The sequence below is a fragment of the Arvicanthis niloticus genome, chromosome 7, assembly GCF_011762505.2.
Source record: "Arvicanthis niloticus isolate mArvNil1 chromosome 7, mArvNil1.pat.X, whole genome shotgun sequence".
Taxonomy (NCBI): domain Eukaryota; kingdom Metazoa; phylum Chordata; class Mammalia; order Rodentia; family Muridae; genus Arvicanthis; species Arvicanthis niloticus.
Window position 1 is genome coordinate 86,481,543 of NC_047664.1, and position 144,179 is coordinate 86,625,721.

A 144,179-nucleotide genomic window follows, 5' to 3' on the forward strand; every position below is an offset into this window, starting at 1 on the left:
TGGGGAGACTTGGAAAAAATAAGCAATAGCCAATGTAGAATATATTCAGACTCTCTCTTAAATTTTACTTTATTTTCCATGTGTGGGTGTTTGGCCAGTATGAATGTCTGTGCAGAACGTTTGTGTGGGGTTCCTGGGGAGGCCAGTAGAGGTCAGAGGAGGCCCTGATATCAGCATCAGAGAAGAGTTTGTGCCACTATATGGGAAAACGTATGTCCTGTCAGAACAGTCCAAGTTTTTGACTGCTGTGCCATCCTTCTAAGCCCCTCAATTTATCTTTTAATTAATAAAAATATACAATGAAAAAACATTGACTAAAGGTCAGTAAGATTTCTCAGCTTTGAAGATGTTTGCCATCAACTTCACAAACTGAGTTCTGTTCTCCATTAACATGTGATGCAAGGAGAGAACCAATTCTCCTGAGTTGTCCCATGTCCTTTGTACACATGCTGTGGTATGTGTCAGCAGAAGTGAAATCCACTGCATGGGTATCTTGCAACATAAATACTTCTGTGAAACTTTGCTGTTCCTCTCTGGTTCACCCTAATGACAAAGCAATCAAGAAGTTAGAGTCCAACCTTTATGTGTTCTCAATCAATACTCAGAGCTTCTGATCGCGTGGACACCTGGATGCCATAAAACTCTGATGACCCGGAGGCTGTCAAGGTTCATTTTTTTTTATCTCCTTTCTGTTTTAAAGTCATAACCACTTTGCTTACATTCTTTTTCTCTTAGAAATATAGAGATGAAATATGAAGCTGAATCAAAATTCAGTTTAAAGGAGCTTTAAAAACCTCTGGTAATAAAAAATGTACATAGCATACAACTCATAAATTCAAAAGTTACATTGATGCATAGATGTGTAAAATTTCATTATATTTGTTCAAACCAATGTTTATCTTTATTTTTTTTTAATGTTTGTATAACAAAATACTTGTGACATGTTAGAGTGTATTGAAAATTCTGATGGCTAGAAAGTCCAAGCAGCTTGAGGTTATTACCTAGTGACAGCTATTTGACTACGTGTTAAAATGGCAGAGCAGTCACACATGAAATGTGTATGTGTAGAGGAGGCCAGTGTGTGGATTACTTCATATCAATTTGCTACCCCAGTAAGTACTGTAGTTCTAATGAGCTAAGTTCCTCCTAGAAGACACTTATTATTATTTTCTTCTTTATATTTTTAATTTCATTTTTCAGTTACTTTACTTTATTTACATTCCAGTTATTCCCTTGTTTGGTGCCACTCCTACAGTTCCTCATTCCATTTCTTCTTCCCTTTGCCTCCCAGAGAGTGATCCCCTCCACCAGACCTTCTTGAGGCCCTGTCTCAAGTCTCTCTAGGATTAAGTTCATTTTCTCCCATTGAGGCCAGACCAGTTAGGCTTCTGCTATATATGTAGCAGGGCCTCAGATCAGCCCTTGTAAGCTCCTTGTTGGTCCTAAGTCTCTGGGAGCTCCCTGGAGTCTGGGTTAGTTGAGTCTGCTGATCTTCCTATGGTATCACTCTCTTTTTCAGCTTCTTAAATCTTCTTCCTAATTCAACAACAGGGGGCCCAGGATGTCAGTTCAATGGTTGGGTATCAGCATCTGCTTCTCTCTCAGTCAGTTGCTGGTAGGGCCTCTCTGAGGACAGCCATACCTTGTTCCCATATATCAGTACATCATAGCATCAGTCATAGTGTTAGGCCTTGGTGCCCCATGATCAGAAGAATCCCACGTTGGGCCGGTCATTGGACTACTTTTCCTTCAGACTCTTTTCCATTTTGTCTCTGCAGTTCATTCATGTCGTTTTGGGCTGGGTCTGAGTTACCTTTCATTCAGGATGTTATTTTCTAGTTCCATCCATTTGCCTGCAAAATTATTTATGCTCTTGTTTTTTTTTTTTTTTTACCACTTATTTTTTTATTGGATATTTTATATATTTACATTTCAGATGTCATCCCCTTTCTTCATTCCTAATCCCCACAGAAAACCCTTATCCCATGCCTCTTGCTCCTTTTTGCTTCTATACCATTTTATTAGAAGCAAGTAGTAAGGTCATTTCATGGTTGAGGAACTAGCAATACAATAGACGCAAATAGGCAAGGAACATCTAAACACAAATAGTGAAATAAAAAGCAAGACAATAAAAAAAAGTTCCTTGACCACTCCCATGATCACTGTTTCTAAGGGTTTATCAGGATAACCAAAGTATCTGAGCCTAATTCTTTGTCCTAGCCCAAAGCCATTTTCATCTCTGAAGCATATTTCCTTGTTTTATCCTGATTTAGATCTTGTCTGAAATTACTCTTTTCTTCCAGCCTAATATTTAGATTGTTTTCCAGCTTTTTATTCTGAGGTAGTGTCTGTCTTTGTCACTGAGGTGCATTTCCTGTATGCAGCAAAATGTTGGGTCCTGTTTAAGTATCTAGTCTGTTTGTCTATGTCTTTTTATTGGGGAATTTAGTCTATTGATGTTAAGAGATATTAAGGAGAAGTAATTGTTGCTTCCTGTTATTTTTGTTATTAAAGGTGGAATTATGTTTATGTGAGTTGGCATTTGTGTTCTCATATGGTTTTTATGACATCTGTCCAGAATCTTCTGGCTTTTATAGTCTCTGGTGAGAAATCTGATGTATTTCTTATAGGTCTGCCTTTATATGTTACTTGACCTTTTTCCCTTACTGTTTTTAATATTCTTTCTTTGTTTTGTGCATTTGGTGTTCTTATTATTATGTGACAGGGTGAATTTCTTTTCTGATCTAGTCTATTTGGAGTTCTGTAGGCTTATTGTATGTTCATGGACATCTCAGAAAAGTTTTCTTGTATAATTTTTTTGAAGATATTTACTGGCCCTTTAAGTTGGGAATCTTTGCTTTCTTTTATACCTATTATCCTTAGGTTTGATCTTCTCTTTGTGTCCTGGATTTCCTGGATGTTTTGAGTTAGGAGGTTTTTTTTTTTTTTTTTTTTTTTTTTTTTTTTTTTTTTTTCTCATTTTGTATTTTCTTTTCTTTTTTCTTTTTTTTATTAGATATTTTATTTACACTTCAGATGCCATCCCCTTTCCTCATTTCCCCCCTTAGAAGACCCCTATCACTTGCCCCCTTTTTCTTTTTGCACATATATATTTTTTAAAAAAATGTTAATCATAAGCTTTATAAGTATGGTATTGCTCAATCAGAGGTGTAACCCACTATCCAACCTAGATATATCAACTATCTTTGACTGGTGGAGATACATGAACATCTGCCTCCCTGTCTCCCCCTCTTTCTCTCTTTCATCACCTTGCTTCTCCTTTCCTTCTTCTCCTCCTCTTCTTACTCCTTCTCTCCCTCTCAGTACTCCTCCCACCTTAGCTCCTCCTACGTACCACCCTTCCTGTTAAAATGAAACTTTTCTCTCAAAACACTTAGTTCTGAACCTGGCTTTTTCCTTGGTTTTAGGATGAATGTCAGCTGACGACCATCCACTCAAATCTTTTCTCTCAAGGTAAATAGCCAGGATTGGCTATGAGGCTATCAGTTTTCAACCCCGTCAGAAATCCAGAATGACTGAGTTAACTTTAATTGTGGGAAGCACAAAGCATTGCTTCTAAAACTTAGCCAATTTATAGAGACCTCTGAACACCTGGACACTCCCTCTACTACATAACGTTGGAGCATCTGTTCTTCCGCCTTCTGGCCCAGGATCATCTGACAGACCTCAGTGCTACAGAATTATTAAGGGCTCTGTCTAGGCAGATATAATCAGCTGACTGTTCTGCAAGTGTGTCCTTTTCTGGACAGTAATTTGTCTGCAGATGGAAAGAGGCAATTCTTGCCTAGTGGCTGTCTCACCACAACTGGAGTAACTCCAAAGATGCTCAATTTCTTCTTAGAATTCAGTATATGAAGCTGTCAGGAGCAGACAGGTCTCTAATCAAAATGAACATTAATACTGAAATGTTTGTCATGTCAATTCTGTGGATTTCTGATGTTTTGAAAACCAATTACCCATGTAAGGTAATCTGGATTGTTGCCTGTTAACTCCACTCAGCTATTTCTAAATAAAACATAGAAAACACCCTAACAATAAACTCCCACTCATGAATTTGCTGTAGTCCCTTAACTCACAGGCTGACTATTTCCAATCAGTTAAAAAAAAGTTAAAGAAGGACTGGTCTAAGCCTTGTATTCCTACGTGTGTTATACTGGTACAATGCCTATGAGGGTAACAATATTCATCTCACTCTTATATCAATAAGAGGCTCGTACCAATGAAAACCTTAAAATTTGTAATCAGAGTAAATTGGTGCTGTTTAAGAATTTATATCTTCATCTTCATACTGATTATACAGATTTCTAATAATTGGTTATGGCTATGCAATAAACCCTAGCTAATCCTCTCTATTCTCACAAAACCATTACTTTCCCTAGAAAGACAGCCCAACATTTACCACCTTAGTCCCCAAACCCAGGGAATAGGGGCGCTGACTCTTCATTAGCATCATAAAGCTGACTATGGGCGTTGAGATATTAGAAGAGGAGTTGGGGGAAGAGCAAATTGATAAGCCTCTGATGCTGTGTCTTCACTGCCTCCAGATGGAATTCCCGGACCTCCGAGGTTTGAGCAGGTCTGCCCAGCTTGCTTGTTGAGTAGATACACCAAGGCTGATCATTCTGCAATATACAATTCTCAAAACAAATTTTAGTATCAAGATAGTTTTTTTTTTTTAAAAAAAGGGCTGACATTTTATTAAGGATGTTGGTTCTAACCACTTTTCTTCCCCCCCCTCTGTTATTGGATATTATATTTACATTTCACATTTTATCCCCTTAACCACATTCCCCCCACCTCCCTGGAACCCCTTATCCCATCCCCCTCCTCCTGCTTCTATGAGGGTGTTTACCCACCTACCCCCCAATCCTCCTCCCCACCCTCAGATTACTCCCCCTCCACTCAGGGCTCAGCCTTCAAGGTACCATTGATCTCATCTTCCACCTATGCCCAACAAGGCCATCCTCCCCTATATGTACAGTGGAGTCATGTGGCTCTCCATATGTGCTCCTAGGCTGCTGGTTTAGACCCTGGGGAGCTCTGGCTGGTTGGTATTGTTGCTCTCTTCGTGAGGCCACCAACCCATTAGGCTCCTTCAGTTTACTCTCTAACTTCTCCATTGGGAACCTTTGATCAGATTAATGGTTAGCTGTGAGTATCTGCCTCTGGATATGTCAGACTCTGGGGGACCCCTAATGAGATAGCCTTATCAGGCTGCTGTCAGCTTTCCCTTCCTGACATCCATATCAGTGTCTATTTTTGGTGACTGCACATTGAATGAATACCCAGGTGGAATGGTCTCCATATAACCTCTCCTTCAGATTCTGTCCCACACTTTGTCTGTCTCCATATTTGCTCCCTTGAGTATTTAGTTACTCCTTCTAAGAAAGACCTAGGCATCCTCACTTGTTCTTTCTTCTTCATGAGCTTCATGTCGTCTGGTAGTTGAATCTTTGTTGTTTCAAAATTTGGGCTAATCTCTGCTTATCAGTGAGTAAATACCATGTGTGTTCTTTTGTGATTGGGTTACCTCACTCAGGATGATATTTTCTAGTTCCATCCATTTACCTAAGAATTTCTCAAATTCATTATTTTTTTTATTTAATATTTTATTTACATTTAAGATGCCTTCCCCTTTCCCCATTTCCACTCCCTAGAAAACCCCTGTCCTATGCCCCCCTTTCCTTTTTGCTTTTATATAATTTTTTAAAATGTTAATCAAAGGATTTATAAGTTTGGTAATGCTCAATCAGAAGCGTAACCCAATACTCAACCTAGATATAAAAACTATCTTTGACTGGTGGAGACCTGTGAACATGTGCCTCCATGCCCCCTCTCTTTTTCTCTCTCTCACCACCTAGCTTCTCCTCTCTTTCATCTTCTCTCCTTACTCCATCTCTTCCTCTCAATACTCCTTCCCACTTAGCTCCTCCTACATATCACTCTTCCTGTTAAAGTAAAACTTTTCTCTCAAAATACAGTTAGAGCATACTTATTCCTAATTGTACCAGTGAGGTACAAGATAGTCCTAATACATAGTCCATCATTTTGTTGACTAACCAGAACCTCTGTCATCTCTTCTAACTAAAACACTTACTTTTTGATCCTAGTTTTTTTGTTTGTTTGTTTGTTTGTTTTGTTTTTTGGCTTTAGAGTGAATGTCAGCTGAAAACTATATACTCAGATCTTTTCTCTCAAAGTCAATAGCCAGGATTGGCTATGAGACTATGGGTCTTCAACCCCGTCAGAAATCCAGAATGACTGAGTTAACTGAAGTTATGGGAAGCACTAAACGTAGCTTCTAAAACTTAGCCAATTTATAGAGTCCGCTGAACACCTGAAAAGCCCCTATACTACCCAACGTTTGAGCATCAAATCTTCAGCCTTCTGGCCCAGAATCATCTGACAGACCTTAGTGATGCAGAATTATTAAAGGCTGATTACTCTGTCTAGGCAGATATAATCAGTCGACTATTCTGCATGTGTGTCCTTTTCTGGACAGTAATTTGTCTGTAGATGGAGAGAGGCAATTCTTGCCTAGTGGCTGTCACCACACAACTGGAGTAACTCCAAGGATGCTCAATTTCTTCTTAGAATCCATGACAGGAATCTGGCAGGAGCAGACAGGTCTCTAATCAAAATGAACATTAATATATAAATATTTGTAGCGTCAGTTCTATGGACTTCTGATGGTTTGAAAACCAACTATCCATGTAAGGTACCCTGGACTGTTGTCTGTTCACTCCTCTCAGCTATTTCTAAATGAAATATGGAAAACACCCTAACAATAAACTCAAAACCATGAATTTGCTATAGTCCCTTAACTCATAGGTTAACCGTCCCAAATCAGTTAAAAAAGTTAAAAAAGGGCTGGGTCTAGGCCTTGTATTCCTAAATGTGTTATACAGGCACAATGCCCATGAGAGTATCAATATTCATCTCATTTTTATATTAAGAGGCTTGTACCAATGAAAACCTTAAATTTGAAATCAAAGTAAATTTTGTACCATTTAAGAAATTATAACTTCATCTTGATAACAATTATACAGATTTCTACCAATAAGTTATGGCTATGCAATAAGTCCTAGCTAATCCCCCCTGTTCCAACAAAACCACTACTTTTCCCTAGAAAGACAGACCATTATTAACCACATTAGTCCCCAAGCTCAGGGAATAGGGGCGCTGACTCTTCTTTAACTTCTTCAAGCTGATTAAGGGCATTGAGATTTTAGAAGAGGGGTGGGGGGAAGAGTAAGTTGATAAGCCTCTGACTCTGTGTCTTCACTGAATCCAGATGGAATTCCAGGACATCGGAGGTTTGGGCAGGTCTGCTCAGTATGCTTGATGAGCAGATACACCAAGGCTGTGTATTCTGCAATATACAATTCTCAGAACAAGTTTTAGTATCAAGAAAAGAAAAAAATCCCCCCCCAGGGGGCTGACATTTTTTTTTAAAGATGTTGGTTCTGACAACTTTTTTATTTTTGCTTGTTATAATTGGTTGTAGTATTTACGTTTCAGATTTTATCCCCTTACCCTACTTCCTCCCACCACCCAGAAACCTCCTATCTCATTCCCTCCTCATGCTTCTATGAAGCAGTGACCGCACCTACCCCCCCTCACTATCCCCTCCCCGCCCTCACATCCACCCCTACTCTGTGTTCATTTTTTTTATGGGACCAAGAAACTCCTCTTCCACCTATGCCCGACAAGGTCATCCTCCCCTACATATACTGCTGGAGTCTTGGGTCCCTCCCTATGTGTTCCCTGGTTGGTGGTTTAGACCCTGGGGGGCTCTGGTTGTTTGGTATTGTTGCTTTCCTCCTGGGGTCGCAAACCCTTTCTCTTTTTTTCTTTTCTTTTTTTTTTTTAATTAGATCTTTCATTTACACTTCAGATACCATCCCGTTTCCCCATTCCCCCCCTTAGAAAACCCCTATCCCATGCCCCCTTTTCCTTTTTGCATTTATACATTTTTTTAAGAAATGTTAATCATAGGCTTTATAAGTTTGGTATTGTTCAATCAGAGGTGTAACCCACTACCCAACCTAGATATATCAACTATCTTTGACTGGTGGAGCTACATGAACATCTGCTTCCCTGTCTCCCCCCTCTATCTCTCTTTCATCACCTAGGTTCTCCTCTCCTTCTTCTTCTCCTCTTCTTACTCCTTTTCTTCCTCTCAGTACTCCTCCCACCTTAGCTCCTCCTACACATCACCCTTCCTGTTAAAAGGAAACTTTTCTCTCAAAATACAATTAGAGCATAATTATGCCTATTTGTACCAGTGAGGTACAAGATAGTCCTAATACCCAGTCCATCCTTTTGTTGACTAACCAGCACCTCTGTCATCTATCCTAACTAAAACACTTAGTTCTGAACCTGGCTTTTTCCTTGGCTTTAGGATGAATGTCAGCTGATGACCATACACTCAGATCTTTTCTCTCAAAGTAAATAGCTATAAGTTTTCAACCCCATCAGAAATCCAGAATGACTGAGTTGACTATAATTGTGGGAAGCACAAAGCATAGCTTCTAAAACTTAGCCAATTTATAGAGACCTCTGAACACCTGGACACTCGCTCTACTTCAAAACGTTGGAGCATCTGTTCTTCTGCCTTCTGGCCCAGGATCATCTGACAGACCTTAGTGCTGCAGAATTATTAAGGGCTGATTACTCTGTCTAGGTAGATATAATCAGTCGACTATTGGGCAAGTGTGTCCTTTTCTGGACAGTAATTTGTCTGTAGAAGGAAAGTGGCAATTCTTGTCTAGTGGCTGTCTCACCACAACTGGAGTAACTCCAAGGATGCTCAATTTCTTCTTAGAATTTAACATATGAAGCTGTCAGGAGCAGACAGGTCTCTAATGAAAATGAACATTAATACTGAAATGTTTGTCATGTCAATTCTAAGGATTTCTGATGTTTTGAAAACCAGCTATCCATGTAAGGTAATCTGGACTGTTGCCTGTTAACTCCACTCAGCTATTTCTAAATAAAACATAGAGAACACCCTTATAATAAACTCCAAGTCATGAATTTGCTATAGTCCCTTAACTCACAGGCTGACCATCTCAAATCAGTTAAAAAAGTTAAAGAAGGACTGGGTCTAAGCTTTGTATTCCTAAGTGTGTTATACTGGTACAATGCCTATGAGAGTAACAATATTCATCTCACTCTTATATCACTAAGAAGCTCATGCCAATGAAAACCTTAAAATTTGTAAACAAAGTAAATTGGTGCCATTTAAGAATTTATATCTTCATCTTGATATTAATTATACAGATTTCTACTAATAGGTTATGGCTATGCAATAAACCCTAGCTAATCCTCTCTATTCCGACAAAACCACTACTTTTCCCTTGGGAGACAGCCCAACATTTACCACCTTAGTCCCCATGCCCAGGGAATAGGGGCGCTGACTCATCATTAGCTTCTTCAAGCTGATTATGGGCGTTGAGATATTAGAAGAGGAGTGGGGGGGGAGAGCAAGTTGACAATCCTCTGATGCTGTGTCTTTGCTGCCTCCAGATGGAATTCACGGACCTCAGAGGTTTGAGCAGGTCTGCCCAGCTTGCTTGTTGAGTAAATACACCAAGGCTGATCATTCTGCAATATACAATTCTCAAAACAAATTTTAGTATCAAGATAGTTTTTTTTTTTTAAAGAGGGCTGACATTTTATTAAGAATGTTGGTTCTAACCGCTTTTCTATTTTTCCCCTCTTTTATTGGATATAATATTTACATTTCAAATTTTATCCCCTTACCATATTTCCCCCACCACCCAGGAACCCCTTATCCCATACCCCCTCCTCCTGCCTCTATGAAGGTGTTTACCCACCTACCCCCAGCCTCCCTCCCCACCCGCAGATTCCCCCCCCCCCTCAGTGCTCAGCCTTCAGGGTACCAATGATCTTGTCTCCCACCTATGCCCAACAGGGCCATCCTCCCCTACATATACAGCTGGAGTCATGTGTCTCTCCCTATGTGCTCCTGGGCTGGTGGTTTAGACCCTGGGGAGCTCTGGCTGGTTGGTATTCTTGCTCTCCCCACAGGGCCACCAGCCCTTATGGTTCACGGTTCCTTCAATTTACTCTCTAACTCCTCCATTGGGATCTTTGATCAGATTAATGGATAGCTGTGGGTATCTGTCTCTGGGTATGTCTGACTCTGAGAGACCTCTAAGGAGACAGCCTTATCAGGCTGCTGTCAGCTTTCCCATCCTGACATCCCTATCAGCGTCTATTTTTGGTGACTGCCCATGGAATGAATACCCAGACACAATGGTCTCCCTACAACCCCCCCTTCAGATTCTGACCCACACTTTGTCTCCATATTTGCTCCCTTGGTTATTTAGTTACTCCTTCTAAGAAAGACCTAGGCATCCTCACTTGTTCTTTCTTCTTCATGAGCTTCGTGTCGTCTGGTAGTTGAATCTTTGTTGTTTCAAACTTTTGGGCTAATCTCCGCTTATCAGTGAGTAAATACCATGTGTGTTCTTTTGTGATTGGGTTACCTCACTCAGGATGATATTTTCTAGATCCATCCATTTACCTAAGAATTTCTCGAATTCATTATTTTTAATAGCTGAGTAATATTCCATTGTGTAAATGTACCACATTTTTTGTATCCATTCCTCTGTTGAAGGGCATCTGGGTTCTTTCCAGCTTCTGGCTATTATAAATAGGGCTGCTATGAACATAGTGGAGCATATGTCTTTGTTATTTGTTGAGGCATTTTCTGGGTATATACCCAGAAGTGGTATAGCTGGGTCCTCAGGTAGTGCTATGTCCAATTTTCTGAGGAACCGCCAGACTGACTTCCAAAGTGGTTGTACCAGCTTGCAATCCCACCAACAATGCAGGAGTGTTCCTCTTTCTTCACATCCTCGCCAGCATCTACTATCACCTGAGTTTTTGATCTTAGCCATTCTGACTGGTGTGAGGTGGTATCTCAGTGTTGTTTTGATTTGCATTTCCCTGATGACTAAGGATGTTGAGCATTTCTTAAGGTGCTTCTCGGCCATTCGAGTTTCCTCAGTTGAGAATTCTTTGTTTAGCTCTGTACCCCATTTTTTAATGGGGTTATTTTGTTGTTTGGCGTCTAATTTCTTGAGTTCTTTGTAAATATTCGATATTAGCCCCCTATCAGATATAGGATTGGTAATGATCTTTTCCCAATCTGTTGGTTGCCGTTTTGTCTTGTTGACAGTGTCCTTTGCCTTACAGAAGCTTTGCAATTTGATGAGGTCCCATTTGTCGATTCTTGATCTTAGAGCATAAGCCATTGGTGTTCTGTTCAGGAACTTTTCCCCTGTGCCTAGGTATTCGAGGGTCTTCCCCAACTTCTCTTCTAATATTTTCAGTGTACCTGGCTCTATGTGAAGGTCCTTTATCCACTTGGAGTTGAGCTTTGTGCAAGGAGATAAGAATGGATTAATTTGCATTCTTCTACATGTTGACCTCCACTTGAGCCAGCACCACTTGTTGAAAATGCTGTCCTTTTTCCACTGGATGAATTTAGCTGCCTTGTCAAATATCAAGTGACCATAGGTATGCGGGTTCATTTCTGGGTCTTCAATCCTGTTCCATTGATCGTCCTTTCTGTCTCTGTACCAATACCAAGCAGTTTTTATCACTACTGCTCTGTAGTACAGTTTGAGGTCCGGAATGGTGATTCCCCCAGAGGTTCTTTTATTGTTGAGAATAGTTCTCGATATCCTAGGTTTTTTGTTATTCCAAATGAATTTGTAAATTGCTCTTTTTATCTCTATGAAGAATTGATTTGGAATTTTGATGGGTATTGCATTGAATCTGTAGATTGCTTTTGGCAGGATAGCCATTTTTACTAGATTAATCCTGCCAATCCAGGAGCATGGGAGATCTTTCCATCTTCTGAGATGTTCTTCAATTTCTTTCTTGAGAGACTTGAAGTTCTTGTCATACAGATCTTTCACTTGCTTTGTTAGATTCACTCCAAGATAATTTATTTTATTCGTGGCTATTGTGAAGGGTGTCATTTCCCTGATTTCTTTCTCTGCCTGTTTATCCTTTGAGTAGAGGAAGGCTACTGATTTGTTTGAGTTGATTTTATATCCAGCCACATTGCTAAAGTTGTTTATCAGGTTTAGGAGTTCTCTGGTGGAAGTTTTAGGTTCACTTAAGTATACTATCATATCATCTGCAAATAGTGAAATTTTGACTTCTTCCTTTCCTATCTGTATCCCTTTGACTTCCTTTTGTTGTCTAATTGCTCTAGCTAAGACTTCCAGTACTATATTGAATAGGTAAGGTGAGAGTGGGCAGCCTTGCCTAGTCCCTGATCTTAGTGGGATTGCTTCAAGTTTCTCTCCATTTAGTTTGATGTTGGCTACTGGCTTGCTGTATATTGCTTTTTACTATGTTTAGATATGGGCCTTGTATTCCTGATCTTTCCAAGACTTTTAACATGAAGGGATGTTGAATTTTGTCAAATGCTTTCTCAGCATCTAGTGATATGACCATGTGGTTTTTCTCTTTGAGTTTATTTATGTAGTGGATTACATTGATGGATTTCCGAATATTGAACCATCCCTGCATTCCTGGGATAAAGCCTACTTGATCTTGATGGATAATTGTTTTGATGTGTTGTTGGATTCGGTTTGCGAGAATTTTATTGAGTATTTTTGCATCAATATTCATAAGAGAGATTGGTCTGTAGTTCTCTTTCTTTGTTGGGTCTTTCTGTGGTTTAGGTATGAGTGTAATGGTAGCTTCATAGAATGAATTGGGTAGTGTTCCTTCTGTTTCTATTCAATGGAATAACTTGAAGAGGATTGGTATTAGGTCTTCCTTGAAGGTCTGAAAGAATTCTGCACTGAAACCATCTGGCCCCGGACATTTTTTGGTGGGAAGATTTTTAATGACTGTGTCTATTTCTTTAGGCGTTATGGGACTGTTTAGGTGGTTTATCTGCTCCTCGTTTAACTTTGGTACCTGGTATCTATCTAGAAAATTGTCCATTTTCTCCAGATTTTCCAATTTTGTTGAGTATAGGCCTTTGTAGTAGGATCTGATAATTTTTTTAATTTCCTCTGTTTCTGTTTTATGTCTCCCTTTTCAGTTCTGATTTTATTAATTTGAATGCTGTCTCTGTGCCCTTTGGTTAGTCTGGCTAAGGGTTTGTCTATCTTGTTGATTTTCTCAAAGAACCAGCTCCTGGTTTTGTTGATATTTTGTATAGTTCTTTTTGTTTCGACTTGGTTGATTTCAGCCCTGAGTTTGACTATTTCCTGCCGTCTACTCCTCTTGGGTATACTAGCTTCTTTTTGTTCTAATGCTTTCAGGTTTGCTGTCAAGTTGTTGATGTATGCTCTTTCCACTTTCTTTTTGTGAGCACTTAGAGCTATGATTTTTCCTCTTAGCACTGCTTTCAATGAGTCCCACATGTTTTGCTATAATGTGTCCTCATTTTCATTTAAATCTAAAAAGTCTTTAATTTCTTTCTTAATTTCTTCCTTGACCAAGTTATCATTGAGTAGAGCATTGTTCAGTTGCCAAGTGTATGTCGGTTTTCTGATGTTTTTGTCCATGTCAAAGACAAGTCTTAATCCATGGTGGTCTGATAAGGTGCTGGGGATTATTTCAATCTTTTTGTATCTGTTGAGGCCTGTTTTGTGACCAATTATATGGTCTATTTTCGAGAAGGTACCATGAGGTGCTGAGAAGAAGGTGTATTCTTTTGTTTTAGGATGAAATGTTCTATAGATGTCAGTTAAGTCCAATTGGTTCATAACTTCTGTTAGTTTCATTGTGTCTCGATTTAGTTTCTGTTTCCATGATCTGTCCATAGCTGAGAGTGGGGTGTTGAAATCTCCCACTATTATTGTGTAGGGTGCAATGTATGCTTTAAGTTTTAGTAAAGTGTCTTTTATGTATGTGGGTGCACTTACATTTGGGGCATAGATGTTGAGAATTGCAAGTTCCTCTTGGTACATTTTTCCTTTCATGAATATGAAGTGTCCTTCTTTATCTTTTTTGATTACTTCTGGTTGAAAACTGATTTTATTTGATATTAGAATCGCTACTCCAGCTTGTTTCTTGGGACCATTTGCTTGGTAGATTGTTTTCCAACCTTTTACTCTGAGGTAGTGTCTGTCCTTTCCACAGAGGTGCGTTTCCTGAATGCAGCAAAATGTTGGGTCCTGTTTACGTATCCAGTCTGATAGTCTATGTCTTTTTACTGGAGAATTGAGTCCATTGATATTAAGAGATATTAAGGAAAAATGAGTGTTGTTTCCTGTTATTTTTGTTATTGGCAGTGGAGATATGTTTGTGTAGCTACCTTCTTTTACGGTTTTTGGAAGATTACTTTCCTGCTTTTTCCAGGTTGTAGTTTCCCTCCTTGTGATGGAGTTTTCCACCAATTATCCTTTGAAGTGCTGGGTTTGTGTTGAGATACTGTGTAAATTTGGATTTGTCATGGAATATTTTGGTTTCTCCATCAATAATGATTGACAGTTTTGCTGGGTATAGTAGTCTGGGCTGACATTTATGTTCTTTTAGGGTCTGTATGATATCAGGTCCAGGATCTTCTGGCTTTTATGGTCTCTGGTGAGAAGTCTGATGTAATTCTTATAGGTCTGCCTTTATATGTTACTTTGCCTTTTTCCCTTACTGCTTTTAGTATTCTTTCTTTGTTTTGTACATTTGATGTTTTGACTATTATGTGGCGGGAAGTATTTCTTTTCTGGTCTAAACTATTTGGAGTTCTGTAGGCTTCTTGTATATTTATAGGACATCTCATTCTTTAGGTTAGAGAAGTTTTCCTCTATAATTTTGTTGAGGAATATTTACTGGTCCTTTAAGTTGGGAGTCTTCCCCCTCATCTATTCCTATTATCCTTAGGTTTGGCCTTCTCATTGTGTCTTGAATTTCTTGTATATTTTTGTTTAGTAGCTTTTTGTATTTTGCATTTTCTTTGACAGTTGTGTCAATGTTTTCCATGGTATCTTCTGCACATGAGATTCTCTCTTCCATCTCTTGTATTCTGTTGGTAATACTTGTATCTATGACTCCTGATCGTTTTTTAAGTTTTCTATCTCCAGGGTGTTCTCTCTTTGTGATTTCTTTATTGTTTCTACTTCCGTTTTTAGATCCTGCATGGTTTTGTTTAATTCCTTCTCCCGTTTGGTTGCATTTTCTTGTAATTCCTTAAGGGATTTTTGTGTTTCCTCTCTAAGGGTTTCTATCTGTTCTTTGAGAGTGTTATTTATGTCTTTCTTAAAGTCCTCTATCATCATCATGAGAAGTGATTTTAATTCTGAATCCTGCTTTTCTGGTGTGATGGGGTGTTCAGGGCTTGCTATGATGGGGGAACTGGGTTCTGATGATGCCATGTAACTTTGGTTTCTGTTGCTTAAGTTCTTGCGCCTGCCTTTTGCCATCTGGTTAATTCTAGTGCTACCTGTACTTCTGTCTCTGATTGAAGCCTGTCTTTCCAGTTGTCTCGCTTTTGTTTGGTCTTCTAGGAGTCCAGATGTCTTTGTGATTTTTTCCAGCTGCCCTGATTACAGTGGTATCTCTAGGATGCCTCAGGATATGGTGCCTCCAAGGTAGCAGTCCAGCTAGATGTCTGTTGTTCTGGGTGCAGTGTCTCCTCTTGGATATCTCAGGGTATGTTGTCTGACACTCTGAGTTCAGTTGTTCCTCTGTGGCTCTGGGTTGAGTGGACCTTCCAGTATGTCTCAGGTGGAATCCGGGGTCCACACAACTGCAGACTTGGTAGAGGTCTGGTCTGGGACTCAGACCCTGCAGGCCTCAGACTAGAGGGGGGGCGAGCAGCAGAAGGAGCGTGCTAGCGCTGGCTATGGGTTCTATGGATCCCCCAGAATGTGTCTGGGGGGCTCCTGGGTGCACTTACCCGCAGGCCTCAGACTGCAGGAGGGGCGAGCGGCGGAAGGGGCTTGCTAGCGCTGGCTATGGGTTCTATGGATCCCCCAGAATGTGTCTGGGTAGCTCCTAGGTGCACTCACTCGCAGGCCTCAGACTGGAGGAGGGGCGAGCGGCGGAAGGGGCATGCTAGCGCTGGCTATGGGTTCTATGGATCCCCCAGAATGTGTCTGGGGGGCTCCTGGGTGCACTTACCCGCAGGCCTCAGACTGCAGGAGGGGCGAGTGGCAGAAGGGGCTTGCTAGCGCTGGCTATGGGTTCTATGGATCCCCCAGAATGTGTCTGGGGGGCTCCTCTCTCTAAGTTCTTAATTGGGAAACCCCTTATCATAACAGTGGTTAACTGTGAGCATAGTCCTCTGAGTGTGTTAGTCTTTGGCAGACCTCTAAGGAGACAGCTATATCATGTTCCTCAGATTATGCACTTCCAGCCATCCACAACAGTGTTTAGATTAGGCAGCTGTACATGGGATGAATACCGAGGTGGAATGGTCTCCTGATGGCCCCTCCTTCTGTTTCTGTCCAATGTTTTGTTTCCATATTTGCTCCCTTGAGCATTTTTGTTACTTGTTCTAAGTAGAACTGAGGCATCCCCTCTTGGTCTTCCTTCTTCATGAGATTCATGTGGTCTGCTGGTTGAGTCTTCGCTAATCCTAGCTTTGGGGCTAACATCCGCTTAACAGTGAATAAATACCCTGTGTGTTCTTTTGGGATTGGGTTAACTCACTCAAGATGATAATTTCTAGATCCATCCATTTACCTAAAAATTTCTCGAATTCATTATTTTTAATAGCTGAGTAATATTCCATTGTGTAGATGTACCACATTTTTTGTATCCATTCCTCTGTTGAGGGACATCTTGGTTCTTTCCAGCTTCTGGCTATTATAAATAAGGCTGCTATGAACATAGTGGAGCATATGTCGTTATTATATGTTGGAGATCTTCTGGGTATATGCCCAGGAGTGCTATACCTGGATCCTCAGGTAATGCTATGTCCAGTTTTCTGAGGAACTGCCAGACTGATTTCCAGAGTGGTTGTACCAGCTTGCAATCCCACCAACAATGGAGGAGTGTTCCTCTTTCTCTGCATCCTCCACAGCATCTACTATCACCTGAGTTTTTGATCTTATCCATTCTGATTGGTGTGAGGTGGTATCTCAGGGTTGTTTTGATTTGCATTTCCCTGATGACTAAGGATGTTGAGCATTTCTTAAGGTGCTTCTCAGCCATATGAGTTTCCTCTGTTGAGAATTCTTTGTTTAGCTCTGTATCCCATTTTTTTTAAAAAAAGGGTTATTTGGTTGTCTGGAGTATAATTTCTTGAGTTCTTTGTATATCTTGGATATTAGCCCTCTATCGGATGTAGGATTGGTAAAGATCTTTTCCAATCTGTTGGTTGATGTTTTATCTTATTGACAATGTTCTTTGCTTTATGGAAGCTTTGCAATTTTATGAGGTCCCATTTGTCAATTCTTTATCTTAGAGCATAAGCCATTGGTGTTCTGTTCAGGAACTTTTCCCCTGTGCCTTGGTATTCGAGGGTCTTCCCCATCTTTTCTTCTGTTAGTTTTAGTGTATCTGGTTTTAAGTGAAGGTCTTTTATCCACTTGGATTTGAGCTTTGTACAAGGATATATGAATGGATTGATTTGCATCCTTCTACATGTTGACCTCCAGTTGAACCAGCACAATTTTCTGAAAATGCTGTCTGTTTTCCACTGGGTGGTTTTAGCTCTTTTGTCAAAAATCAAATTATCATAGGTATGTGGGCTCATTTCTGGATCTTCAGTTCTATTCCATTGATCTTCCTGCCTGTCTCTGTACCAATGCCATGCAGTTTTTATTACTATTGTCCTGTAGTATAGTTTGGGGTCAGGGATGGTGATTTCCCCAGAAGTTCTTTTATTGTTGAGAATAGTTCTCACTATCCTGGGTTTTTTGTTGTTCTAAATAAATTTGCAAATTGATTTCTATCTCTATGAAGAATTGATTTGGAATTTTGATGGGGATTGCATTGAGTCTATAGATTGCTTTTGGCAGGATGGCCATTTTTACTAAATTAATCCTGCCAATCCAGGAGCATGGGAGATCTTTCCATCTTCTGAGATCTTCTTCAATTTCTTTCTTCAGAGACTTGAAGTTCTCATCATACAGATCTTTTACTTGCTTGGTTAGATTCACTCCAAGATATTTTATTTTATTTGTGGCTATTGTGAAGGGTGTCTTTTCCCTAATTTCTTTCTCAGCCTGTTTATCTTTTCAATAGAGGAAGGCCACTGATTTGTTTGAGTTGATTTTATATCCAGCCATGTTGCTAAAGTTGTTAGTCAGGTTTAGGAGTTGTCTGGTGGAAGTTTTAGGGTCACTTAAGTATACTATCATATCATCTGCAAATAGTGAAATTTTGACTTCTTCCTTTCCTATCTGTATCCCTTTGACTTCCTTTTGTTGTCTAATTGCTCTAGCTAGGACTTCCAGTACTATATTGAATAGGTAGGGTGAGAGTGAACAGCCTTGTCTAGTCTCTGATCTTAGTGGGATTGCTTCAAGTTTCTCTCCATTTAGTTTGATGTTGGCTACTGGCTTGCTGTATATTGCTTTTACTATGTTTAGGTATGTGCCTTGAATTCCTGATCCTTCCAAGACTTTTTTTTTTTTTTCCAAGACTTTTAACATGAAGGGATGTTGAATTTTGTCAAATGCTTTCTCAGCATCTAGTGAGATGATCATGTGATTTTTTTTCTTTGAGTTTATTTATGTAGTGGATTACATTGATGGATTTCTGAATATTGAACCATCCCTGCATTCCTGGGGTAAAGCCTACTTGATCATGATGGATGATTGCTTTGATGTGTTGTTGGATTTGGTTTGGGAGAATTTTATTGAGTATTTTTGCATCAATATTCATAAGAGAGATTGGTCTGTAGTTCTCTTTATGTTGTCTTTTGCTCTTAGTTCAGTTGTTCCTCTGCCACTCTGGGTTCAGTGGTACCTCTGCTGCTCTGGATTCAGAGGACCCTCTATCACTCTGGGTTCAATGGATCCTCTAAGTTGTCTCTGGAGGAGTCCAGCATCAACCCAGGAGCAGACCGGGTGCGGGTCTGCACTAGGCCTTGGATCCCGGAGAGAGGCAGAAGGGGAGAGCCACTCTGCAGTGGTGGGGGGTTGGGTTTCTGCTGGAATCTGAGCGCTCCCTGCACTCAGCTTTGTGGGTAGGGTGCTGTGTGTGTCTTCTTACCTACCTTTCTAGGTTCAATGAACCCTCTGGGTTGTCTCAGGAGGAGTCCAGTGTCCACCTAGGAGTGGACCGGGCTGGGCCTCCCAGCTTGTTTCTTAGGACCATTTGCTTGAAAAATTGTTTTCCATTATTTTATTCTAACGTAGTGTCTGTCTTTGTTACTGAGGTAGGTTTCCTGTATGCAGCAAAGTGCTGGGTCCTGTTTGCATATCCAGTCCATTACCCTATGTATTTTAATTGGGGAATAGAGTCCATTGATGTTAAGAGATATTAAGGAAGAGAGATTGTTGCTTCCTGTTATTTTTGTTATTAGAGGTAGAATTATCTTTGTGTGGCTATCTTCTTTTGGATTTGTTCGAAGAGAATTACTTTCTTGCTCTTTTAGGGTATAATTTTTCTCCTTGTATTGGAGCTTTCCCGCGATTATCCTTTGTAATGCTGGGTTTGTGGAAAGATATTGTGTAAATTTGGTTTTGTTGTGAAATATCTTGGTTTCTCCATCTATGGTAATTGAGAGTTTTGCTGGGTATAATAGTCTGGGCTGGCATTTGTGTTCTCTTAGGGTCTGTATGTCATCTTTCCAGCATCTTCAAACTTTTATATTACCTGGTGAGAAGTCTGGTGTAATTGTGATAGGTCTGCCTTTATATGTTACTTGGTCTTTTTCCCATACTGCATTCAATATTCTTTCTTTGTTTTGTGCATCTGGTATTTTGATTATTTTGTGACGGGAGGTGTTTCTTTTCTGGTTTAGTCTATTTGGCATTCTGTAGGCTTCTTGTATGTTTATTAGCATCTGGTTCTTTAGGGAAGTTTTCTTTTATAATTTTGTTGAAGATATTTATTGGCCCTTTAAGTTGGGAATCTCCACTCTCATCTATACCTATTATCCTTAGGTTTGGTCTCCTCATTGTGTTCTGGATTTCCTGGATATTTTGTGTTAAGAACTTTTTGCATTTTGCGTTTGACATTTGTGTAAATATTTTCTGTGGTATCTTCTGCACCTGAGATTCTCTCTTCTATCCCTTGTATTCTGTTGGTGATGCTTGTGTCTATGACTCCTGATTTCTTTTCTAAGTTTTCTATCTCCCTGTTAGTCTCCCTTTGTGATTTATTGAATGTTTCTACTTCCATTTTTATGTTCTGGATGGTTTTGTTCAATTCCTTAACCTGTTTGGTTGTGTTCTCTTGTAATTCTTTAAGGGATTTTTGTGATTCCTTTTTAAGGGCTTTTACCTGTTTACCTGTGTTCTCCTCAATTACTTTGAGGGTGTTATTTATGTCCTTCTTAAAGATCTCTATCATTGTTATTAGAAGTAATTTTAGATCTGACTCTTGCTTTCCGGGTGATATGGGGAATTCAGGACTTTCTAATGTGGGAGAACTAGGCTCTGATGATGCTGAGTACCCTGGGTTGCTGATGCTTGTGTTCTTGAGCTTGCCTTTTCCCATCTTGATCTCCTTGGTGCTACTGAAAGGTCCGGGACTCCCCAGAAAGGGGGTCCACTTAAGTCAAAGGATAGCTCGCACCCAAAGGACACACGAAAGACCGTCTTGCTGTAAAGCACATGAGGTGGTTTATTAAATCAGAGCTCTGGGCCAGCCCATATCCCCATATCTCACATAGGGGATAGAGGGACTGACCTCGTGGCTCAGGGGCATAGCGCTTATATATGGGCGGGGTAGGGAAAAAGCGAACTTTCGCGCGGGTGCACAGGATTGGTTGTTTTACCTTTTTTGAACACTAGTAGGCCGTACCATGGGGCAGGGTGTAGTTCTTCCCTTGGCCAGCCAGTTTCTGGGATGTTCTTAACAGGCCTTTGTACTGTAACTCCCCCTCCTCTGTAACTAATTAGATGGACCCAAACCTGCTGGCAGGTGCTTTTCTGCCCAAGGTCTAATGTGAAAAATTTACACATATTTCATAAGATGGCCTTTATAATTTTTCACTCTACATCCCCACTTCTTCCGATTTGGTTATGTTTTTAATCATAAAAACTCAATTATTAATAAGTCTATTTTCACCCCACTTTTTCCGATTTGGATCTTTAGAAAAGTCTAAGCTCCAGTGTCATCATAATTATCATTTTTTTTTTTTTTGACCCAAAGTACTATATTGGTGGTGCAACACAAAAAGTTGAACAGCATTTATCTTTTCTCTAACAAAAGTTATTAATCCATTTAAAATGTAGGGGCTTATGGTTAAAAGCAGAAGTAAAATCACAAGGGGTCCAGCAAGGGAGGATTGAACCAACTCTCGAATCAACGTTGCTGTGTCTCTCTATATCTTGTCTCTGGTCTAACCTTCCTCTGAATTTATTCTCTGGTCATTCTTGAATGGTCTACACATAGTAACATTTTTTTTTAGAGCAGCACACAGACTTTTTTTTTTTTTAAGAAACAGCAAGTCCAGTAATAACTTAACTTTGTTACCGACTGTTTTAGGGCTCTCAAATTTATATTAGTGGCAGCTCTCAGCTGATGAAAATAATGAGGTGTCTGTATCAATGTAGCCACACCTGTCTCTATATCTATGGCCACTCCTAGTCACAATGTAACAGCTAGAGTCTAGGAAAATAGGCTCTCTGCAGAATCATCTAGGGAGTATCTCAAACTCAGTTCAAGAGTACCTGCGGGATCTAGCTGGACAAGTACACAATAATCTTTGACTGTAAGCTCATCATTTATCAATTTTAGGAACTAAGAAGTATCTGTTAGCAGGGCTTCTCGGGCTCTATTTTATTTGCTAGGTGTCTCGAAACATTTCTATTGCTTTGGAACACACTCTCAAAGTTGTCCTCTGACTTTTACACATTTTGTGGCACAAAGCTGTCTACATACACATAAAATCACATATATAATAAAGAGAAATTGTAAAAGGAACAAATCTATATAACTCTAGATTCACATTTTAACTTCAATCTTGTAATCACAAGCTGTCATTTAACCTTGGGTGTATATACCCTAAGCCCTACCCTCTAAGGCAGCATTACCCCTGTGCCTCTAGGGTGGGATGTCTCACGAGTCAAGGCCTGCAGTTCTTTAGCCTTGTAGGATAGCAGGCAACCTTGAGCTAAACAGCAGGAGGTTGATCTGGCATCTGGATGTTCAGGCACACTCGCGTTGGTAGATTCCAAGGAGGTCAGATGGTCAGCAGCACCAGGAAGTCTCTTAGTAGCCTGAAGAATCATTTCTCACACAAAAGGGACATTCTGGGCATGGAACAAGGACAAGGGACACTCTAGCCAGCACCAGTTCCCAAGGGTAGTTTAATTTTAGGGTCCTGTATATTTTCTCTACCTGTCCTGAGCTTTAAAGACAATATAAACAGTGGATCTTCAATTCCTGACTTACCTTAAAACTGCTCTCTGATCTAATTACCTAGGACACTTGAAACCTCGGGAAGGTCCCTATTCTAGGCTGTTTTCTCCTAGGTATTTTTTATTTACTCTAAGTCTTATTATTTCTCTGGCTCAAAACCTAAGGTCCCTTATATACTTTAAGTCTCTTGGCTGCTTGGTTGTACTCATATTTTAAGAGTCCATCGGTGTATTTAGCCTGGTAAATCTTTTGCTTTCTGGGAGTATAGTTCTTCCTTCTTGTTTGCACTATTATCTCTTTTTCTCTAGATAGTATCTGGCAGGATGGCTAGCAATCTGAGTTCTTTCTCTTATTCTGTGCTTTAAGTGAGGCCATCTCTTAGGCCCACAACTGGAACAGGCTCCCATATCAAGACACTTGATTTGTCCAGTAATTGCCTCAGGCCACTGAGTCTTTTCCCTTTTTGGTGTCCTGGGCAACGAGTACTCACAGTTCCTGGCTTTATCAGGGTTTCTTTTCTTGGTATATAGTCCTGCAGACATGGGCTGTGGCAAAAGCATACCTGTTTTCCATGCAGATGTTGGCTTTCTTGTCAGCCCCAAGTTCCAAGGTTGTTCTCTGCACCGATGATCTCAGGGGTGGGGAGTCAGTCCAGATGGCATGTGTCCACCACAGTAGCGCTGGCTTGTCTCTGACCAGAATGGAGAAAACTACTCCCGTCTGTAAAGCAGGTTACCTCGGCTCCTGGCTGGAGTCAGCCCTCTACCCGATGAATTTTTGTCAGCTAGTTGTAGCCCGGGTAGGAAGTGTTGTATCTGGATGTCCATCTTAAGGAGTAAGTCTCTCAGGGGATAGGAGCATTCTGGGATGACCATAAATGGATGGGATATCCAGCCCATCTCTTAGTCTACCATTTTCGGGTAGTCCATGAATACGTTTTGACCCATTGGCCTGGAGGAAGCCCCTGTGTCTATCAAAAGTTGGGTGGCTCCAAGCCACTCCATCTATTTCAATAGCTGTCTTCACACAGAGCTAATATCTTCGACTCTTGGGGTGTTTTTCATGGCCTGGGATTTCCTGGCCCTGGCTTCTATTTGTTAGGGCCCTCTTGGACCCCAAAGCTGGCTCCTTTACTTGCAATGTGCACACTGGTCTTTATTTTTAAAAGTTTATCTCTCTTTGATTGGAGCCCCTCTTCTCTGCTTTCTGTAAATTCTTTTCCTGTCACCTTTTTCTCTTCACCTCTCTCTAGACTTTCACAGCAACTTACAGTAAACCTTTTATCTTACACTAAATTTTTTTTGTCAGTTTTTTCTTCTCCAGACTTATTAAACCTTTTCTACTCTTCTTCTCTATTTCTTTCTTTAGGCTAAACCTTCTCTCACTTACTATTACCATCAATAATTTTAATCCTGTCTATGATCCCATTTATCTTATCTTTCTTTTCTTTTCTCCCTGATATAGTATACTTCTTAAATCTTTTAATGACTTATCTTGTAGTCTCTGTAGCCTCTGAAACCTTGTTACACTGACAGAATGTCTCTATGAGCTAGTCTAGAAATGCTGAGGGTAACTTATCTGATTCCTGCTTAACCTCATGTGTCTAGGTGAAAATAGAGGAGGCCTCATGTAACCCTCTCTCTCAAGATCTATCAGCGGGATCTGGCGTGGGCCTTTGGGTGTCCCTTACCTTCTGTCACATGAAGGTCTCAGTCACATCTGGTCCAAATTGAACTGCTGCTGACCATGGCCTGATCAATTGACTGTGTCCCCAATGTCTCCATGTTTGAGGGAACATTCTTTCTCCGGTGTCCCCGCCTGCTCTTTACTTCTGAAGACCAGAACCTGCAAGGGTCTTGTGAAAGCAAGGCTTTTAAAATGAAACTTTTTTTCTCAAAATATAATTAGAGCATAATTATGTCAATTTGTACCATTGAAGTATAAGATAGTCTTATTACCCAGTCTATCTTTTTGTTGACTAACCAGCACCTCTGTTGTTTAGTCAAGATATCTTGACTAAAACATTTAGTTCTGAACCTGGCTTTAGGATGAATGTCAGCTGCCGACCATCTATTTAAATCTTTTTTCTCAAGGTAAATAGCTATAAGTTTTTAACCCCGTCAGAAATCCAGAATGACTGAGTTAACTATAATTGTGGGAAGCACAAAGCATAGCTTTTAAAATTTAGTCAATTTATAGAGACCCCTGAACACCTGGAAGAAAGGCTTTTATCTTATTTATTGCTTTGAACTCTGTGTAGACTGATGCACTTGTGAGGCTGCATGACTGCTGTTCACATCACACTAGAGACCATAACCTAATTCAGTCTGCAAACAGTACCTTGTCCACAGGTGTAATGTGAGCTCACCTCTGAAGCTCTAAGAAAGAAACCAAATCAGAATGGATAGCCTTATCTATAGCATTTCACAGTAAGGACTATTAAGATGTTGAAGGTTCACACAGTATTAACAATTTTTAAAAGGCAACTTGAGTTACATTTGACACATATTTGAATTTAACTTTTAACAAAATAGAAACTTTGGTCATAGTTCTATAAAAACCTTTTAAAGAGTTATTTCTGATTAGAATATTATTTTAGAAGTGATATACAACAAGAACAATAAAGTAAACATTTTTATGTCTAACATAAGAGCACAAGTCTTCACCACTTCTTTAATTTTATCTTGTCTGAACTCTCATCCTTGAACCAAATCTTAATGAAAGTCTCATATAAATAATGAAATTTTCTCAAACAGCAATGGCTAGAAAGTCTATCAAAACAGAAGCCTATGTATATATAACAGGCAGGCAACCAGTCTGACCTGTCTGCAGGCAGGTTTGGCCCAGCGTTTCTAAGCTGGAGTCACATCATGTGACTTGTCTCAGCGATACTTATTCACTTTCCCCTTCTTAAAAATCTCAATGTTATTCACTCACCACTTTTAAAAAATATATAATTATGACTCTCAGGTGAATAATCTTGCTGTGGCTGTTTGTCTAGCTGCCCTGGCTCCACAGCCAAGTTTTTTTTTTTTTTTTTTTTTCTCTGCCGCGGCAACGGGGGAGGGGCCGGCAGCCATCTTGGCTGTAGTTCCCTAAGCCTCAGGGCCTGCTGGGTAACGTAGTTTTTAGGTTGGACACTATCTTGGAAGTGTCTCTAGCATAGACAGTCACTCGAGACCCGTGACTTGAACGGCCTGAATGGCCTGCGCAACCCACCTGTTTTCCCCGCCTATCCGTGTTCACACAGCCTGCCCTGCCGGCGAGTCTCTCCATGTCGCACATGCGGCGTCACGTGGCGCGGTGATTGTGTTAAGTTCGGCTCTTTCTCCCCAGCATGTAGCCGCAGGGAGAGGCTGCCACATCTCATTAAAAAAGGAAACTCAAAACAACATATAGACAACATATAGACAAAGGACATTAACATTAAAACATAGTCATCCGCGTCTAGACTTAAACAACCAGCTAAACTTGAGTCACAACGGGGAAAAGCGTCCACAACCATTTCCTGTGCAGGGAGCACTCCAGCTCCTTCCTACTGGGACATCTCCCAGATATTTGCAGCTTCAGGCCATTGGACCTCACGGTCACACAACGGCAACTGCCAGAAATGGAACCAGAACAGAAAACCGAAGGGGCGGCGGTTGCACCCAAATGTATCTCACTCACACAGACACACAGACAGTACACAGACTTAAACCCACCTCCAAGGGGTCTTCGGAAGTCCTGGGGTAGCTTCGTAAGCCTGGACGAAAGTTTCCCGGTCAGGGAACCAAGATGAAAGGTCCGGGACTCCCCAGAAAGGGGGTCCACTTAAGTCACAGGATAGCACGCACCCAAAGGACACACGAAAGACCGTCTTGCTGTAAAGCACATGAGGTGGTTTATTAAATCAGAGCTCTGGGCCAGCCCATAACCCCATATCTCACATAGGGGATAGAGGGACTGACCTCGTGGCTCAGGGGCATAGCGCTTATATATGGGCGGGGTAGGGAAAAAGCGAACTTTCGCGCGGGTGCACAGGATTGGTTGTTTTACCTTTTTTGAACACTAGTAGGCCGTACCATGGGGCAGGGTGTAGTTCTTCCCTTGGCCAGCCAGTTTCTGGGATGTTCTTAACAGGCCTTTGTACTGTAACTCCCCCTCCTCTGTAACTAATTAGATGGACCCAAACCTGCTGGCAGGTGCTTTTCTGCCCAAGGTCTAATGTGAAAAATTTACACATATTTCATAAGATGGCCTTTATAATTTTTCACTCTACACTACCTGTGCTGTCTCTGACTGGAGCCTGCCTTTCCTATTATCTTGGTTGTATCAGAACTATTTGGGATGGGTGTTGCTGCTGAGGTTAGAGCTGAGGCCCAAGATCTGCTCATTGCTCCGGAGGAGACAGGAAGAAACCAGTGCTCTGGGCCAGGAGTAAATTCCTGGGTCCTGTCAGTCCAGGTAACTCCCTGTTTGGGTTGAGTATTGCTGTCTTTTTACCTGAGATACTGCCTGGTTTAGAGCTCCTTGGAGCCCTGCCTCCTCTGTGTTTTGTGAGGTTGGGTACAGAGCTATCTCCTAGCATCTGCTGAGTGCTTGGGCCCAGACTGGAAGGTACCAGTACTGAGATCCAGGAGTGAATCCCTAGGTCCCTGTGTGCCCTGGTTACTTTCTGTTTTGGGCGAGTGTTGCTGTTTCCTTACCTGAGATACAGCCTGGGTTAGAACTCCTGGGAGGCCTGCTTCCTCTAAGTTTTGTGAGGCTGGGTGCACAGGTGCCATTGTGATCAGATCAGTGCTCAGGCCCAGACCGGAAGTCCTCTCCAATACTTTTATTAGGTTAAATGTTTTAATTTATATAGTAATATTATTATATTAATAGATACTATGGCTAGAATTATTTTAAAGTGTTCATTTGTTATAAATTCTTCTGGGTGTAGGCCAGATACTTTCATATTAAGCTGCGCTGTGATTATTCTAAGTACACTTTACAGTATGCTTACCTTGTTATGACTTATCTCTTTTCATAAATTGATTATTAAAGTATTATTCATGGCTTAATAAATTTAATTATAGGAGGGTGATGGGTGGTATTTTTGTCTTCAATGCTCAATTAAATTATTCTATTCTTAACTTACTACTAAATCCTCATGTATCCTTTAGTTTCATAAAGGGTGTCGTTGATGCTCTTGTAAAAAAAATGTAGCCCATTTGTTCCCATCTCATTGGCTACACATTGACCTAACATTTTTATGGTTGTTCTTGTGCTTACTTTAGCATCTTTTTAGGGTTTGCTGAGGATGGGCGGTGGTATATAGGCTGAATTAGTAAGAGATGGTGAGGCAGTGTGGGGTTTATTGATTACAGAACAGCCTCCTCTAGATGGATATAAAGTACTGCCAAGTCCTTTGAGTTGTAAGCTGTATGTAGCTAGTAGTTCTCTGGCAAATATTTTTGTTATTTAATTATTTAAGTTTAGGGCTAAGTATGGTGGGATATCTAATCCCATTTTTTTTATCTTAGCTATCATATAATATAAAATAATTAGAATTACTTTCATTGGTGAGTTTAGGTCATAACAATGAATTTTCACATATAAGTAGGATTTCAATTCTATTTGTTTAATTTATAATCATTATGTTTTATGCTGAGAATAATTAGTTTGGGTTAATAGTACAATTGTGGTGGTTGGCACGAAATGTACCAACCCTGAGTGGTATAGCTTAGACAAACTTTTGTTTATTGCTTAATATTTATTACTGTTGAGTCCCATGTGGGTAAGGTTAGGAAAGGCATCTTTAGCTATTTTAATGTGCTTGATACCCTCTCCTAATGGATTTTACAGTCATTTATTGTGCCCTTCCCCCAGCCTGCCAGCCTGGCAGCATGAGCAGGCCTGAAGGCTGTTTACCACAAGAGACCAAACAATAGGACATGGGACGCATTGCATTGCAGGCCTTGGCACACTGTAGTCTGTCACAGGAGCTAAGAAGAATGGACCACCTGCTGAGCTTGCCTTGACACCTTGACACCTGCTATCTCTAACCAGTCCCTGGGCTTAACCAGAAGAAACTCTGGGGGGTGGGGCCTACCCTTTGTATGTGAAAGCAAAATATTAAACTGGGGACCTTGATCAGAATATGTTGTTTTGGCCCCTTCGTTCTCTTGCCCTCCATTCCCCTTTCATTCCTAGCCTTCCTCTCAGGTGAACCTGGTTCCCATAGCTGCTGGCAGCTACAGTTTATGAATATTTGCATGTGTAATCTTACCTCGAATTAATTATAAGGCCAGGACCAAACCTTTGTCTTTATGGCTTTAACTATCCATCTAAGCATTTTCAGTGCTTTGCTTTATTGTTAAGCTATATTTACTTGATAATATGAATTTATTATGAAGAATATGATAAAGTAAATTTTAGGTGAAGTTTGGATTTATAAAATTTTAAATAATTCTAAAATATAAGTCATGTTTTGTGAACTACTAGAATAGGATATAATCATATGAAATTTAAGATTTAATGTTTTTCAAGCTTTTGGGGTTTGGTATCAAAGTTTGGGGAAGGAGGAAAGGGTTTTGGTAAGTGAAATTTGAGTACAGTAAGACTGTAAGTCCTACAACCATGAAAATATAGTCTTGGTGATTTAGTTATGTTTATTAATGATACTTGACTGGAAGTCCAGCTACATGACAAGTTGCTCTTCATGCCTTGATGGCTAAGCTCAGTCACAGCATCAAAAAAAAAAACAAAAAAAAAAAACAAAAAAAAAAAAACAAAAACAAACAAAAAAAAAAAACCACAGTTATGCTGGGCATTGGCTGATTAGCTCATTACTATTGACATGTCTTATTTTAGGGAACTGTATGGTAAAATAATGCAATTGACAGCCCTGAAGAACCAGATGTCTGATAAAGTTTCAGATTAGCTTCCTCAAGTTTATTGGGCCTGGAATGAGAAGAGGGGCATAGGTGGGCGAGTTGTTGGTTTCACAGAGGATGGTAAACATCTAGACCAAATGTGGAAGGGGATAGTCATATGGAAGAGAAGAGATTATGACACAATAATGTATGTCTAATAACACAGATATACCCTTAAACATTAATTAAAATGCTAATCTTAATAGACATGTTTCAAAAGATTTTAGGGTTGATATTGAATCAACATCCTATTTCATTAATTTAGTTTACTTGCTTATATGCTAGGGGAAAATAATTTAATGTATGATATACATAAAGATTCTGTAGTACAATATAATTTTATGTACTGTTTCAGAAAAGAGTTTAACTAGAATATCAGCTTAGGATGTTGATGTTAGGAATTTGTTCCTTCTTCTTGAAGCCTTGAGAGGATAAGTTCCTTAGTTTTGGTTTACAAGACCAAAGTAACTTTATACTATCAGGGCAAAACTTTTTTTTTAGTATTTTGTCTTCAATTATTCCTGAGACTCATATTAGGATTAGGATAATGGAGGAGTAGCTGATGGAGCCTAGTTGTCCGATGATAGTAAATAGGTATTTTACAGGTTGACTTCCAATTAACTTTATGATAAGTGGATTTGCTACTAGGATTCAATATAAGGCTTGTGTGATTGGATGGAAGATGAAGCTGCTTGTTTTGAGGTATGAAGGAAAGATGACTAAGGCATGGTATCTGTCCAGGAGAAAATTAATATAGTGTGGTGTAAGCTGTCAGTGAAGGAGCAAATGAGTGTTCCAACCTCTCACAATGCTATGACATCACAGTATTGGCCGTTTTATTCCTGTTGTTTAGAAATCTCGGATTTTTACCACCCTCAATAGAAATGAAATATGTTGGCTATATTAGAGCAGTCATTGATACAACTGGCATATAAAGATGGAGTTGGATGAGGTCTGTGTTATGAAAACCAACCAGAAACAATGACTTTCCTCATACAGATGCAAAAGTGAGTCTATTTTAAAAGTGTGGCACATGAACAATATTATTTATGAGTAGTGAAAGAAAAAAACAGGAAAGAAAGAAAAAGAAACTACTAAATGAAGTTAGAGCAGGTCTGGCATTTGTAAAGGTAATTGGCATTTAGAAGTATTTTGCAAAGGCTTTATACTCATGCAGATTTTGTGAACCATAGTGTCCTCAGTGATTGTTGTTGGGCATAGATCCTCAGTTACAACAAAACATTCTAAACTGAACACTGAATTTTGCTTTTAGAACCGCAAGTATATATCTGGCATGAAATCTTGCATGTCTCCAACACAGAGTGAATCCATGAGAGCCATATTCAATGAAATCCTGACACTGTGTTGTTTCAGAGGGAAGGCACCTTGACTGACAACAGGTTCTCAGTGGAAGCAGGTGGCAGAGGCTCATCTCTCAGGAATCTACTTCAGCCTTCATGAAACTACTCTTTTTTCTTCTTTCCCATGTTAGCAGTCTTGAGGCAACATTTTGTGATGATGAATACCACAGCTACCACACAGACCAAGAGGAATCCAATCACATCCAGAGAGTGGTACTGGAACCAGCTAAGGTCATGCAGAGCTGGGCGAAGGTGCTTGGCTCCTTTGTTGCGCATGACATACTCGATCCAGAAGATAGCTCGGTCCAGGGGCTTCATTGGCTGGTCATGGTGGATTCTGGATAATCTCATGGCATTCTGTTTATAGCTGCAGGGACAGTGTATACAACTAAAATTAAACAGAAGCTAATTTGCCGATTTACCTAACATTTGTTTAGTTGGGATTAAGTCCCACAAGCAACTCAAAATAAATCACATAGACTTGCCACACAAGTGATGTGTTTTATAAAGTGTCAGAGAGGAGAGTTGAGTGACAGGGAGGTCAGTAAAACACATTTGTTTATCACAGGTTTTCTCTGAACTTGGTGTGTAGCTGACACTGAAAGTACTTAGTGATCTCCTGCATGCACCTTCAGCTTCTCAGTTACACATGCTGACTTGTTTTGTCTTGATTCCTCATAGAATATTTATTTTTTAATTTGAAATTTGTAGATGAGCAACATTTATTGGTAAGAGAAAGTTAGTAAGGAGGTGCACTAACCTTTTGTGTGTATTTGTGTATATGCAACATGTAACACATGATTTAAGACCAAGAAGGGAATAGACACAGAATTCTCTTAAGCTCTACAGGGTCATTTGTCATTTTGGACATCACCTCTCTAGTTTCAGATTCTCCTATTCTCTTCTGCCTGTTTCCAAATTCTTTTTTATAGCTAGTCTCCTGTTTTGAAAACACTTGTTGAGTATGATTCTTCCTTGCACAAAGTTCCACCAGTATTCTCACCAGAATAAAAGCAATGCAATTTTGTTCCTGGACTAAGAGACTGTATGTAAGAACTAGCAGCACTTTTTCCTGTTATTTTGCCTCTGGATCTTCTGATTAAGTACATTTTTATATTGGCAAACTTTGAAGCTACCCATAGTGTTCTCTGGGTATGGTAAGAATTTAATATTGTCTCTCATCTTTAGTACTATTTATGGAATATCACATATCATTATAGAAGTAAAATAAAGTTTTACCAAAAGTTTTATAACTTCAGCAAATGTGGGTAAATATTTACCCTTTCATTAAGATTAAGGTTCATGATTACTTTATTGTATATTATTGTTTTATATTTAGAAATAGTTTCCTTGTTACCTATAAATATATATTTGTGATATTATTTATGTATGTAAAATAGGTTCACACTAACCATGTCTCATTCACTAAAATATAAATTTAGCATAACTTTATCATTAAATATAAGCACAAATTTCAGATATGTGAAATAATAAAGTTTTTCAAACTCATTCTTTTTCAAATAGGATAAAAATCAATCTGATGATTATGTGAATCTATCAATGTCTTTCAAGAAATATTTATTCACACCAATATGAATGCATACATTTTCAACCCTAACACTCAGGCTGAAACAGACAGAGTCATATGAGTTCATGGCTGGTCCTGTGATTTTTTAGTAAGACTATGTCCCAAAAAAAAAGAAAAAAGATGTCTACCTTAAAAAAAATAATCTTGAAACAAATAAGCAAGCAAGCAAACCAACAGACTCATGAAGGGTCATTAATGACAGTCTTCAAGGCAGTGAGAAGGTCTGCAGCTGACAGTGTGTTGAAGTCCACTCTAACAGCTGCTCCCTTGGCTACCATGTGGTTAATATTATCAAGTTGATCCCCAAACAAGGGAATACCAACAATAGGAATGCCGTGATAGATTGCCTCATAGATGCCATTGGTCCCACCATGAGCTATAAAAGCTTTGGTTTTTGGATGACCTGCAATGAGAAGAAGTTTTATATAATTATTCACCATAATAATAAAGAAAGGAGAAATATGAAGGCTCAGAAGAGGGCTGTTCTCATATAAGTATATTATTATATCCACAAACCTGTAGTGACATTTGCCTTACCAAGAAGGTCATTCTGGGGGATCCACTTGTACAGCTGAGTGTTGGATCCTAAGGTGTCTGGTTTCTTACCATCAAATCTCCACAGAACCTGTTACACACAGACAATACCTTATTTAATTACAGACATTTCAAGGCTTTGGTATATTTTGATTCTGGGGAATTGAGATTACTCAGTTGAACATTATCCAGATCATGGACAATGAAATATAAGAAAGAGGAATTCTAAAATAGTATGAGATATTAAAAGGTTCTAATAAATAATACATTTTTCATACATGGCTTCATAATAACTTGAGCATGACATTAGTTATAGCAATTGTATATGTCTGATAATTAGTGACAAGTTTGTGTATACATAAAATTTTTAGACAGTTAATATAATCATTATTGGCAAAACCATGTTCAATTAATAATAGTTTATGATTATATATATTTCATACATAATGTGATATATAGGATATGTGTATGTATATATATTCTCAATAGTGTATCTTTTTAAATCACAGCAACACTATTTTACCTATATTTTCATGTTCCTTAGGCTATTTATTATAATTGAGTTCATTTTGATTCATAATATGGTATTATTTACTATTCCTAAAAAGAATTCCTTTCTTACCAAGAATCAAATTTCCTTTTTTTCAGATATAATTTATTAAAGACTGCCCATGGAAAAATGTCAGCAGGAATATTGAAAATGTGCTTTATCTTGTTCTGAATACATTTTATGTTTAGTATCAAACTCAATTCTAAATTAAAAAGAATCCTCACAAATTGGAATGTGACTGCAAGTCTTTACTTTCTGCATGCTTTGAGTTTAGTAAATTAAATAAACTCCATAATAGGAGAAATTGGTATTAAGTAATAGACTGAATTTAGCTTACAAACATCCAAACACTGCTACTGTTTGACAGTCATGCATTAATACAATTTATGGAGTGGGAGCTGCTACATTCTTCCTATGTTATCCTTCTTTACACGCGACTCCTTCTTAAATTTCAATCTCTTTCACCATCCAGGAAAACAAGCTCACTTGATGTGCTGGAAACAGAATTCCTCCTGATGAGCTCATAATTTCATAATCCTGGTCCCACTTCAGGGTCAGGACCTTTTATTCATCTGTCCTCTCATATTTTCCTACATTAGTTATTAGGAAGAACATATTTTTCCTCTTTTTTTTTCAGACATTCTTGTTTCATTTTCTGTATGTGGATGTTTTGCCTGCATGTAATTCTCTGCACTGTGAGTGTTCTTCCTGGGGGTATGAAGAGCACATTAGATTCCCTGGCAATTGAGTTGGGGACACTTGTGAGCTACTGTGTAATTTCTGGCAGTCAAGCCCAGTTCCTCTGGAAGAGCAGCCTGTGCTCTTAATGCATCACCGAGGCATCTCTCCAGCCCCACAAATAATATTTCTCATTATTATATTTCCTCCTTCTGTTTCTCCTTACTTCCATTCTTTCTTTCTTTTACTTATCTTTTTTTCTCACTTCCTTTGAGGCACTGGCCCATGAAATAGCCCAGAAATGCTTGGAAATCAACATGAAGTCTAAACTGGTTGGAAATATGAAGAAAAAGACCTACTTCAGAGGTCTAAGCACCAACATGTCAGGTATGCACAACCATGCAGGATCTACGTGTGATCTTTCAGGTCATAATGTGAATCAAAAACAAACTAATATTCTATTCTTTGCAATTCATAATTTTCTTTTTAATATGGTATTTGAGATGCATAAGAAACACCGAGTTACTTTACTTTTCACAGAAATTTCCCCTACTGTAATCCTGTCAGTGTTCCACAGTCTTATAATACATTTTTTTCACCTCGTGGATCCTTTCTCTTACCTTCTGTGGAATCTGGGCAAGAGCAGAAGCAATTACATTGGCCTTTTCCTCTGTCGTGTTTTTAACCATTGATCCCAGAGAAAACACCACCACACCATGTTCTCCAGAGCTCTGAACAAATTCTTCTATTTCCTATGAAGACAGTTGTGGCATCACAAATATATAGCTGCAAGGGTAGCATTGTCTAAAGGGCTGAGACCAACATTACCAGAGGAAGTCTCAAAATCACAGGAATTATTTTAGGAAGACCAGTGAGTATATCCAGTGTCTCAGTCCTTAGTGTTCATGAAGAATGCATTTGTACTATTATTACAATTTACCAAAGTTATAAAGTTAGAGGAAAAAAAAGTATTGTTAATAAGAGGTAATTGAAAATTAGAGGATCATTAGGAGGTATTTTTAAAACAACGTGAGAAGGAGGGAGAAAGATTATAACAGCCAGAAGGGATGGATGACAATCCAGTGTCTACCAAGTAGAATAACACTGGTTTACTTACAAACTCACAGAGACTGTAGCAACATGTCTAAACCATTCACAGGTTTAAGTCAGATGAAATCCAGCATTGAGAATTGAAAATGGTCATGGAGTTTTACTTCTTAGTTAACTAAGAAGCTATTTGCAATTGATATCTGATAACAAAGGGTTAAATCAGCTCTCCCTAATAGAGAGTGACTGGGTAAATCACTCTTATAGGAGAGCAGATCCCAAGCTCAGGCAGGAGTATTTAGCCAACCAAAAATAGATGCCATGCTTTTTATCTTTTGTGTGTGTTTTCTCTCCTTTTGTTTGCTTGCATATTTTTGGGCTCATTGCTTTTAAGTCCATTCCTTTGATTTTCTTTTTTGTGATTTCTTTGAGGGAAATGAGAGAAAGGAGCAGTGAAAGAGGGAGTGGAAAGCAGAAAGGGAGGGAGTGAGTGGGAGAGGTTGATGAGAGATAAGATAGGAAGTCTAAGAGGGGGACCAGGAGGTAGCAGCATTTGAGATATAAATGAGTTAATTTAATTTTTTATTCTCCTTCTGAAAAGAGATAAATTATTTGTAGTCCATTTTAAATAAAAATAATGACGTTTCTACTGCCAAAAAAAAAAAATAAATAAGAAATAAGAAAAGAAAACTCTATGACATTGGGAAAAACAAAATACAAAAAACTAGCAATGTATTGAATAATCCCAGTAGCCCTGGGAATAAATTAGGAATTGAAGAAGAGGAGTACCTTATAGTAAAACCTTATGAAGAACAAATATATCAAAATGAAGAGATCGTCTAAAGAGTTGGCGAATATTTGTAAATTGTCCAGAGAGTGTGTTAATTACCAAAAACCCTCTGTGGCTCTGCCAGAGCCTGACATTTACAGAGGTGGATGCTGGCAGCTAACTACTGAACTGATCACGGGGTCCACAATGGAGGAGTTAGAGAGAAGACTGAAGGAGTTGAACAGGTTTGTGGCCCCATGGGGAGAGTGACATTGTCAACCAACCAGAGCTCCAATTCTAAACAAGGTGGTGTCTATACAGCCACCTGGGAACAGACATGGAGGGACCCATGGCTCCAGCTGTATATGTAGTGGAGGATGGCTTTGTTGGGTATCAGTGGAAGAGAAGGTTCTAGGTCCCAAGAAGGCTGGATGCCCCAGTGTGGGGGAATTCAAGGGCAGGAGGCTGGAATGGGTATATGGTTCGGGCACACCCTCATAAAAGCAGGAGGAGAGGAATGGGATAAGGGGTTTTGGAGGCGGGATTGAGAAAGAGGATAACATTTGAAATGTAGATAAATAAATTATCCAACAACAACAAAAAATAATAGAAAGAAAAGAAAAGAAGAGGGCGGGGCGGGGCGGGGCTCTGAGGGAGAGGAGCAACAGGGGCAGGGCTGTGCCATAGCTGGAGATGCTGTTGGCCAGTGGTGGTGCTCCGCCCCCAGTTCTCAGCGCTGAGGGCGTCCAGGCAGGGTGAATGCTGAGGACAGAAGAGTTTGATGACACAGCACTGAAGTTTTTTGTTTGGAGTCTATGTTCTGAACACTTTGTGGAGCCTGTCTGAAGGCTCTGTGTGCAAACGAGCTTAAGATGAAGAGAAGACATTAGCAGGGGATGTGAAAACCAGTCCTCCACAAAGTGCACCCAAAAACCAGCTACCTTCTATTCCCAAAAATGCTCTCCCCAGATCAAAGCCTACATCTCCTCCCCCAGCAGCGCAGTCAACAACTGGCATCCATACCTCTTACGGACCCTTCTACCTGGAATATTCGCTTCTTGCAGAATTTACGTTGGTAGTGAAGCAGAAGCTGCCAGGAGTCTAAGTACAGCCATCTTATCGCTCTGCATTAGTATGGTTTGGAGTAATATTTATACGGCACGGGCTGTATCAGGATGGCGTATTCAAGTTTATGGTGTATATTCCTGATGGCAACTGTCCATGTGTTTGATATTCTTATCTTTCACCCACTAGTTGATCCCACCTCGGGTGAGCTGGATGTGAAAAGAGCATTTGCAAAGTGGAGACGGAACCATAACCATATATGGAAGGTGTTAATGTATGCAAGGAGAGTCTTCTACAAGATCGACACGATGAGCCCCCTAAACCCAGAGGCAGCGGTGCCGTATGAAAAAGACAGTCAGCTTTTTAAAAGTAAAGTGGTCGACAGTGTTAAAGTATGTACTGCTCTTCTGTTTGACCAGCCGAAGACAGAAGACCCCTACGCCATTAGCGTTTCTCCATGGAACTCTTCTGTACATGATGAGGACAGAGAAAAGATGCTGACTCAGAAACAACCTGACGAACAGCACAATAAAAGTGTTCATGTTGCTGGCCTGTCATGGGTAAAACCTGGCTCAGTACAGCCTTTCAGTAAAGAAGAGAAAACAGTAGCAACCTAAGAAATAGTGGATCTGGTGCACCATGCATTTCCTGCTGGACTCTGGCCTAGTTAAAGCTGACTAATGTCAAAGGACTGCCTGAAGAGTAAACCGCGTGAACCGTGACTGGCTATCAGTGTTGTGTATGCATAGGTTCTAACAGCAGGTTATGGAGACCTCTCATTAAGTAAAGCGTTACTTCTGTCGGAAGTGTCAGGGTGGATCTAGTTCAGTACTCCAAATTATTGGGAACCTTGAGGCTTAAGTATTTTTTTGAATATGTTAGAGGTAAGTTGTGTTTACTTAAACTAACAGAACAGAGAAATGAGTACTGTGTAATAGTTTGAAGTTGGTAGTTTCAGCTGTACATATATGTTAGGCCATGAAGAAGGGTGTAGAGAACAGACTCCAGAGGGCAGCACTTTCAAGTAGCAGACTGGCTTCCTGGCTTCAGCCTGCTGACTTGCTGTAAACATCTAGCTCAGAAGCATTAGGAAAGATTAGGAAAGTAGGCAGAACCAGGGCGATTGTTCATATTTTTGTTTGTTTGTTTGTTTGTTTGTTTTGGCAAATTACTGTATTTTTATGGCAGGAAGAAGAAAAAAGTGTTCAAACGGTTTCTGATGAAGTTAGGTATTTAAATGGTGAATGACCGATGTTTTAGTGGAGATGAAATAAACCAATAAATGATTGTTGTCATTTATGCAGGAAAGTAATGCTCCTTTTCAATATAACTAAACAGAGGCTAATTTATAAGTGCTTTATTGAAAAATACACATATTTTCATATAAAATTACAGCAGCAGTACTAAGGGTTTCTAAGTACTCTGCACAGCACTCCTCTGGGGGCAGTGCAAGGCTGTAGATTCTCAGCTGGATGCTTTAGCGGCATGAAGTTACCTAGTAACTTGGTTTATAATGATCCAATTTACAATTGAATTTTCTCCTTAGGATTATTAATCCAATTTAAAAAAACGACTTGACAATAATGATAAATAAAAAAATGATCAAAAAAAAAAAAGGAAAAAAAAAAGAAAAAAAAAGAAAAGAAAAGAAAACCCAGATAATGGGATTGGCTATTGCAGTAGAGCATTCGAGACTGTCAACAATTTAATATTACTCATATTACTGGGATTCCTTATAATCCTCAAGGACAAGCTACTGTGGAAGGGGCCCATGGACCTTTAAAAGAATATCTTCATAAAATAAAAATGGGGAGGCATATCCCTGTACACCACAAGTTTATTTAAATCATGTTCTTTTTATTTTAAATATTTAAAAAAAATTTGGATGCCAAGGAATTTCTGCTGAGTGTCTATGGCACCTTACAACCAGGCATTCTTATGCTGACGTGAAAGAAAAGGATCCATTTACTGGCATCAGGCATGATCCCCATCAGGTGTTAAATATGGGAAAGAGGGTGTGTTTGTGTTTTTCTGCAGGAAGCAGAAGGAGCATGGTGTCTGCCAGAGCAACGGGTGAGACATGCTGATGCTGGGACAAAGAATGATGCTGACCTGTGAGCTTGCTGAGTGCCCTGACAATGGTGACTGGAAAGCTGTATTGGACTTATGTTGCCGACCCACTTTTGCTTACCTATATCCCAGATGGGACAAGCTGTCTTGCCTTAACTTTTTAGACCTTGTGGGACAGAGAGCCAAAAAGAGAAGTTATAATGACTCTTGTATTTTTCTTAAATGTGACCAGTTGTTCAGACTCAAACATGGACTGGTCTAGAAATCAATCCAATATTGGAAATAACAGTCTTCACTTGGAAGGCTGGATCTGGACATTTTCAGAGACATATTTGGAAGCTAGCTGCAGTTCTCTATGATGTTATGTTAGCAAGAGATAAAGTTGGGACAGGATCTAGTTTTCAAACAACTGTTAGTGCATATGTTAAAGCTATTTTAATTGTCAAGTTAAAATTACTTTTGTTTCTTCTAGAGTATTTAATGTAAGTTGCATTGATTGTATACTTTTAATTGTGTTAGTATGTTGAAACCTGACATCTGTTATGGAGGTCTATCAGCCAGCTTTTGTTTTATTGCCTGAGTATTACAGAACGAACCTTGGTATTCTGAAAAAAGCTTGCAAGTACTGGAAGAAGTGAGTCAGGCTTTAAGCAGAATCAAGAGGGTAATGGGCTTGATTATTGCTGGTATAACAGCTTTAATTACATTAACTGCTAGCACCACTGCTGCTGCAATTGTTTTGACACAAGGACTTAAGACAGCTACTTTTGTTAATCATTAGCAAAAAAGGATAGTGTTGAGTATAGAGAAGGATCTAGATAGGCATTTGGAACAATGGATTGATGCTCTTCATCCTATTCAAATTATTGAAAGGTGGTTGAGAGTTTAAGAGTAAGGAGCCACCATGGTCAAGTGTCTTGCCAAATACCACTGGAATTGTGCTACTTCTAAATTAACAAGGATAGTTATTATAATTAGCAAAAAGTTTAGAGACACTTGCAATGTACTTGGCATAATTCTAACAACTTCCTGCATGTTGTAACTTTGCATAGTGAGCTTATGAATTTAAAGAATGCTTCTCTGCTGAGGATTGATGCTGCAGATTTGGCTGATAAAATTACCTGTGTCCGGAAGTCAGTATTCCCATTTTAGGCAAGCTTCAAGAATGGTATATATAGCTTGAGCATGGTAGCCCTTTTTGTCCTTGGAATACTTTTATCCCTGCCCGTCATGTGAAAGCTTGTCTTTAACAACATCATCACATTGGCAGCTAAGGTACATGGCTTAAAACTGAAAATGGACCCCCAGACAAAGTTATTAATTCAACAGGCTAGAAATCAAAGGACAGGTAATATTCTGAACAGAGCCTTACCAACCTAAGGCAGAAGTCCATTGCTTTTGATAATGCAAATTCACGAAGGGTACAAAAACGTATTCTTGTCAGAACTACTTAAGATAGGCTCAGTCTTGTTTATGAAATACAAAAGGGGGAGAGGCGGAGAGCTTTTGGGGCTGCTTGGCAAGAATCTGACATGGGCCAAGAAACGGAAATGGGCTTCAGGTAGGAATCTGACATTAGGCTAGATCAAAGAAGTAAGTAATTTCAGGCATGAAAATGACTTTGGGCTAGGACAGGAAAGTAGGCTCAGATATTTTGGTCATCCTGATAAGCCCTTAGAAACAGTGATCAAGGGAGTCATCACAGAACTTTGTCTAGTTTCTTGCTTATTCTTTGACTATTTGTGTTGATTTTCTTGCTTGTTCCTTGACTATTTGCATCTATGGTATTGCTTGTTCCTCAACCTAGAACTGACCTTAATACTTGCATGTAATTGAAATGGCATAAAACAAAAAGGAGGAGGGGGGATGGCATAGGGGCATTCTTTGGGGTGACTATGGGGGAAGAGGATGAAACCTGAACTGTAAATAAATACAATATCCAATAAAAAAAAGAAAGAAAAGGAAAAATAAGATTTTAGGAAAAAAAACCTCTCTAACATCAAAACAGAAAAGAATTCAATAAGCTTAGGCCAATGGTCCAAAGTAGTTCCCTCAGATGAAGTAGCCTCCAGTTATTTGAAAAATTTTTAATAATTTTAGCTATCAGAAAAATTCAATTCATATATGTCACTTTTCTATCATAATCCAGTTATAAAGAATGCTACAACAATTTAAATAATGTAATAAAGTGCTCCTGCAGATATTATGAAAATGGAATACTTATGCATTTATCCTTGTTGGAAATGTCAAATGATATCAATATAAAAGCATAAATAATTTTCTTCATATAACTAACATTAGTATAATATATACAGTTAACCTATGTTACCCTTTGGTGATAGCTGAGGGAAACAGTTGTAAGAAAAAAAATCCACATAATAGGGTTCACTACATCACTATTTTCAATGCCCCTAATATAGAATTAGCTTAGATATTCTTCAACTGATTAATGTGAAAAGGTGTTGGTAAATAATATACACTATATAATAATGCTTTACCCAGGGATTAAAAATGTTATTATTGTGTAATCTCAGGTAAACACTTATTGTTTAGTGGACATGATGTTAAGCAGTAAGCCAGACACAGAAATATAAGTGTTGTTTCCTTTTTCATATGTGGAAACTACAAAGACGAAATCAAAATACCTGTAAAATGTAAATGTAGAAAGACTATAGGGAAGTGGAAATGTAAAAGGGAGCAGTGTGTGGAACACACACACACATGAAGCTGTCTAACTCCGCCTGCGTGCCATGCTATAACCTGCTTAGTTAGGTCTGGAGTTCTTGGCAGTTGTCTGTTTTCCTCTCTCTTGTTTTCATCGGCTAATTTAACCCTGTACACTGGCCAGGCAGTGAAACAACACAAGGATTTGAGGACATTACCTCTGATCTCTGTTGGATATTTCTTTAACTTATCTATCTCTAATTATATAATACATAACATTTATTATACTGCATACAATGGTTCATCATCATTATAAGATTTTCAGGTAGAATATAATTTCTCTTTAACAAAGAAATTGATTCTTTGTTTGTTTAGCTGTTCAACACATATCTGGCATTTATTATATGTTCTTGAAGAGAATATAAATTATATTTTATGAGTTACCTAAACATCCTTAAATAACTGACTACATTCTAAAGTGATTTGACACTTTGTTACACAGTAATGAGAAACAGAGATGTAAGGAAATATTATATATGCCAAGTGTCAGAGAGTTCTAACCCACTTTTTATACTTCTCAGGAAACCAAACATCTGGAAAGAAACCAAACATCTGATGAATTGTTTCCATGAAAAAGGAAAAACTGTTTATCAAGAGAAACAATATAGAGTTACCTTAGGCAGTGGTTTGGCTGGTTTGCAATGGAGTCCTCCAACAAAGTCAAAATTAGGTAAGAAAGGGTGAGGAAATTGCAAGTCCCAGAAGGTTCGAATGAGCCATATGTCTGCCTTCCCCATCATCTCAGTTAATGTAGTGGGTCTCCCTGTACCCCAAAACACATAAAATATGCAATGGTTGAAGGAGGTTGTCTGGAATGTAGCTGGTGATTTCTGTGAGTTGAGATCATGTAGACAAGCAATTTAAGATGTTTAAATTATGAGTTATGATATAATTATATTAACATAAATATTAATTGTGTGAAAATTCCATTGATTTGTAAAGTTACTCCAATGAATTTGAAACATTTTGGGTCTTGCAAAGAAGCTTGAAAATGATTAGAAAAACAGCTTTCATAGAATATTAGTCTACATTATACATTTTCCTAGTTATTCTCCTGATTTCTGATTCTTGAAATATACCATGAGAATATGTAAGTTTGACTAAATTATCACTGATTAGTTTATCACAGATGTACTGTGTCTATTACAGGAAACTAATAGTACTAATTTACCTGTATTTACCAAAGTTATAGCTGTATATTTCCACAAAAAGTTAAATTTTAAATTCATTTGACTATTAATTTTGGTAGTATTTCATTTAATAAAAAGATATTTAATAATTAATAAAAATGTGCATTTTGTAGAAAGATTTAAGGCTTTAAGACATACGTTTTACAGATCTGAGACATTTAAAATCTAAGAAAAGCAAGTTGCCTTGACTGTTTCAAGTTCTAGTGACACTATCTAATATGAAAAACCGTTCAGGATGTACTTGATTAATGTTTTAATTTCTAAGGGGATGTGTTTTTTTTTTCAGTGCTACACAGATAGTTGAGGTAGTAAATTATGAGTCTGTAGTGTTCTCATTTACAGTTATTAAAGTGTTCAATGAAACATAGAGTTTCTTTTCACTGAGAAAAACATAGAGTACATCAAACAACTATCAAGAGAAATCTTCCTTGTCTCACTTTGCATTGTTACTAATTTCTGGTGTGTTCTGATCAGTTACTCTACAGTATTTGCCTTGTTTTGAGGCTCTCTGCTTGTTTTCTATTTTTACTTTATCAGCTCACAATTAACAGTCTCATTCTATGACTTTATATTCACCTATACACACTCACATTCAAAGTAACATCAATCAGGATTTCCCAGTAACAATGAAAGGCACAGTTTACCTAGAACATCACTGTAAAGCTGACTCCAGGACTTCTCATTAAATGCTGGGAACCAAAAGTCAAAATACAGCACCTGCAACATATTCTTCACCCTTTCTACAAACGTCATGCGGTCACTTAATTCTGACAGAACCACAGATACATAGGAAGGGGGGAGTGGAAGCCCCCCGCTGTACTTTTCACATCTGTATCCAGGACAGAAGCGAAGACTGTACACCAAAGGTGTCTTAAGCAGTTCTGCCAGGAGCTCACCACAGGGACCCACGGCATCTGCGAGAATGACATCAAAATTAGATCCTTGGAGTTTTTTCATAAGACTCTTATTCCAGACTACTGCTTTGCAGAAACTTTCAATAATGTCTGAATATTCACTGAAGGCTTTTTGCATTTCAGAATAATATGTCCAGAGAGAATATTTTGGAACATCGTTTGTCCATTCACTTATCGATTTTCCAAAAGTATATTCAAGCTCCTCTTTACTCAAAGGTGCAGAGTAAATCTCAAAATTGATAGAAGATTCATTGCTGGGCCCAATGAGAATAGAAGCAGAAGATACAAGAACGGTGACTTCATGACCTCTCTGCACAAGTTCATCCAGAATTACCTTGATATTTATCCAATGGCTGTGTTCTGTGGGCCACACTAGCACTTTTCCACAGGCTCCATTTCTAAAGCAGCATATAAGGTGTATCAACAGAAACACTGAAGTCTGTTTCAAAGACATTTTACTGAACGGGAATGCTTTTGATATCTGTCATTCTTTGTATATTTCCTGCTTATATGTCAAGTTCAATCAATCAAGAAGTTAACATATAACTTCTAAACAAATCACTGACTAGAGAAGTCTGATGGTGTAACGTCCTTGTAAATACACCCTTGGAACATGAACTCAAGGTTAACAAAGTTTGTTTATTTGGTTTTTTTTTGTCCCTGATACTATTGAGCTAAAATTGATCAACTTCTTATAAGCAAGTGTCGTGTCTTGAATATAACATATTAGTATATAGAAAGAGTCACAGAAAATAGTCTGTATTTCTTAAGTGTACTTAACATAACTGTAAAGATCAAATAAGGATCTGAGTGAATCAGCATTTCTTAGAACTTGGTGGTTTTTAAAAAAAACTTTGATATGTATAATTCATTATGTTACATTGTTTGGTCCATCAAATTGCCATATTTCCTCCCAGAAGGAGGATGTGATCCAATAATGTCCAGGAAAGAACAGAATCTTACAAAACTTCTCTTCTACCATATAATACACAATTACTTGGGTCCTGTATATTCTTTGGTGGACATGTCATCAAATGTGCCCCTTTTAGGTTCCTTTTGTCCTGAGAAACATCATTATTAGAAGGAATTTGGAGAACATGGGGGTTCTTCTGCTTAGAGTTTTAGTACAGAATGAAGGGAAGTTAGGGCAGGAATTGAAGGGAGGAACTTGGAGGTAGGAACTGAAGTAGAGGCCATAGAGGAACAATACTGGTTTATCCTGACGGCTCTCTCAATTCTCTCTCTTACATCCAGTACCACCATCCTAGGGATGCCAACAATCACAGTGAGATGGGCTTTTCTACAGCATTCATCAAACAAGAAAATGATTGACAATCTGTTTTAAGTATTTTATGTGCTAAGGTTCCTTCCTCTCAGATGGCATTAACTTGTATTGAGTTAACTAAAAACTCACCAATGTGAAATGACAAAGGAAACTTTAGTGACATACTGCTCCTAGGATTTCACCATGATGGAATCTTTTAGGAGATGATTGTGCTTGTAATGCTTCTATGTTCTTGTAAGTAACTTCTCCCACATGCTCTTGTAAACAATTCAATGAATTCCTTGGTCACTATGTTACACCTTAGTAGAGTCACGAGTATGAATTTTTAATTGTTTCTGTTGTGTTTTTCTTTCTTTTTGTTTGTTTCTTCCTTCCTTCCTTTTTTCCTTCCTCCTTTCCTTTCCCTTTCTTTCTTTCTTTCTTTCTTTCTTTCTTTCTTTCTTTCTTTCTTTCTTTCTTTCTTTCTTTCTTTCTTTCTCCCTTACTCCCTCCTTCCATCCCTCTCTTTGTCCCACCTCCTTCTTCTCTGTTTCTTTGTCAATGTATTTTCTGATCTTAATAGACATTAATTCCTATATTTTCAGGCAAATCATTTTATGTAAGTGTATCCCAAAGAGCAAGAGATACAGATAAAATCGAAGGTTATTCTAGGATAGGAACTTTGTGTGACTGTTGTTGTAGATTATATAAATCCAACTGAGACTCAGCTGCTGTGTGTAAAGAACTTCTTTTTACCTGGTTGGTATTACAACACACACACACACACACACACACACACACACACACACACGTACAGGGATATACACATACACATACATACACACACTTATACACACACACACACACACACACACACACACCTACACATACACACAAAGGAAATATGATGCTGTTTTCCTCACTAGTCTCTAATGTGGAAAAGTGGAGAAAAAAAGGAAGACAAGATAGAAATGCTGATTTGCTGTTTCATAGAGATGTTGGGGAACATACAAAATTTATTCCCTTGTATATTAATATGTCCACGGCTACTGCCATTGTTTCAGTCTTTTGTATGTCAGTAATACTAGAAGAGCATGTTTCAGTGTGGATGTTCACTTCCTAGTGTTCTGACTCTTAACAATCATGGTATCATGGTGATCCCACTTTCATCTCATTCCATGAACTGTAGGTATAGTAACTATGATGTAGATATGTCTATTGGGGAAGATTTTCTGATCTTTTGATATATGCATTGTGCCAGGCTGTGCTTTTCTGTGATGGACATCTGTTATGCAGATGCTGATAAAGTATGGTAGCCATGCTGCGATGATTTCAATAGGAAAAGACCCCATAGGCTCATGTATTTGAATTCTTGGTCACCAGGGAATGGCACTATTAAGGGTGTGTGGCCTTTTTGAGTAGCTATAGTCTTGTTGGAGGGAGTCTGTTACTGTGGTCGGTTTCAGTGTTTCACATGCTCAAGGCTCGACCAGAGTCTCTCTCTGTCTTCCTCCTACCTGCGGATCCAGATGTAGAAGTCTCAGATACTCACTCTCTGGCACCCTGTCTGCCTGCAAGCCACCATGCTTCCCATTGTAATGACATTGGACTAAACTTGTCAACTGTAAGCAAGTCTCAATCAAATCCTTTTTTTTTTTTTTTTTTTTTTTAACAAGAGTTTCCATGGTCAGAGTGTTACTTTACATTAGCAGAACTTTGACTAAGCCACGTACATACGGATATGAGGATTACCTTTAGAATGTAGTATGGAAGTGTGCTGCTCTAGGAAAGTTAAAGTAGTCGATTTATTTCTAAGGTCAATGATGTCAGTAGCCAGGATTCAAATGTGCTTCATACTTCTGCATTTATTCTTGTTCTCATCCATGTTTCAGCATGCCACCTTAACAGTTACTCAACTACAGCTTAGTCAAAGTTAGGTCTAGGGATGCCAAGCAAAAAGAATTAAGAAATGTGTGATTATATTATCAGTTCAACATTTAACCCAAGATATAAAAATACACTTTGGTTTTGTTTTTTCAATATATACTTGTGATAGTTTTTATTTTCTAAATTTAGTATAGCTATTTGTTACTGCTATTTGAATTAGTCCACATGTAATGCCTCTTATTTCTTAGATTAGTCACAGGTTTATTGTGACACCATCTAATCCTATGGTCACTTCAATAACAAGACTCCAATATCCTCCATATATCAGAATTAACAGTCTAAGTCTCATAGGTAGACTTGGGGTTGATGAATCCCGATATATTATCAAGGAATTTTAAAGTAGCAAACATTACCTCTCAGGTAAGAGATCATATTTCTAGACTTTAAAGTCTGTCTAATCTGGCTGGTTTACAGGCACACACTTTAGTACACACCTTTAAGAAAAAATTAGATTGTGGAAAGAAGCAGCCATATTTGACAGGAATGTCTAAGAGAAGGGCAGATAAACTGACAAATCAGAATGATTTTACACAATGAGTCAGAGTGAGGATACACAAAACTCTCAGCAGAGAAGCAAAGGAAAGAGCTGTGCTGTTTTAAGAAGGGAGCTTTTTAATTAAAGAGGAGGGGGAAAGCATGATCAAGAGAGGGATTGGGAGAGGAGAAACAATAATCAGAATATATTGCATAAAAAATCTCTATTCAAAGAAGCAAAATAGAAAAGAGAAAAAAATATATAAGTTCAGTGTGAGTCTAACCAAGCAAGTGAAAGATCTTTATGAGAAGAACTTCATATCCCTGAAGAAAGAAATCAAAGATATCAGAAGATCAAAGGTCTCCCATGCTCATTATTGGCAAGATTAAAATAGTAAAAATGGCCATCTTACCAAAGCAACCTATAGATGCAATCTCCATTAAAATTCATACTCAGATCTTCATAGAGTTAGAAAGAGCAAATCTCAAATTCATTTGGAATAACAAAAAATCCAGAATAGTGAAAACTATTCTCAACAGTAAAAGAACTTCTGGGGAATCACTATCCCTGACCTCAAGGAATATTATTGAGCATTAATGATAAAAACTGCATGTTATTGGTACCGAGATTGGCAAGAAGATCAATGGAATAGAATTGAAGAACCAGAAATGAACCCACATACCTATGCTCACCTGAACTAGGACAAAGGAGCTAAAACCCTCCAGTGGAAGAGACAGCATTTTCAACAAATGGTGCTGGTTCAACTGGAGGTCAACATATAAGAATGCTAATCAATCCATCCTTATTTTCTTGTACAAAGCACAAGTCCAAGTGCATCAAGCACATCTACATAAAACCAGATACACTGAAATTAACAGAAGAGAGAATCAGGAAGAGCTTTTAATACATGGGCACAGAAAAAGTTTCCTGACATAACACCAAGGCTTCTTCTTTAAGAACAACAGTAGACAAATGGGACCTCATGAAGTTGCAAAGCTTCTGTAAAGCAAAGGAGACTGTCAACAGGACAAAATGGCAACCAACAGATTGGAAAAAGATCTTTACTAACCCTTAATCCAATAGAACTCTAAATATCAAATATATACAAAGATCTCAAGAAGTTAGACTCAAAAGAATCAAATAAGCCTTTTAAAAATGGGGTACAAGCAAACTGGCGGTGGCGCAGCAGCTAAGGCAGCCGCCTGCAAAGGGCGCTGGCCCTCTATGCTCTCTGTCTGTCTGTCTGTCTGTCTCTCTCTCTCTCTCTCTCTCTCTCTCTCTCTCTCTCTGTCTGCCTGTTCGAATCCCACTCCCTACCCTTTGTCTCTGCCTGAGTCTCATGGGAAAAAAATGGGGTACAGAGCTAAACAGAATTCTCAACTGAGGAAGACTGAATGGCTTAGAAACCCCTAAAAATGTTCAATATCCTTAGTCATAAGAAAAATGCAAATCAAAACAACCCTGAGTTTCTACCTCACACCTGTCAGAATGACTAAGATCAAAAACTCAGGTGACAGCAGATGTTGGCTAGGATTTAAAGAAAGAGGAACACCCCTTCATTTGTTAGTGGGATTCCTCATTGTTAAAAGCACTCTGGAAGTCATTCTGGTGGTTCCTCAGAAAATTGGACATAGTATTACCTGAGGACCCAGCTATACCACTCCTGGGCTTATACCCAGAAGATGCTCCAACATACAACAAGGACACATGTTCCACTATGTTCATAGCTACCTTATTCATAATATCTAGAAAGTGGAAAGAACCCAGATGTCCTTCAACAGAGGAATGGATATAGAAAATGTGTATATTTACACAATGGAGTATTAGTCAGCTCTAAAAAACAAAGACTTCATGAAATTTTAGGGAAATAGATGGAATGAGAAAAATACCTTCCTATGTGAGGTAACTGAATCAAAAAAAAAATACCCATGTCATGCACTCACCGATAAGTGTTATTAGCATAAAGGCTTGGAATACCCAAGATATAATTCACAGACCATATGAAGCTCATGATGAAAGAACAACAATGTGTAGATGTTTTGATTCTTCTTAAAAGGGGGAACAAAATACTAACAGGAGGAAATATGTAGACAAAGTGTAAAGCAGAGACTGACCATCTAGACTACCCAGAGACTGTTCTACCCGAGGATCCATCCCACATATAGTCACCAAATACAGACACTACTGTAAATACCAAGAATTGCATGCTGGCAGGAGCCTGATATAGCTGTCTCCTGAGAGGCTCAGCCAGGACCTGACTATTACAGAGACGGATGCTCACATCCAACCATTGGACTGAGCACAGGGATGGAGAAGTTAGAAAATGGACTGAAAGAGCTGAAGGGGTTTGCAACCCTATAGGAAGAATGATAATATCAACCAACCAGATCTCCCCGAGCTCCTATGGACTAAACCACCAACAAAACAGTACACATGGAGGGACCTATGACTCCAGATGTATATACAGCAGATGATGACCTTGTTGGGCACCAATGGGAGGCGAGATCCTTGGTCCTGTGAGGTTCAAGGCCCCAATGTTGTGGAATGCCAGGGCCGGGAGGCAGGAGTGGTTGGGTGTGTGGGAAAACACCCTCATAGAAGCAAGAGGAGGAAGGATGGGCTGAGGTATTCAGGAGGAAAAAGCATGAAAGGAGATAACATTTGAAACCTAAATAAAAAAAAAAATCCAATGAAACAATAATGGCAAAGCAGGGAGATATTGTTAGTAAATTAGAAATCAGTTTAGTGTGTGCTGTGCCACAGAGCTGAGTGCCTTCAGTTTAGTGTTGGTCAAAAGAGGCAGCTGAACCCAAAGTATAAAAGAAAGACAAACAATTAGAATTGAAAAGGTTAAAAATTTTCAAAAACTCCTCACAGGCTAAGCAGAACCAAGAGTGCAGGTCAGCTTGGTTGTGAGCTCTGTGTTTCAGGAACTTGTTTGACCACATGATAGATGGTTGAATATGAACAGGCTCTTGAGAATATCGCATACAAAATGTTCCCCATGACTGTTCCTTGAACCCTGTCACAAACTGAATAATGGGCTGAGACTTTCCACAGGTACTTTCTAAAAACTCCCTTTCATTCCTCCTGGGTTGTGGTTTCCCCCCTGTGTTTTGTTATTTTCATTTAAATTTCCTGTTCCTCCAAAGCTAGGGGGTCAGACCACACTGCCCCTGTGTGGGTTACAGGTCTTGCCCTCAGCGTGTTGATCAAAATATACCTCTTGCTGATTACATCGAGTTTGATGTCTTTTGAGTTATTGGGTGGCCATGAATTCCTGAGGCTTGGTTGAGGTCCTCCCTTCATGGGGGTCTTACAGAACAAGTTACCAAGTGAGTCTCAGGATAAGCAGAGTAATTCAGTGAGAAGCCTAGAGAGGTCAGATTGAATCAGTCAGCTTGGAGAGAGGTTTGAGCCAGAACAGCTGAGTTGAACCAACCAGCCAGATTTTAGAGAGAACTAGAAAGGGTGAATTTATTTAGCAGTAAGTCTTTAAGATGACAAATACAACTGGTGAATTAAAGATACTTTTTCATTCTTTGTTTTGGATTGTCAAATAAATCATCCTGAATAGGCCCAGTTTCAAGGTATTCGATCACATTACCCAAGATAAACAGGATACTATGATATAAGCCCCATTTTAAAAATTAAATTAAAATTTAAAATTAAATTTTAGTTTGCTTCTTTGAAAGGAGTTTTTTTTAATTGGATACTTTCTTTATTTACATTTACATTTCCATTGTTTTCCTCTTTCCAAATCTCCTCTTCAAAAGCCGCCAGCCTTATCCCCCTCCCCTGCTTCTATGAGGGTGCTCCCAAAATCACTTACTCACTCCTGTCTTCCCACCCTGTTATTCCCCTACACCGGGGCATCAAACACCCTCTTTCCACTGACATCCAACAAGGCCATCCTCTGCCACATATGCCCCGGGAGCCATGGGTCCCTCCATGTGTACTTTTTGGTTGGTGGTCCAGTCCCCAGGAGCTTCTGGGAGGGGGTCTGGCAAGTTGACACTGTTGTTGCCCCCATGGGACTGCAAACCTCTTCAGCTCTTTGAAAGCAGGTTTTTAATGCAGTATGTTCTGATTGTGTTTTTTTTACCCTAACCCTCTCTAGATACTGTTGTTTTTTTTTTCTTCCTTTTTTTTTTTTTTTTTTTTTTTTTTTTTTTTTTTTTTTTTTTTTTTTTTTTTTTTTGGTTTTTCGAGACAGGGTTTCTCTGTGTAGTTCTGACTGTCCTGGAACTCAGTCTGTAGACCAGGCTGTCCTCGAACTCAGAAATCCACCTGCCTCTGCCTCCCATGTGCTGGGATTAAAGGTGTGCGCCACCACCACCCGGCAGTTTATTTATTTATTTTTTTCTTTCCTAATCTGCATCCTTTCTTTGTTGTGATTCAGAAGAGAAGCTCATGTCTGATACCAATATTGGGTCATGAATCTGTGCGAGATCAATATACAATGTAGGCGAGAACCTCTTGCTATTTCCTAATAAGTGAACATTGTTTGAAATGGACTCCTAGTGACTTATACTCTAACATTAAAGTATCTCTCAACTCTCATCAGAGAACATTTTGCAGTGGATAGTTATTGACTTAGAAATCCATAAATGTCCAAGTGCAGAGTATAAGAAAACACTATAAGCCATAAATGGGACATGAATATCACACATTATTCTTTCACGACTGGGGCTATTGCTGTAGAAAGCTTGTAAAAGCAAGAGGTTTTGGATAATTATAAGGAAGCGGTGTCTATCATATGCCACAGGTCTTCTGTTGAGGTTTGGTCTGCTGCTATGTGTTATAATGATCAATATTGGCTACCATGGCCTGATTGTCCCAAGGGATGAGAGAATCAGAACGTAGACATGAGGTATCATGTAACCTTTCACTCCAGGCTATTCCTGATTGGTGAATAAAGATGCAGGGTATAAATCTATAGCAGGGTATAAGAGAGATAGGTGGATTTTTTCAGTTCCCAGGCTTGAAGGAAGAGAGAAGATGGAGAGAAGAACAGATACTATGTGTTAGGTCATTATAAAAACATGGCCAGGATGGCTGGCTAACTGAAGTTAAGAATACTTAGATGGAACATGGTGAGATATAACTCAGGGTTATAGATAGGGAAGTCAATGTTAATAGTTTAGATGGTAGGTATCTACCCAGCTTTAGTGCTAATTAAGGCTTATAAACATGAATGTTGCTTGTATTTTATCTAGGAACTGAATGATCAAAGGCAGGACAAAAACCCCTGATTGAGATTAAATATTTAGTATAGCATCATCTGTACATATAGACTCATAGGTATTGTGACAGCATGTAAAATCCCCATACAAGCTCAAGACAGAGAAAACCTCAGTGTAATTCTTAGATAAATGAATGGAACTAGAAAATATCATCCAGAGTGAGGTAACCCAATCACAAAAGAACACACATGGTATTTACTCACTGATAAGCGGAGATTAGCCCAAAAATTTGAAACAACAAAGATTCAACTACCAGACGACATGAAGCTCATGAAGAAGAAAGAACAAGTGAGGATGCCTAGGTCTTTCTTAGAAGGAGTAACTAAATACCCAAGGGAGCAAATATGGAGACAAAGTGTGAGACAGAATCTGAAGGGGGGGTTGTATGGAGACCATTCCACGTGGGTATTCATTCCATGGGCAGTCACCAAAAATATACGCTGATAGGAATGTCAGGATGGGAAAGCTGACAGCAGCCTGATAAGGCTGTCTCCTTAGAGGTCCCCCAGACATACCCAGAGACAGATACTCACAGCTATCCATTAATCTGATCAAAGGTTCCCAATGGAGGAGTTAGAGAGTAAACTGAAGGAACCTTAAGGGCTGGTGGCCCCATGAGGAGAGCAATAATGCCAACCAGCCAGAGCTCCCCAGGGTCTAAACCACCAGCCTAGGAGCACATATGGAGAGACATATGACTTCAGCTGTATATGTAGGAGAGGATGGCTTTGTTGGGCATAGGTGGGAGACAAGGTCATTGGTACCTTGAAGGCTGAGCACTGAGGGGGGGAGATCTGACGGTGGCGAGAGAGTCTGGGGGTAGGTGGGTAAACACCCTCATAGAGGCAGGAGGAGGGGGGATGGGATAAGGGGTTCCTGGGTGGTGGGGGAAAAGCAGTAAGGGGATAAAATTTAAAATGTAAATATTATATCCAATAAAAGGGGAAAAATAGAAAAGCGGTTAGAACCAACATTCTTAATAAAATGTCAGCCCTCTTTTAAAAAAACTATCTTGATACTAAAATTTGTTTTGAGAATTGTATATTGCAGAATGATCAGCCTTGGTGTATCTACTCAACAAGCAAGCTGGGGAGACCTGCTCAAATCTCTGAGGTCCGGGAATTCCATCTGGAGGCAGCGAAGACACAGCATCAGAGAATTGTCAATTTGCTCTTCACCCAACTCCTCTTCTAATATCTCAACGCCCATAATCAGCTTGAAGAAGCTAATGAAGAGTCAGTGCCCCTATTCCCTGGGCTTGGGGACTAAGGTGGTAAATGTTGGGCTGTCTTTCTAGGGAAAAGTAGTGGTTTTGTGGGAATAGAGAGGGTTAGCTAGGGGTTAATTGCATAGCCATAACCTATTAGTAGAAATCTGTATAATTAATATCAAGATGAAGATATAAATTCTTAAATGGTACCAAATTACTTTGACTACAAATTTTAAGGTTTTCATTGGCATGAGCTTCTCAGTGATATAAGAGTAAGGTGAATATTGTTACTCTCATAGGCATTGTACCAGTATAACACATTTAGGAATACAAAGCTTAGACCCATTCCTTCTTTAATTTTTTTTTTTTAACTGTTTTGAGATGGTCAGCATGTGAGTTAAGGGACTATAGCAAATTCATGGCTTGGAGTTTATTATAAGGGTGTTCTCTATGTTTTATTTAGAAATAACTTAGTGGAGTTAACAGGCAACAGTCCAGATTACCTCACATGGATAGTTGGTTTTCAAAACATCAGAAATCCACAGAATTGACATGACAAACATTTCAGTATTAATGTTCATTTTCATTAGAGAACTGTCTGCTCTGGGCAGCTTCCTATATTGAATTCAAAGAAGAAATTGAGCATCCTTGGAGTTACTCCAGTTGTGGTGAGACAGCCACCAGGCAAGAATTGCCACTTTCCTTCTACAGACAAATTACTGTCCAGAAAAGGACACACTTGCAGAATAGTCGACTGATTATATCTGCCTAGACAGAGTAATCAGCCCTTAATAATTCTGCAGCACTAAGGTCTGTCAGATGATCCTGGGCCAGAAGGCAGAAGAACAGATGCTCCAACGTTTTGAAGTAGTCCAGGAATTCAGAGGTCTCTATAAATTGGCTAAGTTTTAGAAGTTATGCTTTGTGCTTCCCACAATTATTGTTAACTCAGTCATTCTGGATTTCTGACGGGGTTGAAAACTTATAGCTATTTACCTTGAGAGAAAAGATTTGAGTGGATGGTCGTCAGCTGACATTCATCCTAAAGCCAGGTACAGAACTAAATGTTTTAGTTAGGATAGATGACAGAGGTGCTGGTTAGTCAACAAAAGGATGGACTGGGTATGAGGACTATCTTGTACCTCACTGGGACAAATTGGCATAATTATGCTCTAATTGTATTTTGTGAGAAAAGTTTCATTTTTATAGGAAGGGTGATATATAGGAGGAGCTAAGGTAGGAGGAGTACTGAGAGGAAGAAAAGGAGTAAGAAGAGGAGAAGAAGAAGGAGAGGAGAATCTAGGTGATGAAAGAGAGAAAGAGGGGGGAGACAGGGAGGCAGATGTTCATGTATTTCCACTAGTCAAAGATAGTTGATATATCTAGGTTGGGTTACACCTCTGATTGAACAATACCAAACTTATAAAGCCTATGATTCACATTTTTTTTAAAATGTATAAATGCAAAAAGGAAAAGGGGACATGGGATAGGGGTTTTCTAAGGGGGGGTAATGGGGAAAGGGGATAGCATCTGAAGTGTAAATAAAATATCTAATAAATAAATTAAAAAAATAAAGCATTTGATACAGAAAAAAAAATCTCAGCGTGAAGAAGACAGGTGACCATTGGAGTTCCAGTCCTTACTTGGGATCCTTTAGGAACTCATCCTATTTGGGAGAAGGAGAGTCAGGTTTTTTTAAAAAAAATATTACCTGTAACAACTCTATTGTACTCTAAGGCAAGGCCACATGTTTAAAATATATGGGCAGTATACATTGTACAATCTTTTTTTTCCCCCAAGACAGGATTTCTCTGTATAGCTCTGGCTGTCCTGGAACTCACTCTGTAGACTATGCTGGCCTCAAATTCAGAAATCCACCTGCCTCTACCTCCCAAGTGCTGGGATTAAAGGTGTGCACCACCACTGCCCAGCATCTTAATGCAAAAAAAAAAAATTAGTACAATTTTGGGTCACTAGGGAGAAGACATAGGTTTTGGAGGAGTTGGCTGAAGGGTTAAATATAATCCAAACATATTAATATTATACAATATTTTTAACTAAGTCCTAAAGAGATGACTCAGTGGGTAAGATCACTGACTGCTCTTACAAAGGACATGGATTCAATTCGTACACATACATGATCACTCTAGTTGTGGCCTCATAGTCATGAGAGATGCAAGTTTTGCAGAGACATATTATATATAAAAACATTCATATATGTATGTATATGTGTATATGTATATATATATGTATATTTGTGTGTATGTGTGTGTATACATATGTATATATACATAAACCCCTAATTTATGTATGTGTATATACATATATACATATATATATATATATATATATATATATATAAACACATGACATAATTATTTATTTTACTTTATTTTTATATTATTGTTTTTGATAATGGGATTCTCCATATAGTCCTGGCTATGCTGGAACTTGCTGCCTAGGCAATGTTGGTGTGGAACTCAGAGATCCTGTCCCTAGAGTGCTGGGATTAATGGTATGTGTCGCCATGCCTGGCTACTGTTTTATTCATTTATTTATTTCATTACTATTTTTTTTTACCTAAAATAATTTTAAAAAGAAGTTTAAGTTTGCCAGGCAAGATGACACACATCTTTGATACAAGCACTCAGGGGTCAGATGTAATAGATCTCTAAGAGTTCAAGGCTAGCCTTGCCTACATCGAGAGTTTGAGGACAGCCATATCCCTAGTAAGAATCTGTTTCAAATATATAAGTAAACAAACGCAAACATTTATAAATGAAAGAAAAGAAAAATATAAACAAATAAACAAGGTTCATTTAAAACCCCGAGGCTGGAGTGTTGACTCAATACTCAACAGTCAAGAGCACTGGCTATGATTCAAGAGGACCCAGCTAGATTCCCAAGATTCATAGACATCTGCAACTCCAGTTCCAGGAGATCCTGTGCCATATTCTTGGTACTAAGCATGCATGTAGTATAGACACAGTACATGTTGTGAGGACAGAAATAAGATTTAAAAATAGAGACGTAAAATGTAATTCTACATTGGAGTGGGACTAGGATTTTTTATGAAGGCATTTCTTTAGAATAAAAACCATATTATGAAACTTAATGGTGCAGTATGCCTTTAAAATCTCTATGAGTAGCACATGAAATAAAGTGTTAATTAAGGCAGGGAGAGGGTGTTTAAAGTGAACCTTGGAAAGAGGCCATCAGAAGGAACCCATTTGACCTCCTCTAACATGACCTTTTTTTTTAATTATATAATATTTTTTTATTATATTATATTTTATTTACACTTCAGATGCCATCCCTTTTCCCCATCCCCCCTCTTAGAAAACCCCTATCCCATGTCCCCTTTTCCTTTTTGCATTTATACATTTTTAAATCATGTTAATCATAGGCTTTATAAGTTTGCTATTGCTCAATCAGAGGTGTAACCCACTACCCAACCTAGATATATCAACTATCTTTGACTGGTGGAGATACATGAACATCTGCCTCCCTGTCTCCCCCCTCTTTCTCTCTGTTATCACCTGGCTTCTCCTCTCCTTCTTCTTCTCTTCTTCTTACTCCTTCCATTCCTCTCAGTACTCCTCCCACCTTAGCTCCTCCTACATATCACCCTTTCTGTTAAAATGAATCTTTTCTCTCAGAATACAATTAGAGCACAATTATGTCAATTTGTACCAGTGAGGTACAAGATAGTCCTCATACCCAGTCCATCATCTTGTTGACTAACCAGAACCTCTGTCATCTACCCTAACTAAAACATTTAGTTCTGTACCTGGCTTTAGGATGAATGTCAGCTGACGACCATCCCCTCAAATCTTTTCTCGCAAGGTAAATAACCATGATTGGCTATGAGGCTGTAAGTTTTCAACCCCGTCAGAAATCCAGAATGACTGAGTTAACTATAATTGTGGGAAGCACAAAGCATAACTTCTAAAACTTAGCCAATTTATAGAGACCTCTGAACACCTGGACACTCCCTCTACTACATAACGTTGGAGCATCTGTTCTTCTGCCTTCTGGCCCAGGATCATCTGACAGACCTTAGTGCTACAGAATTATTAAGGGCTGATTACTCTGTCTAGGCAGATATAATCAGTTGACTATTCTGCAAGTGTGTCCTTTTCTGGACAGTAATTTGTCTCTAGAAGGAAAGAGTCACTTCTTGTCTATTGGCTGTCTCACCACAATTGGAGTAACTCCAAAGATGCTCAATTTCTTCTTAGAATTCAGTATATGAAGCTGTCAGAAGCAGACAGGTCTCTAATCAAAATCAACATTAATACAGAAATGATTGTCATGTCAATTCTGTGGATTTCTGATGTTTTGAAAACCAACTATCCATGTGAGGTAATCTGGACTGTTGCCTGTTAACTCCACTCAGTTATTTCTAAATAAAACATAGAAAACACTCTAACAATAAACTCCAACCCATGAATTTGCTGTAGCCCCTTAACTGACAGGCTGACCATCTCAAATCAGTTTAAAAAAGTTAAAGAAGGACTGGGTCTAAGCCTTGTATTTCTAAGTGTGTTATACTGGTACAATGCCTATGAGGGTAACAATATTCATCTCACTCTTATATCAATAAGAAGCTCGTACCAATGAAAACATTAAAATTTGTAATCAAAGTAAATTGGTGCCGTTTAAGAATTTATATCTTCATCTTGACACTAATTATACAGATTTCTACTAATAGGTTATGGCTATGCAATAAACCCTAGCTAATCCTCTCTATTCCCACAAAACCACTACTTTTCCTTAGGAAGACAGCCCAACATTTACCACCTTAGTCCCCAAACCCAGGGAATAGGGGCGCTGACTCTTCATTAGCTTCTTCAAGCTGACTATGGGCGTTGAGATATTAGAAGAGGAGTGGGGGGAAGAGTATATTGATAAGCCTCTGATGCTGTGTCTTCACTGCCTCCAGATGAAATTCCCGGACCTCAGAGTTTTGAGCAGGTATGCACAGCTTGCTTGTTGAGTAGATACACCAAGGCTGATCATTCTGCAATATACAATTCTCAAAACAAATTTTAGTATCAAGATAGTTTTTTTTAAAAAGAGGGCTGACATTTTATTAAGGATGTTTGTTCTAACCATTTTTCTTTTTTTCCCCTCTTTTATTGGATATATTTACATTTCAAATTTTATCCCCTTACTGCATTCCCCTCACCTCCCTGGAACCCCTTATCCCATCCCCCCTCCTCCTGCTTCTATGAGGGTGTTTACCCACCTACCCTCCAATCCTCCTTCCCACCCTCAGATTCCCCCCCCCCACTCAGTGCTCAGCCTTCAAGGTACCATTGATCTCATCTTCCACCTATGCCCAACAAGGCCATCCTTCCCTACATGTACAGCTGGAGTCATGTGGCTCTCAGTATGTGCTCCTAGGCTGGTGGTTTAGACCCTGGGGAATTTTGGCTGGTTGGTATTGTTGCTCTCCTCAGGAGGCCACCAACCCTTTAGGCTCCTTCAGTTTACTCTCTAACTTCTCCATTGGGAACCTTTGATCAGATTAATGGTTAGCTGTGAGTATTTGCCTCTGTGTATGTCAGACTCTGGGGGGACCTCTAAGGAGACAGCCTTATCAGGCTGCTGTCAGCTTTCCCTTCCTGACATCCATATCAGCGTCTATTTTTGGTGACTGCACATGGAAAGAATACCCAGGTGGAATGGTCTCCCTATAACCCTCCCTTCAGATTCTGTCCCACACTTTGTCTCCATATTTGCTCCCTTGAGTATTTAGTTACTCCTCCTAAGAAAGACCTAGGCATCTTCACTTGTTCTTTCTTCTTCATGAGCTTCATGTCGTCTGGTAGTTGAATCTTTGTTGTTTCAAACTTTTGGGCTAATCTCCGCTTATCAGTGAGTAAATACCATGTGTATTCTTTTGTGATTGGGATACCTCACTTAGGATGATATCTTCTAGTTCCACCCATTTACCTAAGAATTTCTCAAATTCATTATTTTTAATAGCTGCGTAATATTCCATTGTGTAAATGTACCACATTTTTTTGTATCCATTCCTCTGTTGAAGGGCATCTGGAATCTTTCCAGCTTTTGGATAGTATAAATAAGACTGCTATGAACATCGTGGAGCATATGTCTTTGTTATATGTTGGGGCATTTTCTGGGTATATGCCCAGGAGTGGTATAGCTGGGACTCAGGTAGTGCTATGTCCAATTTTCTGAGGAACCGCCAGACTGACTTCCAGAGTGGTTGTACCAGTTTGCAACCCCACCAACAATGAAGGAGTGTTCCTCTTTCTTCATATGCTCGACAGCATCTACTATCACCTGAATTTTTGATCTTAGCCATTCTGACTGGTGTCAGGTGGTATCTCAGTGTTGTTTTGATTTGCATTTCCCTGATGACTAAGGATGTTGAACATTTCTTAAGGTGCTTCTTGGTCATTCATGTTTCTTCAGTTGAGAATTCTTTGTTTAGCTCTGTACCACATTTTTTAATGGGGTTATTTTGTTGTTTGGCATCCAATTTCTTGAGTTCTTTGTATATATTCGATATTAGCCCTCTAACAGATGTAGGATTGGTAATGATCTTTTCCAAATCTGTTGGTTGCTGTTTTGTCTTGTTGACAGTGTCCTTTGCCATACAGAAGCTTTGCAATTTGATGAGGTCCCATTTGTTGATACTTGATCTTAGAGCATAAGCCATTGGTGTTCTGTTCAGGAACTTTTCCCCTGTGCCTAGGTATTCGAGGGTCTTCCCCAACTTCTCTTCTATTATTTTCAGTGTATCTGGCTTCATGTGAAGGTCCTTTATCCACTTGGAGTTGAGCTTTGTACAAGGGGATAAGAATGGATTAATTTGAATCCTTCTACATGTTGACCTCCAGTTGAGCCAGCACCACTTGTTGAAAATGTTGTCCTTTTTCCACTGGATGGTTTTAGCTCCCTTGTCAAAGATCAAGTGAGCATAGATGTGCGAGTTCATTTCTGGGTCTTCAATTCTATTCCATTGATCTTCATGTCTGTCTGTACCAATACCACACAGTTTTTATCACTACTGCTCTGTAGTACAGTTTGAGGTCAGGGATGGTGATTCCCCCAGAAGTTTTTTTATTGTTGAGAATAGTTCTCCCTATCCTAGGTTTTTCGTTATTCCAAATGAATTTGCAAATTGCTCTTTGTATTTCTATGAAGAATTGATTTCCAATTTTGATGGGGATTGCATTGAATCTGTAGATTGCTTTTGGCAGGTCGCCATTTTTACTAAGTTAATCCTGCCAATCCAGGAGCATGGGAGATCTTTCCATCTTCTGAGATCTTCTTCGATTTCTTTCTTCAGAGACTTGAAGTTCTCGTCATACAGTTCTTTTACTTGTTTGGTTAGATTTACTCCAAGATGTTTTATTTTATTTGTGGCTATTGTGAAGGGTGTCATTTCCCTAATTTCTTTCTCAGCCTGTTTATCTTTTGAATAGAGGAAGGCCACTGATTTGTTTGATTTGATTTTATATCCAGCCATGTTGCTAAAGTTGTTAGTCAGGTTTAGGAGTTCTCTGGTGGAAGTTTTAGGTTCACTTAAGTATACTATCATATCATCTGCAAATAGTGAAGTTTTGACTTCTTCCTTTCCTATCTGTATCCCTTTGACTTCCTTTTGTTGTCTAATTGCTCTAGCTAGAACTTCCAGTACTATATTGAATGGTAAGGTGAGAGTGGTCAGCCTTGCCTAGTCCCTTATCTTAGTGGGATTGCTTCAAGTTTCTCTTCATTTAGCTGGATGTTGGCAACTGGCTTACTGTATATTGCTTTTACTATGTTTAGATATGGGCCTTGAATTCCTGATCTTTCCAAGACTTTTAACATGAAGGGATGTTGAATTTTGTCAAATGCTTTCTCAGCATCTAGTGAGATGACCATATGGTTTTTTTCATTGAGTTTATTTATATAGTGGATTACATTGATGGATTTCTGAATATTGAACCATCCCTGCATTCCTGGGATAAAGCCTACTTGATCTTGATGGATAGTTGTTTTGATGTGTTGTTGGATTTGGTTTGCAAGAATTTTATTGAGTATTTTTGCATCAATATTCATAAGTGAGATTGGTCTGTAGTTCTCTTTCTTTGTTGGGTCTTTCTGTGGTTTAGGTATGAGTGTAATGGTAGCTTCATAGAGTGAATTGGGTAGTGTTCCTTCTGTTTCTATTCGATGAAATACCTTGAAGAGGATTGGTATTAGGTCTTCCTTGAATGTCTGAAAGAATTCTGCAGTGAAACCATCTGACGCTGGACATTTTTTGGTGGGAAGATTTTTAATGACTGTTTCTATTTCTTTAGGATTTATGTGACTATTTAGATGGTTTATCTGCTTCTCATTTAACTTTGGTACCTGGTATCTATCTAGAAAATTGTCCATTTCATCCAGATTTTCCAATTTTGTTGAGTATAGGCCTGTGTAGTAGGATTTGATGATTTTTTTAAAATTTCCTCTGTTTCTGTTGTTATGTCTCCCTTTTCAGTCCTGATTTTATTAATTTGAATACTGTCTCTTCACCCTTTGGTTAGTCTGGCTAAGGGTTTGTCTATCTTGTTGATTTTCTCAAAGAACCAGGTCCTGGTTTTGTTGATATTTTGTATAGTTCTCTTTGTTTCAGCTTGGTTGATTTCAGCCCTGAGTTTGATTATTTCCTGCTGTCTACTCCTCTTGGGTATATTAGCTTCTTTTTCTTCTAACGCTTTCAGGTTTGGTGTCAAGTTGTTAATGTATCCTCTTTCCAATTTCTTTTTGTGAGCACTTAGAGCTATGATTTTTCCTCTTAGCACTGCTTTCAATGAGTCCCACAAGTTTTGATATGATGTGTCCTCATTTTCATTTAAATCTAAAAAGTCATTAATTTCTTTCTTTACTTCTTCCTTGACCACGTTATCATTGAGTAGAGCATTGTTCAGTTTCCAAGTGTATGTGGGCTTTCTTTTGTTTTTGTCCATGTCAAAGAGGAGTCTTAGTCCATGGTGGTCTGATAAGGTACTAGGGATTATTTCAATCTTTTTGTATCTGTTGAGGCCTGTTTTGTGACCAATTATATGGTCTATTTTGGAGAAGATACCATGAGGTGCTGAGAAGAAGGTATATTCTATTGTTTTAGGATGAAATGTTCTATCGATGTCAGTTCAGTCCAATTGGTTCATAACTTCTGTTAGTTTCATTGTGTCTCGGTTTAGTTTCTGTTTCCATGATCTGTCCATAGCTGAGAGTGGGGTGTTGAAATCTCCCACTATTATTGTGTAGGGTGCAATGTATGCTTTAGGCTTTTGTAAAGTTTCTTTATGTATGTGGGTGCCCTTGCATTTGAGGCATAGATGTTGAGAATTGCAAGTTCCTCTTAGTACATTTTTCCTTTGATGATTATAAAGTGTCCTTCTTTATCTTTTTTGATTACTTCTGGTTGAAAAATGATTTTATTTGATATTAGAATCACTACTCCTGCTTGTTTCTTGAGACCATTTGCTTGGAAGATTGTTTTCCAACCTTTTACTCTGAGGTAGTGTCTGTCTTTTCCACAAAGGTGCGTTTCCTGAATGCAGCAAAATGTTGGGTCCTGCTTATGTATTCAGTCTGATAGTGTATGTCTTTTTATTGGAGAATTAAGTCCATTGATATTAAGAGATATTAAGGAGAAATGAATGTTGTTTTGAATTATTTTTGTTATTGGCAGTGGAGATATGTTTGTGTAGCTACCTTCTTTTAAGGTTTTTGGAAGATTACTTTCTTGCTTTTTCTAGGTTGTAGTTTCCCTCCTTGTGTTGGAGTTTTCCATCTATTATCCTTTGAAGTGCTGGATTTGTGTTGAGATATTGTGTAAATTTGGATTTGTCATGGAATATTTTGGTTTCTCCATCAATAATGATTGACAGTTTTGCTGGGTATAGTAGTCTGGGCTGGCATTTGTGTTTTCTTAGGGTCTGTATGATATTGGTCCAGGATCTTCTGGCTTTTATGGTCTCTGGTGAGAAGTCTGGTGTAATTCTTATAGGTCTGCCTTTATATGTTACTTTGCCTTTTTCACTTACTGCTTTGAGTATTTTTTCTTTGTTTTGTACATTTGATGTTTTGACTATTATATGGCTGGAAGTATTTCTTTCCTGGTCTAAACTATTTGGAGTTCTGTAGGCTTCTTGTATATTTATGGACATCTCTTTCTTTAGGTTAGGGAAGTTTTCCTCTATAATTTTGTTGAGGATATTTACTGGTCCTTTAAGTTGGGAGTCTTCCCCCTCATCTATACCTATTATCCTTAGGTTTGGCCTTCTCATTATGTCTTGGATTTCTTGTATATTTTGGGTTAGTAGCTTTTTGTATTTTGCATTTTCTTTGACAGTTGTGTCAATGTTTTCCATGGTATCTTCTGCACATGAGATTCTCTCTTCCATCTCTTGTATTCTGCTGGTGATACTTGCGTCTATGACTCCTGATCGTTTTTTAGGTTTTCTATCTCCAGGGTATTGTCTCTTTGTGATTTCTTTATTGTTTCTACTTCCATTTTTTTTAGATCCTGCATGGTTTTGTTTAATTCCTTCTCCCGTTTGGTTGCATTTTCTTGCAATTCTTTAAGGGATTTTTGTGTTTCCTCTTTAAGGGTTTCTATCTGTCTACCAGTGCTCTCCTTAAGGGTTTTGTGAGGTTGGGTGCAGAGCTATCTTCCAGCATCTGCTGAACCCTCAGGCTCAAACTGGAAGGTACTATTGCTGAGAGCCAGGAGTGAATTCCTAGGTCCCTATGTGCCCTGGTTACTCTCTATTTGGAGCAAGTGTTGCTGTTTCTTTACCTGAGATAGTACCCTGGTTAGAGCTCCTGGGAGCACAGCTTCCTCTGGGTTTGCGAGGTTGGTTGCAGAGGTGCCATTGTGATAGGCTCAGTGTTCAGGCCCAAACTGGATGTCCTGTCCAATACTTTTATTAGGTTAAATGTTTTGATTTGTATAGTAATATTATTGTATTAATAGATACTATAGCTAGAATTAGTTTAAAGTGTTCATTTGTTATGAATTCTTCTGGGTGTAGGCCAGATACTTTGGTATTAAGTTAAGCTGTGATTATTCCAAGCAAACTTTACAGTATGCTTACCTTGTTATGACTTATCTCCTTTCAAAAATTGATTATTAAAGTATTATTCATGACTTAATAAATTTAATTATAGGAGAGTGATGGGTGGTATGTGTGTACCTCAATCCTCAATTAAATTATTCTATTCTTAACTTACTACTAAATCCTCATCTATCTTATAAAGGGTGTCATTGATGTTCTTTTAAAAAAAAAACGTAGCCCATTTGTTCCCATCTCATTGGCTACACATTGACCTAACATTTTTATGTTTGTTCTTGTGCTTACTTTAGCATCTTTTTAGGGTTTGCTGAGGATGGGCGGTGTATATAGGCTGAATTAGTAAGAGATGGTGTGGCAAACAGACATTTATTGATTACAGAACAGCCTCCTCTAGATGGATATAATGTACCGCCAAGTCCTTTAAGTTGTAAACTATATGTAGCGATCATATCTCTGGCAAATATTTTTGTTATTTAATTATTGAAGTTTAGGGCTAAGTATGATGGGATATCTAATCCCAGTTTGCATCTTAGCTATTGTATAATATAAAATAATTAGAATTACTTTCGTTGGTGATTTTAGGTCCTAACAATAAATTTTCACATATAAGTAGGTTTTCAATTCTATTTGTTTAATTTATAATCATCATGTTTTACTCCAAGTATAGTTAGTTTGGGTTAATACTACAATTGCTGTGGTTGGCATGAAATTTAGCAACCCTAGCTTAGTCAAACTTTTGTTTATTGTTTAATATTTATTACTGTTGAGTCACGTGGATGTGAGGTTAGGAAAGGTGTCTTTAGCTATTTTAATGTACTTGATACCCTCTCCTTAAATTTTGAGGAAATGTTTAAAGGATTTTACACTGGTTTATGGATATTTTCATGTGTAATCTTACCTCCAATTAATTGTAAGGCCAGGACCAAACCTTTATCTTTATAGCTTTAACTATCCACCTAAGCATTTTCAGTGCTTTGCTTTATTGTTAAGCTATATTTATGTGATAATATGAATTTATTATGAAGAATATGATAAAGTAAAATTTAGCTAGGTGAAGTTTGGTTTTTGTAAAATTTTAATTAATGCTAAAATGTAAGTCATGTTTTGTGAACTACTAGAATAGAATATAATCATAGGAAATTTAACTTTTAATGTCTTTCATGTTTTTGGGGTTTGTATCAAAGTTTGGAAAAGGAGGAAGGGGTTTTGGGAAGTGAAATTTGATTACAGTAAGAATGTATGTCCTACAACCATGAAAATATAGTCTTGGTGATTTGGTTATGTTTATTAATGATACTTGACTGGAAGTCCAGCTACATGATAAGTTGCTCTTCATGTCTTGATGGTTAAGCTCAGTCACAGCATCCTAAAAATTAAAAAAAAAAAAACCCAAATGCATGGCACCACAGTTATGTTAGGCATTGGCTGATTAGATCATTACCATTGACATGTCTTATTTTAGGGAACTGTATGGCCAACAATTCAATTGACAGCCCTGAAGAAGCAGATGTCTGATAAAATTTCAGTTTAGCTTTCCTCAAGTTTATTGTGTCTGGAGCGAGAAGAGGGGCATAGGTGGGTGAGTTGGTTTCACAGAGGATGGTAAACATGTAGACCAAATGTGGAAGGGGATAGTCATATGGAAGAGAAGAGTTTATGACATAATAATGTATGTCTAATAACACAGATATATCCTTAAAACATTAATTAAAATGCTAATTCTTAATAGACATGTTTTAAAAGATTTTAGGGTTGATATTGAATTAATATCGTATTTCATTATTTATTTTCCTTTTTTATATGCTAGGGGAAAATAATTTAATGTATGATATACATAAACATTCTATAGTACTATAAAATTTTATGTACTGTTTCAGAAAGTATTTTAATTAGAATATCAGCTTAGGGTGTTGATTGTAGGAATTTGTTCCTTCTTCTTGATGTCTTGAGAGGATAAGTTCCTTATTTTTGGTTTACAAGACCAAAACAACATTTATACTATCAGGGCAAAACTTTTTTTTAGTAATTTGTCTTTTGTGATTCCTGAGGATGGTATTAGGATTAGGATAATGGAGGAGTAGCTGATGGAGGCTAGTTGTCCGATGATAGTAAACGGGTATTCTACATGTTGACCTCCAATTGAGGTTAGGATAAGTAGATTTGCTACTAGGATTCAATATAAGGCTTGTGTGATTGGATGGAAGATGAAGCTGCTTGTTTTGAGGTATGAAGGAAAGATGACTAAGGCATGGTATCTGTCCAGGAGAAAATTAATATAGTGGGGTGTAAGCTGTCAGTGAAGGAGTAAATGAGTGTTCTGACCTCTCACAATGTTATGACATCACTGCTATTGGCTGTTTTATTCCTGATGTTTACAAATCCAGGATTTTTACCAACCTCAATGGAAATGAAATATGTTGGCTATATTAGAGCAGTAATTGATACAACTGGCATATAAAGTTGGAGTTGGATGAGGTCTGTGTTCTGAAAATTAACCAGAAACCATGACTTTCCTCATACAGATTACTCAGTTGAACATTATCCAGATGATGGACAATGAAATATAAGAAAGGGGAATTCTAAAATAGTATGAGATATTAAAAGGTTGAAATAAAGAATATATTTTTTGTACATGGCTTCATAATAACTTGAACATGCCATTTAATGATACTAATTATATATGTCTGATAATTAGTGACAAAATTGTGTATATATGAATTTTTTAGACAGTTAATATAATCAGTATTGGCAAAACTATGGTCAATTTATAATAGTTTATGATTATGTATATTTCATACATAATGTGATATATAGGATATGTGTACATATACATTCTCAATATTACATCGTTTTAAGTCATAGGAACACTATTTTACCTTTATTTTCATGTTTCTTAGGCTGTTTATTATAATGGATTTCATTTTGATTTATAATATAGTATAATTTACTATTTCTAGAAATAATTTCTTTCTTACCAAGAATTAAATTTCTTTTTTTTTCTCAGATAAAATTTATTAAGGACTATCCATGGAAAAATGTCAGCAGGAATATTGAAAATATGCTTTCTCTTGTTCTGAATACATTTCATGTTTAGTATCAAACAAGTTCTAATGTAAAACGAATGTTCACAAACCAAAATGTGAACTGCAAGTCTTTATTTTCTGTATGCTTGAGTTTAATAAATTAAATAAACTCCATAATAGGAGAAATTAGTATCAAGAAATAGAGTGAATTTAGCTTACAAACATCCAAACACTGCTACTGTTTGACAGTCATGCATTAATACAATTTATGGAGTGGGAGCTGCTAGATTCTTCCTATGTTATCCTTGTTTACATGCGACTCCATTCCAATCTCTTTCACCATCCAGGAAAACAAGCTTGCTTGATGTGCTGAAAACAGAATTCCTCCTGATGAGCTCATAATTTCTTAATAATAATTTCATATTCATCAGTCCTCTCATATTTTCCTACATCAGTTATTAGGAAGAACATATTTTTCCTCTTTCTTTACAGACATTCTTGTTTCATTTTCTGTATGTGGATGTTTTGCCTGCATGTAATTCTCTGCACTGTGAGTGTTCTTCCTGGGGGTATGAAGAGCAGATTAGATTCCCTGGCAATTGAGTTGGGGACACTTGTGAGCTACTGTGTAATTTCTGGCAGTCAAGCCCAGTTGCTCTGGAAGAGCATCCTGTGCCCTTAGTGCATCACTGAGGCATGTCTCCAGCCCCACAAATAATATTTCTCATCATTATATTTCCTCCTCCTGTTTTTCCTTCCTTTCATTCATTCTTTTACTAATCTTTTTTTCTCACTTCTTTTGAGGCATTGGCACATGAAATAGTCCAGTAATGCTTGGAAATCAACATGAAGTATAAACTGGTTGGAAATATGAAGAAAAAGACCTACTTCAGATGTCTAAGCACCAACATGTCAGGTATGCACAACCATGCAGAATCTATGTGTGATCTTTCAGGTCATAATGTGAATCAGAAACAAACTAATATTCTATTCTTTGCAATTCATAATTTTCTTTTTAATATGGTGTATGAGGTGCATAAGAAACACCCAGTTACTTTACTTTTCACAGAAATTTTCCCTACTGTAATCCTGTCCGTGTTCAACAGTCTTATAATACATTTTTTTCACCTAGTGGACACTTTCTCTTACCTTCTGTGGAATCTGGGCAAGAGCAGAAGCAACTATATTGGCCTTTTCCTCTGTCATGTTTTTAACCATTGATCCCAGAGAAAACACCACCACACCATGTTCTCCAGAGCTCTGAACAAATTCTTCCATTTCCTATGAACATAGTTGTGGCATCACAAATATATAGCTGCATGGGTAGCATTGTCCAAAAACTGAGAGCACCATTACCAGAGGAAATCTCAAAATCACAAGAATTATTTTAGAAAGACCCATGAGTGTATCCAGTGCCTCAGTCCTTAGTGTTCTTGAAGAATGCATTTGTACTATTAGTATAATTGACCAAAGTCAAAAAGTTAGAGAGAATAAAGTATTTTTAATAGAGAGGTCACTGAAATTTAGAGGATCATTAGGAGGTATTTTAAAAACAACTTGAGAAGGAGGGAGAAAGAATATAAGATCCAGAGGGGTTGGATGACATCCCATTGTCTACCAGGTACAATAACATTGATGCACTTACAAACTCACAGAGAAGGTAGCAACATGTCTAAACCATTCACATGTTTAAGTCACATGAATTCCAGCATTGAGAGTAGAAAATAGTCATGGACTTTCACTTCTAACTAAGAAGCTATTTGCAATTGATATCTGATATCAAAGGGTTAAATCAGCTCTCCCTAATAGAGTGACTGGGTAAATCACTTATACACCAGAGCAGGTCCCAAGCTCAGGCAGGGGTGTTTAGCCAACCAACAATAAACGCCCTGCTTTTTATCCTTCGTGTGTTTTTTTCTCTCCTTTTTTTTTTTTGCTTGCATATTTTTGGTTGCATATCATTATTTTGCTTGCATATCATTGCTTTTAAATCCATTCCTTTAATTTTACTTTTTGTGATTTCTTTGAGAGAAATGAGAGGGAGGAGTAGTGAAAGAGGGAGTGAAAAGCAGAATGGGAGGGAGGAAGTGGGAGAGGTTGATGAGTGATAAGATAGGAAGTCTAAGAGGGGGACAAGGAGGTAGCAGCATTTGAGATATAAATGAGTTAATTTAATTTTTTATTCTCACATTGAAAAGAGAGAAATTATCTGTAGTACATTTTAAATAAAAATAATGATGTTTGTACAGCCAAAAAAACAAAAGAAAAAAAGAAAAGAAATCTCTATAATATTGGGAAAACAAAATACAAAAAAAACCTAGCAATGTATTGCATAATCCCAGTAGCCCTGGTAATAAATTAGGAATTGAAGAAGAGGAGTACCTTACAGTAAAAACTTATGAAGAACAAATATATCAAAATGAAGAGATTTTCTAAAGAGTTGGCGAATATTTGTAAATTGTCCAGAGAGTGTGTTAATTACCAAAAACCCTCTGTGGCTCTGCCAGAGCCTGAAATATACACAGGTGGGTGCTGGCAGCTAACTACTGAACTGATCACAGGATCCACAATGGAGGAGGAGTTAGAGGGAAGACTGAAGGAGGTTAAGGGGTTTGTGGCCCCTGGGGAGAGTGACATTATCAACCAACCAGAGCTGTCAGTGTCTAAACAGCCACCTGGGAACAGACATGGAGGGAAACATGGCTCCAGCTGTATATGTAGTGGAGGATGGCCTTGTTGGGCATCAGTGGAAGAGAAGGTTCTAGGTCCCAAAAAAGGCTGCATGCCCCAGAGTGGGGGAATTCGAGGGCAGGAGGCTGGAATGGGTATATGGTTCGGATACACCCTCATAAAAGCAGGAGGAGGGGAATGGGATAAGAAGATTTGGAGGCGGGATTGGGAAAGAGGATAACATTTGAAATGTAGATAAATAAATTATTCAACAAAAAAAGAAAGAAAAGAAAAGAAAAGAAAAGAAAAGAAAAGAAAAGAAAAGAAAAGAAAAGAAAAAACCCAGATAACGGAATTGGCTATTGCAGTAGAGCATTCGAGACTGTCAACAACTTAATATTACCCATGTTACTAGGATTCCTTATAATCCTCAAGGACAAGCTACTGTGGAAGGGGCCCATGGACCTTTAAAAGAATATCTTCATAAAATAAAAATGGGGAGGTATATCCATTTACACCACAAATTTATTTATATCATGTTCCTTATATTTTACATTTTTTAAAAATTTGGATGTCACGGAATTTTGCTGAGTGTCTATGGCACCTTACAACTAAGCATTCTTATGCCGAGGTGAAAGGAAAAGTATCCACTTACTGGCATAAGCATGATCCCCATCAGAAAAGAAAAAAGAAATAAGAAAGAGGGTGTGTTTGTGTTTTTTCTGCAGGAAGCAGAAGGAGCATGGTGGCTGCCAGAGTAACAGGTGTGACAGGCTGATGCTGGAACAAAGAATGATGTTGACCTGTGAGCTTGCTGAGTGCCCTGAAAATGGTGACTGGGAAGGTGTATTGGGCCTATGTTCCCGACCCACTTTTGGTTACCTATATCCCAGATGGGACAAGCTGCTTTGCCTCAAGTTTTTATATTTGTTGGACAGAGAATCCAAAAGAGAATTTATAATGACCCTTGTATTTTTCTTAAATGTGACCAGTTGTTCAGACTTAATTATGAACTGGCAAAGAAATCAGTCCAATATTGGAAATAACAGTCTTCACTTGGAAGGCTGGTTCTGGACATTTTCAGAGACATATTTGGAAGTTAGCTGCAGTTCTCTATGATATTATGTTAGCAAGAGATAAAAGTGGGGACAGGATCTGGATTTCAAACAACTGTTAGTACATTTGTTAAAGCTCTTTTAATAGTCAAGTTATAATGACCACTGACCACATTCAAAAGTGATTTGACACTTTGTTTAATACTAATGAAAAACAGAGATGTAAGAAAATATTATATATGTCAATTGTCAGAGAGTTCTAACCCACTTTTTATACCTGTCAGGAAACCAAACATCTGAAAAGAAACCAAACATCTAATGAACTGTTTCAGTGAAAAAGAAAAAACTGTTTATCAAGGGAAACAATATAGAGTTACCTTAGGCAGTGGTTTGGCTGGTTTGCAATGGAGTCCTCCAACAAAGTCAAAATTAGGTAAGAAAGGGTGAGGAAATTGCAAGTCCCAGAAGGTTCGAATGAGCCATATGTCTGCCTTCCCCATCATCTCAGTTAATGTAGTGGTCTTCCTGCACCCAAAAACACATAAAATATACAATTATTGGAGGAGATTGTCTGGAATATAGCAGGTGATTTCTGTGAGTTGAGATCATGTAGACAAGCAATTTAAGATGTTTAAATTATGAGTTATGATATAATTATATTAACATAAATATTAATTGTGTGAAAATTCCATTGATTTGCAAAGTTATGCCAATGAATTTTAAACATTGTGAGTCTTGCAAAGAAGCTTGAAAATGATTAGTAAAACAGCTTTCATAGAATATTTATTTTAATAGAATATTTAGTCTACTTTATACAATTTCCTATTCTCTTGATTTCTGACTCTTTAAATGCACAGTAATAATTTGTAAGGTATGACTAAGTTACCTTTATCACTGCTGTACTGTGTCTATTACAGGAAACTAGTAGTACTATCTTAGTTGTATTCATCAAAGTTGTAGCTAGATATTTCCATAAATAGTTCTTAATTCTTTCTACTATTAATTTAGGTAGTATTTCATTTAATAAAAAGACATTTAATAATTAATAAAAATGTGCATTTTGTAGAAATATTTAAGGCTGTAAGACACAAGTTTTACAGATCTGAGACATTTCAAATTCTAAGAACATCAAGTTGCTTTGACTGTTTCTAGTTCTAGTGATAGATACTATCTAACTGTGAAAACCCTTTCATGATATACTTGATAAATGTTTTAATTTCTAAGTTGATGTGTTTTTTTTTCAGTGCTACACAGATAGTTGAGGTAGTAATTATGAGTCTGTAGTTTTCTCATTTACAGTCATTAAAGCACTCAATGAAACATAGAGTTTCTTTCACTGAGAAAAACATAGAGTACATCAAACGATTATCAAGAGAAATCTTCCTTGTCTCACTTTGCATGGTTACTAGTTTCTGGTGTGTTCTGATCAGTTACTCTACAGTATTTTGCCTTGTTTTGAGGCTCTCTGCTTGTTTCCTATTTTTACTTTATCACCTCACAATTAACAATCTCATTCTATGATTTTATATTCACCTATACACACTCACATTCAAAGTAACATCAAGTCAGAATTTCCCAGTAGCAATAAAAGGCACAGTTTACCTAGCACATCACTGTAAAGCTGACTCCAGGACTTTTCATTAAATGTTTGGAACCAAAAGTCAAAATACAGCACCTGCAACATATTCTTCACCCTTTCTACAAACGTCATGCGGTCACTTAATTCTGACAGAACCACAGGTACATAGGAACGGGGGAGTGGAAGTCCCCCGCTGTACTTTTCATATCTGTATCCAGGACAGAAGCGGAGACTGTACACCAAAGGTGTCTTAAGCAGTTCTGCCAGCAGCTCACCACAGGGACCCTCGGCATCTGCGAGAATGACATCAAACTTAGATCCTTGGAGTTTTTTCATAAGACTCTTATTCCAGACTACTGCTTTGCAGAAAGTTTCAATTATGTCTGAATATTCACTGAAGACTTTTTGCATTTTTGAATAATATGTCCAGAATGAATATTTTTGAAAATCAAATGTCTATTCATCTATCCATTTTCCAATAGTATATTCAAACTCATGTTTACTCAAAGGTGCAGAGAAAATCTCAAAATTGATGGAAGACTCATTGCTAGGCTCAATGAGAATAGAAGCAGAAGATACAAGAACAGTGACTTCATGACCTCTCTGCACAAGTTCATCCAGAATTATCTTGATATTCATCCAATGGCTGTATTCTGTGGGCCACACTAGCACTTTTCCACAGGCTCCATTTCTAAAGTAGCATATGAGCTGTATCAACAGAAAAACTGAAGTCTGTTTCAGAGACATCTTCTTGAAATGAAATGCTTTTGATATCTCTCATTCTTTGTATATTTCCTGCTTTTATGTCAACTTCAACTATCAAGAAGTTAACATATAACTTCTAAACAAATCACTGACTAGAGAAGTTTGATGGTGTAACATCCTTGCAAATACACCTTTGGAACATGAACTCAAGGTTAACAAAGTTTGTTTATTTGGAATTTTTTTTGTCCCTGATAATATTGAGGTAAAATTGATTCACTTCTTATAAGCAAGTGTCGTGTCTTGAATGCAACATATTAGTATATATAAAGAGTCACAGAAAAAAAACCCTGTGTTTCTTAAGTGTACTTAACATAACTGTAGAGATCAAACAAGGATCTGAGTGAATCAGCATTTCTTAGACCTTGATATTTTTTTAAATTTTGATATGTATAATTCATCATGGTATATTATTTGGTCCATCAAATTACCATATTTCCTCCCAGAAGGAGGATGTGATCCAATAATGTCCAGGAAAGAACAAAATATTACAAAACTTCTCTTCTACTATATAATACACAATTACTTGGGTCCTGTATATTCTTTCGTGGACATGTCATCAAAAGGACCTTTTAGGTTCCTTTTTTCATAAGAAACATCATTATTAGAAGGAATTTGGAGCGCATGGGGGTTCTTCTGCTTAGAGTTGTAGTACAGAATGAAGGGAAGTTAGGGTAGGAATTGAAGGGAGGAACTTGGAGGTAGGAACTGAAGTAGAGGCCATAGAGGAACAATACTGGTTTATCCTGATGGCTCTCTCAATTCTCTCTCTTACATCCAGTATCACCATCCTAGGGATGCCAACAATCACAGTGAGATGGGATTTTCTACAGCATTCAACAAACAAGAAAATGATTGACAATCTGTTTTAAGTATTTTATGTGCTAAGGTTCCTTCCTCTTAGATGGCATTAACTTGTATTGAGTTAACTAAAAACTCACCAATGTGAAATGACAAAGGAAACTTTAGTGACATACCACTCCAAGGATTTCACCATGATGGAATCTTTTAGGAGATGATTGTGTCTTGCAATGCTTCTATGTTCTTGTAAGTAACTTCTCCCCCATGCTCTTGTAAACAATTCAATGAATTCCTTGGTCACTATGTTACACCTTAGTAGAGTCACAAGTATGAATTTTTAATTGTTTCTGTTGTGTTTTTCTTTCTTTTTGTTTGTTTCTTCCTTCCTTCCTTTTTTCCTTCCTTCTTTCTTTCCTTTCCCTTTCTTTCTTTCTTTCTTTCTTTCTTTCTTTCTTTCTTTCTTTCTTTCTTTCTTTCTTTCTTTCTTTCTCCCTTACTCCCTCCTTCCATCCCTCTCTTTGTCCCACCTCCTTCTTCTCTGTTTCTTTGTCAATGTATTTTCTGATCTTAATAGACATTAATTCTTATATTTTCAGGCAAATCATTTTTTGTAAGTGTATCCCAAAGAGCAAGAAATACAGATAAAATCGAAGGTTATTCTAGGATAGGAACTTTGTGTGACTGTTGTTGTAGATTATATAAATCCAACTGAGACTCAGCTGCTGGTGTGTAAAGAACTTCCTTTTACCTGGTTGGTATTACAACACACACACATGTACAGGGATATACACATACACATACACACACACACACACACACACACACACACACACACACACACACATACACACAAAGGAAATATGATGCTGTTTTCCTCAGTAGTCTATAATGTGGAAAAGTGGAGAAAAAAGGAAGACAAGATAGAAATGCTGATTTGCTGTTTCATAGAGATGTTGGGGAACATACAAAATTTATTCCCTTGTATATTAATATGTCCACGGCTACTGCCATTGTTTCAGTCTTTTGTATGTCAGTAATACTAGAAGAGCATGTTTCAGTGTGGATGTTCACTTCCTAGTGTTCTGACTCTTAACAATCATGGTCTCATGGTGATCCCTCTTTCATCTCATTCCATGAACTGTAGGTATAGGAACTATAATGTAGATGTGTCTATTGGGGAAGATTTCTGACCTTTTGATATATGCATTGTGCCAGGCTGTGCTTTTCTGTGATGGATATCTGTTATGCAGATGCTGATGAAGTATGGTAGCCATGCTGTGATGATTTCAATAGAAAAAGACCCCATAGGCTCATGTATTTGAATTCTTGGTCACCAGGGAATGGCACTATTAAGGGTGTGTGGCCTTTTTGAGTAGCTATACACTTGTTGGAGGGAGTTTGTTACTTGGGGTGGGTTTCAGTGTTTCACGTGCTCAAGGCAGCCCCAGAGTCTCTCTCTGTCTTCCCGCTACCTGTGGATCCAGATGTAGAAGTCTCAGAAACTCACTCTCTGGCACCCTGTCTGTCTGCAAGCCACCATGCTTCCCATAGTGATGACATTGGACTAAACTTGTCAACTGTAAGCAAGTCTCAATCAAATCCTTTTTTTTTTTTTTTTTACAAGAGTTTCCATGGTCAGAGTGTTACTTTACATTAGCAGAACTTTGACTAAGCCACATACCTATGGATATGAGGATTACCTTTAGAATGTAGTATGGAAGTGTGCTGCTCTAGGAAAGTTAAAGTAGTCGATTTATTTCTAAGGTCAATGATGTCAGTAGCCAGGATTCAAATGTGCTTCATACTTCTGCATTTATTCTTGTTCTCATCCATGTTTCAGCATGCCACCTTAACAGTTACTCAACTACAGCTTAGTCAAAGTTAGGTCTAGGGATGCCAAGCAAAAAGAATTAAGAAATGTGTGATTATATTATCAGTTCAACATTCAACCCAAGGTATAAAAATACACTTTGGTTTTGTTTTTTTCAATATATACTTGTGATAGTTTTTATTTTCTTAATTTAGTATAGCTATTTGTTACTGCTATTTGAATTAGTCCACATGTAATGCCTCTTATTTCTTAGATTAGTCACAGGTTTATTGTGACACCATCTAATCCTATGGTCACTTCAATAACAAGACTCCAATATCCTCCATATATCAGAATTAACAGTCTAAGTCCCACAGGTAGACTTGGTGTTGATGAATCCCGATATATTATCAAGGAATTTTAAAGTAGCAAACATTACCTCTCAGGTAAGAGATCATATTTCTAGACTTTAAAGTCTGTCTAATCTGGCTGGTATACAGGCACACACTTTAGTACACACCTTTAAGAAAAAATTAGATTGTGGAAAGAAGAAGCCATATTTGACAGGAATGTCTAAGAGAAGGGCAGATAAACTGACAAATCAGAATGCTTTTACACAATGAGTCAGAGTGAGGATACACAAAACTCTCAGCAGAGAAGCAAAGAAAAGAGTTGTGCTGTTTTAAGAAGAAAGCTATTTAATTAAAGAGGAGGGGAAAAGCATGATCAAGAGAGGGATTGGGAGAGGAGAAACAATAATCAGAATATATTGCATAAAAATCTCTATTCAAAGAAGCAAAATAGAAAAGAGCAAAAAATATATAAGTTCAGTGTGAGTCTAACCAAGCAAGTGAAAGATCTTTATGAGAAGAACTTCATATCCCTGAAGAAAGAAATCAAAGATATCAGAAGATCAGAGGTCTCCCATGCTCATCATTTGCAAGATTAAAATAGTAAAAATGGCCATCTTACCAAAGCAATCTATAGATGCAATCTCCATTAAAATTCATACTCAGATCTTCATAGAGTTAGAAAGAGCAAATCTCAAATTCATTTGGAATAACAAAAAAATCCAGAATAGTGAAAACTATTCTCAACAATAAAAGAACTTCTGGGGAATCACTATCCCTGACCTCAAGGAATATTATTGAGCATTAATGATAAAAACTGCATGTTATTGGTACCGAGATTGGCAAGAAGATCAATGGAATAGAATTGAAGAACCAGAAATGAACCCACATACCTATGCTCACCTGAACTAGGACAAAGGAGCTAAAACCCTCCAGTGGAAGAGACAGCATTTTCAACAAATGGTGCTGGGTCAACTGGAGTTCAGCATATAAGAATGCAAATCAATCCTTCCTTATCTCCTTTTACAAAGCACAAGTCCAAGTGCATCAAGCACCTCCACATAAAACTAGATACACTGAAACTAACAGAAGAGCGAGTCAGGAAGAGTCTTGAATACATGGGCACAGGAAAAGTTTCCTGACATAACACCAAGGCTTCTTCTTTAAGAACAACAGTAGACAAATGGGACCTCATGAAGTTGCAAAGCTTCTGTAAGGCAAAGGAGACTGTCAACAGGACAAAATGGCAACCAACAGATTGGAAAAAGATCTTTACTAACCCTTCATCCAATAGAACTCTAAATATCAAATATATACAAAGATCTCAAGAAGTTAGACTCGAAAGAATCAAGTAAGCCTTTTTAAAATGGGGTACAAGCAAACTGGCGGTGGCGCAGCAGCTAAGGCAGCCGCCTGCAAAGGGCGCTGGCCCTCTATGCTCTCTGTCTCTCTCTCTCTCTCTCTCTCTCTCTCTCTCTCTCTCTCTCTCTGTCTGTCTGTCTGCCTGTTCGAATCCCACTCCCTACCCTTTGTCTCTGCCTGAGTCTCATGGGAAAAAAATGGGGTACAGAGCTAAACAGAATTCTCAACTGAGGAAGACTGAATGGCTTAGAAACCCCTAAAAATGTTCAATATCCTTAGTCATAAGAAAAATGCAAATCAAAACAACCCTGAGTTTCTACCTCACACCTGTCAGAATGACTAAGATCAAAAACTCAGGTGACAGCAGATGTTGGCTAGGATTTAAAGAAAGAGGAACACCCCTTCATTTGTTAGTGGGATTCCTCATTGTTAAAAGCACTCTGGAAGTCATTCTGGTGGTTCCTCAGAAAATTGGGCATAGTATTACCTGAGGACCCAGCTATACCACTCCTGGGCTTATACCCATAAGATGCTCCAAAAAACAACAAGGACACATGTTTCCCTATGTTCATAACAACCTTATTCATAACATCTAGAAAGTGGAAAGAACTCAAATGTCCTTTAACAGAGGAATGGATATAGAAAATGTGGTACATTTTCACTATGGAGTATTAGTCAGCTCTAAAAAACAGTGACTTCATGAAATTTTCGGGAAATGGATGGAACAAGAAAATATTATCCTGAGTGAGGTAACTGAATCACAAAAGAACACACATGTCATGCACTCACTGATAAGTGTTATTAGCCTAAAAGTTTGGAATACCCAAGATACAATTCACAGACCATATGAAGCTCATGATGAAAAAGAACAATGTGTAGATGCTTTGATTCTTCTTAAAAGGGGAAACAAAATACCCACAGGAGGAAATATGTAGACAAACTGTAAAGCAGAGACTGACCATCCAGAACCCAGAGACTGTTCTACCTGAGGATCCGTCCCACATTTAGTCACCAAACCCAGACAGTATTGTAAATATCAAGAAGTGCATGTTGGCAGGAGCCTGATATAGCTGTCTCCTGAGAGGCTTTGCCAGGACCTGACTATTACAGAGATGGGTGCTCACAGCCAACCAATGGAGTGAGCACAGGGATGGAGAAGTTAGAGAATGGACTGAAAGAGCTGAAGGGGTTTGCAACCCCATAGGAAGAACAACAATATCAACTAACCAGACTTCCCAGGGCTCCTAGGAACTAAACTCCTTCCCAGGGCTCCTAGGATCAACAAAACAGTACACATGGAGGGACCCATGACTCCAACTGTATATGTAGCAGAGGATGGACTTGTTGGTTACCAATGGGAGGAGAGGCCCTTGGTCCTGTGAGGTTTAAGGCCCCAATGGTTTGGAATGCCAGAGCAGGGAGGCAGGAGTAGTTGTGTGTTTCGAAAAACACCCTCATTGAAGCAAGAGGAGGAAGGATGGGGTGAGGTATTCAGGAGGAAAAAACAAGAAAGGAGATAACATTTGAAACCTAAATAAAAAACGTCCAGTGAAACAATAACGGCAAAGCAGTGAGATATTGTTAGTAAATTGGAAATCAGTTTAGTGTGTGCTGTGCCACAGAGTTGAGTGCCTTCAGTTTAGTGTTGGTCAAAAGAGGCAGCTGAAACCAAAGTATAAAAAGGAGACAAACTATTAGAACTGAAAAGGTTAAAAATTTTCAATAACTCCTAGCAGGCTAAGCAGAACCAAGAGTGCAGGTCAGCTTGATCATGAGCTCTGTGTTTCAGGAATTTGTCTGACCACAAGATAGATGGTTGAATACAAATAGGCTCTTGAGAATATCGCATACAAAATGTTCCCCATGACTGTTCCTTGAACCCTGTCACAAACTGAATAATGGGCTGAGACTTTCCACAGGTACTTTCTAATAACTCCCCTTCATTCCTCCTGGGTTGTGGTTTCCCCCCTGTGTTTTGTTATTTTCATTTAAATTTCCTGTTCCTCCAAAGCTGGGGGTCAGACCACACTGCCCCTGTGTGGGTTACAGGTCTTGCCCTCAGCATGTTGATCAAAATATACCTCTTGCTGATTACATCGACTTTGATGTCTTGTGAGTTATTGGGTGGCCATGAATTCCTGAGGCTTGGTTGAGGTCCTCCCTTCATGGGGGTCTTACAGAACAAGTTACCAAGTGAGTCTCAGGATAAGCAGAGTAATTCAGTGAGAAGCCTAGAGAGGTCAGATTGAATCAGTCAGCTTGGAGAGAGGTTTGAGCCAGAACAGCTGAGTTGAACCAACCAGCCAGATTTTAGAGAGAACTAGAAAGGGTGAATTTATTTAGCAGTAAGTCTTTAAGATGACAAATACAACTGGTGAATTAAAGATACTTTTTCATTCTTTGTTTTGGATTGTCAAATAAATCATCCTGAATAGGCTCAGTTTCAAGATATGCGATCACACTTGGCCAAGATAAACAGGATATTATGATATAAGCCTCATTTTAAAAATTAAATTAAAATTTAAAATTAAATTTTAGTTTGCTTCTTTGAAAGGAGGTTTTTTTAATTGGATACTTTCTTTATTTACATTTCCATTGTTTTCCTCTTTCCAAATCTCCTCTTCAAAAGCCGCCAGCCTTATCCCCCTCCCCTGCTTCTATGAGGGTGCTCCCAAAATCACTCACTCACTCCTGTCTTCCCACCCTGTTATTCCCCTACACTGGGGCATCAAACACCCTCTTTCCACTGACATCCAACAAGGCCATCCTCTGCCACATATGCCCCTGGAGCCATGGCTCCCCCCATGTGTATGCTTTGGTTGGTGGTCCAGTCCCCAGGAGCTTCTGGGAGGGGGTCTGGCAAGTTGACACTGTTGTTGCCCCCATCGGACTGCAAACATCTTCGACTCTTTGAAAGCAGATTTTTAATGCAATATGTTCTGATTGTGTTTTTTCTACCCAACCCCTCTCTAGGTACTGTTTTTTTTGTCTTTTTTTTTTTTTGGTATATATATATATATACATAAACCCCTAATTTATCTATGTTTATATACATATGTAAATATAAACTCATGACATAATTATTTATTTTACTTTATTTTTATTTTATTGTTTTTGATAATGGGATTCTCCGTATAGTCCTGGCTATGCTGGATCTTGCTGCCTAGGCAATGTTGGTGTGGAACTCAGAGATCCTGTCTCTAGAGTGCTGGGATTAATGGTATGTGTCGCCATGCCTGGCTACTGTTTTATTCATTTATTTATTTCATCACTTTTTTTTTTTTACCTAAAATAATCTGAAAAAGAAGCTTAAGTTTGCCAGGCAAGATGACACACATCTTTGATACAAGCACTCAGGGGTCAGATGTAATAGATCTCTAAGAGTTCAAGGCTAGCCTTGCCTACATAGAGAGTTTGAGGACAGCCATGTCCCTAGTGAGATTCTGTTTCAAATATATAAGTAAACAAACACAAAAATTTATAAATGAAAGAAAAGAAAGATATAAACAAATAAACAAGGTTCATTTCAAACTCTGAGGCTGGAGTGTTGACTCAATACACAACAGTCAAGAGCACTGGTTATGATTGCACTGTAGTATGGAGTGAAGATCTTTTTATAATTGTGTATACCCTACGATTTTTCATTCTACTAATTTTAAAAAAGCTATACAATTACAATAGGGATTAGGAGTATTAGAATGTTAATAAACTATACCATCAGGAAGAGGATTTGAACCTCTGGAAACAAAGTTTTAAGTCTTACTTAATTTCCTGGCTCTGCCACCCTAATAACCTTGTCTAGGTTTTAGTGTTGTACACATGCATTATAGTAAGATTTTATTCATAAATTAAGTTAAGAGTGCTTTTGGTAAGGTGGCTCTATTTCTTTTGTCCTTTCATACTGGGAGAAATTGTAAATAGATAGAAACTGACCTGGATTAGTCAGGTCTGATCTCAGATCATGTAGGACCTTAATTGTTAAACAAATCAACCATTAATAGGTTCTGCACCACTGGGATGTCTTGATCCAACATTGAGGTTATAAACTGTAGTTGTTGATATGAACTCTTAAATAGGAATTTACTGTTATCTCTAGGGTAACTTGGTTGGTTGATCAAAAAAGTTTTCCGTCAATAAGGTTTAACAGGTTGCTTTTACTTGTTAGTCTATGCTAAAATCATTGGAGAATTTTTTGTTCTTGGAGGTCACTTTAACTAAAACTTTTAATCTTATATTTTTATTTTTAATCCATTAGGTAAATTAATAATAATTAATCTAATTAATTTAAGCTCTATAGGATCTTTTTTGTCTTATTATATTATTCTAGGCTCGTCACTGGAAGGTCAATTTTACTGATAAAAATAAGAGACAGTTCATCCCTTGTCTAGCCATTCATACTAGTCCCTAATTAAAGAACAAGTGATTTTGCTACGTTTGAACGATCAGGATATCTTGGCAGTTTAACTTTAGTTACTGGGAAGGCAATGACTCTAATAATTGTTATGTTAGAGGTGATATTTTTGGTACACTGGTGGGTTTTGGGTTTGCCATGTTCCATTTATGTATATATGTATGTATATATGTATGTATGAATGCATGTATTTATTTATATTGGATATTTTATTTATTTACATTTCAGATATCATTCCCCTTTCCACATTTCCCCTCCCTAGAACCCCCTATCTCATCCTCTTTCCTCCTTTTTGCTTATATTGAATTTTAATTACATGCAATTAGTCAGATCAGTTGTAGGTTGAGGGACTAGCAATACAATAGATGCAAATAGTCAAGGAACAAAAAGACAATAAACACAAATCATCAAAGAACAAGCAAGGCAATAAAACTTCCATGAACACTCCTGTGATTACTATTTCTATTGACCAAAACATTTGAGCCAACTTCCCTTTAGTATCCCATAGTCATTTTCCTGTCTGAAGCCTATTTCCTTGTTCTAGCCTAAATTCTATATTTCTGTCTGGGAGCTCATATTCAGGTACAAGCCATGTACTTTTGCTGTCAACTTGTTGTTAAAGACAAACTTTAACAAGATGGGCAGGAATAAAAGTATTCCCAGGACAAAAAGGGCTAACATGATCAAGCTATATATGCCATTCTTGAAGCTTGACCAAAATAGAAATACTGACCTCAGTCCATGGGTAATTTTATCAGCAGTATCTGCCACATCAACACTCAGCAGAGCAGCATTCTTTAAATTCATAAGCTCACTATGTAAAGTTAAAACATCCAGAGAGGTGTTAGAATTATGCCAAATACACTGCAAGGGTCTTTAAACTTTTTCCTAATTATAGTGACTACCACTGTATATTGTAGATCTAACATGAATCCAATGGTACTTAGCATGACACTCGAGATGGCTCCTTACCTTTAAATTCTGAAACTCCTTCCGATAATTTGAATAGGATAAAGAGCATCAACCTGTTCTTCCAAATAACCCTATTAAAAATGGAGTACAGAGCTCAACAAAGAATTTTTAACTGAGGAATATCTAATGGCCAAGAAGCACCTAAAGAAATGTTCAGCATCCTTAGTCATCAGGGAAATGCAAATCAAAACAACCTTGAGATTCCACCTTACACCTTTTATTTTTTAAAATTTTTCCTTAAAGTACTCCTGTGTTGGGTTAAGCGATTAATTTTAGGTAATTTAATTAGAGGGTTGTTACCTATTGTCCTATAACTAACAATGATTATTTGAGTTGTTATACACTTGTGCTTGGAGAATAATTATTCTTGTTATTCATATTTACAGTATCTCATCTATAAAATAATAGATTAATCCAATTAATAACAGGATTTTATTATGAATGATCAGATTAATTATATTTTAATGTTGAGCTTGAATGTTCCCTTTATTGATGGCTGCCTTTAAGCCTACAATGGTTAAATAAGTAGTAGTTTATTTGCTACTGAAGTTTTTTTTTTTCATTCCTAAAGTTTTTTTGGCTAGAATTTAAATTTACATTTAGACTTTGTGTTATTATAGTAAATTTAAAGTTGAGCTGAAATTCACTTTTTGGGTAACCAGCTATCACCAAGCTTGTGAGGCTTTTCACCTGTACCTCAAAATCTTCCCACTATTTTGCTACATAGATGGGTTGATTCATAAATTTGTTTTTTAGGTAACTCATTTGGTTTTGGGGTTTCTAGCTGTAATTCTTTTAATTAGATTTTTTTCCTAGTTAATTCATATGCAAAAGGTACAAGGTTTTATCTTTGCTTATTTTTACTTTTAATTAATCTTTCATTGTTTCCTTGTGGTACTTTTTATTCTATTGCTCCTAGTAAGGATAATTTGTTTCTCCAATACTTTTTTTAAAATTATCAAATTGTAATTTTTACTTTTTAACATAGGGGTTATAAACACAAAAATGCAGGATGTGGGGAAGGGGATGGCACAAGAGCATAGGTGTTCAGGGGAAGTACAGTTATCTTTCAGAACAGGGTATCAACTGGGTAAAGTTTCAGGGGACAGGTCACTATGACTCTGCTAAGATTCACTTGTCCTTATCTAAGTTGGTACTATTTGCCAAGGCTGCCTATTTACAAGGTCTATGACTACTCACACTGGTAAATTGCCAGAAAAGCTGCCTGTTTACAGTAGTTTATTGCCATCTGTTTCAGTGTTTTTCCACAGAGACCCAAGACTTTGTGTTAGCAGGCATGTATGTCAGGCACTGCTGATTTTAGGCTTATGGCTGATTTTAGGCCTTCAGTGTATAAGCAGGGCTGCCTCTGACATCTCCCCCCTTCTCCAAGTATAGAAGGGCCACAGTGATTCTAATCTTGCTAAGGCAGGGGTAGAGGCCTGACCTACAGTAATTAAAGGGGACCTTGTAATGGCTCCAGTCCTCCTGTCGTTGTCCAGTGAGGCATGAGGGCCATACCCATCCCGATGTCTTCTTCTTGGAGAGGGGATACTTTTGACATCAACCCCTATGCAGTCAGGCTTGTCCCTCAGGGAACTCAGAAACATATTTTTAACTTTTATATATATTCCCTTGCAGTGCTTAGCCTCACAGCCTAAGCAAGAATTCAGACTGCCAGTCAGAAGGGGTTCTGGGTGGCCCCTCTGTGCTTGGTCTAGAGTCGGAAGTCCCCTCATTTTGGTTGGGTGGAGATGGGATTTGGGAACACCCTGGATAGAGTAACAACCTCATCTTGAGTCTTGTGGTCCTCCATAGCTAACTTATGATAATGTATCTAAATAGGTTTTGCTATCAGATTATCTATCTGTTGTTGCACAAAGTTAGTCAGCCTATTTAAGCCCCAGGGACTAAAAGAAATAAGTAAAAATAACCCCATTAATGGTCTCAAGATGAAAAGAAGTAGGCTTGAGAATCATGGAGAGGTTGAAAACCAATTCTTGTACCAGCTCTCATTTTTCTCTTTTTCTCTCTGTCTTTTCTCTAGATGTTCTCTGACCCTTTTTATGCTCTCTTTAATAATTTCTGTTTTGTCTATGTAAAAGCAACATTCTTCTTTAAGGGCAATACACAGTCTAGAGCTGTACACAGTCTTTTCTATTGTAAAAGAGTAAATCAAGTCCAGTAAAGTCCTTTGCAATTTTTGGAGATCACTTCAGACAGTGAAATGAGGGATTTCTTCAGATTAGTGATGTCAATGTCTAGCTGTTTGATGTCCTTGTCAAAGGCCCATCGAAGGTCTGAGTAGTGTAAGTCTGGAGGCCAGCATCAGGATTAGAACTCCTAACAGCAGACATCTTGGGTGATTCATTTTTACCTGGAAAGAAAAAGGACAGGAATTCTCAGGAAGATTTCTCTTCCCTGGATGTCAATTGATATTCATCTTATTTATAATTGGGCATGGTTTTTTGGGGGTATCTAACTGTGTCATTAATCTTTTTGGTGGTTATTTAGCTGTGCCTTCTGTGGTATCAAACAGGCATATAAATTCTAGGCTCCATATGAGAACTTGGTCCTGGCCACTCCATTTAAGGGTAAGAGGGTCCTTCCACATAGGTGTGGCATAGCTTTTATTGGTCTCAGCGATGCCAGAGGAAGTCAGCAGCAGATTTGCCATGAGCTTTCAGTTTTAAAAAGGTAAAAGTAAACAAGGCTTGATGAAGAGTATTTTTGGGAGACTCATTCTGGGGGTGCAGTTTCCCCTCTTTTGCTTTTAAAGCCAATTTTTCAGAGTTCTTGTAAAATCAGGACAGAAGCACCAACAGCTGCTCCTTCCACCCTCAGAGAGTAAGAAGACACTATTTAAAGAAATAGAAATCTTTATTACTAACCTCTTTTATCAAAAGACTATTATAAAACAGCCAACAACTAACCAATCTATATAATATATCAACTAATGATAGCTTCTACTTTTTGTAAAATTACTCCTCTTTTGTCAATCAATTGTTGAGGGAAATTTGGATTTGCATCTCTCTTGAGAATATTAAACAGAGACTAAAATTCTTTTGTGGAGAGCTTAAAATAAGATCTTAGCCAATAAGCATCTCTTGGAAACTTTTGAAAATAATTTGAAATAAGTAAAGTATCTTTTTTTTTTTTTTTGCCTGACTCATCATCTGTTTTTTTTTTATTGGATATTTTATGTATTTACCTTTCAATGTTATCTACTCTTCCATTCTCCCTCAAAACCCCTTATCCCATAACCCCTCTTCCTATTTTTATGAGGGTGTGCTCCCACAATCCTCCCAATCCCGCCTCCCTGCTCTTGAATTCCCCAACACTAGGGAATCCAAATTTTTCGGGGACCATGGCCCTCCATTTTCACTGATACGTAACAAGGCCACCCTCAATTACCTATACAGGTGGAGCCGTGAGTCCCTCTCTTTGTGTTCTCAGACTGGGGGTTTAGAACCTGGGAGCTCTGATTGAGGGTTTTGATACTCCTAAAAAGGACCAAAGCACCCACACATTGGTCTTCCTTCCTCCTCTTGAGTTTTATGTGGTATATGCATTGTGTCTTAGGTATTGCGAACTTTTGGGCTAACATCCATTTATCAGTGAGTGCATACCATTTGTGTTCTTTTGTGATTTGGTTACCTCACTCAGGATGATATTCTCAAGCTCCATCCATTTGCCTAAAAATTTCATAAACTCATTGTTTTTAACAGCTGAGTAGTACTCCATTATGTAAATATACCACGTTTTCTGTATCCATTTCTCTGTTGAAGGACATCTGGGTTCTTTCCAACTTCTGGCTATTATAAATAAGACTGCTATGAACATGGCGGAACATGTGTCCTTGTTATATGTTGAAACATCTTTTGGGTATACGCCCAGGAGTGGTATAGCTGGGTTCTCAGGTAACAGGGATAAGGTAATCTCTTTCCTAGGTTTTCTATATCCCTGGTAGTCTCCCTTTGTGATTTCTTGATTGTTTCTACTTTCATTTTTATGTTCTGGATGGTTTTGTTCAATTTCTTCACCTGTTTGGTTCTGTTCTCTTGTAATTCTTTAACGGATTTTTGTGCTTCCTAAGGGCTTCTATCTTTTTACCTGTGTTCTCCTCAATTTCTTTGAGGGTGTTATTTATGTCCTTCTTAACGTTCTATATCATTTCATTACAAGTGGTTTTGGATCTGACTCTTGCTTTCCTGATGATGTGGGGAATTCAGGACTTTCTAATGTGGGAGAACTAGGTTCTGATGATGCTGAGTACCCTGGGTTGCTGATGCTTGTGTTCTTGAGCTTGTCTTTTGCCATCTGGATCTCCCTGGAGACCTGAGCTGTCTCTGACTGGAGCTTGTCTTTTCCATTATCTTGGTTTTGTCAGAACTGTTTGGCATGGGTGTTGCTGCTGGGGTTAGAGCTGAGGCCCAAGATCTGCTCAGTGCTCAGGAGGAGACAGGAAGAAACCAGTGCTCTGGGCCAGGAGTGAATTCCTGGGTCCTATGGGTCCCAGTTACTCCTTGGTTGGGTCAAGTATTACTGTCTCCTTACCTGAGATACTGCCTGGGTTAGAGCTCCTGGGAGCCCTGCCTCCTCTGGGTTTCCTGAGGATGGGTGTAGAGCTATCTCCTGGGATCTGCTGAGCAATTGGGCCCAGACCAGAAGGTACCAGTGCTCAGAGCCAGGAGTTAATTCCTGGGACTCTGTGTGTCCCAGTTACTCCCTGTTTTGGGCCAGTGTTGCTGTTTCTTTACCTGAGTTAGTGCCCTGGTTAGAGCTCCTGGGAACCCTGCTTCCTCTGGGTTTCTTGAGGTTGGATGCACAGCTGCCGCTGTGATCTGCTCAGTGCTCAGGCCGAGACTGAAAGTCCTCTCCAATTCTTTTAATAGGCCAAATATTTTTGTTATTTAATTATTGAAGTTTAGGGCTAAGTATGATGGGATATCTAATCCCAGTTTGTCTCTAGCTATCGTGTAATATAAAATGATTAGAATTACTTTCATTGGTGAGTTTAGGTCCTAACAGTGAATTTTCACATATAAGTAGGATTTTAATTCTGTTTGTCTAATTTATAATCATCCTGTTTTACACGGAGAATAATTAGTTTGGGTTAATAGCACAATTGCTGTGGTTGGCATGAAATTTAGCAACCTTGAGTGGTATAGCTTAGTCAAACTTTTGTTTATTGTTTAATATTTATTACTGTTGAGTCAGGAGGATGTGAGGTTAGGAAAGGTGTCTTTAGCAAATTTAATGTGCTTGATACCCTCTCCTTAAATTTTGAGGAAATGTTTAAAGGATTCTACACTGGTTTATGGATATTTGCATGTGTAATCTTACCTCCAATTAATTGTAAGGCCAGGACCAAACCTTTTTCTTTATAGCTTTAACTATCCACCTAAGCATTTTCAGTGCTTTGCTTTATTGTTAAGCTATATTTACTTGATAATATAAATTTATTATGAAGAATATGATAAAGTAAATTTTAGCTAGGTGAAGTTTGGTTTTTATAAAATTTTAATTAATGCCAAAATTAAGTCATGTTTTGTGAACTACTGGAATAGAATATAATCATATGAAATTTAAGTTTTAATGTCTTTCATGTTTTTGGGGTTTGGTATCAAAGTTTGTGGAAGGAGGAAGGGGTTTTGGGAAGTGAAATTTGAGTACAGTAAGAATGTATTTCCTACAACCATGAAAATACAGTTTTTGTATTTGGTTATGTTTATTAATGATACTTGACTGGAAGTCCAGCTACATTATAAGTTGCTCTTCATGTCTTGATGGCTAAGCTCAGTCATAGCATCCTAAAAATTAAAAAAACAAAAAAACCCAAATGTATGGCACCACAGTTATGTTGGGCATTAGCTGATTAGATCATTACCATTGACATGTCTTATTTTAGGGGACTGTATGGCCAATAATGCAATTGACAGTCCTGAAAAACCAGATGTCTGATAAAGTTTCAGTTTAGCTTTCCTCAAGTTTATTGTGCCTGGAACAAGAAGAGGGGCATAGGTGGGCGAGTTGGTTTCACAGAGGATGGTAAACATGTAGACCAAATGTGAAAGGGGATAGTCATATGGAAGAGAAGAGTTTATGAAATAATGGTGTATGTCTAATAACACAGATACATCCTTAAAACATTAATTAAAATGCTAATTCTTTTTTATATTTTATTTACATTTCAGATGCCATCCTTTTTCCCCATTTCCCCTCCCTAGAAAACCCCTATCTCATGCCCCCTTTTCCTTTTTGTTTTTATACATTTTTAAAATGTTAATCAAAGGCTTTATAAGTTTGGTAATGCTCAATGTTTTAAAAGATTTTATGGTTGATATTGAATAAATATACTATTTCTTTTTTTTTATTATATATTTTTTATTAGATCTTTCATTTACACTTCAGATGCCATCCCCTTTCCCCATTCCCCCCCCTTAGAAAACCCCTATCCCATGCCCCCTTTTCCTTTTTGCATTTATACATTTTTTAAAAAAATGTTAATCATAGGCTTTATAAGTTTGGTATTGTTCAATCAGAGGTGTAACCCACTACACAACCTAGATATATCTACTATCTTTGACTGGTGGAGATACATGAACATCTGCTTCCCTGTCTCCCCCCTCTATCTCTCTTTCATCACCTAGCTTCTCCTCTCCTTCTTCTTCTCCTCTTCTTACTCCTTTTCTTCCTCTCAGTACTCCTCCCACCTTAGCTCCTCCTACACATCACCCTTCCTGTTAAAAGGAAACTTTTCTCTCAAAATACAATTAGAGCATAATTATGCCAATTTGTACCATTGAGGTACAAGATAGTCCTAATACCCAGTCCATCCTTTTGTTGACCTACCAGCACCTCTGTCATCTCTCCTAACTAAAACATTTAGTTCTGAACCTGGCTTTAGGATGAATGTCAGCTGACGACCATACACTCAGATCTTTTCTCTCAAGGTAAATAGCTATAAGTTTTCAACCCCATCAGAAATCCAGAATGACTGAGTTGACTATAATTGTGGGAAGCACAAAGCATAGCTTCTAAAACTTAGCCAATTTATAGAGACCTCTGAACACCTGGACACTCGCTCTACTTCAAAACGTTGGAGCATCTGTTCTTCTGCCTTCTGGCCCAGGATCATCTGACAGACCTTAGTGCTGCAGAATTATTAAGGGCTGATTACTCTGTCTAGGCAGATATAATCAGTCGACTATTCTGCAAGTGTGTCCTTTTCTGGACAGTAATTTGTCTGTAGAAGGAAAGTGGCAATTCTTGCCTAGTGGCTGTCTCACCACAACTGGAGTAACTCCAAGGATGCTCAATTTCTTCTTAGAATTTAACATAGGAAGCTGTCCGGAGCAGACAGGTCTCTAATGAATATGAACATTAATACTGAAATGTTTGTCATGTCAATTCTAAGGATTTCTGATGTTTTGAAAACCGGCTATCCATGTAAGGTAATCTGGACTGTTGCCTGTTAACTCCACTCAGCTATTTCTAAATAAAACATAGAGAACACCCTTATAATAAACTCCAAGTCATGAATTTGCTATAGTCCATTAACTCACAGGCTGACCATCTCAAATCAGTTAAAAAAGTTAAAGAAGGACTGGGTCTAAGCTTTGTATTCCTAAGTGTGTTATACTGGTACAATGCCTATGAGAGTAACAATATTCATCTCACTCTTATATCACTAAGAAGCTCATGCCAATGAAAACCTTAAAATTTGTAAACAAAGTAAATTGGTGCCATTTAAGAATTTATATCTTCATCTTGATATTAATTATACAGATTTCTACTAATAGGTTATGGCTATGCAATAAACCCTAGCTAATCCTCTCTATTCCGTCAAAACCACTACTTTTCCCTAGAGAGACAGCCCAACATTTACCACCTTAGTCCCCATGCCCAGGGAATAGGGGCGCTGACTCATCATTAGCTTCTTCAAGCTGATTATGGGCGTTGAGATATTAGAAGAGGAGTGGGGGGGAGAGCAAATTGACAATCCTCTGATGCTGTGTCTTCACTGCCTCCAGAAGGAATTCACAGACCTCAGAGGTTTGAGCAGGTCTGCCCAGCTTGCTTGTTAAGTAGATACACCAAGGCTGATCATTCTGCAATATACAATTCTCAAAACAAATTTTAGTATCAAGATAGTTTTTTTTTTTTTTTTGAAAGAGGGCTGACATTTTATTAAGAATGTTGGTTCTAACCGCTTTTCTATTTTTCCCCTCTTTTATTGGATATAATATTTACATTTTAAATTTTATCCCCTTACCATATTTCCCCCACCACCCAGGAACCCCTTATCCCATCCCCCTCCTCCTGCCTCTATGAAGGTGTTTACCCACCTACCCCCAGCCTCCCTCCCCACCCTCAGATCCCCCCCCTCAGTGCTCAGCCTTCAGGGTACTAATTATCTTGTCTCCCACCTATGCCCAACAGGGACATCCTACCCTACATATACAGCTGGAGTCATGTGTCTCTCCCTATGTGCTCCTAGGCTGGTGGTTTAGACCCTGGGGAGCTCTGGCTGGTTGGTATTGTTGCTTTCCTCACGGGGCCACCAGCCTTTATGGTTCACGGTTCCTTCAATTTACTCTCTAACTCCTCCATTGGGAACTTTGATCAGATTAATGGATAGCTGTGGGTATCTGTCTCTGGGTATGTCCGACTCTGAGAGACCTCTAAGGAGACAGCCTTATCCGGCTGCTGTCAGCTTTCCCATCCTGACATCCCTATCAGCATCTATTTTTGGTGACTGCCTATGGAATGAATACCCATAAGCAATGGTCTCCCTACAACCCCCCTTCAGATTCTGACCCACACTTTGTCTCCATATTTGCTCCCTTGGTTATTTAGTTACTCCTCCTAAGAAAGACCTAGGCATCCTCACTTGTTCTTTCTTCTTCATGAGCTTCATGTCATCTGGTAGTTGAGTCTTTGTTGTTTCAAATTTTTTGGGCTAATCTCCGCTTATCAGTGAGTAAATACCATGTGTGTTCTTTTGTGATTGGGTTACCTCACTCAGGATGATATTTTCTAGTTCCATCCATTTACCTAAGAATTTCTCAAATTCATTATTTTTAATAGCTGAGTAATATTCCATTGTGTAAATGTACCACATTTTTTGTATCCATTCCTCTGTTGAAGGGCATCTGGGTTCTTTCCAGCTTTTGGCTAGTATAAATAGGGCTGCTATGAACATCGTGGAGCATATATCTTTGTTATTTGTTGGGGCATTTTCTGGGTATGTACCCAGAAGTGGTATAGCTGGGTCCTCAGGTAGTGCTATGTCCAATTTTCTGAGGAACCGCCAGACTGACTTCCAAAGTGGTTGTACCAGTTTGCAACCCCACCAACAATGAAGGAGTGTTCCTCTTTCTTCACATCCTCGCCAGCATCTACTATCACCTGAGTTTTTGATCTTAGCCATTCTGACTGGTGTCAGGTGGTATCTCAGTGTTGTTTTGATTTGCATTTCCCTGATGACTAAGGATGTTGAGCATTTCTTAAGGTGCTTCTCGGCCATTCGAGTTTCCTCAGTTGAGAATTCTTTGTTTAGCTCTGTACCCCATTTTTTAAGGGGGTTATTTTGTTGTTTGGCGTCTAATTCCTTGAGTTCTTTGTAAATATTCGATATTAGCCCCCTATCAGATGTAGGATTGGTAATGATCTTTTCCCAATCTGTTGGTTGCCGTTTTGTCTTGTTGACAGTGTCCTTTGCCTTACAGAAGCTTTGCAATTTGATGAGGTCCCATTTGTCGATTCTTGATCTTAGAGCATAAGCCATTGGTGTTCTGTTCAGGAACTTTTCCCCTGTGCCTAGGTATTCGAGGGTCTTCCCCAACTTCTCTTCTAATATTTTCAGTGTACCTGGCTTTATGTGAAGGTCCTTTATCCACTTGGAGTTGAGCTTTGTGCAAGGGGATAAGAATGGATTAATTTGCATTCTTCTACATGTTGACCTCCAGTTGAGCCAGCACCACTTGTTGAAAATGCTGTCCTTTTTCCACTGGATGGTTTTAGCTCCCTTGTCAAATATCAAGTGACCATAGGTATGCGGGTTCATTTCTGGGTCTTCAATTCTGTTCCATTGATCGTCCTTTCTGTCTCTGTACCAATACCAAGCAGTTTTTATCACTACTGCTCTGTAGTACAGTTTGAGGTCCGGAATGGTGATTCCCCCAGAGGTTCTTTTATTGTTGAGAATAGTTCTCGCTATCCTAGGTTTTTTGTTATTCCAAATGAATTTGTAAATTGCTCTTTCTATCTCTATGAAGAATTGATTTGGAAATTTGATGGGTATTGCATTGAATCTATAGATTGCTTTTGGCAGGATGGCCATTTTTACTAGATTAATCCTGCCAATCCAGGAGCATGGGAGATCTTTCCATCTTCTGAGATCTTCTTCGATTTCTTTCTTCAGAGACTTGAAGTTCTTGTCATACAGATCTTTCACTTGCTTTGTTAGATTCACTCCAAGATAATTTATTTTATTCGTGGCTATTGTGAAGGGTGTCATTTCCCTGATTTCTTTCTCTGCCTGTTTATCCTTTGAGTAGAGGAAGGCTACTGATTTGTTTGAGTTGATTTTATATCCAGCCACATTGCTAAAGTTGTTTATCAGGTTTAGGAGTTCTCTGGTGGAAGTTTTAGGTTCACTTAAGTATACTATCATATCATCTGCAAATAGTGAAATTTTGACTTCTTCCTTTCCTATCTGTATCCCTTTGACTTCCTTTTGTTGTCTAATTGCTCTAGCTAAGACTTCCAGTACTATATTGAATAGGTAAGGTGAGAGTGGGCAGCCTTGCCTAGTCCCTGATCTTAGTGGGATTGCTTCAAGTTTCTCTCCATTTAGTTTGATGTTGGCTACTGGCTTGCTGTATATTGCTTTTACTATGTTTAGATATGGGCCTTGTATTCCTGATCTTTCTAAGACTTTTAACATGAAGGGATGTTGAATTTTGTCAAATGCTTTCTCAGCATCTAGTGATATGACCATGTGGTTTTTCTCTTTGAGTTTATTTATGTAGTGGATTACATTGATGGATTTCCGAATATTGAACCATCCCTGCATTCCTGGGATAAAGCCTACTTGATCTTGATGGATAATTGTTTTGATGTGTTGTTGGATTCGGTTTGCGAGAATTTTATTGAGTATTTTTGCATCAATATTCATAAGAGAGATTGGTCTGTAGTTCTCTTTCTTTGTTGGGTCTTTCTGTGGTTTAGGTATGAGTGTAATGGTAGCTTCATAGAATGAATTGGGTAGTGTTCCTTCTGTTTCTATTCAATGGAATAACTTGAAGAGGATTGGTATTAGGTCTTCCTTGAAGGTCTGAAAGAATTCTGCACTGAAACCATCTGGCCCTGGACATTTTTTGGTGGGAAGATTTTTAATGACTGTGTCTATTTCTTTAGGCGTTATGGGACTGTTTAGGTGGTTTATCTGCTCCTCGTTTAACTTTGGTACCTGGTATCTATCTAGAAAATTGTCCATTTCCTCCAGATTTTCCAATTTTGTTGAGTACAGGCCTTTGTAGTAGGATCTGATAATTTTTTTAATTTCCTCTGTTTCTGTTGTTATGTCTCCCTTTCAGTTCTGATTTTATTAATTTGAATGCTGTCTCTGCGCCCTTTGGTTAGTCTGGCTAAGGGTTTGTCTATCTTGTTGATTTTCTCAAAGAATCAGCTCCTGGTTTTGTTGATATTTTGTATAGTTCTTTTTGTTTCGACTTGGTTGATTTCAGCCCTGAGTTTGACTATTTCCTGCCGTCTACTCCTCTTGGGTATACTAGCTTCTTTTTGTTCTAATGCTTTCAGGTTTGCTGTCAAGTTGTTGATGTATGCTCTTTCCACTTTCTTTTTGTGAGCACTTAGAGCTATGATTTTTCCTCTTAGTACTGCTTTCAATGAGTCCCACATGTTTTGATATGATGTGTCCTCATTTTCATTTAAATCTAAAAAGTCTTTAATTTCTTTCTTAATTTCTTCCTTGACCAAGTTATCATTGAGTAGAGCATTGTTCAGTTGCCAAGTGTATGTCGGTTTTCTGATGTTTTTGTCCATGTCAAAGACAAGTCTTAATCCATGGTGGTCTGATAAGGTACTAGGGATTATTTCAATCTTTTTGTATCTGTTGAGGCCTGTTTTGTGACCAATTATATGGTCTATTTTCGAGAAGGTACCATGAGGTGCTGAGAAGAAGGCGTATTCTTTTGTTTTAGGATGAAATGTTCTATAGATGTCAGTTAAGTCCAATTGGTTCATAACTTCTGTTAGTTTCATTGTGTCTCGATTTAGTTTCTGTTTCCATGATCTGTCCATAGCTGAGAGTGGGGTGTTGAAATCTCCCACTATTATTGTGTAGGGTGCAATGTATGCTTTAAGTTTTAGTAAAGTGTTTTTTATGTATGTGGGTGCCCTTGCATTTGAGGCATAGATGTTGAGAATTGCAAGTTCCTCTTGGTACATTTTTCCTTTCATGAATATGAAGTGTCCTTCTTTATCTTTTTTGATTACTTCTGGTTGAAAACTGATTTTATTTGATATTAGAATCGCTACTCCAGCTTGTTTCTTGGGACCATTTGCTTGGCAGATTGTTTTCCAACCTTTTACTCTGAGGTAGTGTCTGTCCTTTCCACAGAGGTGTGTTTCCTGAATGCAGCAAAATGTTGGGTCCTGTTTACGTATCCAGTCTGATAGTCTATGTCTTTTTACTGGAGTATTGAGTCCGTTGATATTAAGAGATATTAAGGAAAAATGAGTGTTGTTTCCTGTTATTTTTGTTATTGGCATTGGAGATATGTTTGTGTAGCTACCTTCTTTTACGGTTTTTGGAAGATTACTTTCCTGCTTTTTCTAGGTTGTAGTTTCCCTCCTTGTGATGGAGTTTTCCACCAATTATCCTTTGAAGTGCTGGGTTTGTGTTGAGATACTGTGTAAATTTGGATTTGTCATGGAATATTTTGGTTTCTCCATCAATAATGATTGACAGTTTTGCTGGGTATAGTAGTCTGGGCTGGCATTTATGTTCTTTTAGGGTCTGTATGATATCGGTCCAGGATCTTCTGGCTTTTATGGTCTCTGGTGAGAAGTCTGATGTAATTCTTATAGGTCTTCCTTTATATGTTACTTTGCCTTTTTCCCTTACTGCTTTTAGTATTCTTTCTTTGTTTTGTACATTTGATGTTTTGACTATTATGTGGCGGGAAGTATTTCTTTTCTGGTCTAAACTATTTGGAGTTCTGTAGGCTTCTTGTATATTTATGGACATCTCTTTCTTTAGGTTAGAGAAGTTTTCCTCTATAATTTTGTTGAGGATATTTACTGGTCCTTTAAGTTGGGAGTCTTCCCCCTCATCTATTCCTATTATCCTTAGGTTTGGCCTTCTTATTGTGTCTTGGATTTCTTGTATATTTTGGTTTAGTAGCTTTTTGTATTTTGCATTTTCTTTGACAGTTGTGTCAATGTTTTCCATGGTATCTTCTGCACATGAGATTCTCTCTTCCATCTCTTGTATTCTGTTGGTAATACTTGTGTCTATGACTCCTGATCGTTTTTTTAAGTTTTCTATCTCCAGGGTGTTCTCCCTTTGTGATTTCTTTATTGTTTCTACTTCCATTTTTAGATCCTGCATGGTTTTGTTTAATTCCTTCTCCTGTTTGGTTGCATTTTCTTGCAATTCCTTAAGGGATTTTTGTGTTTCCTCTCTAAGGGTTTCTATCTGTTCTTTGAGAGTGTTATTTATGTCTTTCTTAAAGTCCTCTATCATCATCATGAGAAGTGATTTTAATTCTGAATCCTGCTTTTCTGGTGTGATGGGGTGTTCAGGGCTTGCTATGATGGGGAAACTGGGTTCTGATGTTGCCATGTAACTTTGATTTCTTTTGCTTACGTTCTTGTGCCTGCCTTTGCCATCTGGTTAATTCTAGTGCTACCTGTACTTCTGTCTCTGATTGAAGCCTGTCTTTCCAGTTGTCTCGCTTGTGTTTGGTCTTCTAGGAGTCCAGATGTCTTTGTGATTTTTTTCAGCTGCCCTGATTACAGTGGTATCTCTAGGATGCCTCAGGATATGATGCCTCCTATGTAGCAGTCCAGCTAGATGTCTGCTGTTCTGGGTGCAGTGTCTCCTCTTGGATATCTCAGGGTATGTTGTCTGACACTCTGAATTCAGTTGTTCCTCTGTGGCTCTGGGTTGAGTGGACCTTCCAGTATGTCTCAGGCGGTGACCGGGGTCCACACAACTGCAGACCTGGTAAAGGTCTGGTCCAGGACTCAGACCCAGGAGATGGGCAGAAAAGGGGTGCTAGCTGGCAGGGGTGCGGGGGAAGGGGGGCTGGGAGGGGTATCTGCTGGGTTCTGAGCACTCAGGGCGCCCAGCTATGAGCTCAGGGTAGTATGTGTGTTTTCCTACCTAAAGCTGGTTGTGGGATCTGTGGATCCCCCCGAATATGTCTGGTGGAATCCGGGGTGCACTCACCCACAGGGCTCAGACCAGAGGAGGGGTGAGCGGCGGAAGGGGCGTGCTAGCGCTGGCTATGGGTTCTATGGATCCCCCAGAATGTGTCTGGTGGAATCCGGGGTGCACTCACCCGCAGGCCTCAGACCGGAGGAGGGGTAAGCAGTGGAAGGGGCGTGCTAGCGCTGGCTATGGGTTCTATGAATCCCCCAGAATGTGTCTGGGGGACTCCGGGGTGCACTCACCTGCAGGCCTCAGACTGGAGGAGGGGCGAGCAGCGGAAGGGGCGTGCTAACACTGGCTATGGGTTCTATGGATCCCCCAGAATGTGTCTGGGGGACTCCTGGGTGCACTCACCCGCAGGCCTCAGATTGGAGGAGGGGCGAGCGGCAGAAGGGGCATGCTAGCACTGGCTATGGGTTCTATGGATCCCCCCAGAATGTGTCTGGGGGACTCTGGGATGCACTCACCCGCAGGCCTCAGACTGGAGGAGGGGCAAGCGGCGGAAGGGGAGTGCTAGCACTGGCTATGGGTTCTATGGATCCCCCAGAATGTGTCTGGGGGACACCTGGGTGCACTCACTTGCAGGCCTCAGACTGGAGGAGGGCCGAGCGGCGGAAGGGGCATGCTAGCACTGGCTATGGGTTCTATGGATCCCACAGAATGTGTCTGGGGGACACCTGGGTGCACTCACCCACAGGCCTCCAATATACTATTTCATTAATTTAGTTTACTTGCTTATATGCTAGGGGAAACTAATTTAATGTATGATACACATAAACATTCTATAGTATTATATAATTTTATGTAGTGTTTCAGAAAAGAGTTTAATTAGAATATCAGCTAGGGTGTTGATGGTAGAAATTTGTTCCTACTTCTTGATGCCTTGAGAGGATAAGTTCCTTAGTTTTGGTTTACAAGACCAAAGTAATATTTATAGTATCAGGGCAAAACTTTTTTTTAGTAATTTGTCTTTTGTGATTCCTGAGGATGGTATTAGGATTAGGATAATGGAGGAGTAGCTGATGGAGGCTAGTTGTCCGATGATAGTAAATGGGTATTCTACAGGTTGACCTCCAATTGAGGTCAGGATAAGTAGATTTGCTACTAGGATTCAATATAAGGCTTGTGTGATTGGATGGAAGATGAAGCTGCTTGTTTTGAGGTATGAAGGAAAGATGACTAAGGCATGGTATCTGTCCAGGAGAAAATTAATATAGTGGGGTGTAAGCTGTCAGTGAAGGAGTAAATGAGTGTTCCGACCTCTCAAATGTTATGACATCACTGCTATTGGCTGTTTTATTCCTGATGTTTACAAATCCAGGATTTTTACCAATCTCAATGGAAATGAAATATGTTGGCTATATTAGCGCAGTAATTGATACAACTGGCATATAAAGTTGGAGTTGGATGAGGTCTATGTTATGAAAAATAACCAGAAACAATGACTTTCCTCATACAGATGCAAAAGTGAGTCTATTTTAAAAGTGTGGCACATGAACAATATTATTTATGAGTAGTGAAAGAAAAAAACAGGAAAGAAAGAAAAAGAAACTATTAAATGAAGTTAGGGCAGGTCTGGCATTTGTCAAGGAAATTGATATTTAGAGGTGTTTTGCAAAGTACTTATGCTCATGCAGATTTTGTGAACCATAGTGTCCTCAGTGACTGTTGTTGGGCATAGATCCTCAGTTACAACAAAACATTCTAAACTGAACACTGAATTTTGCTTTTAGAACCCCAAGTGTATATCTGGCATGAAATCTTGCATGTCTCCAACACAGAGTGAATCCATTAGAGCCATATTCAATGAAGTCCTGACACTGTGTTGTTTCAGAGGGAAGGCACCTGGACTGACAACAGGTTTTCACTGGAAGCAGCTGACAGAGGACTCTCAGGACTCTACTTCAGCCATCATGAAACTACTCTTTTTTCTTCTTTCCCATGTTAGCAGTCTTATGGCAACAAAAGAGGCAACATTTTGTGATGATGAATACCACAGCTACCACACAGACCAAGAGGAATGCAATCACATCCAGAGAGTGGTACTGGAACCAGCTAAGGTCATGCAGAGCTGGGCGAAGGTGCTTGGCTCCTTTGTTGCGCATGACATACTCGATCCAGAAGATAGCTCGGTCCAGGGGCTTCATTGGCTGGTCATGGTGGATTCTGGATAATCTCATGGCATTCTCTTTATAGCTGCAAGGACAGTGTATACAACTATAATTAAAGAAAAACTAATTTGCCAAATTACCTAACATTTGTTTAGTTGGGATTAAGTCCCACAAGCAACTCAAAATAAATCACATAGACTTGCCACACAAGTGATGTGTTTTATAGTGTCAGAGAGGAGAGTTGAGTGACAGGGAGGTCAGTGAAACATATTTGTTTATCACAGGTTTTCTCTGAACTTGGTGTGTAGCTGACACTGAAATTACTTAGTGATCTCCTGTATGCACCTTCAGCTTCTCAGTTACACATGCTGGCTTATTTTTGCTTGATTCTTTAAAGAATATTTATTTTTAATTTGAAATTTGTAGATGAGCAATATTTATTGGTAAGAGAAAGTTAGTAAGGAGGAGCACTAACCTTTTGTGTGTATTTGTGTATTTGCAACATGTAACACATGATTTATGACCAAGAAGGGAGTAGACACAGAATTCTCTTAAGCTCTACAGGGTCATTCGTCATCTTGGATATCGCCTCTCTAGTTTCAGATTCTTCTATTCTCTTCTGCCTGTTTCCTAATTCCTTTTTATAGCTAGTCTCCTGTTTTGAAAACATTTGTTGAGTATGATTCTTCCTTGCACAAAGTTCCACCAGTATTCTCACCAGAATAAAAGCAAAGCAATTTTGTTCCTGGACTAAGAGACTGTATGTAAGAACTAGCAGCACTTTTTGTGTTATTTAGCCTCTGGATCTTCTGATTAAGTACATATTTATACTGGCAAACCTTGAAGCTACCCATAGTGTGCTCCGGGTATGATAAGAATTTAATATTGTCTCTCACAGTTAGTACTATTTATGGAATATTGCATATCATTATAGAAGTTAAATAAACTTTTACCAAAAATTTTATAGCTTCAGAAAATATGGGTAAATTTTTACTTTTTCATTAAGATTAAGGTTCATGATTACTTTATTATGTATTATTCTATTATATTTAGAAGTAGTTTCCTTGTTACCTATAAATATATATTTGTGATATTATTTATGTATATAAAATAGGTTCACACTAACCATGTCTCATTAATTGAAATATAAATTTAGCATAACTTTATCATTAAATATAAGTGCAAATTTCAGATATGTGAAATCACAAAGTTTTTCAAAATCATTGTTTTTCTTTTTTTTTTCTTCTTTTTTTTTTTCGAGACAGGGTTTCTCTGTGTAGCCCTGGCTGTCCTGGAACTCACTCTGTAGACCAGGCTGTCCTCAAAATCAAAAATCCACCTGCCTCTGCCTCCCAAGTGTTGGGATTAAAAGAAAATCATTCTTTTTCAAATAAGATCAATCTCAATGTGATAATTATGTGAATCTATCAATATTTTTAAAGGAATAGTTATTCACACCAATATCAGTGTTCATATTTTCACTAAGGAGGCTGAAGCAGACAGATTCATATGAGTTCATGGCTGGTTCTGTGATTTTATAGTAAGACTATGTTCTAAAAATGAAAAAAAATGACATCTATCTTAAAAGAAAAACTAACTTCAAACAAATAAGCAAGCAAGCAAACAAACAGACTCACGAAGGATCATTAATGACAGTCTTCAAGGCAGTGAGGAGGTCTGTAGCTGACAGTGTGTTGAAGTCCACTCTAACAGCTGCTCCCTTGGCTACCATATGGTTAATATTATCAGGTTGATCAGCAAACAAGGGAATACCAACAATAGGAATGCCATGATAGATCGCCTCATAGATGCCATTGGTCCCACCATGAGCTATAAAAGCTTTGGTTTTTGGATGACCTGCAGTGTGAAGAAGTATTACATAATTATTCATCATAAAAATAAAAAGAGGGGAAATATAAAGGCTCAGAAGAGGGCTGTTTTCATGTAAGTATATTATTATAGCCACAACCCTGTAGTGACTTTTGCCTTACCAAGAAGGTCATTCTGGGGGATCCACTTGTACAGCCGAGTGTTGGATCCTAAGGTGTCTGGTTTCTTACCATCAAATCTCCACAGAACCTGTTACACACAGACAATACCTTATTTAATTACAGACATTTCAAAGCTCTGGTATATTTTGATTCTGGGGAATCGAGATTACTCAGTTGAACATTATCCAGATGATGGACAATAAAATATAAGAAAGGGGAATTCTAAAATAGTATGAGATATTAAAAGGTTGCAATAAAGAATATATTTTTTGTACATGGCTTCATAATAACTTGAACATGACATTTAATTATACTAATTATATATGTCTGATAATTAGTGACAAAATTGTGTATATATGAAATTTTTAGACAGATAATATAATCAGTATTGGCAAAACCATGGTCAATTTATAATAGTTTATGATTATGTATATTTCATACATAATGTGATATATAGGATATGTGTACATATACATTCTCAATATTACATCTTTATAAGTCTTAGGAACACTATTTTACCTTTGTTTTTGTGTTTCTTTGGCTGTTTATTATAATGGCGTTCATTTTGATTTATAATATGGTATAATTTACTATTTCTAGAAATAATTTCTTTCTTAACAAGAATTAAATTTCCTTTTTTTCAGATAATTTATTAAGGACTGTCCATGGAAAAATGTCAGCAGGAATATTGAAAATATGCTTTCTCTTGTTTTGAATACATTTCATGTTTAGTATCAAACAAGTTCTAAAGTAAAACGAATGCTCACAAACTAAAATGTGAACTGCAAGTCTTTATTTTCTGTATGCTTGAGTTTAGTAAATTAAATAAACTCCATAATAGGAGAAATTAGTATCAAGAAATAGAGTGAATTTAGCTTACAAACATCCAAACACTGCTACTGTTTGACAGTCATGCATTAATACAATTTATGGAGTGGGAGCTGCTAGATTCTTCCTATGTTATCCTTGTTTACATGCGACTCCATTCCAATCTCTTTCACCATCCAGGAAAACAAGCTTGCTTGATGTGCTGAAAACAGAATTCCTCCTGATGAGCTCATAATTTCTTAATAATAATTTCATATTCATCAGTCCTCTCATATTTTCCTACATCAGTTATTAGGAAGAACATATTTTTCCTCTTTCTTTACAGACATTCTTGTTTCATTTTCTGTATGTGGATGTTTTGCCTGCATGTAATTCTCTGCACTGTGAGTGTTCTTCCTGGGGGTATGAAGAGCAGATTAGATTCCCTGGCAATTGAGTTGGGGACACTTGTGAGCTACTGTGTAATTTCTGGCAGTCAAGCCCAGTTGCTCTGGAAGAGCATCCTGTGCCCTTAGTGCATCACTGAGGCATGTCTCCAGCCCCACAAATAATATTTCTCATTATTATATTTCCTCCTCCTGTTTTTCCTTCCTTTCATTCATTCTTTTACTAATCTTTTTTTCTCACTTCTTTTGAGGCATTGGCCCATGAAATAGCCCAGAAATGCTTGGAAATCAACTTGAAGTCTAAACTGGTTGGAAATATGAAGAAAAAGACCTACTTCAGAGGTCTAAGCACCAACATGTCAGGTATGCACAACCATGCAGGATCTACGTGTGATCTTTCAGGTCATAATGTGAATCAAAAACAAACTAATATTCTATTCTTTGCAATTCATAATTTTCTTTTTAATATGGTGTATGAGGTGCATAAGAAACACCCAGTTACTTTACTTTTCACAGAAACTTTTCCCACTGTAATCCTTTCTTGTTTTCCACAGTCTTATAATACATTTTTGTTTCACCTAGTGGACACTTTCTCTTACCTTCTGTGGAATCTGGGCAAGAGCAGAAGCAACTGCATTGGCCTTTTCCTCTGTCATGTTTTTAACCATTGATCCCAGAGAAAACACCACCACACCATGTTCTCCAGAGCTCTGAACAAATTCTTCCATTTCCTATGAAGACAGTTGTGGCATCACAAATATATAGCTGCAAGGGTAGCATTGTCTAAAGGGCTGAGACCAACATTACCAGAGGAAGTCTCAAAATCACAGGAATTATTTTAGGAAGACCAGTGAGTGTATCCTTTGCCTTATCACAAATATATAGCTGCATGGGTAGCATTGTCCAAAAACTGAGAGCACCATTACCAGAGGAAATCTCAAAATCACAAGAATTATTTTAGAAAGTCCCATGAGTGTTTCCAGTGCCTCAGTCCTTAGTGTTCTTGAAGAATGCATTTGTACTATTAGTATAATTGACCAAAATTAAAAAGTTAGAGAGAATAAAGTATTTTTAATAGAGAGGTCACTGAAATTTAGAGGATCATTAGGAGATATTTTAAAAACAACTTGAGAAGGAAGGAGAAAGAATATAAGATCCAGGGTGGTTGGATGACATCTCATTGTCTACCAGATACAATAACACTGATGCACTTACAAACTCACAGAGCCTGTAGCAACATGTCTAAACCATTCATACGTTTAAGTCACATGAATTCCAGCATTGAGAGTAGAAAATAGTCATGGACTTCCGTTTCTAACTAAGAAGCTATTTGCAATTGATATCTGATATCAAAGGGTTAAATCAGCTCTCCCTAATAGAGAGTGACTGGGTAAATCACTTATACACCAGAGCAGGTCCCAAGCTCAGGCAGGGGTATTTAGCCAACCAACAATAGATGCCCTGCTTTTTATCCTTCGTGTGTTATTTTCTCTCCTTTTGTTTGCTTGCATATTTTTGGGCTCATTGCTTTTAAGTCCATTCATTTGATTTTACTTTTTGTGATTTCTTTGAGAGAAATGAGAGGGAGGAGTAATGAAAGAGGGAGTGAAAAGCAGAATGGGACGGAGGAAGTGGGAGAGGTTGATGAGAGATAAGATAGGAAGTCTAAGAGGGGGACAAGGGGGTAGCAGCATTTGAGATATAAATGAGTTAATTTAATTTTTTATTCTCACATTGAAAAGAGAGAAATTATCTGTAGTACATTTTAAATAAAAATAATGATGTTTGTACAGCCAAAAAAAGAAAAGAAAAAAGAAAAGAAAAAAGAAAAGAAATCTCTATAATATTGGGAAAAACAAAATACAAAAAAAAAAAAAAAAAAAAAAAAACCCCTAGCAATGTATTGCATAATCCCAGTAGCCCTGGTAATAAATTAGGAATTGAAGAAGAGGAGTACCTTACAGTAAAAACTTATGAAGAACAAATATATCAAAATGAAGAGATGGTCTAAAGAGTTGGCGAATATTTGTAAATTGTCCAGAGAGTGTGTTAATTACCAAAAACCCTCTGTGGCTCTGCCAGAGCCTGAAATATACACAGGTGGGTGCTGGCAGGTAACTACTGAACTGATCACAGAGTCCACAATGGAGGAGTTAGAGGGAAGACTGAAGGAGTTTAAGGGGTTTGTGGCCCCTGGGGAGAGTGACATTATCAACCAACCAGAGCTGTCAGTGTCTAAACAGCCACCTGGGAACAGACATGGAGGGACCCATGGCTCCAGCTGTATATGTAGTGGAGGATGGCCTTGTTGGGCATCAGTGGAGGAGAAGGTTCTAGGTCCCCAAAAGGCTGGATGCCCCAGAGTGGGGGAATTCGAGGGCAGGAGGCTGGAATGGGTATATGGTTCGGGCACACCCTCATAAAAGCAGGAGGAGGGGAATGGGATAAGAAGATTTGGAGGCGGGATTGGGAAAGAGGATAACATTTGAAATGTAGATAAATAAATTATCCAACAAAAAAAAAGAAAGAAAAGAAAAGAAAGGAAAAAAAACCCCAGATAATGGAATTGGCTATTGCAGTAGAGCATTCGAGACTGTCAACAATTTAATATTACCCATGTTACTAGGATTCCTTATAATCCTCAAGGACAAGCTACTGTGGAAGGGGCCCATGGACCTTTAAAAGAATATCTTCATAAAATAAAAATGGGGAGGTATATCCATTTACACCACAAATTTATTTATATCATGTTCCTTATATTTTACATTTTTTAAAAATTTGGATGTCACGGAATTTTGCTGAGTGTCTATGGCACCTTACAACTAAGCATTCTTATGCCGAGGTGAAAGGAAAAGTATCCACTTACTGGCATAAGCATGATCCCCATCAGAAAAGAAAAAAGAAATAAGAAAGAGGGTATGTTTGTGTTTTTTCTGAAGGAAGCAGAAGGAGCATGGTGGCTGCCAGAGTAACAGGTGTGACAGGCTGATGCTGGAACAAAGAATGATGTTGACATGTGAGCTTGCTGAGTGCCCTGAAAATGGTGACTGGGAAGGTGTATTGGGCCTATGTTCCCGACCCACTTTTGGTTACCTATATCCCAGATGGGACAAGCTGCTTTGCCTCAAGTTTTTATATTTGCTGGACAGAGAATCCAAAAGAGAATTTATAATGAGCCGTGTATTTTTCTTAAATGTGACCAGTTGTTCAGACTTAATTATGAACTGGCAAAGAAATCAGTCCAATATTGGAAATAACAGTCTTCACTTGGAAGGCTGGTTCTGGACATTTTCAGAGACATATTTGGAAGTTAGCTGCAGTTTTCTATGATAATATGTTAGCAAGAGATACAGTAAGAAGTAAGTTCAGATCAGGGACTAGACAAGGCTGCCCACTCTCACCTTACCTATTCAATATAGTACTGGAAGTCCTAGCTAGAGCAATTAGACAACAAAAGAAAGTCAAAGGGATACAGATAGGAAAGGAAGAAGTCAAAATTTCACTATTTGCAGATGATATGATAGTATACTTAAGTGACCCTAAAACTTCCACCAGAGAACTCCTAAACCTGATAAACAACTTTAGCAATGTGGCTGGATATAAAATCAACTCAAACAAATCAGTGGCCTTCCTCTATTCAAAGGATAAACGGGCTGAGAAAGAAATTAGGGAAATGACACCCTTCACAATAGCCACAAATAAAATAAGATATCCTGGAGTGAATCTAACCAAGCAAGTGAAAGATCTGTATGACAAGAACTTCAAGTCTCTGAAGAAAGAAATCGAAGATCTCAGAAGATGAAAAGATCTCCCATGCTCCTGGATTGGCAGGATTAACTTAGTAAAAATGACCATCCTGCCAAAAGCAATCTACAGATTCAATGCAATACCCATCAAAATTCCAAATAAATTCTTCATAGAGATAGAAAGAGCAATCTACAAATTCATTTGGAATAACAAAAAACCTAGGATAGTGAGAACTATTCTCAACAATAAAAAAACTTCTGGGGGAATCACCATCCCTGAGCACAAAATGTACTACAGAGTAGTACTGATAAAAACTGCATGGTATTGGTACAGAGACAGACAGGAAGATCAATGGAATAGAATTGAAGACCCAGAAATGAACCCACACACCTATGGTCACTTGATCTTTGACAAGGGAGCTAAAACCATCCAGTGGAAAAAGGACAGCATTTTCAACAAGTGGTGCTGACTCAACTGGAGGTCAACATGTAGAAGGATGCAAATTAATCCATTCTTATCCCCTTGTACAAAGCTCAACTCCAAGTGGATAAAGGACCTTCACATAAAGCCAGATACACTGAAAATAATAGAAGAGAAGTTGGGGAAGACCCTCGAATACCTAGGCACAGGGGAAAAGTTCCTGAACAGAACACCAATGGCTTATGCTCTAAGATCAAGTATCAACAAATGGGACCTCATCAAATTGCAAAGCTTCTGTAAGGCAAAGGACACTGTCAACAAGACAAAACAGCAACCAACAGATTTGGAAAAGATCATTACCAATCCTACATCCAATAGAGGGCTAATATCGAATATATACAAAGAACTCAAGAAATTAGATGCCAAACAACAAAATAACCCCATCAAAAATGGGGTACAGAGCTAAACAAAGAATTCTCAACTGAGGAAACATGAATGACCATGAAGCACCTTAAGAAATGTTCAACATCCTTAGTCATCAGGGAAATGCAAATCAAAACAACACTGAGATACCACCTGACACCAGTCAGAATGGCTAAGATCAAAAATTCAGGTGATAGTAGATGCTGGCAAGGATATGAAAAAAGAGGAACACTCCTTCATTGTTGGTGGGGTTGCAAACTGGTACAACCACTCTGGAAGTCAGTCTGGCAGTTCCTCAGAAAATTGGACATAGCACTACCTGAGGACCCAGCTATACCACTCCTGGGCATATACCCAGAAAATGCCCCAATATATAACAAAGACATATGCTCCACGATGTTCATAGCAGCCTTATTTATACTAGCCAAAAGCTGGAAAGATCCCAGATGCCCTTCAACAGAGGAATGGATACAAAAAATGTGGTACATTTACACAATGGAATATTACGCAGCTATTAAAAATAATGAATTTGAGAAATTCTTAGGTAAATGGATGGAACTAGAAAATATCATCCTGAGTGAGGTATCCCAATCACAAAAGAATACACATGGTATTTACTCACTGATAAGCGGAGATTAGCCCAAAAGTTTGAAACAACAAAGATTCAACTACCAGATGACATGAAGCTCATGAAGAAGAAAGAACAAGTGAAGATGCCTAGGTCTTTCTTAGGAGGAGTAACTAAATACTCAAGGGAGCAAATATGGAGACAAAGTGTGGGACCGAATCTGAAGGAGAGATTATATGGAGACCATTCCACCTGGGTATTCATTCCATGTGCAGTCCCCAAAAGTAGACACTGATATGGATGTCAGGAAGGGAAATCTGACAGCAGCCTGATAAGGCTGTCTCCTTAGAGGTCCCCCGGAGTCTGACATACCCAGAGGCAGATACTCACAGCTAACCATTAATCTAATCAAAGGTTCCCAATGGAGGAGTTAGAGAGTAAACTGAAGGAGCCTAAAGTGTTGGTGGCCTCATGAGGAGAGCAACAATACCAACCAGCCAGAGCTCCCCAGGGTCTAAACCACCAGCCTAGGAGCACATATGGAGTGCCACATGACTCCAGCTGTACATGTAGGAGAGGATGGCCTTATTGGGCATAGGTGGGAGTTGAGGTCAATGGTACCTTGAAGGCTGAGCACTGACAGTGGGGGAGTAATCTGAGGGTGGGGAGGGGGATTGGAGGGTAGGTGGGTAAACACCCTCATAGAAGCAGGTGGAGGGGGGATGGGATAAGGGGTTCCTGGGAGGTGGGGGGAATGTGGTAAGGGGATAAAATTTGAAATGTAAATATAATATTAAATAAAAGAGGGAAAAATAAAGAAAACTGGTTAGAACCAACATCCCTAATAAAATGTCAGTCCTCTTAAAAAAAAAAACTATCTTGATACTAAAATTTGTTTTGAGAATTGTATATTGCAGAATGATCAGCCTTGGTGTTTCTACTCAACAAGCAAGCTGGGCAGACCTGCTCAAACCTCGGAGGTCCGGGAATTCCATCTGGAGGCAGTGAAGAGACAGCATCAGAGGCTTATCAATTTGCTCTTTCCCCTACTCCTCTTCTAATATCTCAATGGCCATATTCAGCTTTAAGAAGCTAATGATGAGTCAGCGCCCCTATTCCTTGGGTTTGGGGACTAAGGTGGTAAATGTTGGGCTGTCTTTCTAGGGAAAAGTAGTGGTTTTGTGGGAATAGAGAGGGTTAACTAGGGTTTATTGCATAGCCATAACCTATTAGTAGAAATCTGTATAATTAGTATCAAGATGAAGATATAAATTCTTAAACGGCACCAATTTACTTTGATTACAAATTTTAATGTTTTCATTGGTACGAGCTTCTTATTGATATAAGAGTGAGATGAATATTGTTACCCTCATAGGCATTGTACCAGTATAAGACACTTAGGAATACAAGGCTTAGACCAAGTCCTTCTTTAACTTTTTAAAACTGATTTGAGATTGTCAGCCTGTCAGTTAAGGGGCTACAGCAAATTCATGGGTTGGAGTTTATTATAAGGGTGTTTTCTATGTTTTATTTAGAAATAGCTGAGTGGAGTCAACAGGCAACAGTCCAGATTGCCTTACATGGATAGTTGGTTTTCAAAACATCAGAAATCCACAGAATTGACATGACAAACATTTCTGTATTAATGTTCATTTTGATTAGAGACCTGTCTGCTCCTGACAGCTTCATATACTGAATTCTAAGAAGAAATTGAGCATCTTTGGAGTTATTCCAGTTGTGGTGAGACAGCCAATAGACAAGAAGTGACTCTTTCCTTCTAGAGATAAATTACTGTCCAGAAAAGGACACACTTGCAGAATAGTCAACTGATTATATCTGCCTATACAGAGTAATCATTCCTTAATTATTCTGCAGCACTAAGGTCTGTCAGATGATCCTGGGCCAGAAGGCAGAAGAACAGATGCTCCAACGTTATGTAGTAGAGGGAGTGTCCAGGTGTTCAGAGGTCTCTATAAATTGGCTAAGTTTTAGAAGTTATGCTTTGTGCTTCCCACAATTATAGTTAACTCAGTCATTCTGGATTTCTGACGGGGTTGAAAACTTACAGCCTCATAGCCAATCCTGGCTATTTACCTTGCGAGAAACGATTTGAGGGGATGGTCGTCAGCTGACATTCATCCTAAAGCCAGGTACAGAACTAAATGTTTTAGTTAGGGTAGATGACAGAGGTTCTGGTTAGTCAACAAAATGATGGACTGGGTATGAGGACTATCTTGTACCTCACTGGTACAAATTGGCATAATTATGCTCTAATTGTATTCTGAGAGAAAAGTTTCATTTTAACAGGAAGGGTGATATGTAGGAGGAGCTAATGTGGGAGGAGTGCTGAGAGGAAAAGAAGGAGTAAGTAGAGGAGGAGAAGAAGGAGAGAAGAAGCTAGGTGATGAAAAACAGAAAGAGGGGGGAGACAGGGAGGCAGGTGATCATGTATCTCCACCAGTCAAAGATAGTTGATATATCTAGGTTGGGTAGTGGGTTACACCACTGATTGAGCAATACCAAACTTATAAAGCCTATGATTAACATTTTTTAAAAAAATGTATAAATGCAAAAAGAAAAGGGGGCATGGGATAGGGTTTTTCTAAGGGGGGGGAATGGGGAAAGGGGATGGCATCTGAAGTGTAAATAAAATATCTAATAAAAAATTTAAAAAAAGAAAGAAAAAAGAAATAAAAGAAGTAAGTTCAGAAGGGAATTTAAATCTTAGGCTAGAAGAAGTAATTTCAGGCATGAAAATGACTTTGGGCTAGGACAGGAAAGTAGGCTCAGATATTTTGGTCATCCTGATAAGCCCTTAGAAATAGTGATCAAGGGAGTCATCACAGAACTTTGTTTAGTTTTTTGCTTATTTTTTGACTATTTGTGTTGATTTTCTTGCTTGTTCCTTGACTATTTGCATCCATGGCATTGCTTGTTCCTCAACCTAGAAATGACCTTAATACTTGCTTGTAATTGAAATGGCATAAAAGCAAAAAGGAGGAGGGGGGATGGCATAGGGGCATTCTTTGGGGGAATTATGGGGAAAGAGGGTAAAATCTGAACTGGCTGGGCGGTGGTGGTGCACACCTTTAATCCCAGCACTTGGGAGGCGGAGGCAAGAGGTTTTCTGAGTTCGAGGCCAGCCTGGTCTACAGAGTGAGTTCCAGGACAGCCACGGCTATACAGAGAAACCCTGTCTTGAAAAAACAAACAAACAAAAAAAGCAAAAAAAAAAAAACTGAATTGTAAATAAAAACAATATCCAATAAAAAAAGAAAGAAAAGAAAAAATAAGATTTCAGAAAAAAAACCCTCTAACATCAAAAGAAAAATGAATTCAATAAGCTTAGACCAATAGTCTAAATTAGTTGTTCCCTCAGATGAAGTAGCCTCCAATTATCTGAGAAATTTTCAATAATTTTAGCTATCAGAAAAATTCAATACATATATGTCACTTTTCCATCATAATCCAGTTATAATTAATGTCATAACAATTTAAATAATATAATGTTCTCCTACAGATATTATGAAAATGGAATACTTATGCATTTATCCTTGTTGGAAATGTCAAATGATATCAATATAAAAACATAAATAATTTTCTTGATATCAATATAAAACATGAATAATTTACTTCATAGAAATAACATTAGTATGATATATACAGTTAACCTATGCCACCCTTTGGTGATATCTGAGGGAAATAGTTGTACAGAAAAAAATCCACATAATAGTGCTTACTACATCACTATTTGCAAAGCCCCTAATATAGAATTAGCTTAGATATTCTTCAACTGATTAATGTGAAAAGGTGTTCATCAATAATAAACCATAAATAATAATGCTTTACCCAGGGAGTCAAAATATTATTATTATATAATGTCAGGTAAACAGTTATTGTTTAGTGGACATGATGTTAAGGAGTAAGCCAGACACAGAAATATAAGTGTTGTTTCCTTTTTCATATGTGGAAACTACAAAGACGAAATCAAAATACCTGCAAAATGTAAATGTAGAAAGACTATAGGGAAGTGGAAATGTAAAAGGGAGCAGTGTGTGGAACACACACACACATGAAGCTGTCTAACTCCGCCTGCGTGCCATGCTATAACCTGCTTAGTTAGGTCTGGAGTTCTTGGCAGTTGTCTGTTTTCCTCTCTCTTCTTTTCATCTGCTAATTTAACCCTGTACACTGGCCAGGCAGTGAAACAACACAAGGATTTGAGGACATTACCTCTGATCTCTGTTGGATATTTCTTTAACTATCTATCTATCTATCTATCTATCTATCTATCTATCTATCTATCTATCTCTAATTATACAATATATAACATGTATTACACTGTATACAATAGTTCCTCATCAGTATAAATTTTCAAGTAGAATATAATTTCTCTTTAACAAAGAAATTGTTTCTTTGTTTCTTTAGCTGTTCAATACATATCTGGCATTTATTATATCTTCCTTGAAGAGAATATAAATGTATTTTATGAGTTACCTAAACATCCTTAAATCACTGACTAAATTCTAAAGTGATTTGACACTTTGTTTGATACTTATGAGAAACAGAGATGTAAGAAAATATTATATATGTCAATTGTCAGAGAGTTCTAACCCACTTTTTATACCTGTCAGGAAACCAAACATCTGAAAAGAAACCAAACATCTAATGAACTGTTTCAGTGAAAAAGAAAAAACTGTTTATCAAGAGAAACAATATAGAGTTACCTTAGGCAGTGGTTTGGCTGGTTTGCAATGGAGTCCTCCAACAAAGTCAAAATTAGGTAAGAAAGGATGAGGAAATTGCAAGTCCCAGAAGGTTCGAATGAGCCATATGTCTGCCTTCCCCATCATCTCAGTTAATGTAGTGGGTCTCCCTGTACCCCAAAACACATAAAATATACAATGGTTGAAGGAGATTGTCTGGAATATAGCAGGTGATTTCTGTGAGTTGAGATCATGTAGACAAGCAATTTAAGATGTTTGAATTATGAGTTATGATATAATTATAACATAAATATTAATTGTGTGAAAATTCCATTGATTTGCAAAGTTATGCCAATGAATTTGAAACATTGTGAGTCTTGCAAAGAAGCTTGAAAATGATTAGTAAAACAGCTTTCATAGAATATTTATTTTAATAGAATATTTAGTCTACTTTATACAATTTCCTATTCTCTTGATTTCTGATTCTTTAAATAAACAGTAATAATTTGTAAAGTATGACTAAGTTACTTTTATCACTGCTGTACTGTTTCTATTACAGGAAACTCATAGTACTATCTTAGTTGTATTCATCAAAGATATAGCTAGATATTTCCATAAATAGTTCTAAATTCTTTCTACTATTAATTTAGGTAGTATTTCATTTAATAAAAAGATATTTAATAATTAATAAAAATGTGCATTTTGTAGAAAGATTTAAGGCTTTAAGACACAAGTTTTACAGATCTGAGACATTTCAAATCTAAGAACATCAAGTTGCTTTGACTGTTTCTAGTTCTAGTGATAGATACTATCTAATTGTGAAAAACCTTTCATGATATACTTGATAAATGTTTTAATTTCTAAGTTGATGTGTTTTTTTTTCAGTGCTACACAGATAGTTGAGGTAGTAATTATGAGTCTGTAGTTTTCTCATTTACAGTTATTAAAGTAGTCAATGAAACATAGAGTTTCCTTCACTGAGAAAAACATAGAGTACATCAAACGATTATCAAGAGAAATCTTCCTTGTCTCACTTTGCATGGTTACTAATTTCTGGTGTGTTCTGATCAGTTACTCTACAGTATTTTGCCTTGTTTTGAGGATCTCTGCTTGTTTCCTATTTTTACTTTATCACCTCACAATTAACAATCTCATTCTATGATTTTATATTCACCTATACACACTCACATTCAAAGTAACATCAAGTCAGAATTTCCCAGTAACAATAAAAGGCACAGCTTACCTAGAACATCACTGTAAAGCTGACTCCAGGACTTTTCATTAAATGTTTGGAACCAAAAGTCAAAATACAGCACCTGCAACATATTCTTCACCCTTTCTACAAACGTCATGCGGTCACTTAATTCTGACAGAACCACAGGTACATAGGAAGGGGGGAGTGGAAGCCCCCCGCTGTACTTTTCATATCTGTATCCAGGACAGAAGCGAAGACTGTACACCAAAGGTGTGTTAAGCAGTTCTGCCAGCAGCTCACCACAGGGACCCACAGCATCTGCGAGAATGACATCAAACTTAGATCCTTGGAGTTTTTTCATAAGACTCTTATTCCAGACTACTGCTTTGCAGAAAGTTTCAATAATGTCTGAATATTCACTGAAGACTTTTTGCATTTTTGAATAACATGTCCAGAATGAATGTTTTGTAAAATCATTTGTCCATTCATCTATCCATTTTCCAACACTATATTCAAACTCCTCTTTACTCAAAGGTGCAGAATAAATCTCAAAATTGATAGAAGATTCATTGTTGGGCCCAATGAGAATAGAAGCAGAAGATACAAGAACGGTGACTTCATGACCTCTCTGCACAAGTTCATCCAGAATTATCTTGATATTCATCCAATGGCTGTATTCTGTGGGCCACACTAGCACTTTTCCACAGGCTCCATTTCTAAAGTAGCATATAAGGTGTATCAACAGAAAAAATGAAGTCTGTTTCAGAGACATCTTCTTGAAAGGAAATGCTTTTGATAACTCTCATTCTTTGTATATTTTCTGCTTTTATGTCAAGTTCAATCAATCAAGAAGTTAACATATAACTTCTAAACAAATCACTGACTAGAGAAGTCTGATGGTGTAACGTCCTTGTAAATACACCCTTGGAACATGAACTCAAGGTTAACAAAGTTTGTTTATTTGGTATTTTTTTTTGTCCCTGATAATATTGAGCTAAAATTGATCCACTTCTTATAAGCAAGTGTCGTGTCTTGAATATAACATATTAGTATATAGAAAGAGTCACAGAAAATAGTCTGTATTTCTTAAGTGTACTTAACATAACTGTAAAGATCAAATAAGGATCTGAGTGAATCAGCATTTCTTAGAACTTGGTGGTTTTTAAAAAAACTTTGATATGTATAATTCATTATGTTACATTGTTTGGTCCATCAAATTGCCATATTTCCTCCCAGAAGGAGGATGTGATCCAATAATGTCCAGGAAAGAACAGAATCTTACAAAACTTCTCTTCTACTATATAATACAAATTACTTGGGTCCTGTATATTCTTTGGTGGACATGTCATCAAATGTGTCCCTTTTAGGTTCCTTTTGTCATAAGAAACATCATTATTAGAAGGAATTTGGAGAACATGGGGGTTCTTCTGCTTAGAGTCGTAGTATAGAATGAAGGGAAGTTAGGGTAGGAATTGAAGGGAGGAACTTGGAGGTAGGAACTGAAGTAGAGGCCATAGAGGAACAATACTGGTTTATCCTGATGGCTCTCTCAATTCTCTCTCTTACATCCAGTACCACCATCCTAGGGATGCCAACAGTCACAGTGAGATGGGATTTTCTACAGCATTCAACAAACAAGAAAATGATTGACAATCTGTTTTAAGTATTTTATGTGCTAAGGTTCCTTCCTCTTAGATGGCATTAACTTGTATTGAGTTAACTAAAAACTCACCAATGTGAAATGACAAAGGAAACTTTAGTGACATACTGCTCCTAGGATTTCACCATGATGGAATCTTTTAGGAGATGATTGTGCTTGTAATGCTTCTATGTTCTTGTAAGTAACTTCTTCCACATGCTCTTGTAAACAATTCAATGAATTTCTTGGTCACTATGTTACACCTTAGTAGAGTCATGAGTATGAATTTTTAATTGTTTCTGTTGTGTTTTTCTTTCTTTTTGTTTGTTTCTTCCTTCCTTCCTTTTTTCCTTTCTTCTTTCTTTCCTTGCCCTTTCTCTCTCTCTCTCTCTCTCTCTCTCTCTCTCTCTCTCTCTCTCTCTCTCTCTCTCTCTCTCTCTCTTTCTCTCTTTCTTTCTTTCTCCCTTACTCCCTTCTTCCATCCCTCTCTTTGTCCCACCTCCTCCTTCTCTGTTTCTTTGTCAATGTATTTTCTGATCTTAATAGACATTAATTCTTATATTTTCAATCAAATCATTTTATGTAAGTGTATCCCAAAGAGCAAGAAATACAGATAAAATTGAAGGTTATTCTAGGATAGGAACTTTGTGTGACTGTTGTTGTAGATTATATAAATCCAACTGAGACTCAGCTGCTGTGTGTAAAGAACTTCCTTTTACCTGGTTGGTATTACAACACACACACACATGTACAGGGATATACACATACACATACACATACATACACACACACACACACACACACACACACACACACACACACACACACCTACACATACACACAAAGGAAATATGATGCTGTTTTCCTCACTAGTCTCTAATGTGGAAAAGTGGAGAAAAAAAGGAAGACAAGATAGAAATGCTGATTTGCTGTTTCATAGAGATGTTGGGGAACATACAAAATTTATTCCCTTGTATATTAATATGTCCACGGCTACTGCCATTGTTTCAGTCTTTTGTATGTCAGTAATACTAGAAGAGCATGTTTCAGTGTGGATGTTCACTTCCTAGTGTTCTGACTCTTAACAATCATGGTATCATGGTGATCCCTCTTTCATCATATTCCATGAACTGTAGGTATAGGAACTATGATGTAGATGTGTCTATTGGGGAAGATTTTCTGACCTTTTGATATATGCATTGTGCCAGGCTGTGCTTTTCTGTGATGGATATCTGTTATGCAGATGCTGATGAAGTATGGTAGCCATGCTGTGATGATTTCAATAGGAAAAGACCCCATAGGCTCATGTATTTGAATTCTTGGTCACCAGGGTGTGTGGCCTTTTTGAGTAGCTATACACTTGTTGGAGGGAGTTTTTTACTTGGGGTGGGTTTCAGTGTTTCAAGTGCTCAAGGCTCGCCCAGAGTCTCTCTCTGTCTTCCTGCTACCTGCAGATCCAGATGTAGAAGTCTCAGATACTCACTCTCTGGCACCCTGTCTGTCTGCAAGCCACCATGCTTCCCATTGTGATGACATTGGACTAAACTTGTCAACTGTAAGCAAGTCTCAATCAAATGCTTTTTTTTTTTACAAGAGTTTCCATGGTCAGAGTGTTACTTTACATTAGCAGAACTTTGACTCAGCCACATACCTATGGATATGAGGATTACCTTTAGAATGTAGTATGGAAGTGTGCTGCTCTAGGAAAGTTAAAGTAGTCGATTTATTTCTAAGGTCAATGATGTCAGTAGCCAGGATTCAAATGTGCTTCATACTTCTGCATTTATTCTTGTTCTCATCCATGTTTCAGCATGCCACCTTAACAGTTACTCAACTACAGCTTAGTCAAAGTTAGGTCTAAGAATGTCAAGCAAGAAGAATTAAGAAATGTGTGATTATATTATCAGTTCAACATTCAACCCATGTGTGTGATTATATTATCAGTTCAACATTTATAAAGTGTTATAAAAATACACTTCAGCTTTGTTTTTTCTTTTTTTTAAATTTTATTTTATATTTTATTTACATTTAAGATGCCATCCCCTTTCCACATTTCCCCTCCCTAGAACACCCTTGTCCCATGCCCCCCCTTTCCTTTTTGCTTTTATACGATTTTTTTAAAATGTTAATCAAAGGATTTATAAGTTTGGTAATGCTCAATCAGAAGCGTAACCCAATACCCAACCTAGATATAAAAACTATCTTTGACTGGTGGAGACATGTGAACATCTGCCTCCATGCCCCCTCTCTCTTTCTCTCTCTCATCACCTAGCTTCTCCTCTTCTTCATCTTCTCTCCTTGTTCCATCTCTTCCTCTCAGTACTCCTTCCCACTTAGCTCCTCCTACATATCACTCTTCCTGTTAAAGTAGAACTTTTCTCTCAAAATACAATTAGAGCATACTTATTCCTAATTGTACCAGTGAGATACAAGATAGTCCTAATACCCGGTCCATCATTTTGTTGACTAACCAGAACCTCTGTCATCTCTTCTAACTAAAACACTTACTTTTGATCCTGGCTTTTTTGGCTTTAGAATGAATGTCAGCTGAAAACCATCTACTTAGATCTTTTCTCAGAAAGTAAATAGCCAGGATTGGCTATGAGACTATAGGTCTTCAACCCTGTCAGTAATCCAGAATGACTGAGTTAACTGAAGTTATAGGAAGTACTAAACATAACTTCTAAAACTTAGCCAATTTATAGAGACCTCTCAACACCTGAAAAGCCCCTATACTACCCAACGTTCGAGCATCAAATCTTCAGCCTTCTGGCCCAGAATCATCTGACAGACCTTAGTGATGCAGAATTATTAAAGGCTGATTACTCTGTCTAGGCAGATATAATCAGTCGACTATTCTGCATGTGTGTCCTTTTCTGGACAGTAATTTGTCTGTAGATGGAGAGAGGCAATTCTTGCCTAGTGGCTGTCACCACACAATTGGAGTAACTCCAAGGATGCTCAATTTCTTCTTAGAATCCACGACAGGAAGCTGTCAGGAGCAGACAGGACTCTAATCAAAATGAACATTAATATATAAATATTTGTAGCGTCAGTTCTATGGACTTCTGATGGTTTGAAAACCAACTATCCATGTAAGGTAGCCTGGACTGTTGTCTGTTCATTCCTCTCAGCTATTTCTAAATGAAATATGGAAAACACCCTAACAATAAACTCAAAACCATGAATTTGCTATAGTCCCTTAACTCATAGGTTAACCGTCCCAAATCAATTAAAAAAGTTAAAAAAGGGCTGGGTCTAGGCCTTGTATTCCTAAATGTGTTATACAGGCACAATGCCCATGAGATTATCAATATTCATCTCATTTTTATATTAATAAGAGGCTAGTACCAATGAAAACCTTAAATTTGAAATCAAAGTAAATTTTGTACCATTTAAGAAATTATAACTTCTTCTTGATAACAATTATACAGATTTCTACCAATAGGTTATGGCTATGCAATAAGTCCTAGCTAATCCCCCCTGTTCCAACAAAACCACTACTTTTCCCTAGAAAGACAGACCATTATTAACCACATTAGTCCCCAAGCTCAGGGAATAGGGGCGCTGACTCTTTTTTAACTTCTTCAAGCTGATTAAGGGCGTTCAGATTTTAGAAGAGGGGTGGGGGGGAGAGTAAGTTGATAAGCCTCTGATGCTGTGTCTTCACTGAGTCCAGATGGAATTCCAGGACATCGGAGGTTTGGGCAGGTCTGCTCAGTATGCTTGATGAGCAGATACACCAAGGCTGTGTATTCTGCAATATACAATTCTCAGAACAAGTTTTAGTATCAAGAAAAGAAAAAACTTCCCCCCCCAGGGGGCTGACATTTTTTTTTAAAGATGTTGGTTCTGACAACTTTTTTCTTTTTGCTTGTTAAAATTGGTTGTAGTATTTACGTTTCAGATTTTATCCCCTTACCCTACTTCCTCCCACCACCCAGAAACCTCCTATCTCATTCCCTCCTCATGCTTCTATGAAGCAGTGACTGCACCTACCTCCCCTCACTTTCCCCTCCCCGCCCTCACATCCCCCCCTACTCTGTGTTCATTTTTTTTTATGGGACCAAGAAACTCCTCTCCAACCTATGTCTGACAAGGCCATCCTCCCCTACATATACCTCTGGAGTCTTGGGTCCCTCCCTATGTGTTCCCAGGCTGGTGGTTTAGACCCTGGGGGGGGGGGGTCTGGTTGTTTGGTATTGTTGCTTTCCACCTGGGGTCACTAACCCTTTCTGCTCCTTCAGTCCTCTCACTAAGTTCTCCATTGGGAAACCCCTGATCATATCAGAGGTTAACTGTGAGCATTGTCCTGAGTGTGTTAGTCTTTGGCAGACCTCTAAGGAGACAGCTGTACCATGTTCCTCAGATTATGCACTTCCAGCCATCCACAACAGTGTTTAGCTTAGGTGGCTGTACATGGGATAAATACCCAGGTGGAATGGTCTCCTGATGGCCCCTCCTTCAGTTTCTGTTCCATGTTTTGTTTCCCTATTTGCTCCCTTGAGCATTTTTGTTTCTCATTCTAAGTAGAACTGAGGCATCCCCTCTTGGTCTTTTTTCTTAATGAGCTTCATGTGGTCTATGGGTTGAGTCTTCGCTAATCCAAGCTTTTGGGCTAACATCCGTGGAGGTATGTTTGTGTAGCTACCTTCTTTTACGGTTTTTGGAAGATTACTTTCTTGCTTTTTCTAGGTTGTAGTTTCCCTCCTTGTGTTGGAGTTTTCCACCAATTATTCTTTGAAATGCTGGATTTATGTTGAGATACTGTGTAAATTTGGATTTGTCATGGAATATTTTGGTTTCTCCATCAATAATGATTGAGAGTTTTGCTGGGTATAGTAGTCTGGGCTGGCATTTGTGTTGTCTTAGGGTCTGTATGATATCGGTCCAGGATCTTCTGGCTGTTATGGTCTCTGGTGAGAAGTCTGGTGTAATTCTTATAGGTCTGCCTTTATATGTTACTTTGCCTTTTTCCCTTACTGCTTTTAGCATTTTTTTCTTTGTTTTGTACATTTGATGTTTTGACTATTATATGGCGGGAAGTATTTCTTTTCTGGTCTAAACTATTTGGAGTTCTGTAGGCTTCTTGTATATTTATGGACATCTCTTTCTTTAGGTTAGGGAAGTTTTCCTCTATAATTTTGTTGAGGATATTTACTGGTCCTTTAAGTTGGGAGTCTTCCCCCTCATCTACACCTATTATCCTTAGGTTTGGCCTTCTCATTGTGTCTTGGATTTTTTGTATATTTTGGGTTAGTAGCTTTTTGTATTTTGCATTTTCTTTGACAGTTGTGTCAATGTTTTCCATGGTATCTTCTGCACATGAGATTCTCTCTTGAGTCCTTGTGGGTCCCAGTTACTCCCTGTTTAGGGCGGGCACTTCTGTCTGCTTACCTAAGATACTGCCTGAGTTAGAGCACCTGGGATCCCTGCTTCCTCTGGGTTCTTGGAGGTTGGGGGAAGATCTGCTCAGTGCTCTGGAACAGACCAGAAGGGACCAGTCAGTTTTGTTTTTTCAATATATACTTGTGATAGTTTTTATTTTCTAAATTTAGCATAGCTATTTGTTACTGCTATTTGAATTGGTCCACATGTAATGCCTCTTATTTCTTAGATTAGTCACAGGTTTATTGTGACACCATCTAATCCTATAGTCACTTCAATAATAAGACTCCAATATCCTCCATATATCAGAATTAACAGGCTAAGTCCACAGGTAGACTTGGGGTTGATGAATCCCGATATATTATTAAGGAATTTTAAAGTAGCAAACATTACCTCTCAGGTAAGAGATCATATTTCTAGACTTTAAAGTCTGTCTAATCTGGCTGGTATACAGGCACACACTTTAGTACACACCTTTAAGAAAAAATTAGATTGTGGAAAGAAGAAGCCATATTTGACAGGAATGTCTAAGAGAAGGGCAGATAAACTGACAAATCAGAATGATTTTACACAATGAGTCAGAGTGAGGATACAAAAAACTCTCAGCGGAGAAGCAAAGGAAAGAGCTGTGCTGTTTTAAGAAGGGAGTTATTTAATTAAAGAGGAGGGGGAAAGCATGATCAAGAGAGGGATTGTGAGAGGAGAAACAATAATCAGAATATATTGCATAAAAAATCTCTATTCAAAGAAGCAAAATAGAAAAGAGAAAAAAATATATAAGTTCAGTGTGAGTCTAACCAAGCAAGTGAAAGAACTTTATGAGAAGAACTTCATATCCCTGAAGAAAGAAATCAAAGATATCAGAAGATCAAAGGTCTCCCATGCTCATTATTGGCAAGATTAAAATAGTAAAAATGGCCATCTTACCAAAGCAATCTATAGATGCAATCTCCATTAAAATTCATACTCAGATCTTCATAGAGTTAGAAAGAGCAAATCTCAAATTCATTTGGAATAACAAAAAAATCCAGAATAGTGAAAACTATTCTCAACAATAAAAGAACTTCTGGGGAATCACTATCCCTGACCTCAAGGAATATTATTGAGCATTAATGATAAAAACTGCATGTTATTGGTAACGAGATTGGCAAGAAGATCAATGGAATAGAATTGAAGAACCAGAAATGAACCCACACACCTATGCTCACCTGAACTAGGACAAAGGAGCTAAAACCCTCCAGTGGAAGAGACAGCATTTTCAACAAATGGTGCTGGTTCAACTGGAGGTCAGCATATAAGAATGCAAATCAATCCTTCCTTATCTCCTTGTACAAAGCACAAGTCCAAGTGCATCAAGCACCTCCACATAAAACTAGATACACTGAAACTAACAGAAGAGCGAGTCAGGAAGAGCCTTGAATACATGTGCACAGGAAAAGTTTCCTGACATAACACCAAAGCTTATTCTTTAAGAACAACAGTAGACAAATGGGGCTTCAGAAAGTTGCAAAGCTTCTGTAAGGAAAAGGAGACTGTCAACAGGACAAAATGGCAACCAACAGATTGGAAAAAGATCTTTACTAACCCTTCATCCAAAAGAACTCTTAATATCAAATATAAACAAAGATCTCAAGAAGTTAGACTTGAAAGAATCAAATAAGCCTTTTAAAAATGGGGTACAAGCAAACTGGCTGTGATGCAGTGGCTAAGGCAGCTGCCTGCAGAGGGAGCTGGCCCTCTACATCTCTCTCTCTCTCTCTCTCTCTCTCTCTCTCTCTCTCTCTCTCTCTCCTTTCTCTCTCTCTCTTTCTCTGTCTGCCTCTTCGAATCCCACTCCCTCCCCTTTGTCTCCACCTGAGTCTCATGGGAAAAAATGGGGTACATAGCTAAACAGAATTCTCAACTGAGGAAGACTGAATGGCTTAAAAGCCCCTAAAAATGTTCAGTATCCTTAGTCATAAGAAAAATGCAAATCAAAACAACCCTGAGTTTCTACCTCACACCTGTCAGAATGACTAAGATCAAAAACTCAGGTGACAGCAGATGTTGGCTAGGATTTAAAGAAAGAGGAACACCCCTTCATTGTTAGTGGGATTCCTCATTGTTAAAAGCACTCTGGAAGTCATTCTGGTGGTTCCTCAGAAAATTGGACATAGTATTACCTGAGGACCCAGCTATACCACTTCTGGGCTTATACCCAGAAGATGCTCCAACATACAACAAGGACACATGTTCCACTATGTTCATAGCTACCTTATTCATAATATCTAGAAAGTGGAAAGAACCCAGATGTCCTTCAACAGAGGAATGGATATAGAAAATGTGGTACATTTACACAATGGAGTATTAGTTAGCTCTAAAAAACAGTGACTTCATGAAATTTTCGGGAAATGGATGGAACAAGAAAATATTATCCTGAGTGAGGTAACTGAATCACAAAAGAACTCACATTTCATGCACTCACTGATAAGTGTTATTAGCCTAAAAGTTTGGAATACCCAAGATACAATTCACAGACCATATGAAGCTCATGATGAAAAAGAACAATGTGTAGATGCTTTTATTCTTCTTAAAAGGGGAAACAAAATACCCACAGGAGGAAATATGTAGACAAAGTGTAAAGAAGAGACTGACCATCTAGAACCCAGAGACTGTTCTACCTGAGGATCCATCCCACATATAGTCACCAAACCCAGACACTATTGTAAATATCAAGAAGTGCATGTTGGTAGGAGCCTGATATAGCTGTCTCCTGAGAGGCTTTGCCAGGACCTGACTATTACAGAGATGGATGCTCACAGCCAACCAATGGAGTGAGCACAGGGATGGAGAAGTTAGAGAATGGACTGAAAGAGCTGAAGGGGTTTGCAACCCCATAGGAAGAACAATAATATTAACCAACCACACCTCCCAGGGCTCCTAGGAACTAAACCATCAACAAAACAGTACACATGGAGGGACCCATGACTCCAACTGTATACAAACCAGCCAAACCACTGCCTAAGGTAACTCTATATTGTTTCTCTTGATAAACAGTTTTTTCTTTTTCACTGAAACAGTTCATTAGATGTTTGGTTTCTTTTCAGATGTTTGGTTTCCTGACAGGTATAAAAAGTGGGTTAGAACTCTCTGACAATTGACATATATAATATTTTCTTACATCTCTGTTTCTCATAAGTATCAAACAAAGTGTCAAATCACTTTAGAATTTAGTCAGTGATTTAAGGATGTTTAGGTAACTCATAAAATACATTTATATTCTCTTCAAGGAAGATATAATAAATGCCAGATATGTATTGAACAGCTAAAGAAACAAAGAAACAATTTTTTTGTTAAAGAGAAATTATATTCTACTTGAAAATTTATACTGATGAGGAACTATTGTATACAGTGTAATACATGTTATATATTGTATAATTAGAGATAGATAGATAGATAGATAGATAGATAGATAGATAGTTAAAGAAATATCCAACAGAGATCAGAGGTAATGTCCTCAAATCCTTGTGTTGATTCACTGCCTGGCCAGTGTACAGGGTTAAATTAGCAGATGAAAACAAGAGAGAGGAAAACAGACAACTGCCAAGAACTCCAGACCTAACTAAGCAGGTTATAGCATGGCACGCAGGTGGAGTTAGACAGCTTCATGTGTGTGTTCCACACACTGCTCCCTTTTACATTTCCACTTCCCTATAGTCTTTCTACATTTACATTTTGCAGGTATTTTGATTTCGTCTTTGTAGTTTCCACATATGAAAAAGGAAACAACACTTATATTTCTGTGTCTGGCTTACTCCTTAACATCATGTCCACTAAACAATAACTGTTTACCTGACATTATATAATAATAATATTTTGACTCCCTGGGTAAAGCATTATTATTTATGGTTTATTATTGATGAACACCTTTTCACATTAATCAGTTGAAGAATATCTAAGCTAATTCTATATTAGGGGCTTTGCAAATAGTGATGTAGTAAGCACTATTATGTGGATTTTTTTCTGTACAACTATTTCCCTCAGATATCACCAAAGGGTGGCATAGGTTAACTGTATATATCATACTAATGTTATTTCTATGAAGTAAATTATTCATGTTTTATATTGATATCAAGAAAATTATTTATGTTTTTATATTGATATCATTTGACATTTCCAACAAGGATAAATGCATAAGTATTCCATTTTCATAATATCTGTAGGAGAACATTATATTATTTAAATTGTTATGACATTAATTATAACTGGATTATGATGGAAAAGTGACATATATGTATTGAATTTTTCTGATAGCTAAAATTATTGAAAATTTCTCAGATAATTGGAGGCTACTTCATCTGAGGGAACAACTAATTTGGACTATTGGTCTAAGCTTATTGAATTCATTTTTCTTTTGATGTTAGAGGGTTTTTTTTCTGAAATCTTATTTTTTCTTTTCTTTCTTTTTTTATTGGATATTGTTTTTATTTACAATTCAGTTTTTTTTTTTTTTTTTGCTTTTTTTGTTTGTTTGTTTTTTCAAGACAGGGTTTCTCTGTATAGCCGTGGCTGTCCTGGAACTCACTCTGTAGACCAGGCTGGCCTCGAACTCAGAAAACCTCTTGCCTCCGCCTCCCAAGTGCTGGGATTAAAGGTGTGCACCACCACCGCCCAGCCAGTTCAGATTTTACCCTCTTTCCCCATAATTCCCCCAAAGAATGCCCCTATGCCATCCCCCCTCCTCCTTTTTGCTTTTATGCCATTTCAATTACAAGCAAGTATTAAGGTCATTTCTAGGTTGAGGAACAAGCAATGCCATGGATGCAAATAGTCAAGGAACAAGCAAGAAAATCAACACAAATAGTCAAAAAATAAGCAAAAAACTAAACAAAGTTCTGTGATGACTCCCTTGATCACTATTTCTAAGGGCTTATCAGGATGACCAAAATATCTGAGCCTACTTTCCTGTCCTAGCCCAAAGTCATTTTCATGCCTGAAATTACTTCTTCTAGCCTAAGATTTAAATTCCCTTCTGAACTTACTTCTTTTATTTCTTTTTTTCTTTCTTTTTTTAAATTTTTTATTAGATATTTTATTTACACTTCAGATGCCATCCCCTTTCCCCATTCCCTCCCCCCTTAGAAAAACCCTATTCCATGCCCCCTTTTCTTTTTGCATTTATACATTTTTTTAAAAAATGTTAATCATAGGCTTTATAAGTTTGGTATTGCTCAATCAGTGGTGTAACCCACTACCCAACCTAGATATATCAACTATCTTTGACTGGTGGAGATACATGAATATCTGCCTCCCTGTCTCCCCCTCTTTCTCTCTTTCATCACCAGGCTTCTCCTCTCCTTCTTCTTCTCTTCTTCTTACTCCTTCTCTTCCTCTCAGTACTCCTCCCACCTCAGCTCCTCCTACATATCACCCTTCCTGTTAAAATGAAACTTTTCTCTCAGAATACAATTAGAGCATAATTATGCCAATTTGTACCAGTGAGGTACAAGATAGTCCTCATACCCAGTCCATCATTTTGTTGACTAACCAGAACCTCTGTCATCTACCCTAACTAAAACATTTAGTTCTGTACCTGGCTTTAGGATGAATGTCAGCTGACCACCATCCCCTCAAATCGTTTCTCGCAAGGTAAATAGCCAGGATTGGCTATGAGGCTATAAGTTTTTAACCCCGTCAGAAATCCAGAGTGACTGAGTTAACTATAATTGTGGGAAGCAGAAAGCATAGCTTCTAAAACTTAGCCAATTTATAGAGACCTCTGAACACCTGGATACTCCCTCTACTACATAACGTTGGAGCATCTGTTCTTCTGCCTTCTGGCCCAGGATCATCTGACAGACCTTAGTGCTGCAGAATTATTAAGGGCTGATTACTCTGTATAGGCAGATATAATCAGTTGACTATTTTGCAAGTGTGTCCTTTTCTGGACAGTAATTTGTCTCTAGAAGGAAAGAGGCACTTCTTGTCCAGTGGCTGTCTCACCACAATTGGAGTAACTCAATTGTTGATTGGAGATGCTCAATTTCTTCTTAGAATTCAATGTATGAAGCTGTCAGAAGCAGACAGGTCTCTAATCAAAATGAACATTAATAGAGAAATGTTTGTCATGTCAATTCTGTGGATTTCTGATGTTTTGAAAACCAACTATCCATGTAAGGCAATCTGGACTGTTGCCTGTTAACTCCACTCAGCTATTTCTAAATAAAACATAGAAAACACCCTAACAATAAACTCCAATCCATGAATTTGCTGTAGCCCCTTAACTGACAGGCTGACCATCTCAAATCAGTTTAAAAAAAGTTAAAGAAGGACTGGGTCTAAGCCTTGTATTCCTAAGTGTGTTATACTGGTACAACGCCTATGAGGGTAATAATATTCATCTCACTCTTATATCAATAAGAATCTCGTACCAATGAAAACATTAAAATTTGTAATCAAAGTAAATTGGTGCTGTTTAAGAATTTATATCTTCATCTTGATACTAATTATACAGATTTCTACTAATAGGTTATGGATATGCAATAAACCCTAGCTAATCCTCTCTATTCCCACCAAACCACTACTTTTCCCTAGGAAGACAGCCCAACATTTACCACCTTAGTACCCAAACCCAGGGAATAGGGGCGCTGACTCTCCATTAGCTTCTTAAAGCTGACAATGGGCCTTGAGATATTAGAAGAGGATTGGGGGGAAGAGCAAATTGATAAGCCTCTGATGCTGTGTCTTCACTGCCTCCAGATGGAATTCCCATACTTCAGAGGTTTGAGCAGGTCTGCCCAGCTTGCTTGTTGAGTAGATACACCAAGGCTGATCATTCTGCAATATACAATTCTCAAAACAAATTTTAGTATCAAGATAGTTTTTTTTTAAAGAGGGCTGACATTTTATTAAGGATGTTGGTTCTAACCACTTTTCTTTTTTTCCCCTCTTTTATTGGATATATTTACATTTCAAATTTTATCCCCTTACCACATTCCCCCCACCTCCCAGGAACCCTTTATCCCATCCCCACTCCTCCTGCTTCTATGAGGGTGTTAACCCATCTAACCTCCAATCCCCCTCCCCACTCTCAAATTACCCCCCTCCTACTCAGTACTCAGCTTTCAAGGTACCATTGACCTCATCTCCCACCTATGCCCAACAAGGCCATCCTCCCCTACATGTACAGCTGGAGTCATGTGGCTCTCCATATGTGCTCCTAGACTGGTGGATTAGACCCTAGGGAGCTCTGGCTGGTTGGCATTGTTGCTCTCCTCACGAGGCCACCAACCCTTTAGGCTCCTTCAGTTTACTCTCTAACTTCTCCACTGGGAACCTTTGAGCAGATTAATGGTTAGCTGTGAGTATCTGCCTCTGGGTATGTCAGACTCTGGGGGACCTCTAAGGAGACAGCCTTATCAGGCTGCTGTCAGATTTCCCTTCCTGACATTCATATCAGTGTCTATTTTTAGTGACTGCACATGGAATGAATACCCAGGTGGAATGGTCTCCATATAACCTCTCCTTCAGATTCGGTCCCACACTTTGTCTCCATATTTGCTCCCTTGAGTATTTAGTTACTCCTTCTAAGAGAGACCTAGGCATCCTCACTTGTTCTTTCTTTTCCATGAGCTTCATGTCATCTGGTAGTTGAATCTTTGTTGTTTCAAACTTTTGGGCTAATCTCTGCTTATCAGTGAGTAAATACCATGTGTGTTCTTTTCTGATTGGGATACCTCACTCAGGATGGTATTTTTTAGTTCCACCCATTTACCTAAGAATTTCTCAAATTCATTATTTTTAATAGCTGCGTAATATTCCATTGTGTAAATGTACCACATTTTTTGTATCCATTCCTCTGTTGAAGGGCATCTGGGATCTTTCCAGCTTTTGGCTAGTATAAATAAGGCTGCTATGAACATCGTGGAGCATATGTCTTTGTTATATGTTGGGGCATTTTCTGGGTATATGCCCAGGAGTGGTGTAGCTGGGTCCTCAGGTAGTGCTATGTCCAATTTTGTGAGGAACTGCCAGAATGACTTCCAGAGTGGTTGTACCAGTTTGCAACCCCACCAACAATGAAGGAGTGTTCCTCTTTCTCCACATCCTTGCCAGCATCTACTATCACCTGAATTTTTGATCTTAGCCATTCTGACTGGTGTCAGGTGGTATCTCAGTGTTGTTTTGATTTGCATTTCCCTGATGACTAAGGATGTTGAACATTTCTTAAGGTGCTTCTTGGTCATTCGTGTTTCCTCAGTTTAGAATTCTTTGTTTAGCTCTGTACCCCATTTTTTAATGGGGTTATTTTGTTGTTTGGCATCCAATTTCTTGAGTTCTTTGTATATATTCGATATTAGCCCTCTATCGGATGTAGGATTGGTAATGATCTTTTCCAAATCTGTTGGTTGCCGTTTTGTCTTGTTGACAGTGTCCTTTGCCTTACAGAAGCTTTGCAATTTGATGAGGTCCCATTTGTCGATTCTTGATCTTAGAGCATAAGCCATTGGTGTTCTGTTAAGGAACTTTTTCCCTGTGCCTAGGTATTCGAGGGTCTTCCCCAACTTCTCTTCTATTATTTTCAGTGTATCTGGCTTTATGTGAAGGTCCTTTATCCACTTGGAGTTGAGCTTTGTACAAGGGGATAAGAATGGATTAATTTGCATCCTTCTACATGCTGACCTCCAGTTGAGCCAGCACCACTTGTTGAAAATGCTGTCCTTTTTCCACTGGATGGTTTTAGCTCCCTTGTCAAAGATTAAGTGACCATAGGTGTGTGGGTTCATTTCTGGGTCTTCAATTCTATTCCATTGATCATCCTGTCTGTCTCTGTACCAATACCACACAGTTTTTATCACTACTGCTCTGTAGTACATTTTGTGGTCAGGGATGGTGATTCCCCCAGAAGTTTTTTAGTTGTTGAGAATAGTTCTCGCTATCCTAGGTTTTTTGTTTTTCCAAATGAATTTGTAGATTGTTCTTTCTATCTCTATGAAGAATTGATTTGGAATTTTGATGGGCATTGCATTGAATCTGTAGATTGCTTTTGGCAGGTGGCCATTTTTACTAAGTTAATCTTGTCAATCCAGGAGCATGGGAGATCTTTCCATCTTCTGAGATCTTCTTTGATTTCTTTCTTCAGAGACTTGAAGTTCTTGTCATACAGTTCTTTCACTTGCTTGGTTAGATTCACTCCAAGATATTTCATTTTATTTGTGGCTATTGTGAAGGGTGTCATTTCCCTAATTTCTTTCTCAGCCTGTTTATCCTTTGAATAGAGGAAGACTACTGATTTGTTTGAGTTGATTTTATATCCAGCCATGTCGCTAAAGTTGTTAATCAGGTTTAGGAGTTCTCTGGTGGAAGTTTTAGGGTCACTTAAGTATACTATCATATCATCTGCAAATAGTGAAATTTTGACTTCTTTTTTTCCTATCTGTATCCCTTTGACTTTCTTTTGTTGTCTAATTGCTCTAGCTAGGACTTCCAGTACTATATTGAATAGGTAAGGTGAGAGTGGTCAGCCTTTTCTAGTCCCTGATCTTAGAGGGATTGCTTCAAGTTTCTCTCCATTTAGCTTGATGTTGGCTACTGGCTTGCTGTATATTGCTTTTACTATGTTTAGGTATGGGCCTTGAATTCCTGATCTTTCCAAGAGTTTTAACATGAAGGAATGTTGAATTTTGTCAAATGCTTTCTCAGCATCTAGTGAGATGACCATGTGGTTTTTCTCTTTGAGTTTATTTATGTAGTGGATTACATTGATGGATTTCTGAATACTGAAGCATCCCTGCATTCCTGGGATAAAGCCTACTTGATCTTGATGGATAATTGTTTTGATGTGTTGTTGAATTTGGTTTGCGAGAATTTTATTGAGTATTTTTGCATCAATATTCATAAGAGAGATTGGTCTGTAGTTCTCTTTCTTTGTTGGGTCTTTCTGTGGTTTAGGTATGAGTGTAATGGTAGCTTCATAGAGTGAATTGGGTAGTGTTCCTTCTGTTTCTATTCGATGGAATAGCTTGAAGAGGATTGGTATTAGGTCTTCCTTGAAGGTCTGAAAAAATTCTGCAATGAAACCATCTGGCCCCGGACATTTTTTGGTGGGAAGATTTTTAATGACTGTTTCTATTTCTTTAGGAGTTATGTGACTGTTTAGATGGTTTATCTGCTCCTCATTTAACTTTGGTACCTGGTATCTATCTAGAAAATTGTCCATTTCATCCAGATTTTCCAATTTTGTTGAGTATAGGCCTGTGTAGTAGGATTTGATGGTTTTTTTTTAATTTCCTCTGTTTCTGTTGTTATGTCTCCCTTTTCAGTCCTGATTTTATTAATTTGAATACTGTCTCTGCACCCTTTGGTTAGTCTGGCTAAGGGTTTGTCTATCTTGTTGATTTTCTCAAAGAACCAGCTCCTGGTTTTGTTGATATTTTGTATAGTTCCTTTTGTTTCAGCTTGGTTGATTTCAGCCCTGGGTTTGATTATTTCCTGCTGTCTACTCCTCTTGGGTGTATTAGCTTCTTTTTGTTCTAACGCTTTCAGGTTTTCTGTCAAGTTGTTAATGTATGCTCTTTCCAATTTCTTTTTGTGAGTACTTAGAGCTATGATTTTTCCTCTTAGTATTGCTTTCAGTGAGTCCCACAAGTTTTGATATGATATGTCCTCATTTTCATTTAAATCTAAAAGTCTTTAATTTCTTTCTTTACTTCTTCCTTGACCAAGTTATCATTGAGTAGATCATTGTTCAGTTTCCATGTGTATGTGGGCTTTCCGTTGTTTTTGTCTATGTCAAAAATGAGTCTTAATCCATGGTTGTCTGATAGGGTTCAAGGGATTATTTAAATCTCTTTGTATCTGTTGAGGCCTGTTTTGTGACCAATTATATGGTCTATTTTGGAGAAGGTACCATGAGGTGTTGAGAAAAAGGTATATTCTTTTGTTTTAGAATGAAATGTTCTATAGATGTCAGTTGAGTCCAATTGGTTCATAACTTCTGTTAGTTTCATTGTGTCTCAGTTTAATTTCTGTTTCCATGATCTGTCCATAGCTGAGAGTGGGGTGTTGAAATCTCCCACTATTATTGTGTAGGGTACAATGCATGCTTTAAGCTTTAGTAAAGTTTCTTTTATGTATGTGGGTGCCCTTGCATTTAGGGCGTAGATGTTGAGAATTGCGAGTTCCTCTTGGTATATTTTTCCTTTGATGAATATGAAGTGTCCTTCTTTATCTTTTTTGATTACTTCTGGTTGAAAAATGATTTTATTTGATATTAGAATCACTACTCCTGCTTGTTTCTTGGGACCATTTGCTTAGAAGATTGTTTTCCAACCTTTTACTCTGAAGTAGTGTCTGCCTTTTACACAAAGGTGAGTTTCCTGAATGCAGCAAAATGTTGGGTCCTGCTTACGTATTCAATCTGAGAGTGTATGTCTTTTTATTGGAGAATTAAGTCCATTGATATTAAGAAATATTAAGGAGAAATGAATGTTGTTTCCTGTTATTTTTGTTATTGGCAGTGGAGATATGTTTGTGTAGCTACCTTCTTTTACGGTTTTTGGAAGATTACTTTCTTTCTTTTTCTAGGTTGTAGTTTCCCTCCTTGTGTTGGAGTTTTCCATCCATTATCCTTTGAAGTGCTGTATTTGTGTTGAGATATTGTGTAAATTTGGATTTGTCATGGAATATTTTGGTTTCTCCATCAATAATGATTGAGAGTTTTGCTGGGTATAGTAGTCTGGGCTGGCATTTGTGTTCTCTTAGGGTCTGTATGATATTGGTCCAGGATCTTCTGGCTTTTATGGTCTCTCGTGAGAAGTCTGGTGTAATTCTTATAGGTCTGCCTTTATATGTATGTTACTTTGCCTTTTTTTCCTTACTGCTTTTAGTATTTTTTCTTTGTTTTGTACATTTGATGTTTTGACTATTATGTGGCGGGAAGTATTTCTTTTCTGGTCTAAACTATTTGGAGTTCTGTAGGCTTCTTGTATATTTATGGACATCTCTTTCTTTAGGTTAGGGAAGTTTTCCTCTATAATTTTGTTGAGGATATTTACTGGTCCTTTTAGTTGGGAGTCTTCCCCCTCATCTATACCTATTATCCTTAGGTTTGGCCTTCTCATTATGTCTTGGATTTTTTGTATATTTTGGATTAGTAGCTTTTTGTATTTTGCATTTTCTTTGACAGTTGTGTCAATGTTTTCCATGGTATCTTCTGCACATGAGATTCTCTCTTCCAGCTCTTGTATTCTGTTGGTGATACTTGTGTCTATGACTCCTGATCGTTTTTTTAGGTTTTCTATCTCCAGGGTATTGTCCCTTTGTGATTTCTTTATTGTTTCTACTTCCATTTTTAGATACTGCATGGTTTTGTTTAATTCCTTCTCCCGTTTGGTTGCATTTTTTTGCAATTCCTTAAGGGATTTTTGTGTTTCCTCTTTAAGCATTTCTATCTGTCTACCAGTGCTCTCCTTAATTTCTTTGAGAGTGTTATTTATGTCTTTCTTAAAGCCCTCTATCATCATCATGAGAAGTGATTTTAACTCTGAATCCTGCTTTTCTGGTGTGATGTGGTGTTCAGGGCTTGCTCTGATGGGGGAGCTGGGTTCTGATGATGTCTTGTAACTTTGGTTTCTGTTGCTTATGTTCTTGCGCCTGCCTTTTGCCATCTGGTTAACTCTAGTGCTACCTGTATTTGCTGTCTCTGAAAGAAGCCTGCCTTTCCAGTTATCTCGATTTTGTTTGATCTTCTAGGCGTCCAGATGTCTCTGTGATCTTTTCCAGCTGCACTGATTATAGTGGTACCTCTAGGATGCCTCAGGATATGGTGCCTCCAATGTAGCAGTCCAGCTAGGTGTCTGCTGTTCTGGGTGCAGTGTCTCCTCTAGAATATCTCAGGATATGTTGTCTGAAGCTCTGAGTTCAGTTGTTCCTCTGTGGCTCTGGGTTGAGTTGACTTTCCAGTATGTCTCAGGCAGAATCTGGGGTCTACACACCAGCAGGCTCGGCAGAGGTCTGGTCCAGGCCTCAGTTCCGGAAGAGGGGCAGAAGGGGAGTGCCAGCCCGCAGGGGCGGGGAGGTGGTTATATGCTGGAATCTGAGCACTCACAGCACCCAGCTATGGGCTCAGGGCTTTTCCTGAGTGGGTTTTCCTACCTAAAGCTGGCTGTGGGATCCGTGGAGCCTCCAGAATATATCGGGCGGGATTGGGGTCCACACACCTGATGCTTGTATTCTTGAGCTTGACTTTCACCATCTAAATTTCCTTGGTGCTACCTGTGCTGTCTCTTACTGGAGCCTGTCTTTTCTATTATCTTTGTTTTGTCAGAACTGTTTGGGATGGCTGTTGCTGCTGGGGTTAGAGCTGAGGCCCAAGATCTGCTTAGTGCTCAGGAGGAGACAGGAAGAAACCAGTGTTCTGGGCCAGGAGTGAATCCTGGGTCCTGTGGGTCCTGGTTACTTCCTGTTTGGGTTGAATATTGCTTTCTTCTTACCTGAGATACTGCCCTGGTTAGAGCTTCTAGGAGCCCTGCCTCCTCTGGGTTTTGTGAGGTTGGGTGCAGAGCTATCTTTCAGCATCTGCTGAACCCTCAGGCCCAAACTGAAAGGTACTATTGCTGAGAGCCAGGAGTGAATTCCTGGGTCCCTGTGTGTCCTGGTTACTCTCTATTTGGAGCAAGTGTTGCTGTTTCTTTACCTGAGATAGTACCCTGGTTAAAGCTCCTGGGAGCGCAGCTTCCTCTGGGTTTGTGAGGTTGGTTGCAGAGGTGCCATTGTGATAGGCTAAGTGTTCAGGCCCAGACCGGATGTCCTGTCCGATACTTTTATTAGGTTAAATGTTTTGATCTGTATAGTAATATTATTATATTAATAGATACTATGGCTAAAATTAGTTTAAAGTCTTCATTTGTTATGAATTCTTCTGGGTGTAGGCCAGATGCTTTGGTATTAAGCTAAGCTGTGATTATTCCAAGCACATTTTACAGTATGCTTACCTTGTTATGACTTATCTACTTTCATAAATTGATTATTAAAGTATTATTCATGACTTAATAAATTTAATCGTAGGAGGGTGATGGGTGGTATGTGTGTGCCTCATGGCTCAATTAAATTATTCTATTCTTAACTTACTACTAAATCCTCATCTATCTTATAAAGGGTGTCATTGATACTCTTGTAAAAGAAAATGTAGCCCATTTGTTCCCATCTCATTGGCTACACATTGACCTAACATTTTTATGTTTGTTCTTGTGCTTACTTTAGCATCTTTTTAGGGTTTGCTGAGGATGGGCGGTGTATATAGGCTGAATTAGTAAGAGATGGTGAGGCAGACAGACATTTATTGATTACCGAACAGCCTCCTCTAGATGGATATAATGTACCACCAAGTCCTTTGAGTTGTAAACTATATGTAGTTAGTATATCTCTGGCAAATATTTTTGCTATTTAATTATTGAAGTTTAGGGCTAAATATGATGGAATATCTAATCCCAGTTTGCATCTTAGCTATTGTATAATATAAAATAATTAGAATTACTTTCGTTGGTGATTTTAGGTCCTAACAATAAATTTTCACATATAAGTAGGTTTTCAATTCTATTTGTTTAATTTATAATCATCATGTGTTATTCCAAGTATAATTAGTTTGGGTTAATACTACAATTGCTGTGGTTGGCATGAAATTTAGCAACCCTAGCTTAGTCAAACTTTTGTTTATTGTTTAATATTTATTACTGTTGAGTCGTGTGGATATGAGGTTAGGAAAGGTGTCTTTAGCCATTTTAATATGCTTGATACCCTCTCCTTAAATTTTGAGGAAATGTTTAAAGGATTCTACACTGGTTTATGGATATTTGCATGTGGAATCTTACCTCCAATTAATTGTAAGGCCAGGACTAAACCTTTGTCTTTATAGATTTAACTATCCACCTAAGCATTTTCAGTGCTTTGCTTTATTGTTAAGCTATATTTACTTGATAATATAAACTTATTATGAAGAATATGATAAAGTAAAATTTAGCTAGGTGAAGTTTGTTTTTTGTAAAATTTTAATTAATGCTAAAATATAAGTCATGTTTTGTGATCTACTAGAATAGAATATAATCGTATGAAATTTAAGTTTAATGTCTTTCATGTTTTTGGGGTTTGTATCAAAGTTTGGAGAAGGAGGAAGGGGTTTTGGGAAGTGAAATTTGAGTACAGTAAGAATGTATGTCCTACAACCATGAAAATATAGTTTTTGTGATTTGGTTATGTTTATTAATGATACTTGACTGGAAGTCCAGCTACATGATAAGTTGCTCTTCATGTCTTGATGGTTAAGCTCAGTCACAGCATCCTAAAAATTAAAAAAAAAAAAAACCAAATGCATGGGACCACAGTTATGTTGGGCATTGTCTGATTAGATCATTACCATTGACATGTCTTATTTTAGGGGACTGTATGGCCAATAATGCAATTGACAGCCCTGAAGAACCAGATGTCTGATAAAGTTTCAGTTTAGCTTTCCTCAAGTTTATTGGGCCTGGAGCGAGAAGAGGGACATAGGTGGGTGAGTTGGTTTCACAGAGGATGGTAAACATGTAGACCAAATGTGGAAGAGGATCGTCATATGGAAGAGAAGAGTTTATGACATAATAATGTATGTCTAATAACACAGATATATCCTTAAAACATTAATTAAAATGCTAATTCTTAATAGACATGTTTTAAAAGATTTTAGGGTTGATATTGAATTAATATCGTATTTCATTAATTTAGTTTCCTTGCTTATATGCTAGGGGAAAATAATTTAATGTATGATATACATAAACATTCTATAGTACTATAAAATTTTATGTACTGTTTCAGAAAGTATTTTAATTAGAATATCAGCTTAGGGTGTTGATTGTAGGAATTTGTTCCTTCTTCTTGATGTCTTGAGAGGATAAGTTCCTTATTTTTGGTTTATAGGACCAAAGCAACATTTATACTATCAGGGCAAAACTTTTTTTTTGTTTGTTTTTTTTTGTATTTTGTCTTAAATGATTCCTGAGAATGGTATTAGGATTAGGATAATGGAGGAGTAGCTGATGGAGGCTAGTTGTCCGATGATAGTAAACGGGTATTCTACATGTTGACCTCCAATTGAGGTTAGGATAAGTAGATTTGCTACTAGGATTCAATATAAGGCTTGTGTGATTGGATGGAAGATGAAGCTGCTTGTTTTGAGGTATGAAGGAAAGATGACTAAGGCATGGTATCTGTCCAGGAGAAAATTAGTATAGTGGGGTGTAAGCTGTCAGTGAAGGAGCAAATGAGTGTTCTGACCTCTCACAATGTTATGACATCACTGCTATTGGCTGTTTTATTCCTGATGTTTACAAATCCAGGATTTTTACCAACCTCAATGGAAATGAAATATGTTGGCTATATTAGAGCAGTAATTGATACAACTGGCATATAAAGTTGGAGTTGGATGAGGTCTGTGTTCTCAAAATTAACCAGAAACCATGACTTTCCTCATACAGATGTAAAAGTGAGTCTATTTCAAAAGTGTGGCACAAAAACAATATTATTCGTGAGTAGTGAAAGAAAAAAACAGGAAAGAAAGAAAAAGAAACTACTAAATGAAGTTAGAGCAGGTCTGGCATTTGTCAAGGTAATCGATATTTAGAGGTGTTTTGCAAAGTACTTATGCTCATGCAGATTTTGTGAACCATAGTATCCTCAGTGATTGTTGTTGGGCATAGATCCTCAGTTACATCAAAACATTCTAAACTGAACACTGAATTTTGCTTTTAGAACCCCAAGTGTATATCTGGCATGAAATCTTGCATGTCTCCAACACAGAGTGAATCCATTAGAGCCATATTCAATGAAGTCCTGACACTGTGTTGTTTCAGAGGGAAGGTACTTGGACTGACAACAGGTTCTCACTGGAAGCAGGTGGCAGAGGACTCTCAGGACTCTACTTCAGACTTCATGTTTGTTTGTTTGTCTCTGATACTATTGAGCTAAAATTGATTCACTTCTTATAAGCAAGTGTCGTGTATTGAATACAGCATATTAGTATATAGAAAGAGTCACAGAAAAAAGTCTGTATTTCTTAAGTGTACTTAACATAACTGTAAAGATCAAACAAGGTTCTGAATGAATCAGCATTTCTTAGACCTCAGTGTTTTTTTTAAATTTTGATATGTGTAATTCATCATGGTATATTGTTAGGTCCATCAAATTGCCATATTTCCTCCTATAAGGAGGATGTGATCTTATAGTTTTCAGGAAAGAATAAAATCTTACAAAACTTCTCTTCTACTATATAATACACCATTACTTGTGTCCTGGATATCCTTTGGTGGACATGTCATCAAATGTGTCCCTTTTAGGTTCCTTTTGTCATGAGAAACATCATTATTAGAAGGAATTTGGAGAACATGGGGGTTCTTCTGCTTAGAGTTGTAGTATAGAATGAAGGGAAGTTAGGGCAGGAATTGAAGGGAGGAACTTGGAGGTAGGAACTGAAGTAGAGGCCATAGAGGAACAATACTGGTTTTTCCTGATGGCTCTCTCAATTCTCTCTCTTATATCCAGTACCACCATCCTAGGGATGCCAACAGTCACAGTGAGATGGGCTTTTCTTTTCTTTTTTTTTTTTAGAAAATCGCAAATAAAAAGTTTGATTTCAGAATCCAAGTTCATCATTTATAAATACACTAAAGCATAGTCCACACAAATTCAGACTGAGCCTACATACAGTATTTCAACGATACTTTTTTTTTTCTAAAATGTCAGAGGCAAATGAGTGATTTGTTTCACCCATAGTATTTAATTGATTTGAAATGAGAAAATGAAAAACATTTGTTTAGACATTATAAGCAAAAACTTTGGAGTCTGGTAAAGAATCTGATAGCTGATACTTCATTTTAATATCCTTGGGATTCTATAATGTCCCAATGATGGTTGAGGCTTCCCTATCATAGGAAAAAAAAAATCTAAATGTCCAAGGCTTTTCTGATGACTGCAATAAACAAGCGCTTTCCCTGTCAACAAGCTACCTCCTCAAAGTAGAATCTGAGCTATATCTGGTCAAACTGTGAGGGGGGTCAGTGCATACTTCTTATGAGATAGCTTTATTGTATAGAGACGCAAAAATAAATCAGAGGCATATCATGTGTTATATCATGCACTGGTGAGGTCCTAAGCATGACTTTAAAACTTGGATCCAATTGCAAGGAGCTCATGATAAGCGGGGGTATCTCTGAGTTAACTGACCACGTCAAACCTGAATGCAACACCTGACATGGGAACGTTCTTATGACCAACTAGCCATGTGCCTGACACTCCATGGTATGCCCAAGTTCAGTTTTGTTTTCAAATGCCTGGTCCTGTAACATAAACAGTTTCCAGAATATTCTCTCTTCGACATACTTTTGGAGCCTGTGGTTAAGAACTGTTCAGTCAGGATGGCTTAACTTCCACCTCCTATTTACAGGTCTCATTCAACAGCCACAAAAGCTGTTTTGTTGCAATTAAAATATTTAATTAAAATACAGCACCTGATTTGTGGTTTTTACACAACTGAATAAAAACCCTACACAATAAAATTGTTTACATCTTCCTTCCATTCTAGTAAAACAATTATCCCCTCTTAAAAAAGAAAAAAACTTTATAGTTTTAAACCTGATCATCCTATTTCATAATTGCCAAGACTGTTTCTAGCGGGCTTCTGAAAACGCACCTCGACACCTGGCCTGAAGGAGTCAGGCACATGTGGATATTACAGGGAGAACTGGCAGGGAGCCCCAGATGCCTGGTCTGGTGTCCTACATGGCCCTGCCAGGCGAGTCAGCCCTGGTACAATAGCTAGCACTCTGAAGCACATTTCCAGTCTGGTGGCTCCATCTCTGAGTTCAATACTGAAAGCATATTAAGGGGAGATTTACTTTTAAAAAGATGAGCTTTTCAAAATGCTCCATCATGAGCCTGGGCTGGCCAAAGCTGCCAGCCTCCATGGGTGTGCTAAACAGCTTTTCTGAGGGGACTGTACTTGGGGGACAGCCCAGAAATCGGACTGCTAAGGTAGATAGTCCAGGCCATGATGACCGCTTCAGGTTCCAGTAGGTAAGTGGGTCACAGCTGTGTTCCAGCACCTCTTCCTCCAAATATGCAAGCACCATGTCTTCAGGTAGCTTCTCTCTCTGATCTCTCTTTATTGGTGCGAGGGACCACAGACTCTCCTCTGTGCCAGTGTCTTTAAGTGGGGACCCTGAGTCACAGCCATTGGAGGTGGCCGTGTCCTCTGAGGTAGAATTCAATATTTCTAGCTCCCTGATTAAGTCTTGCCTGTACTGCTCTGCCTCCTCCTCTGTGAACAGGGAAGCTTTGTAGCGAGGGTCCAGCAGTGTGGCAAAGATGTACCTGGGGTCATGGAGGGTGGCAGACAGGCGGCTTGCCATGGCTTCCTTCAGGGACTTAAGCATGGTGTCAATGCCCATTGTCTCCTCAAATAGCATCTCAACTTTCCTGCTGAGGATGTGGATCATGGGGATGACCTGGCTCAGTGTAGACATGTGGACACTCATCTCTCGGCTTGTAGCATCAAATGGTCTCAGCACATGGCACACAGACTGCATGACCTCCCACTGGTCACAGCTGATCAATTCTCTGAAGTTACACTCAGTGGATACCTCATTAACTGCCCTCTTCTGCTCAATGAGACGTTCAAGCATGTGGAATGATGTGCTCCACTTGGATGGGACATCCTGGATCAGCTGGCGCTGTGGCAGCTCGGACTCCTTCTGCAGTTCTGCTAACTTCTCTCTTGCTCTGGGTGACCGATGGACAGGCTCACACAGCTTCCGGGCAATACTCAGTAAGTTCTGCACCATCCTCTGGCTCTTGATAGCCTCACTCACAATCAGATTCACTGTGTGACTGAAGCACTGTACACTTGAGTGTTCACACTCACTCAGCATCTTCCCTATGCTTGGATTGTCAGTGACAGTGATGCCAATCTGAAGGCCAATGGAAGTCACCCAGGCTTCCCACTAACACTCCAGCTGTTTCTGAATGCTGTTTCCACTATAGTCACAGTCGATCTGTGACACATCTAAAAGTGCTGAGCAATGGTGGTCCTCACAATTTGGTCGGACAGCAGATGCAAAGGTGACCCAGTGAGCTGTAAGGGTCAGGTATTCACAAGTCTGGCTACTCATCCATATTCCAGAGGTGAAGTGGACCACACCACTCTCAGCTTCCTTCAGATGTGACATAATTATCTGTTTCACATTATCATACATACCTGGGATAGCTGTCCTAGAGAAGTAGGAAGGGGACGGTAGAGAGTACTGAGGTTTCAAGTATTCGAGCAGCCTGTTAAAGCCAACGTTGTCTACAAAGGAGTATGGCTGAAGGTCGAGTGCAATCATTTCAGCTACGAGACTTGTGATTTTTTTGGCAACTGGATGAGTCATAGAACTTCTCTGTGGAGTCACGGAAAGAGGAAGCCCCTGATAGCTCTATGCCCAGAGGCCTCCGGATGCCTGGAGAACGGGGCAGAGTGGCCTCTGAGACATCATTCTTGAGTACATGCTCATGGAACCGCTGCAGATGTCTCAAGAGACAGCTGGTGCCCAGGTTAGTGGGCTTCTTGCCCCTGCTGATGGTCTGGCCACAGTGCAGGCACACCACCTTTGTTGAGTCTGCTGAACAAATAGAAAAGTGATTCCACAGCTTTGAGGTCTTCTTGCTATTAGCAGGAAACATACCTTGATGGTTTTTTCTGACCACTGCTGGCAAGTCAGTTAATTTGGAGGAACTTTCTGCAGAAGCCAAAGTGGCATATGGAGAGTTTGCCAAACTTGCACCCAGAAAGTCCTTCTGGTTCCCAACTACCTCAGGGTGGCTTCTGTACAAGTGTCGCATCAAACAACTGGTGCCAACATCTCCCTTCTTCCCCCGACTAATAACGCAGCTACAGTACCGGCAAACTGCTTTGAGACTATCCGTGGGGGCCAGGGAAAAGTGATGCCAGACTTCTGACTTCAGTCTTCTCATCACCTTCTTATTTTGCTGGAAGACAGTGCCTGATTCAAACCTTGGATTTGCTGTGTCTGCTGACTGCTTCTCTGGAGAGGATACTACAGAGGCCTCCCCCAAGTCATCAGAAGATGACAACATGGACACATCTTCCCGGGACACGTCCCCAGGATTAGTGTGTGATGACAGGTCCTCAGGAAGCCTGTCTGGGGATGAGGAGGCAGAAGGGGACTCTTTGACTTGTTTCCCTGGAGACAACGATGCAGAGTTGAGATCCCCTTCTGGAGGCAGCAGGGCAGGCAGCAGGGTTGGGGGCATAGGGTACAATGGTGGGATACCTGTGCTGCCCCCATTCTCCTGTAGTACAATGGATCGATGTGCTCTCCACATGTGCCTGATGAGGCAGCTTGTGCCCAGGTCCTTCCCGTTCTTCCCTCTACTGAACTCATTCATACAGTGGACACAGACAGCCTTGGAGCTATCGAGGGGTGACAAGTAGAAGTGCTTCCAGACGGCTGACCTCCTCCTGGACCCAGATGTGCTTTTGGGAAGTGAAAGGTTTCTGTCTGCCATGGTTTCTGAAGTGTCATCATAATGGAGCATGGAAAGGCTGGGGAAGGAGCCTGCCAAAGTCTCCTCTCTGCTATACTTTTCAGTAATAGATACATCAGAGGACACCTCTTCAGAAGAGACTACAGTCACAGACTCTTCCATTATTTGGTCAGGGGATGGGATCTTGGGAGCCATTTTCTGGACCAGTCTGACAGGCACAGTGCTAAGGTCTCCCACATCTGCAGGCTGTGGTGGAAGCAGAAGAGAGGGAGAGGAGAAGGAGGACCCTGCTGATAGACTTCCATTTTCTTGAATGAGCTTGGTGGGGTGTGCCCGCCTCACGTGTCTCATGAGGCAGCTTGTACTCAGGTCTTTTTCATTTTTGCCCCTACTGAACTCTTTCATACAGTATGTGCATATTGCTTTAGTGCTATCTCGAAGGGAAATAAAGAAATGCTTCCAAGCTGGAGACTTCTTCCTGGAGCTTATGTGTCGACTGGAAAGAAGATTCTGGGTCACAGCTTCCATGGCTACGTTGTACAGTGTGCTACTATACTGGGAGAAGAGTGACCCATGGTCATCCTCGCTCTCGGCAGGTAAAAATTTCCCAGAGGGCTGACAGGCACAGCTTGCTGCCCTGATTTCTGCTTGTTCATCGCCACTGTCTGTCTGTCTCATATCCTCTGACTCACTTTTAAAGTCCACTTGTTCCAAACGGTGACAAGGAATCTGATCATCATTTTCTTCCTCGGTTTTGAAATTTACTTTGTCAGAAACAAAATCTCTGTCCACCCTGGGACAAGTTTCCTGCTTATCCTCCATGGCCAACCATA

At 38.4% G+C, this 144,179-nt stretch overlaps 3 protein-coding genes, 1 long non-coding RNA gene and 2 pseudogenes across 6 annotated transcripts in view; 1 reads left to right on the top strand and 5 right to left on the bottom strand.

Annotated features, from left to right (window-relative positions):
- Positions 1 to 20,742: 20,742 nt before the first annotated feature.
- On the bottom strand, positions 20,743 to 25,593 carry LOC143443141 (uncharacterized). Of its 2 annotated transcripts, none has more exons than XR_013111902.1 (2): positions 25,447 to 25,593; positions 20,743 to 24,354 (listed from the first exon to the last, which is right to left on the bottom strand). It is a non-coding gene; the product is annotated as an uncharacterized LOC143443141 (long non-coding RNA). The 2 variants fall into 2 exon arrangements; XR_013111903.1 differs by having other exon boundaries at positions 20,743 to 24,364; positions 25,447 to 25,587.
- A 5,414-nt stretch (positions 25,594 to 31,007) lies between these two features.
- LOC117712673 (UDP-glucuronosyltransferase 2B1-like) lies at positions 31,008 to 44,375 on the bottom strand. The gene is made up of 6 exons (XM_076938737.1): positions 43,629 to 44,375; positions 42,409 to 42,557; positions 34,740 to 34,871; positions 32,895 to 32,982; positions 32,486 to 32,760; positions 31,008 to 31,136 (listed from the first exon to the last, which is right to left on the bottom strand). The coding sequence occupies exons 1-5, from the start codon at positions 44,350 to 44,352 to the stop codon at positions 32,537 to 32,539; spliced, it is 1,317 nt and encodes a 438-aa protein (XP_076794852.1). The 5' UTR covers positions 44,353 to 44,375; the 3' UTR covers positions 31,008 to 31,136; positions 32,486 to 32,536.
- Positions 35,993 to 38,453, top strand: LOC117712708 (AKT-interacting protein pseudogene; annotated as a pseudogene).
- A 21,896-nt stretch (positions 44,376 to 66,271) lies between the features above and the next one.
- On the bottom strand, positions 66,272 to 74,237 carry LOC117712430 (UDP-glucuronosyltransferase 2B1-like; annotated as a pseudogene). The gene is made up of 4 exons (XR_013111556.1): positions 73,475 to 74,237; positions 72,256 to 72,398; positions 69,303 to 69,434; positions 66,272 to 66,496 (listed from the first exon to the last, which is right to left on the bottom strand). The product of XR_013111556.1 is annotated as a UDP-glucuronosyltransferase 2B1-like (transcript).
- A 25,612-nt stretch (positions 74,238 to 99,849) lies between these two features.
- On the bottom strand, positions 99,850 to 115,578 carry LOC117712352 (UDP-glucuronosyltransferase 2B1). The gene is made up of 6 exons (XM_034508183.2): positions 114,819 to 115,578; positions 113,597 to 113,745; positions 104,311 to 104,442; positions 102,498 to 102,585; positions 102,144 to 102,363; positions 99,850 to 100,591 (listed from the first exon to the last, which is right to left on the bottom strand). The coding sequence occupies exons 1-6, from the start codon at positions 115,540 to 115,542 to the stop codon at positions 100,315 to 100,317; spliced, it is 1,590 nt and encodes a 529-aa protein (XP_034364074.1). The 5' UTR covers positions 115,543 to 115,578; the 3' UTR covers positions 99,850 to 100,314.
- A 24,696-nt stretch (positions 115,579 to 140,274) lies between these two features.
- LOC117712351 (zinc finger BED domain-containing protein 4-like) overlaps positions 140,275 to 144,179 on the bottom strand; it is a 4,460-nt gene continuing 555 nt past the window's right edge. Inside the window, 2 exon segments of the mRNA XM_034508181.2 lie at positions 140,275 to 142,224; positions 142,226 to 144,179. The exon segment at positions 142,226 to 144,179 is cut by the window's right edge and continues 555 nt beyond it. Coding sequence (XP_034364072.1) covers positions 140,667 to 142,224; positions 142,226 to 144,168 — 3,501 coding nt within the window. The 5' untranslated portion in view covers positions 144,169 to 144,179 and the 3' untranslated portion in view covers positions 140,275 to 140,666.

Coding starts and splice junctions, on each gene's coding strand:
- LOC117712673 (XM_076938737.1), bottom strand. CDS start 44,352: ATGTCTTTGAAACAGACTTCAGTGTTTCTGTTGATACACCTTATATGC. Junction 42,558..43,628: donor GCTTTACAGTGATGTTCTAG/GTAAACTGTGCC, acceptor TTTGGGGTACAG/GGAGACCCACTACATTAACT. Junction 32,983..34,739: donor TTGCCCAGATTCCACAGAAG/GTAAGAGAAAGG, acceptor TGTGTGTAACAG/GTTCTGTGGAGATTTGATGG.
- LOC117712352 (XM_034508183.2), bottom strand. CDS start 115,542: ATGTCTCTGAAACAGACTTCATTTTTTCTGTTGATACACCTTATATGC. Junction 102,586..104,310: donor TTGCCCAGATTCCACAGAAG/GTAAGAGAAAGT, acceptor TGTGTGTAACAG/GTTCTGTGGAGATTTGATGG. Junction 100,592..102,143: donor ACTGTCATTAATGATCCTTC/GTGAGTCTGTTT, acceptor CTGTCCTTGCAG/CTATAAAGAGAATGCCATGA.